General features: G+C 40.4%; 2 protein-coding genes and 1 long non-coding RNA gene across 6 annotated transcripts; 2 read left to right on the forward strand and 1 right to left on the reverse strand.

Annotated features, from left to right (window-relative positions):
* Positions 1 to 3,978: 3,978 nt before the first annotated feature.
* On the forward strand, positions 3,979 to 29,825 carry prr5l (proline rich 5 like). 4 transcript variants are annotated; one of them, XM_010898171.3, is made up of 10 exons: positions 3,979 to 4,080; positions 9,588 to 9,707; positions 10,714 to 10,854; positions 12,198 to 12,278; positions 17,132 to 17,180; positions 18,865 to 18,922; positions 22,915 to 23,006; positions 23,291 to 23,425; positions 26,788 to 26,908; positions 28,768 to 29,825. In XM_010898171.3, exons 3-10 carry the CDS (start codon positions 10,736 to 10,738, stop codon positions 29,136 to 29,138), a joined length of 1,026 nt encoding a protein of 341 aa, XP_010896473.1. In that variant the 5' UTR covers positions 3,979 to 4,080; positions 9,588 to 9,707; positions 10,714 to 10,735; the 3' UTR covers positions 29,139 to 29,825. The 4 variants fall into 4 exon arrangements, with proteins under 4 accessions (XP_010896473.1, XP_010896474.1, XP_028970778.1 ...); XM_010898172.3 differs by lacking the exon at positions 9,588 to 9,707; XM_029114945.2 differs by lacking the exon at positions 3,979 to 4,080 and having other exon boundaries at positions 9,422 to 9,707.
* Positions 29,826 to 31,861: 2,036 nt separating this feature from the next.
* Positions 31,862 to 50,178, reverse strand: th (tyrosine hydroxylase). Its single transcript, XM_010898173.3, has 13 exons — positions 49,861 to 50,178; positions 48,622 to 48,825; positions 42,577 to 42,751; positions 40,708 to 40,796; positions 40,388 to 40,455; positions 40,024 to 40,074; positions 38,474 to 38,619; positions 37,575 to 37,710; positions 34,371 to 34,440; positions 34,167 to 34,223; positions 33,978 to 34,073; positions 33,423 to 33,556; positions 31,862 to 32,540 (listed from the first exon to the last, which is right to left on the reverse strand). Exons 1-13 carry the CDS (start codon positions 49,942 to 49,944, stop codon positions 32,381 to 32,383), a joined length of 1,470 nt encoding a protein of 489 aa, XP_010896475.1. The 5' UTR covers positions 49,945 to 50,178; the 3' UTR covers positions 31,862 to 32,380.
* Positions 50,179 to 86,930: 36,752 nt separating this feature from the next.
* LOC109616952 lies at positions 86,931 to 89,180 on the forward strand. Its single transcript, XR_002198242.2, has 4 exons — positions 86,931 to 86,984; positions 88,111 to 88,205; positions 88,297 to 88,409; positions 88,696 to 89,180. It is a non-coding gene; the product is annotated as an uncharacterized LOC109616952 (long non-coding RNA).
* The last annotated feature ends 54,999 nt before the right edge of the window (positions 89,181 to 144,179 follow it).

A 144,179-nucleotide genomic window follows, 5' to 3' on the forward strand; every position in this document is an offset into this window, starting at 1 on the left:
TGGTGCTGGGCTGTGACCACAAGTCCCACTAGATGACTTAGGCCCTCATGCCACCCTCATGGAGTCTGTGTCTGACAGTTTAGTCAGAAACATACACACCAGTAGCCCGCTGTATCTCATTTTGTAGGGCTCTGGCAGTGCTCCTCTTGTTCCTCCTCACACAGCAGGTACTGATCCTGCTGCTGGGCTGATGTCCTTCTATGGCCCTGTCCAGCTCTCCTCGTGTAACAGCTCATCTCTTCAATGCTCTTGAGACTGTACTGGGAGACACAGCAAATCTTCTTGCGATGGCACGTATGGATATACCATCCTGGAGGAGCTGGACTGCCAGTGCAACCTGAATGGGCTGCAGGTACCGCCTCAGGCTACCAGTAGTGATAAGGACACTAGCACAACGCAAAACTAGAAAATAATCAGTCAAGAAGGATAAGGAGAGAGCAATTGTCTGTGGCCACCACCTGCAAAACCATTCAATTTTTGGGGGTTGTCTTGCTGTTGCCTCTCCAGGGCACCTGTCACTTTCATCTGCACCAAAACAGGTGACATTGATACACAATCACTTATGCTTCGTAACTGGACAGAAGTAAATGGACAGAAGTTCAACATGGCACCTCATTGCAAAGAACTCTCTGAGGATCTGAAAAAATGAATTGTTACTCTACATAAAGATGGCCTAGGCTATAAAAAGATTGCCAAGACCTTGAAACTGAGCAGCAGCACGGTGGCCAATACAATACAGCGGTTTAACAGGACAGGTTCCACTCAGAACAGATCTCGCCATGGTCGACCAAAGAAGTTGAGTGCATGTGATCAGCATCATATCCAGAGGTTGTCTTTGGGAAATAGACGTATGAGTACTGCCAGCATTGCTGAAGAGGTTGAAGGGGTGGGGTGTCAGCCTGTCAGTGCTCAGACCATATGCCGCACACTGCATCAAATTGGTCTGCATGGCTGTCGTCCCAGAAGGAAGCCTCTTCTAAAATGATGCACAAGAAAGCCTGAAAACAGTTTGCTGAAGAACCATGTCCTGTGGTCTGACACAGGGCAGTATTCCAACATGATAACGACCCCAAACACACCTCCAAGACCACCACTGCCTTGCTAAAGAAGCTGAGGGTAAAGGTGATGGACTGGCCAAGCATGTCTCCAGACTTAAACCCTGTTGAGCATCTGTGGGGTATCCTCAAACGGAAAGTGGAGGAGCGCAAGTTTTCTAACATCCACCAGCTCTGTGATGTTGTCATGGATGAGTGGAAGAAGACTCCAGTGGCAACCTATGAAGCTCTGGTGAACTCAATGCCTAAGAGGGTTAAGGCAGTGCTGGAAAATGATGGTGGCCACACAAAATATTGACACTTTGGGCCCAATTTGGACATTTTCACTTAGGAGTGTACTCACTTTTGTTGCCAGTGGTTTAGACATTAATGGCTGTGTGTTGTGTTATTTTGAGGGGACAGCAAATGTACATTGTTATACAAGCTGTACACTCAGTACTTTACATTGTAGCAAAGTGTCATTTCTTCATTGTTGTCACATGAACAGATATAATCAAATATTTACAAAAATGTGAGGGGTGTACTGTAAATGTGAGATATATATATATACACTCACCTTAAGGATTATTAAGAACACCATACTAATACTGTGTTTGACCACCTTTCGCCTTCAGAACTGCCTTAATTCTACGTGGCATTGATTCAACAAGGTGCTGAAAGCATTCTTTAGAAATGTTGGCCCATATTGATAGGATAGTATCTTGCAGTTGATGGAGATTTGTGGGATGCACATCCAGGGCACGAAGCTCCCGTTCCACCACATCCCAAAGATGCTCTATTGGGTTGAGATCTGGTGACTGTGGGGGCCATTTCAGTACACTGAACTCATTGTCATGTTCAAGAAACCAATTTGAAATGATTTGAGCTTTGTGACATGGTGCATTATCCTGCTGGAAGTAGCCATCAGAGGATGGGTACATGGTGGTCATAAAGGGATGGACATGGTCAGAAACAATGCTCATGTAGGCCGTGGCATTTAAACAATGCCCAATTGGCACTAAGGGGCCTAAAGTGTGCCAAGACAACATTCCCCACACCATTACACCACCAGCAGCAGCCTGCACAGTGGTAACAAGGCATGATGGATCCATGTTCTAATTCTGTTTACGCCAAATTCTGACTCTACCATCTGAATGTCTCAACAGAAATCGAGACTCATCAGACCAGGCAACATTCTTCCAGGCCTCAACTGTCCAATTTTGGTGAGCTCGTTCAAATTGTAGCCTCTTTTTCCTATTTGTATTGGAGATGAGTGGTACCCGGTGGGGTCTTCTGCTGTTGTAGCCCATCCGCCTCAAGGTCGTGCGTGTTTTAGCTTCACACATGCTTTGCACACAGTACACACAGTATCTCACAAAAGTATATACACTCACCTAAAGGATTATTAGGAACACCTGTTCAATTTCTCATTAATGCAATTATCTAATCAACCAATCACATGGTAGTTGCTTCAATGCATATAGGGGTGTGGTCCTGGTAAAGACAATCTCCTGAACTCCAAACTGAATGTCAGAATGGGAAAGAAAGGTGATTTAAGCAATTTTGAGCGTGGCATGGTTGTTGGTGCCAGACGGGCCGGTCTGAGTATTTCACAATCTGCTCAGTTACTGGGATTTTCACGCACAACCATTTCTAGGGTTTACAAAGAATGGTGTGAAAAGGGAAAAACATCCAGTATGCGGCAGTCCTGTGGGCGAAAATGCCTTGTTGATGCTAGAGGTCAGAGGAGAATGGGCCGACTGATTTAAGCTGATAGAAGAGCAACTTTGACTGAAATAACCACTCATTACAACCGAGGTATGCAGCAAAGCATTTGTGAAGCCACAACACGCACAACCTTGAAGCGGATGGGCTACAACAGCAGAAGACCCCACCGGGTACCACTCATCTCCACTACAAATAGGAAAAAGAGGCTACAATTTGCACGAGCTCACCAAAATTGGACAGTTGAAGACTGGAAGAATGTTGCCTGGTCTGATGAGTCTCGATTTCTTTTGAGACATTCAGATGGTAGAGTCATTTGGCGTAAACAGAATGAGAACATGGATCCATCATGCCTTGTTACCACTGTGCAGGCTGCGGGTGGTGGTGTAATGGTGTGGGGGATGTTTTCTTGGCACACTTTAGGCCCCTTAGTGCCAATTGGGCATTGTTTACATGCCACGGCCTACCTGAGCATTTGTTTCTGACCATGTCCATCCCTTTATGACCACCATGTACCCATCCTCTGAAGGCTACTTCCAGCAGGATAATGCACCATGTCACAAAGCTCGAATCATTTCAAATTGGTTTCTTGAACATGACAATGAGTTCAGTGTACTGAAATGGCCCCCACAGTCAACAGATCTCAACACAATAGAGCATCTTTGGGATGTGGTGGAACGTGAGCTTCGTGCCCTGAATGTGCATCTCACAAATCTCCATCAACTGCAAGATGCTATCCTATCTATATGGGCCAACATTTCTAAATAATGCTTTCAGCACCTTGTTGAATCAATGCCACGTGGAATTAAGACAGTTCTGAAGGCGAAAGGTGGTCAAACACAGTATTAGTATGGTGTTCCTAACAATCCTTTAGGTGAGTGTGTATATATATATATATATATATATATATATATATATATATATATATATATATATATATATATATATATATATATATATATATACATAAAACTTTTTGGGTATCAACTACAAGCACAGATAGAGCAAGAATAATGTCTTGTTTGGGGGAACTTAATTCCCCTTTATATCTTTAAATGAAAAGTAATGGTCAATTATGCAACACAATTCCCATAATAAACAGCTATGATGTTTTTTTCTAACATTGGTGGTGATTTATTCGTGAATATGTAAACAGTTAAATATCTCGGACCAATCACTGTCAAGGAGGAGGGGCAGGCATCGAGAGAATGAGCGAACACTACAGATACTGATCACACGGTAGAAATTGTCGCGGAGAGGACGCTTGTCCAACGTACACTAGACACATCATCTAAGATTAGTTCACGTGAGCTTGTAAAAGGTAAGATACAGTTTAAATGTTGACAAAAAGTGTGTTAAGGCAAATAACTCGAAATGTAATAAAATAAGTCCTACTTCTAAAGCAATATTATCTTTGACAGTCTCTCTTCTGTAAGAGTTGCGTTCTCTGCCTAAAAACTTCGAGATTCTGATTTGCCATCTGAAAGTTGTTTCCCATGTCAGCGCTTGTTTATGTTATCCACCTTATTGATGTTGGAAGATTCAAGCAAACCATTGAATGACATATTCCACCTGCGTTTTGTAGGGCTTAGTGCTGCTGTTACATTACAGTATGCACCTTTATGGAAAGTAGTCTTTAAAGGCGTTTTAGCCTATTTGTGTCCTATACTCGTCTCTGGGAAACACTTTTAGATCCAATATCCATTATATGCCCCAAAATGTTTAATATCAACTTTTTAATTTAACCTATTCAAATTTACCGGACTGAAGGTGAAGTCACTGTAAACATCACGTCTTGGTGTAGCCAATCCAATAGCATGCAGGTGCTCAGCCTATAAAATGAATTTATCGAAAAATAGAAACGCGGTATTGTGACTACAACAGTTAATCGAAAATAGTAACATAATCCAGTTTAACAACAGACAGCATCACGCTATGAGCCTAAACGTTTTATATTGCATTAACCTCACTGAGTAGTTTCCCATGACTGTAGCGGTTCCAGGATTATAGATGTGGTTTTTGCATTTACTGTAACATACAGTTCCTGCACACGGTACATTACTGCTCCACATTCAACGAGCCGCGGAGAAACCAACAGATGTTTCTCAGTCAATAACTATTTGGCTTTAGTCCAGACTGACTGAAGTTAAGCATTATTCTCTGTTTCAAATGTGGTGTGAGAGACGGATGCTTTAGCATTGGTTTTGTCTTTTTAACTTTTGTCTAAAATGTCAACCTGGTCTCAGGAACCTACATAGACTGTTTTACGTAAATCCCTGGCACCCGATTTCGTATGATATGTGACGTTACGTTAGGTGCGCCACCAAAACGTATGATACATTACGAAATTATTCAAACGTAACATATTCTTGGAATAAGAGTTATTATTCAGCTCGATATATTATTTTATTTAGTCTACTTTTGTTTTTGCTCTAATATTCTGTGCATGCAATGACAACAAGCTTGCATGTCTACACACTTGATAGTTACATTTACAGTTTTTCTTGTGGGAAGGGGCGGGGTTGGTTTATGATTTATTTTTATTTAATTATTTTAAATTGATTAGATAAGATGTTTCTGAAAATCATATTAATAGAGCAGGTAGCCTAGCGGTTAAGGCATCTGACCAGTTGCTATATCGAATCCCATGGGACTTATCCCTAATTGCTCACAGTTTTTCAATTAACACATTATTTGCCATTCAATTATTTACCATACTAATGGGCAAAACGACCCAAAGAATACTGGTAAGGCAACCAACGATTTTGTACAAGCATTGCATGCAAAGAATACAGGACTAAATGCTAGATTTCTGTCTACTTTAATGCCCTTTATTGGGCATATTTCATCTGGATGTTCAAATACTTTTTCCAGCAAATAAATGTAATGTTGGATCAGTTTGGTCAATAAAGAAAAAATAATTAGAACTGTTCTGGTGTTGTTTAATCCGGTTCACTTTTTTCTCAAGTATATGAAGACATGCAGAAAATTCTAAAGGCATTCACACATTTTCTTACATTGTACAAGTCCATGCTCTGATACACATTTTGTGTTGGGAGATGCACTGGATCTGTCACCCATGTCTTTCTCATCATTATTCACGTTGGACCTATGTCGGTGAAGGGTAGTGTTAGCTTGGTTGATAGATAAGACGACCATTGTGCGCTAAGATCAACTCATATTAAGCCAACTAATGATCTGTGTTATCCCACTAACGTATTGAGATATGCATTTTAGTGTAGCCCACTTGCACAGTCTGGATTAGGGCTTTCCAGGTGGCCAATGGGCCACACATCATGTTGCATAGTACCCCCGCAAAAGCTCCCTCTAATTTTCTTCTTGGATCATGACACATGGAAGCACCCGGGGTGAGTGCACACAAGCATGCTTTTGTTTATTTTCATCTGGCCTGCCAAAACCGAGGAACAGAGAGAAAGGAAGGCGATCACTAAATACTTATTTAGCGTTGCCAAGCTACCCTGAGTTGAAAGGACAAAGGGACAGCATTAAAGGGGACACAGAGAGCAAAGACAAGAGAAAGAAAATGGCAGAATAATTTTTATTTTCAGCTGTTCAATGTAGTTTTTGTTGTGGAACTTTTAAGTTTCCTCAGCAATTCACTTGAGGGCATGTACAAATCTACTCTCCATCTATTCATTCTTAAATCTTTGATAGTTTGGCAGTCATTTTATATTTTCATAGGACAGTGAGGAAATGTTGGAGGAGAGTGTGATCTACAATATGCAGGATTCAAATCCACGCTTGCGAGGCTGGCTGCTCTGAGAGCTGGACCACCTTTGGCACCAGAATGTTACTCACTCGCAGGCCCCTTTGAGCTGGTCATAACACAAGCATAAAATGTAGCGCCCTGCAGCGGTTTCCCTCATTATACAGAGTGGATCAGGTAAGGTATTCAGAGATGTTTTGTATTTCTGACAAAGTGAGAAAGGGTGATTGAGTCAGGTCTGGAGAGCACAGCATGCGTGCGCTACGCATGTGTGTAGTGTATAGTTTGCAAGCGTGCTCATTAGGTCTTGTAGACATGTTTGTATCAGGATTGTGTTTGTGCCAGTCTTTGGGTGACTCTTGGTGAACCAGGGTGTTTTTTTTTATCCATGCTTTTATTTTGTGCGTGGGTAGCATGTGGCGGAGTTCAACGTTTTCTGGCATTTACCAGCCTGCCTCCACTTCATCTGGGCTCACCGGTTTCTTCTCAGGCAGTGGGGAGACTTGAGTCGGAAAAGCTGCACCATGGCCCACCTGCTTTCATATTGACTGTGCTATGGCCCCCATGTATAATTAGTTCACAGCTCTCACAAGCGATCCATCCGACTGTTTGGAAAACTGAATCTCACCAAACAGTGTCTTCATGGTGTTTTTCACAGGCACTCATTACTAGCCTTGTGTTGCAGAGCATAGACGCCCTTCTACCAAACTAACCCAGGCTGTTTGTTGTTGGCCCTGTCATTGGAGCACTGTTTGTGCTGTAAACAGTTCTGAGGTTTCAGGTTAGTGTGGTAAGGCAGGAAGCTAACGGACGAGAGGAAGCTGACATGAATGCACAGCGGGGTTAACCACCTAGCTGCTTTCAGAATGATACATGCTTTCACATATTAAGACACAAGGTAGGCGTGCCTACCCACTGTGGGAGGGAGTGTCCCCATGGTTTTGCTTAGTCAATTTGAGAGCTTGCTGTCACTCTCACTGGAGCGGTGTACTGTAGGGCAATTCCCTGATAGCAGAATGTTGCTGAGATGCTGATGTGTATGTCGAACTATGTATTGTTCAGGAAAAGTTGTTGGAAATTGTTAAACGTGTTTGTGGTCAAAGTTGCTACTTCCATTACATATATTCTACCACAAATTTGATTCAAATCTGATATACACTGCTGTTCAACCACACTCTGCCCTCTGTCTGTTCACAGTTCTTCCTCTATCAACAAAACAGTAAATGCCTGAAAATACATAAAAGGTTGGGTAAATGTCACTCTTGTTTATATAGTTCTAAGCTGTTTTTAACTAGGCTACGTTTATTTTTGACTTGACATATATATATATAAGTGAAATATCTGTATCTCAGCATTCTACTGTAAGAGTGGAATTGCCTTTTATATACACCCACTAACACATTTTGTTTCTCAAAGTATTTCTGTTTCACTCTAGTGGTGGTTGATTCTGAAACTTTCACAAGTCACACCATGTCTGTCTTTCATCCATTTGGCCTAACAGTGGAGTAAAAACTTTAGAGCATCAGATGCAGAAATGCACTTCATACATTCCCTGGTACTGTATACATCTATGCAGTTTTTTTATTGAAAAATGTCCTAATTAATAAAACATCAGTGAGGATGTATTGATTGTGTAAGCATTCACACTAGAGTTAATGGTTGTCAGAAGACACTTTGCCAGGTCTTACATCTGTAAATCATTGGACATAGGTAAAATAATATTGGTTGCTCAGTTTTGGGGGGCATTTTTCCTTTCTGTCATGTGATCAATTCGATTCAGGTTGGGTGATTGACTTGGCCAGTCAAGAACATTCCACTTTTTGGCTCTGTAAGACTCCTGGATACTTTCATATTATTATGTGTTGGGTCGTGATTTGGGGCATTGCTGCAAGTAGATGTGGCTTCCAATGAGTTTGCATTTATTTGATCTGAGCACACAAGATGTATCAGTACACTTCAGAATTCAGCTTACTGCTGCCATCAGCAGTTGCAGTGAGCCAATTTCAGTGGCAGCCATACAAAACATAACACCCAACCGTATTTAACAGATAGGTTGGGGTGGCAGTTCCTTTTTTTTTCTCTTCACATTTCCTCTTGCCATCACTCTGTTACTGGTTTATATTTGTCTCATCTGTCCACAGTAACTTTTCCCAGAACTCTACAAGTTCTTTCTTTGTATTTTTTAGGCCATCCTGTTTTTTGCACCTGGCAGTACAGCCTCTGTAGTTTAGGAGGTTAAGTCTTCTGTGCATGTTAGGGTTGGCAGACCAATGCCTCCCTCCTGAAGACAGTTTCTGACCCGTCTGACAATTCTGTGTTGTTTTTTATAAAAAAAAAAATATTTTTAAGCATTCCCTTTAGTCATCCCCTTTAGAGGTCAAGCAGGTCAGTTGCCAGTACTTGATTTCTTCAACACATGATTTTGGTACGCCTAAGGTTTTGGCTGTTTCTGATCAATTTATTCTGATTCATTTGCATCACGATGGAAAACAGGACTCATCGGATCAGGTGTAATTCTTCCACTCTTCCAAGGTCCAGTTCTGATTCTCAAGTGTCAATTGTAGGCACTTTCGGCAGTGGACAGGGGTCATCATGGGCACTGACTGGTCTTTTGATGGTGGACAGCGGTCATCATAGGCACTGACTGACTGGCCTTTTGACGGTGGACAGGGGTCATCATGGGCACTGACTGACTGGTGTTTTGACGGTGGACAGGGGTCATCATGGCCACTGACTGGTCTTTTGACGGTGGACAGGGGTCATCATGGCCAATGACTGACTGGTCTTTTGACGGTGGACAGGGGTCATCATGGCCACTGACTGGTCTTTTGACGGTGGACAGGGGTCATCATGGCCACTGACTGACTGGTCTTTTGACGGTGGACAGGGGTCATCATGGCCACTGACTGACTGGTCTTTTGATGGTGGACAGGGGTCATCATGGCCACTGACTGGTCTTTTGATGGTGGACAGGGGTCATCATGGCCACTGACTGGTCTGTGGGTATGCGGTTCCATACGCACCAGGTTGCGATGCGCTGTTTTGGGACACATTCCTCCAATAACCCCCGTTATCATTTTCTGCGACTTGTGCCACAATAGACCTTCCCTTCGGGTTTGGACCAGACGGGACAGCCTTCGTTACCATCTCACATTAATGAGCCTTGGGCACCCAACATCCTGTTGCCGGATTGTGGTTTGTCCTTCCTCGGACCACTGTTGGTAGGTACTCAACATTGCTGACTGGGAGCACTACACATACCTGGCCATAACAATTTGGTCCTTGTCAAAGTCACTCAGGTCTTTTTTTCTGCATATTTCGCCTGCATCCAACAAGGTGCCTACGAGAACTGATTGTTTGATTTACCATCTAAGGAGATGACCGATATTATTCGCTTCACCTGTGAGTGGTCATAATGTTTTGACTCATCAGCATATACCACCGCTTTCAGCCAATTAGCTTTCAGGATTGAAACCACTCAGTTTATAAAACAAAACAATACAAATAACTTATTTTATTTAGATATGATAACTATTACTTTTTGAGATTTTGTGATACTGTATATTTGCATTCTGCATCCTTGCTACAAAGCAAGGAATCCTAACAAAACACCCATTTTCATATCCTGGCTATGCTACTAGCTGTCTCTGCACTGGGCTGGGGCCATAGTCAGGACCAGACAGAAGGTGGTGCCTCTAGGCACCTCTATCCATTTTGGTGTGTAGATCGTTGCCTCCAATTGGTGACCCTACTTAAGTTCAATGTTTGGCCACACCCGGTGCGGTTCATTATGGTTTTGGGCTTGCTGCCCAACGTCACTGGTTTCTTTTTATTAAAACATATGGATTACTGCGCCTATGTCCTACCTCCACATCCGTGACACTTATCAAGGATTTCTTAGGCCATTTATGTCAAACATGTTCTAATACTCACCAGACAAATGGAGTTCAACATAGTACCCCATAAGTAAATATAGAATCATAACGCATGAACAAAATCTATTTTGTGTCATCGTTTTTGAAAGGGTAGTGCAAAAATGCTCTTAAATAAAAAGCAATATATAAATGTAATATATAAAAATACCAAAAATTCTGGTAGGACTTTTTTTACTCAACTGACTTGTTGAAAATGTGTTAGATATAATTGTGCGTAGACTTTCACTAGTTTTCCCTGAGTTGCGTTAGATTTCTCCCTGCAATGGCATAACCTTCCAGTTGCCATGATTAGCTCCTAACAGGCCTGAGACACAATGGGTTCTTTTCGTCGGCCCCGCCCTCGCTTCATGAGTTCACCCGTTCTGACGGACCTCGCTCGCTTCCACGCCAGCACGCCCGGCCTGCAGCTATCCAACACCAGTGTGTGGAATAGGTAAGTGTGCCTCCTCAATCACCTGCAACGCTATCAATCACCTGCAACACTGCTTTAACATCTGTGTGAAATGCATTTCTCTTTTTAAACATCCTTGACAGCGCATCCATACTGTCCATTAGAAACTCTGGTTTGCGTTTCAAAAGGGCATCAGTTTGACCAAACCATTTAATCTGTTCTTCCCTCAATCAAAAAAGGGAATATAATTTTCCGGGTTTATATACTTTTATTTTGACATGAAAGATGTATGTGAGAGGTTTTTTGCTGAAGCACAATGGATTTGATTTGAACCTACGCTGCAGCTGTACATGCAATGGAGGCAGTGGCTAATACTGTAGGACCCTCGCAGTCCACGTAACAATGATAAATGTATTTATGTTGCTCTTGGTAAGAGCGTTAGCAAAAGCACTCAAATATTCATTTAGTTTTCCTATAATGTCCAAAGAGAACCTGATTTGAAATGAGAGGAGATATACAGTTGGAATCCCACTCGGAAGTGTGTAAAAAAAAAAAAGACTGTGGGGCTTGTCAGTAAGTATTCAGGGTTGGAGAGGAAAGATCTTTTGGGGCGGGGGTGCTCAGGAACAAAAGCCCTAGTCTGAATTTAATTGGCATGGATAATATAGTTGAGCTGGCTGTTTTAAACACTGTTCAATCCGGAAACGGGAGCTAGCTCTTCTATTTCCATATGGAAATGTGTCAGACGGCCCGTCACCTCTCTCAGGAAGTTAATAGAGCATTGGACAGGATGTTTTGCGCGAGGCGGATGGGGCAGATAGAATTGCCAATGCTAGTAGGGGCCACTTCCACTAAACCTCAGAGTAGCTGTTGGGGAGCTTGTCGTGCTCTTTGTCCATCAGTGCAGGGGGTCTAGGGTGTGGTGTTTGTGTCCTTGGTCCCCAGTCTCACTACCCCACGAATGGAAGAATACTCCACAGTAACGTAGCTTACTTGACATTTGATTGAATAGCCGATTGCCTTGCATTAGAAAAAAGGCCAATGTAAAATGTGACAAGCCCTGTTGTCCTAATTTCTTCAACTCTACACATTTGCCTGTTTAAGGTGTGTGTTTTGGACAGCTTTGCTGCACAATGAAACATGTGATGAAACCCCATAGGGTCTTGAATGTTTAGATGTGAGGAACATAAATTCTATATGGTAGTTATCAAGATGACTACATTTATATTTACTTAAGTGATCAATATCAATGCACATTATTGCCATCTTCAGAAATGTTGAAATACCCAACTGCTGATCTTGGCAAAAATGTAATTTACTAGGCAGTTGAATGTCCCTCACTTTTGAACTTTGAGCAGACTCTTGCCTGTGTTTTCATCCCTTAGTGTCCAGACAGCTGTGATAAAAGTGTTCCAGGGTGGAGGGCTGCAGTCCAATGAGCTTTACACCCTGAATGAGAGCATCAGGTAAGGCTGAATTTCCGGTTTCCGTTTATTAATTTTTTTCCACACTGAGGTTGAAATAATCCTGAAATTGTGAGAATTATAATAAATATTGAAATACAGGAATGATATTGTATTTAATTAAAATACAGGTATTTAGTAATTATAACATATTTAAATAAATGAATAAGTATCCCCTTAACATCAACAAAGTTATTGGGAATTTTAATTAATTTGACTTGCTATGAATTTGAATAAGAATATGAATTCTTAGTGATTCCACTTCAAGTTGATTTGGATACTGAATTAACACATTTTTGGGATAGATTGTCCAATAATCATGTTTCGGTGAAAGTCCCCTTACCCCGAGTTTGTCCTTCAGGCACATAGTCATTTTTTAAAACAATCCATTATTCGGCTCTGTCTCAGTCAGTAATTAGTGTTATAAGCATTGTACACATTCAAGAATGGAAACTGTACGTACCCCTATCGCAAAGCTGCATTGCAAATGGAAAACTATTCTAAAACACTCTGCACTAAAACAAGTAGTGTTGTTTACCTCAAAGAACATGATGATTTTGTGTTCCTCTAAATAATGTTTTATTTTTCATGATATAATTATTTTTAAATAAATGGCTACTTCCTTTTGTTCACAATTGTATCAATCAACGCTTTCGTTCTGGAAGAATAAGTGTATACACAGTAAACAAAAGTTAGTATTCACTAGCTAGAAAGCAAGTTAACTTTTTCATCTTTAATATTCAACTTGGTCAATCAACATATACACTCACCTAAAGGATTATTAGGAACACCTGTTCAATTTCTCATTAATGCAATTATCTAAGCAACCAATCACATGGCAGTTGCTTCAATGCATTTAGGGGTGTGGTCCTGGTCAAGACAATCTCCTGAACTCCAAACTGAATGTCAGAATGGGAAAGAAAGGTGATTTGAGCAATTTTGAGCGTGGCATGGTTGTTGGTGCCAGACGGGCCGATCTGAGTATTTCACAATCTGCTCAGTTACTGGGATTTTCATGCACAACCATTTCTAGGGTTTACAAAGAATGGTGTGAAAAGGGAAAAACATCCAGTATGCGGCAGTCCTGTGGGCAAGGTCAGAGGAGAATGGGCCGACTGATTCAAGCTGATAGAAGAGCAACTTTGACTGAAATAACCACTGGTTACAACCGAGGTATGCAGCAAAGCATTTGTGAAGCCACAACACGCACAACCTTGAGGCGGATGGGCTACAACAGCAGAAGACCCCACCGGGTACCACTCATCTCCACTACGAATAGGAAAAAGATTCTACAATTTTCACAAGCTCACCAAAATTGGACAGTTGAAGACTGAAAGAATGTTGCCTGGTCTGATGAGTCTCGATTTCTGTTGAGACATTCAGATGGTAGAGTCAGAATTTGGCGTAAACAGAATGAGAACATGGATCCATCATGCCTTGTTACCACTGTGCAGGCTGGTGGTGGTGGTGTAATGGTGTGGGGGATGTTTTCTTGGCACACTTTAGGCCCCTTAGTGCCAATTGGGCATTGTTTAAATGCCACGGCCTACCTGAGCATTGTTTCTGACCATGTCCATCCCTTTATGACCACCATGTACCCATCCTCTGATGGCTACTTCCAGCAGGATAATGCACCATGTCACAAAGCTTGAATCATTTCAAATTGGTTTCTTGAACATGACAATGAGTTCAGTGTACTGAAATGGCCCCCACAGTCACCAGATCTCAACCCAATAGAGCATCTTTGGGATGTGGTGAAACGGGAGCTTCGTGCCCTGGATGTGCATCCCACAAATCTCCATCAACTGCAAGATACTATCCTATCAATATGGGCCAACATTTCTAAAGAATGCTTTCAGCACCTTGTTGAATCAATGCCACGTAGAATTAAGGCAGTTCTGAAGGCGAAAGGTGGTCAAACACAGTATTAGTATGGTGTTCCTAATAATCCTTTAGGTGAGTGTATTTGCTTGAGAGAGTAAGGAAAATACATATATATTATGTCTGACTCTGAATACGAGGAAGAAAAATGGGATAGAGCCTTAAGTGTTCTAACTATAATACACAGGTGATGAATTGACTGAATAGAAGCCTGGAAAGCAGCTAAATGGGGGGTGATGGTGAACAGATTAATCCCCAACCCTTGCCCAGAATATCCGGAGGCAATGTGTCATTTGTGTGTTATAACATGGCAATCGGAAGTATTACTTACAATATGCCTTGTCTCCATGGTTTGAACTGGGTAACTTAATGGAATTGCATTCACCTTTAGTCCTATTCTAAGTGAATGTGGGTCACGATCCTCTGTATTGAAATGGTCCTCACAAAAATTGTCTCGTTGGCGAAGTTGCTCCATTGATTCGCCCACCATACAAATTTGGAGAGGCAGAGGTATTGTCCCAATTGCAGAGCGGGTAGAATTTAATTAACTCAAGATCCACGAGCAGGCAAACAAGCAGGCTGAAATCGACATCTAAATACAAACAAAGGAAATCCAGAAGTTCTAATTCCGCGAATAACAAATTGTCATCCTGCACAATGAAATTCTTGTGACATGGCATGTAGTAAGAATTAAGACATTTAAAAATATATAAAGCAAAACTGTAGCAAAACATAAATGTAAACTAGCAGCAATTTAAAAAAGCTAGGCAAAACAACCTATCTTCACATAGCTTGTTGAGGTTCAAGGAAATAGTTTGCTAGTGCCAGTTTGAATTCGGCCAAATCCACCGATCTGGAAAGCCTGCTGACACTGCCCCCCCACACCCCTCTCCAGATCATGTCAGATCATGTACAGTCAGATGTGTTATTGAAATAAGATGGTTTACAAAACATTTATTAAGGAATTTGTTGTCATCAGTCTTGATATAAATGTGCTTCTATTTTGTGGTATAGCCCATAATAATAATAATAATAATAATACTCTGCATGCTTCGCAGGTATTAATTTTTTACATTGAAAAGATAGTTCGTCCAAAATTCATATTTTTCTCAAAGTTCACTTACGAAGAGATATTCCAGAAGGCCCATATAATTTTTTTCAATTAATCCATTATTCAGCTCTGTCCCTGTCTGTAATTAGCATTACAAGTATGGTCCAAATTAATGAATGGAAATGGTTTGTATTGCTAAATATTTTTAGCAGTACGAACCATACTAAAAGTGTTTTGGAGTAGTTTTCCGCTTGCAATGCATTTCCATGAGGATCTTGCAAAACAAATCTTAAGTACATGCAAGCAGTTTAAATCATTTCACTGAAAAAAAATTAAAATCTTTAGACATTGCAGGCACGCAACTACTTGAAATTATCCAACCACATTACAGGTTAGCCACTGTTGCTTCAAGAATCAAAATGTAATACTACATGGCAAATGCATAACAAGTTGTCCCTATCTATCTTGATGGCTGAGGGAACATGCGTTTGATCATCAGCTGATCGTAGCCATACTGGGAATGTGCTAAACTGCAAATATGAACATCGCTCATGGAGATGTAGTTGGCTAGTTGGCAGTAATTAAGCTGGGTACCGTTTAAGCTGGGGACTGTTAAATTAATGCAGCAGTAGGCCGAAGACCTAAACATTCCTCTTTTGCTAGAAGCTAGAAGCAATGAATAGGCCAGATTCGCTATTCAAGGACAAATGTACACTAAGCGTGTAAAGAAAAGTTGCAAAGGAAGGGAAAATAATGTGCTTAATGACAATACACAAAAGTGTATCTCGTGACATTTCCAAGAAGCTCTCATACCCGAAAAGTGTTGGAGACCCCTGCGACTACAGTGCATGAAGATTCCAGGTCAGCTGTTTTGAGATGCTGGAACCACCATATCTGGCATCAGCAATCATACCACAGTAAATGTCATATAGATCAAGTGTGTTCCCCTAAAACAACCGCTTAAACTCTTGACTATGTCTATATGCTTTAAACATTTAATTTCATCCACATGATTAACTTTTTGCCCAAATGAGCATGTGTAAATGATGAAGTGGCTACTGATTAAATTGTTCACTCGGTTATAGTTATGCCACAGGCCAAACAAGCTATAGCAATAGGAATTCTGAACCAAAAGATTTTGCTAGCTGGTAATCTAGTTAGCTGCTAAGGCTCTTTAAAGTTGTAAATCTATTGTTTCTGCTATTACCCTTGTATGATAGATTTTTCAGCTTCATAAGGGCTACCTTTACTTTTATTGAGACTTCTTTGTTCCTCATTTTGATAGATGCCAATAGCAGATTCTAAAGACAAATACAAAGGCTTTCATCAAGACTACAGAGAGAGAGTTTTCTTATGTCTACATGATTTGTCACAGAACACATCTGACTAACCAGAAAAAAAGTTGTACTTGGTGCTTAAAATCGGATGATTGTTTAAAATGTATTTTTATTTCTAAATCACAAATAATCTGAATTGAAAGCAGATAATCTAATCTTTTGCCTCTTAATAAAAGTTAAAAAAATGTTATTAAAAAGACTTACAAAGGGTGCTGTATATGGTAAAGAGACAAAGAACACAAAAGAAAAAATGAGGAGTATACATAAGCACAAATATACTGTGACAATTTTAAAATACAGTTGAAAAGACAGCATTAGGGCTTTACATATGTTTTAGATTGCAAGCAAGTCAGCATTTTTTTGGTGCGAAATGAAACAAGGAAATGGCTGCCCTCATAGAGGGAGGTGCCTGTGATGCCTTGATAGATTAAAGAATTGGTGGATTCATAGCGAGAGAAAGGAGACATCAAGGATCAGCAAAATTCAGCTTTTCACACTTTCCTGTCAAGTACAGTGTAAAAATACCCCCCAAAAGATACTTTTTATGGGTATTGAAACAATTGATAGATTTTTCTATGTATTAACAGGTGGCTCCTCAAGACAGAGTTAGGTTCGTTCATCACAGAGTACTTCCAGGTATGTTTGTGGTTTCTCCTTTTCCATGTTCTGTACAGCACTCCAGTCATGGAAACATTTTTAAGGTAATAGTTTGCTAAATATAATGTTCAGTTCCAGACAAAAAGTGTCCCAACGTTTGACTGGAAGTTGCAAATCTAGTTTATATCTATGAAATTGGGCACTATTCATTTCAAATTATGTGTTTGCAGAGGTCAGCTGAATTGACAAGAGCCAATTTGACTAAAAATAAATGGGGACTGTTTTTGGTAAGCAACAAACAAAACAAACTCTTGTGACATAGAGTACAATGATGCAATGTCTTGTATTCAGGATCTTACGTCATTAGGCTCTCCCTCACTGAGTGTATTTATCAAACAGAAAACCCATGGCAGTAGGTGGAAGATCTGCCATGAGAGGTGACTATATAGTTTCCTTAAAAAGCCCTTTCAGTCAGACGTTGTTCTCTGTGAGAACCTCTCGTGTAAGGGGCACATCGCCTTTAGACACGTAAATGTACTCACCGTTCTTCCACAATTAACCTAAGGACTTGAAGAACGATCAGGTGTGTGAACACAAACCCTAGCGATTAGTCGTTTGTAAGCCACTTTCCATGTTATCTGTTTGTGTGTACACATTGGTGATTTTCTGTTTTTTTTCTATGTACAAGTATTTCATCATATGTTGCTGTGTATGCACCCATTGTTGGTCAGAGGAACAATTTTGATGTCTTTAATAACCTGCCTAGGAACTACTGTCACTTACTGAAGTTGTTGAAAAAAGGTGTTGACAACACTGACAAAATAAAAGTCATGAAGAAAGAAATGTGCATAGTTTTGTCAGTTACCCTTTAAACTTGTACCCGTATACATGTTGAAAGGCAGATTTGGACACTGGTAAGAGCCTAAATTGGATCGCAGGTCTGTACAGAAACATCCTAGACAGTCCATAATGTCAGAGTGGTGGCGGCAAGATCGCAGGGTGGTTAGAGCATCTGACCACTAACTGAAAGGTTGTTACACTGAATCCCTGAGCTGGCAAGCTGAAAAAAAATTATGTCGTTCTGTGCCCAAGCAAGGCATTTAACCTAAATTGCTTCCAGGTTGTTGTTATAAATCACAGTGTTCTCAGTTCAGCTTACCTGTTGAAATCACAAACACAGGAGATAATCAGAAGCATCCAAAAGGTTAACCAAGGTTTGGTGGTTAATTCTCACTTAAACCCTTTGCATTTTCTTTGCTTTATGTTGCACCAGGAATATGCTTACACACTACTGAAATTACCCACATCATTTTGAGATTTTTATCAAGAAAAACAGTGAAATTTACACTAAACATACTGTTTGGATTAAGTCTATTTTGTGACAGGAGAACTGTTGTTTACTCATCTGTTAGTCTGGGCATTTCCCCATAATCTCCCAACATTGCGGGTACAGGGCTAAAACCCTTCTCTACATGTTTTGTATAGGATGCAAATGAACTTCTCCGCGACCTTTTACCACCTGGCATGTGAGATGCATGTAATTTGCACACCAGATGTCCCTTGTATGAAAATGCACAGTGTGCCCTCAGTAATGAATGCGGATCGGAATTCATATTCCTCAGCAGTTTTGCCCTGGAATACAAGTTAAAACATATTGTTTCCTTGAATTTGAAATCAGATAAGTTTCTAACATTTCCTCTTTCTTGATTGTGACTTGTTCAAGAATCAACTGTTGACCAAAGGCCTTTCACACATTCTGGAAAAGATTCAACTTTATGAGGGTAAGTGTGTGGTTAGCTTAATCAGTCATTTAAAACAATGGGCTACTTTGTATTTATAGCTGGTACTTTCTTTGTACCAGCAAGTCAGGATATTTCTCCAAGGCCACAATTCAAAATAAGTATCATTTTACATGGCCAATCTTTATACATCTGAAAGAACTCTGTATAATATAATAACAGGGTTTTTTATTCCTACACAATTGACAGTTTATGGATGTTAATAACTGTTTGTTATTTAAAATCAAATGTGCTGGAGTATAGACCCAAAACAAAAAAGAAAATGTTGCATAACAGTTTTGGCTTTCTTATTCTCTTCTGTTATCCTTTTGCGAGAAATTGCCAAGAGAACTGCTGACTTTGTACAACACTTTGTAATAGTTCCAGTTTGCGCTGTTCTGTGCTCTAACCAGAATAGAAAGAGGAGTGGGACCCCCTGGTGTACAACTGAGCAGAAGGACAAATACATTATAGTGTGTAGTTTGAGAAACTGACACCTCACAGGTCTTCAGCTGGCAGATTCATTAAATACTACCTGCAAAACACCAGTCTCAACATCAACAGTGAAGAGGTGACTCTGTGATGCTGCAAAGAAAAATACATCTCAAACTGGCCAAAAGAATAGAAGATTGAAATGGGCAAAAGAATGCAGACACTTAACAGAGGAAGATTGGGAAAAAAGTGTTACGGACGATTCTAAGTTTGAGGTGTTTGGAACACAACAAACATTTGTGAGACGCAGACCAAATGAATATATGCTGGAGGAGTGCTTGCTGCCATCTGTCAAGCATCGTGGAGGTTATGGTCTAGTGCTTTGTTGGTGGTAATGTGGGAGACTTGTACACGGTAAAAGGAATCTTGAAGAAGGAAGGCTATCACTCATTTTTGCAAAACCATACCATACCTGGATAGTTCTTGATTAGAACCAATTTCCTCCTACAACAGGTCATCAGACTGGCAGCTGGAATCTTCAGGTATCGTCTTGACCTGCAGCACAGCCAGGAGGACTTTGGACAGTGGCAGCAACAAGTCTTTAGAGCCTGGTACTCGGGAGGTGTGGGCCAAGACCTCATGTCCTCCTAAGTTCGAACGGCGGCAGGAGACAAGAACATTTTGAGTGTGTATTCCTCAGGTTTACAAGGATTTACATTGGAGGAGAACTGACCCTACTCCCCCTAGCACATTAATATGGTAGCGTAAAATCTTGGGGCTGAGACAGGCGGGTCCAGTGACACTGTGGCCCTATCCAGGGGAGGCCCTAGACAGGGCCCAACAGGCAGGAAGTCAATCCACCCAAATTGCCAAGCACCAACCAAAGGGACACCAACCAACCACAACCAACCTGAAATGAGGGCCGAGTATTGCCAGCATTTGTTTCTTGGGTCCTAAAACGAGCATTTCTGTTTTTCTTGAGTTTAAAAGCAAGAAGTTCTCTGTCATCCATTTCTTATCTAAAACGCGTGCTTCTAAAGTAGCTAATTTTGGGGCTTCTCCATGTTTCGTCAAAATACACAACTGTGTTTCATTAACATAACAGTGAAAATTGACACTGTGATTCCGGTTGACATCACCCAGAAGCAGCATACAGTGAGGGAAAAAATGATTTGATTTTGTAAGTTTGCCCACTGAAAAAGAAATGATCAGTCTATAATCTTAATGGTAAGTTTATTTGAACAGTTAGAATCCAGAAAAACGCATGTCAAAAATGTTCTAAATTGATTTACATTTTAATGAGTAAAATAAGTATTTGATCCCCCACTCAATCAGAAAGATTTCTGTCTCCCAGCTGAGATTAGGAGCACACTCTTAGAGGGAGTGCTAATAATCTCAGCTTGTTACCTGTATAAAAGACATCTGTGCACAGGAACAATCAATCAATCAGATTCCAAACTCTCCACCATGGCCAAGATCAAAGAGCTGTCCAAGGATTTCAGGGACAAGATTGTAGACCTACACAAGGCTGGAATGGGCTACAAGACCATCGCCAAGCAGCTTGGTGAGAATGTGACAACAGTTTGTGCGATTATTCGCAAATGTAAGAAACTCAAAAGAACTGTCAATCTCCCTCTGTCTGGGGCTCCATGCAAGATCTCACCTTGTGGAGTTGCAATGATCATGAGAATGGTGAGGAATCAGCCCAGAACCTCACGGGAGGATCTTGTCAATGATCTCAAGGCAGCTGGGACCATAGTCACCAAGAAAACAATTGGTAACACACTACGCCGTGAAGGACTGAAATCCTGCAGCGCCCGCAAGGTCTCCCTGCTCAAGAAAGCACATGTACAGTTGCCAAATGTCAGCCTCGAAACCTTAAAGACTTTGAGAAGATCTGCCAAGAGGAGTGGGACAAAATCCCGTTTGAGATGAGTGCAAAACTGGTGGACAACTACAAGAAACATCTGACCTCTGTGATTGCCAACAAGGGTTTTGCCACCAAGTACTAAGTCATGTTTTGCAGAGGAATTGAATACTAATTTCACTTATTAAAATGCAAATAAATGTATAAAACTTTTGACATGTGTTTTTCTGGATTTTTTTGTTGTTATTCTGTCTCTCACTGTTCAAATAAACCTACCATTAAAATGATTGACTGATCATTTCTTTATCAGTGGGCAAACTTGCAAAATCAGCAGGAGGATCAATTCCCTCACTGTATATTGGTAGCTAGAATGCCAAAGGTTTGCAAGGCTGTAATACTGCAAATGGAGGATTCTTTGATGAAAGGACACAGTTATTATTTAAAAAGATTTATTTCTAACCTTGTCAATTACTCTTTCCTATTCATGTTGCTATATGTTCTATTCATACTCAAATATTCAATGAATTTCATGTATGTTTTCATGGAAAACAAGGAGATTCCTAAGTGACCTCAAACTTTTGAACAGTAGTGTAAATGGGGGCTTCCTGGGGTCTGTGCACCACCCAGATCTCCGTGGCTTGGAGTTCAGCCTTGGTGCACCGATCAACGGTATTAAGATCACTGCTTAAAACTGGCCTTTATTGGAGGTTGTCAAGAATGAAACTGTTACTCAAAAAATGCTAACAGCAAGATTTGCCCAGCTGTAATGTGGGAAAAGGTTTTGTGGTCAGTTGGAAGCCAAAGCTAAAGAGACAAGGTGAATGTCCAACAGTGATTCAGTCAAAGTTTGATCACGTTCAGAATCTTTGGCACTGTTTCAAATTGCAGTCCACAAGCATCATCCAAGAACCCTGTAAAACTGGGGTGAAATTTAACAAGAAAAAGGTACAAAAATTATCATTTCAAGATACACAGCACTATGTGAGCACATTAATCAACAGCCACACCCCCTTCTAGCTAGTCTACACTACCTGGATGATGCCTAAATTATTGTATGAATGCTATAGGAGATTATGTATTTTTCCTCATTTAAAATGCATTTATTGTATTTGGAGTGACTAAACAAGGAGCTTGTTTCACCGAGGCGGCACCCGCAACACCAACAAAGAATGATTTGGCCTCGGTCTGTCCCTTAGTGGAAATCATTTTGTATCTTTATATTTAGGCCTAAGGTAAGGTAGTATAGAGATTTTGTTTAAAGAGCAGTGGGTCGTATTCAGACCCCTGCTGCAGCTATATTTGTATCGGTCCAGACCACCAGACTACACTATAACACTGAACAGAATCTTATCTGACCCAAAAAGGCAGTGGATTGCACAAACAACACATATACAAATTTGCAATTGTGTTTTATTTTTCAGATATTAATAGCCAAGTGCCATATTGTTTCCTCCTGTTCATAGTTTCAGACTTTGGCTCTGTAAAAGTACTTTGATCCATTCCATTTGTCATAAATCAATCAATCAATTTATCAATCATATCAATCAATGTATTTATAAAGCCCTTTTTACAACAGCAGTTGTCATAAAGTGCTTTTACAGAAACACCCGGCCTTAAACCCCAAGGAGCAAACAACAGTAGTGTTGTCATAGTGTCATCTAATGACAACTAATTGGTCTCATCCCTTTCTCCTCAGTTGACAGTCAACTCCTGATCCTGTCTGAGATGTGGGGGAGATTCTTCACTGAGACCTTGCCAACACTTCAGGCTATATTCTATCCTGTACAGGTACTGTTAGCATACAGCCCGTTTTTTCACTAAGCCAATAAACCAACCACCAGGTCATCAGAGGTCGGCATAAATTCCGCGAGCCTTGGTTGATAATATCAAGTTATTAATCCTGGCTTGATTCCCAAACCGGCTGTTTATAATAATTGACGGGATGACTGTTGGTTATCTTTTATATATCCTTCCCTCTGTCAATCATAGTCTCTTGTCCTTCACCTTCGTAATTTTTTCATTTTTCTTTGCTGAAATTTGGTGGACTAATTTCAACATGTCTTTAATTGCAGGGTCAGGAGCTGACCGTTAGACAGATAGCTTTACTTGGCTTCAGGGATCTAGTCTTGCTGAAGCTCTCGCTAGAGGATATATTACCCATTGCTACAGTCCCCCCAGCCATCACACAAATGCTGCTGATCTTGCAGGCAAGTTGACTTCTTCTTCAATCATCATTATGTAGTCACTGTGTGAGATGTGTAACATAGTTGGGGGGGGGGGGGGGGGCTGGTCAAGGACCTTTTTCTCCTCTAATAACATCTTGTAATCAACAATATTTATGTGAAAAACATTAAAAGCTATAAATTGGTTGCCTAGGTTTGTGCACCCTTCAAGTAGTTCTTTGTGGAAGCCCATTTTGCTTTGATTGCAGCAGTATGTCTGTTTGGAATGCTCAAACCTAGCTCAGCTGTATTCTCTTTATTTTAACCCACTCTTCTTTGATAAAGTGTTGAAGCTAAGTCAAATTGTGATGCAATCTCCTATGCATAGCTCTCTGTAGATCAGTGCACAGATTTTGAATTGAGGTCCAGGCTCTGATTGGGCCATTGCAGGACATCGATCTTCCTTTTTGAAAAGCAATTCCTTTTGACTTTATACTTGGGAACATTTTCATGTTGAAAAGTGTAATTCATTTTACATTTCAGCTTACTGAGCACGGCAACTGGTTTTGTGCTAAGTAATCTTGATTTTTGGAGATGTACACTACCGGTCAAAGGTTTTTGAACACCCCCATTTTTCAATTCTTTATTGAAATGTAAGCAGTTCAAGTACAGTGAATAACCTGAAATGGTACCAAGCTAAGTGGTAAACCGCCACAGGTACCAAAACTGAAAAATAATGTACATTTCAGAGTTTTTGTATTCAGGGAGTAATGGCTTAACAGTTTTCAGCTCTTCTGCTGCAATAGAAGTAAATTAAGCCTTGAAAGTTGATGGTAACAATTCCTGTCTGTATAAACAATTCCTACAAAGCCTCTGTCTGTATAAAAGCTGTTTTGGAAAAGACTGCATAACTATACCCTCGTAAGCATTGTTTGGACAGTATTGTAGTGCAGGAAGCAGTACTGCTAATGGACTGCTGAAGAAGGTCCTATGGACAGAGCCATTACAGTCATTTTGCAGTGCCATGTAATACTCTCTGGTTTGGTCAGGGGTTCATCCAACAGCAGGATAATGACTTAAAACATACTTCCAGGCTACCTTAGAAGGTAAGAACAAGACAGTATATTTCAAATCATGGAATGGCCAGCACATTCTCCAGACTTAAACCCCATCGAGCTGGTTTGGGATGAACTGTGCAGAAGTGTGAAAGCAAAGCAAAGCAACTTTTCTAGTGCAACACTTGAATTCAAGACCAGTATTGGGAAAATAATGCCACAGAATTAGGCATAAATACTTAAGGGGACAGAAACACTGCTCGCTACATATCAGTAGTGGAATTGCAATTTACAGTAATACATGAACATGTGGCCCACGGCTCGAGGAATATTCTCATTTACAGTTTAGACCAAAAAGCTCTATTTTTGTCTCATCAGACCACATGACCTTCTTCCATTCCTCTTCTGGATCATCCAGATGGTCATTGGCAAACTTCAGACGGGTCTGGACATGCGCTGGCTTGAGCAGGGGGACCTTGCGTGTGCTGCAGGACTTTAATCCATGACGGCGTAGTGTGTTACTAATGGTTTTCTTTGAGACTGTGGTCCCAACTCTCTTCAGGTCATTGACCAGGTCCTGCCGTGTAATTCTGGCCTGATCCCTCACCTTCCTCATGATCATTGATGCCCCACGAGGTGAGATCTTGCATGGAGCCCCAGACCAAGGGAGATTGACCGTCATCTTGAACATCTTCCATTTTCTAATAATTGCACCAACAGTTGTTGCCTTCTCACCAAGCTGCTTGCCTATTGTCCTGTAGCCCATCCCAGCCTTGTGCAGGTCTACAATTTTATCCCTGATGTCCTTACACAGCTCTCTGGTCTTGGCCATTGTGGAGAGGTTGGAGTTTGTTTGATTGAGTGTGTGGACAGGTGTATTTTATACAGGTAACGAGGTCAAACAGGTGCAGTTAATACAGGTAATGAGTGGAGAACAGGAGGGCTTCTTAAATAAAAACTAACAGGTCTGTGAGAGCCGGAATTCTTACTGGTTGGCAGGTGATCACATACTTATGTCATGCAATAAAATGCAAATTAATTATTTAAAAATCATACCAAGTGATTTTCTGTATTAATGTTTTAGATTCTGTCTCTCACAGTAGAAGTGTACATATGATAAAAATGTCAGACCTCTACATGCTTTGTAAGTAGGAAAACCTGCAAAATCGGCATTGTATCAAATACATTATACTAGAGGTCTGACTGTATATTTAGGAATTTATGGCAAAAAGTAATTGACATTTTCCCACATGGCTTTGGGAGATGGATTTGTTTTTTGCACACATTTCTATATATTTTGAAAAAAAAATTTGTCAGAAATTCCCGCTCTTGATCTTTACCTTTAAAAAAAAAGATCCCATAGCTCTTTTGTTAGCTGCTTGTTGGATATGCTTGTAGATATTTCAGCAGAATGCAATCAAGAAATCTTCACGGAAACCCTATAGGTACAGATGGTTTTGTATAGGAACAATTTGAATCACTTAGATTATTTTCAGTTGACAGCAAATCACTTTGATTTGGAATGTAATTGTTTAAATATTTGAACAGATACATCCCCTTTTTTTATATTGTTGGTTAAAATATCTTACGATACAGAGAAATTTGGTCATGATTTGTACTGATTTCAGCCTTTACATCAACAAACACTGTATTTTCAATAAGGATTTTTAGACTTTTGATATCCACGTATGTAGTATCTAAACCTCTGTGCATCAATTGTATTGATATCTGTGCAATTTTCATTTCAGTAATTTAGCAGATATTCTTATGCAAAATGGCTTCCAGTATTTAGTGCATACATTTTTTATACATTTGTATACTGGCCCTGGATGTGAATTTAACCTACGCCCTCGCGCCATGCTTTAAACAAATTAGTTACAGGCACTTTGTCAGAGCCTAGATCTGTGGTGAATGAACATAACAATATCTTACAAAGTGAGGCCTCTGGGTTAGTTTTCTGTGTACAGCATCATCCCTTGCTTACTAAGTATGTCTGTTATAGGTGTATTCATTCCAACCAAAAAACTTTTAGTTGTGAAAACATTGAGCTAAACAGAATCAAACAGATTAAAACATTGAGGGATTTACTCTTTGAGGGTGACCTAGGTTAATCCAGCTGTCAAAGCCTCTTACTGGTGCAGCGTGGGTTTGAATCCAGCCAATGATCCTACTTATTTATTAATTTTTTCTGTATATATAAAAGCATATGTCTGAGGAAGTTAATGTAAAAAAAAAATCTGTTTGACAAAACATTTATTCTTATCTCCCTGTTTCATTATATTTTCTTATTTTTGCAAAATGTAGCATATAAATGAATACACACAATGTTTCTGTCATTGCATTGATCCACAGGGCATTCATGAACCCAACGGGCCTAGTCAAGAATACTATCAGTTGGAAGAGCTAGTGGAGATCATCATCTCGCCTTATCTTGGGAACGTCCTCCATGTTAGCAACAGCAACTGCTTCATAGGTGAGAGGCCTGATAGTCCAATATCACATACAACAAACCTTTAAATGGTATTTGTTTTCAAAACAATTGAGAATACACCTACACCTCAATTTCACCAGGTTTGTAATAAGAAGGAGAATGTGTGATCCACTTACTGTGGCTCACATACTCCTGGTTGTGTGGAGAGTAAACCTTGTAAGCGGTAATCAGGCTGTTTGGTTTAAGCTTTCTATGGAACAGCAAATCAACACCAACCTGAATCCTGCAAATCTTCTCTGTGATTGCCATTTTCAGTGACCATAACCTCTCATTTGTAAACAATAAACCAGGCAACCCTAGTTCAGCCGGCCTGCAATAGATAGTTTTGCCATCTCAAGATTCGATCCCGGGTCGCCCACATGAAAGGCTTTGTCGTTAACCTCAACAGCACGGAGCTGTACATTTGCTGGGTGTCAGTACAGCCTGTTGTCTCTCCTGAACAAATCCTCTTTTGCCACTGGCCATTTTAAGAGTTAATTGGCCATTCGTGAATGACATTGATACAGTTAAACTGACTAACATTTCATACTAAGTTTACCTCCACCACAAATAGCATCTATGTATTGCCTTTGCCACTGGCTGTTTTAACAGTGTATTAGCCAGTAATAAGCTTTACCAGTATCTACCTACTTACTGGAATAGTCATAAGAATTGAGCAATTGCTAGCAAGTCTTCCAAAGCTATTTCATTTCATGGCAAAACAAAATACTTTTCATTCGTGAATGACGTTTGTAATAACTATCAATAAAGGCGACGATAACTAACTTTTTCATTGAGTGAAAAGACAAGAGATTCAGGGAATCTACCAGAAATAATTAATAAATGTCGTTGCTCTCAATAGATTCAAACTCGGGTCTTCCACATGAGAGGCACTGTCTTTAACCACTACGCCACGGCATTACACATTTCAGCAGTCACTAGACTCCATTGAGCTGACTAACGTTTCTTATTAAGTTTACCTCCACCATAGCGTCTATGAACTCTATTGCTTTTGCCACTGGCTGTTTTAACAGCTTATTAGCCAGTAATAGGCTTACTAGTATCTACTAACTTCCTAGGAATATTCATAAGAATTGAGCAATTGCTAGCGAGACTGAAGATTTCCAGGCCAGAAACAGTCACAATATAACCATATACAGTTTCAGTTAAGGCTTACTGTAACGTAACTACTGTATGTTGTAGCCAGCAAATGTGTTTATCTATCCTGACCCAAAACGCATGCACGGATGCATACTTCGAAAATCCCCCAGAAACAGTCGCAATATAACCGTAAACTGTTTTATTTCAGGCTTACCATAATGTAGATACTAATGGGTTTAGCCGGCAAAGTTTTCGTCTATACAGAATAATTAATAATGCGTACTTTGCTTCGCCTGCGAGGAGATATGAAGTCGGGACCTATAGTTATACAGGTCCACTTCTCTAACAAGAAAAGTGGTTGAAAAGATGTTAAAAATACAATTAAAAGGCGTTTATCAAATGGTTGACAGGACTAAACAAGAGCATGCAGGTTATGTTTTTTTTTTATTAAGACTGTTGAAGAAAGCATTGTATTCATTAATTGCAAACTCCATACACAAGACTCAATTTAATTACCAATAATGTAATTCATTTGGTCACACAATAGGGAAAAAATTCAATTTAAGCCTCAAGAAGGCAGAGAATACAGGAATCAAAAGGATAATGTTTGACTGAAAGTAAAAAATAAAAGTTGGATTGAAGTAAGCATTTAGTCAATTCAAAATGTCTGTAGAATATTATGAGGAAAAAATTACTGTATTACTTTTAACCATAGTACAGAGAAATATATAGAACATGCGTTCTCTTTTTTTATACCCTAGAATGCCGTGCACCCCTTTCAAGATTAGGAGGACGGGCGCGACTTGAGATCAGTGTCACTCATCACCATGCCTCTGACTCCTCCTCCCTGGCACCCCTGGTGGAGCAGGATGGGGAGGCCTACCTGGAGAAGACTGGAGGAGTGCGACGCCACACAGTGGCCAACGCTCACTCTGACATACGGTTGCTCTCCGCTTCCGGCAGGATGCATCCCGGGATGGAGGAGGACAGCGGGGGCGGTGTCGTGAATGGGGTGTCACACGGGCCCCGGCCATTCTCCAGCCAGCCGGACATCGTGGAATCCCCGCTCGGGATGGTGGGGCAGTCTCGAAAGCAGAGTTTAGCTGACGTCGGCTGCCCTGCCCCTAGCTAACCACTTCAAGTGGCTGAAAGGGCCGTTGGTGTTACTGATAGCTGATGGCTCTGATGGGATGAAAATCATCCTGGAGTTGTAGGAGGATGAACAAGAAGAGGGGGGAGGGTAGGTTGGTGTATACATCGGAGGAGGAGACCCTTCCACCAAAAGGCTTTACCATATAGCGATGTCAGGATTTAGGGATTTTAACCACAAAATACTTTTCTGCTGATCTGAAGTGCAGTGGATAATGTGACTGAACACTTTAACCAGCAAGCTACTATTAACAAAAGTGGTACATGTAGTAATTTGGTGGCAATGTGTAACAAGTGGCTATTTTGGCCTGGCGTCAGGTAGAACTGGTATGCTCCAACTGTAATTCACTCAACTTGCTATACTGAATGCATGAGCAGCTTGCCAGTGTAGATCTGAGGGAAATGGTGCTTCCAGACTATTTTATATAAATCTGCGTGTCTTGCACCTATCGAAAACTTGCGCTACCTCTGTGTTACACCAATGGCGTAGCAGCTCCGGTACATATATTTTGGGATGAGAAGCCTGCAGTTCAACAGCTATGTAAGGCTATACTACCAACTTTGAGCATGTACAGGTTTTAAACTGGGATCTTATTGGTCCTACAATGTTTATTTCAGTTTGTTTTATGGAAAAATATTTTAACTAATAAAAGTCATACCTATGTCTGCACATGGTTCTGTTTTTTTAATATACATGTACATCACTCCCAAATTAATCAGATTTAAAATGTTATTGATCTTATCCCTGGTCATGGATAGACAAGCACTTAGAGCATCTAATCTGTAACCAAAGGTTTTTTCACTGTACCAGCAAGAAAAAAATACGCCATTTGGTTTTTATGCACAGCTAAACCCTTATTGTTCCCCAATGTGGCAGCTTCCAATTTGTATACAGTTTAGGGAAAAGTGGAAGTTATATCTCAGTCTTGTATGCTTTTGACAACTGAAATCTTGTAATCCCTTAATCCTTAATCACAGAAAGTCCACTTGGTTTCTTACTCCAGAAGAGCAAGCGAGCACGTGACAGACCTTGTGCATGGACTGCAACCAACCTCTGATCTATTCAGGGTTATGGAGTAGATAAGGAGCTTTGGCAGCCATAGTCTTGATGCCGATCCCCTCCTGGGATAGCCTGAAACCACTACAAGGAATGCCAGTCTTTTTGTAATAGGCTTTCAGGCACAGGCTGGTTAAGCCTCTCCCAGGTGAGTTTATTTGACCTATATAGCTGAAGGTAAATGAAAGTTGCAGTACCCTTGTAGTTATCGTAATGTTAACAGTGGTTGTTATGTAAATTGGGTTCTGTGGATTAATTTAAAAAAATAAACAGTGCAATTAATATTGACCACATGACCCTTTAAAGGGGTGTAATACAATTAACACCGATATGGGAATTGCCAGTACTCTAACAATTTAGGGCTGTCTAGTTTTCTTGCTCTCTAGCGACTTACTGTGGTAGGTCTGGAGTCTGCACTATGCAATCTTAATCGTGATAGTTTTTTAGAGAATCCGCTCTTGTCCGAGGATGTGTGTACCAATGACACCATGGCTGAATATTCAGTGTGCTAGAAAGAAGTATTGGTGAGATTTGATTTTTCAGTTCTACATTGTCTCCAACTTGTAATTGGTGTGATGAGGCATTGACATAATTTACATTATTACATTGGGGGTTAGAAAAATGTGCCTTTCAAACATAAAAACCCATGGACCTGTGTCAGCAAAATAGCACTATTATACCCTAGATCCACCAGCATATTTCCAGTAGGTATGAGGTAGTTATTTACACATGCTTCTGTTTTTGACCCCAAACAACACACTTACATACAGTACATGGCAAAATATTTTTCTGTCCACGTCCCCTGACCATCAATATTCAACATGTATTCAAACAAAATAGTTTTTTGAAATAGCCCCAAGGTCTTACGCTGCTTTATTATTTTGCTGGGGGAGTATGCTCAGTTCTCCTTCACTAAATCCTTGTAGATCTAAGGAATGCATTTTCTAAACGTTCCCTGTCTCCTGGCCCACACCTGCAGAGTACCAGGCTTGAAAGTACTGTTGCTGTCCCTGTACAAAGTCCTCCTGGTTGTGTTGCAGATCAAGACGATACCTGACGATTTCAGCTGCCACTGCTGACATTGCAAATGGTTATTTATGCTTGTATTTATGCTCGTAGCAAAATAAAAATCATATGATCAATACATATGGCCCCTTTCAGCTAAGAATCAAGAAACAAAAATAAATCCACTAAAACATTGTTGCATTTCTTGTGTTTTCTATCGTGAATGAATAGCCAAAAGAGCAGTGTAATTGCACTCTTGGGTCACATTGTGATGCTAAAGGGGACAGATCAGATTCTGGGTTAACATAATAGTTGTTACAACATAAGCTCTGTTCAATAACATTTGTTTTAACCCCAAAAAAAGTATTAGATGCAGTCATAAATGAGCTTCAACTCACAATGTGCTGGCTGCTCATCGATGAACTCTTGTAATATTCCATGAATTTAATTAAACAACAAATAACATTGTGCCTATCTTGGTCCTTTTTGCTGTATTTTTTGCTTTTTATTCATGGCCTGCATTTCTTTAATAATAAAACTTTTGCATAATAAAGAGATGATGAGATAGGAATAGTGAATGAAAATAGTCAAAACAGCAGTACATGCACTGGGTATGCAGAGGAATCAGGATAGACACCACCAGGTAATGCTAACATGATTTATTTTTGTGATATTGATACTTTTTTTCTTTACAGAGTGCAATGGTGTTACTTAATGTGCAAGCATAAATATGTGTGTGTGTGTATATATATAAACATCAGATACTGCTCTGTATTTTTATTCTGCTTTTACATCGCAAGAAGCACAATCCTTACACATCACTGGTAGGGGGACCAAAGTGCAACCAAATACTCGGTTCACAACTTATAATTCAATAATAATTCAAGAATTCACATAGGTAACTGACGAATGTAGCGTTTTATTAAAGCGCAGTCTAATTTAATCCTGGCCTTACTGAGCATGAGAACCAACCCAGATAATACCAAACCCATCTACACAACAGATCTTAGAGACATACACCAGATGAACCATAAAATCACATAGTCTCAAGGTCATCACTTAGCCAGCCACTTAAAGCGTACTTTTATGTGAGCATACGACAACAATGTCTCAAATCACATGTAGCAGAGTGGCACGGACAGCAGTAACAGTAATGTCAGTCATCAGGAGAGCACATTGAGCGCGTCTGTGAGCATCTTCAGCTCATCCTTGACAGATTCCAGGCCTCCTCGGATCTTCAAGGGATTGTCCAGGACCTCTATACTGTAGGTATAGGGGTCAAACCGCACAGAAAACGGCCGCTTGATCCCAGCCACGTATGATCTGTTAAAAAAGGCAGACAATTCTTAATTAATCCTAATCGCTCTGGATTACTCTGCAAGGAAAGGATCTGTTTAATTTATTCCTCAGTAGGCCAACTACATCAAACAGGAACATAATGGGCGCTAATTACAGAAAACAGAGGTGGTACATCTAATATGTTCAGCTAAGTGATTTCATTAGCATATATGACAAATATAAAGTTGTCAAGTTTTAGTTTCAATATAAAGTTGCAAAGTTTCAGTTACAATATAAATTCCTCCTACTCAGATAGATGCCATACCTCCATGAAGGCTAGATTACAAGGTTACATTTAGTACAAGTTTGTTATTTTGGATCTCTAGTTGTTTATTATCAACCTGTATTATCAACCTTTTACAATACTTTATTTAACTTTCTGTAATTAAGTCTCCAAAGCATAATATAATTGCCTAAAATATGTATAAAAGGACATCCTCATGAGAAATGTTCCTTGTGAGAGTTAAAGCTTGTCAGAAGCTAGTCTAACTTGTCTAACCCATTAAAAATTTTAAAAAATATTTTAAATATAACTCATTTGAATGTATTTGTCATTTCATACTTAATTGAATAGGTGAGTGTATGCATGAGGGTGCTGAAATAGAAGTAGGCCACAATTGAACCCATACTAGGGCTTTGACCACTTCCCCACCACCTACATTGCCATGAAGAAGGCATCTCAAAAGATCTTAAAAACACTGCAGATCCCATTCCATCACAAATTGCTGCTTTGGTAAAACTCAGTGATTTCACACGCATTCAGTGCAAAATGACTTGCAGGTACAATAAGAACAGAAACAAATGAAGTCTCTTAAAGGTGCATTTGACCCTGTGTGTGTGTTTATGTATGTGTGACTGGTGGGCTACCTGAGTTTCTCTTTGGCATCGCTGAAGCTCTCTGAGACAAAGTACACAGATTGGTAGTTCTGGTCTTGGTAGGGCTGAATGGCAGCAGCCTCAGGGTCAAACTCCCTTCTCTCTGGCTCATCCGACAGAGCATGCTGGGTAGGAGAGGGAAGAAATGGAGGTAGAGAGTGAGAGAATGTGACAGAGATGGATGGTTGATGTCGGGAAAAATTTCTGGATATTACTGTAATTGAACATTTAAATGGAAATTAGGTTAGGGGTGGGTTTTTCTGTTCCATTATCTAGTGGTTCATAGATTTGTGATGTAGCTTGGATTTCAGAACGATGTAAAAAAGAGAGAAGAGCGACAGAGCAATACAGAAGAGATTGACAGATGGAGGAAGAACAAAAGAGAGAAGAGGACAGAGAGATTAAGATAGCATGAGACAAGAGACTTGATGGAAGAGATAGAAGATAATTAGTGAAGAGGAGAGAGATCGACAGGAAAGAACAGAGAGAAATAATGATGAAAGAAAGAAGAGCAAGCTGTCCGTCTACTCTAAAGCATTTACTTACCACCAGTTCCCCGTATGAGGAGAGCAGTCCTGCCCCATAGGCTTTCACTGTGCCACCCTGTTTGCACAGGCCAAACTCCACTGTAAACCAGTAGAGCTGAAATCCACACACACAAAGAGACATATTTGCAATGTTAGTCACATAATCCAAGCTTCATAATCCAAGCCATTTTGCAGCAGCAAAACCTACCGTTGACAGTTTCTCAATATCCTCTTCTGAAGCCCCCAGTGAAGCAAGCCCAATGTTCTAAGACAAAGAGGTCTTGGTTAGCTCGACAGAATGGAGAGAAGGTGCAGTGCAAAATCTCAACTCAAACTTCAGAACTGCTTCTTTTATTGATTTCAATTATATTTTGTCCCTTCAATAAAGCCAATATTTTGCAGGACTAGTCACCTGAGAAAACTGGGCGAACGTCCGGTCAGCGAGAATAGGGACATGACCCAGAAGTTCGTGCACACAATCCCTAAGGCAACCCAAACAGAATGTGAGGATTAGTAAATGTTAGGTTTAATATCATTTAAAGATTCAGAGAATCCAGAGAAAAACAAATATTGGATGGCAGTGATTTTTGGGCCCTTGCTGCATTAAAAACATACAAGATTATGCAGTGGAATTCATTGCATGGGCACAAGAACATTTCCAAAAACCATTGTCTGTGAACACAGTATGCCACTGCATCCACAAATGCAAGTTAAAACTATGCCATGCAGAGAAGAAACCATACAGTTAGGTCTGGAAATAATTGGACAAACCTCAAGAATAGAAAGGGCAGATTAGACTGCCAAAAAACATTTAAAAGAGCCAGCCCATTTCTGGAACAGCATTCTCTGGACAGGTGATACTAAGATCAACCTGTATCAGAATGATGGGAAGAAAAAAGTGAGGAGAAGGCTTGGAATGGCTCATGATCCGAAGCATACCACATCATCTGTAAAACACGCTGGAGGCAGTGTGATGGCATGGGCATGCATGGCTTCCAATGGCACTGGGTCACTAGTGTTTATTGATGATGTGACAGAAGACAGAAGCAGCCGGATTAATTCTGAAGGGTATAGGGATATAGCAGACAGCTCAGATTCAGCCAAATTCAGTGAAGTTGATTGGACGGCGCTTCACTTTACAGATGGACAATGACACAAAACATACTGCGAAAGCAACCCAGGAGTTTTTAAGGCAAAGAAGTGGAATATTCTGCATTGGCTGAGTCAATCACCTGATCTCAACATGATCGACCATGCATTTCACTTGCTGAATTGAAAACTTAAGGCAGAAAGACCCATGAACAAACAAGAACAGAAGACAGCTGCAGTAATGGCCTGGCAAAACATCACAAAGGATGAAACCCAGCGTTTGGTGATGTCCATGCGTTCCATGCATTCAAGCAGTCATTGCCTACAAAGGATTCTGAAGAAAGTATTAAAAATGAAAATTGTACTTATGATTGTTAATTTTTCCAATTACATTTGAGCCCCTGAAACAAGGGGACTGTGAATTAAAATGGTTGCAATTCTGAAACGTTTCATACGATACTTTTGTTCTACCCCTTGCATTAAAGCTGAAAGTCTGCACTTCAATTGCATCTTTGTTGTTTCATTTAAAATTTCCTGTAAACAGATATAAACAAGATCCAGAACCACCACCACCACCACCTTCTCTGGAACCAATATCATGTAAGATGGACTGAGGCAAAGTGCAAAACAGACCTGTGGTCTGACAAATCAAAATGTGTAATTATTTTGGGGAATCATGGACTAAAGAGAAGACAGACCATCCGGCTTCTGATCAGCACACAGTTCAAAAGACAGCATCAGTGTATGGGGGTGCATTAGTGCACATGGCATGGGTGACTTGCACATCTGTGAAGGCATCATTAATGCCGGACAATATATAGAGGTTTTGGAGCAACATTTGCTGCCATCCAGACAGTGTCTTTTTCAGGGAAGGCCTTGCTTATTTCAGCAAGACAATGCAAACCACATTCTGCATGTATTACAAAAGCATGGCTCCGTAGTAAAAGAGTCAGAGTGGTAATCTGGCCTGCCTGCAGTCCAGACATGTCACCCATTGAAAACATTTGCCGCATTATAAAATGGAAATTTGTTGAAGTTTATGAATGTATGCTTGTTTATGTTTAGATAACAAAATAACATATGTTTATCTGTACTGATAGATATTGAGCATGAAAGTAATTGAATTAAGCTTGACACAATGTATGAGAGTACTAACTATCTCTGTATGAAGGACACTAGGTAGGAAATGTGATGCCCCATTTCTGATGGTTTCCACACATCCTGTCCATACCTCCTGATAGGAGTTTCCATCTGACTGTCATAGACTCTATGAATAGACACATGGACCGTAGGTTGGCACATACCATTGTGAGGAAACCTGTCTTTACATGATGATATGCATGTATTTTATTTCTATTCTCTTGTTAGAGGAGTGGTTTGTGATCTTGTGCTATATGAGGTACTGTATCGCAAGCAGTTGGGTATCTACTACTGAGGGGCCCCACACAACATGATAAGCTGTGGAGCCAAGAAACTTAAGAGGGGACACTATTAGGCCATGTAAGGTTAGATAACAGACAGATAATGGAGGGGATGTGCTGGGGCATAAATACTATGTTCACTTTGTAATCTTTGGAGAGAAAAATGAGAGAGAGATGGAAGGTTAACATCGTAGCCTCATGCTGAATAAAGATGTCTCTCCCCTGACTTCCGGTTGCATTTATTTTGTTCATGGATCAAACTTGGACAGAATCTAACAGTAGACAGAAAGTCACTTTCATTCAAAGCGCAAAAGTAAGTAGCCAATGGGCTTACAGTAATTCTGTCCTGTGACGTTATAAGTAGAGGACAACCGGAAGTCTCTTTGAGAGTGAGTGAGATGAGCTTGAGTATCAAGTCTGTAAATAGACTATAGACTAACAATAGACTATCAAATACTGCTATAAATACTTGAATTGCTCTCTCCCTTGATGATTGGGTTCATCGTCATTATTTCAACTATACGAAACTGCTGGCCTCAAATTTTAAATGGTCATGTCTTTTCCTAAAATCAATTTCTCAGTTTCAACATTTGATATGTTGTCTTTGTACTATTTTCATTTAAATACAGGGATAAATGATTTGAACATCTTGCATTCTGTTTTTATTAGCATTTTACTCAGTGTACATTTTGGTGAATTAGATACTTTACAGACAATCCATAACATTTTAGTTAACTACCTACTAACACTCACCCTAAACATAAATCTCATCCTAACGTAATCATTTCCCTAACCCTTACATTGATACTTCTAAGCCTTAAAACTCTAAACCTAACCTTAGCCAGCATTTACTTTATTATTAATGGTTTGTTGATAATATTGATATGTAAAATGGTCATTTCTGCTCTTCAAATAAAGTGTAACCCAAATGTTTTACACCTGTAGAGCAGGGGTGCATTCAGCTGGAGACACTAGTGTGGAACAAATAGAAATACAGCAATGAGCATAACTCTCTGATAATCAGTAATCAGATCCATTCATATCATGCCTGTCTACAATTTCTTGTTTGGTGACTATGGACACATTGAAACTGTAGTATCACTCACGGTTCAGGAGAGTGCATGGGCGAAGAGGCATGCCGAATGTACTGGGTACACTGGAAAACCCGGAAGGCCAGACTGGCTAAAAAGTCCCTAGCAGAGAGAAGGCCTGCCACCGGACGCAACTGGAACCCGGTGCGCTCTGTGTGTTTGGAAGAGCAATAGATAGGATAAGAAAAAGTAAGAAATGAGAATGATAGAGCAATAAAGAACCATTCAAATGTTACATTCAACAAACAATGTTTTAGAATTTGTTCCTGCATCTAAAAAATAAATATGCTCATATTTAGCTGGCATAAAATTATTGACTACAGTACCTAGTAAGAAAAGAGTGGAATGCACACTCACCATTAAAAACTGATATATTTCTTTTAGAAGTTCAAATATAACAAACACGTATGCCTACAATGAAGAATGATATAGAATAGTCCCATGAAGAAAATGTACAAAAATGTATAGATTATGGGACAAGCAAATTCTTTGAAAATAATGATCCGTTGGTGGATTTAATGAGAGGATGTGGCAGACTACATCAGGTTTGTACTTGTACTGTTACCTAGTTTGATATGGTAGCAAACCTAAATCAGTTGTCCACAAACCTAACCACAATTATCCCCATTACCAATTTTAACTCATATGCCAGTTGACTATCCACTCCCACTTGCAATAACAAGGGGGCTGTATTTTACCAAAAATATCTCAAGATATGGTGACAGACTCCAATGTCTGTAATCCAGGGGATTAACAATTTTTTTTCAAAAATGTTGAGTTAAATTTAAACATTTCTTCTTATGATTGCACATCTGGGTTACCGGGTTGGGGTTAGTACATTCTATAGGGAATATGTTATGAGCAGTACGTGTGAGTACCTCTGAGGATGCTATATAGGCAGTACGTTTGAGTACCTCTGAGGAACCGTGACACATCCTCCAGCTGAGGGATGTTGTCAGGGCTGTACCCACAATGTCTCTCCAGCAAGCGGAAGGCTTCCAGGTGCTCACTGCAGGCATGGGTGGTGTACAGTTCTCTCAGGGTGGAGTATACCTCTCTCCTGTCCAACACGCATGAGAACATACATGTGAAAACACAACATATACTCCAATCCACACTGGGTCCTCTCTAAACACCATCAACGGCATCTCAACCAGCTGTTATAATGGCTCCACATTCGACCGCAAGGCCCTACAGCGTTTAATTAAGACCTGTACTTCACCTATTCAGGACATATCAGAAGCGGTGTCTGCCAAAGATTCTCAGAATTATCATGGACACCCAAATGCTGTTCATCCGTGAGATCCCACACCAATACGTTTTTATTTCCCAACAGTACGACTACTAGTGTAACATCTAAACATCCCCACAGTATTATTAGTGTCCTTAAGGTGTCCTATTTTGTATTTATTTTACTTTATTTATGCTATTATTTCTATTGCTGTTGTACTGTGGTGAGGGAAAAGGCAAGTATGGATTTATTTCAATTGTCAATAATTTGTCTTCACATGTAAAACAGCACCTGAAACCTAAAAAACAAACATGCAAACATCATCTCGTTTCAGATTAAAATGTCAAAGGGCGTGAGGGCTAAGTGGTAAGTGGATTCATTTCTAGAAATTTTCAAGTGCGAAATAAATGTCATACAAGTTAAAATACTAGTATTTGTTGACCACAAAAAACAGACTTCTATAAACCATTTACAAAATGGTGAGCTGAGGGTAAATGAGTTATGGCAGCATGCTTTCCTCCAGATCTACTATAAATCTTTCCAAACCAAAAAACAGGTTGCACTCTGATAACTGGGTTATCCTGTTTGAGGTCCCAAATGGCCCCCTATTCCCTACATAGAGAACATCACTTTGACTGGGAGTAAGATAGATCTGATCAAATGTAATCCTGTATATAGGGAATAAGGGGCTATCCAGGACAGAGCTTGTACCAGATGGATGTGCTTGATGGTTTGGAAAGGTTTGTTCAAGGAACCAAAACATTTATTTTCCCCAAAACATGCAGTAATTAGTTATTGTATTGTTCTAACCCAATATTGCCAGTTGATGGAGTGAGTCAGAGTCATCTTATGTTTACACACTGAATTGACATTTTGGATAGACATGCTCTGGGCAATTTACTTTAATCTCTCTGCGACATTTGTACATAATCGATCAAAAGCTTTTACTCTAGATTGCTTTGTTTGCAACCTCCATCCATTGGGAATCATGGAAACTACCAATAAATAACTATAGCTGTGAATACCATGAAATAATGGACAAATGGTGACAATACAGAAATCAGGTATCACAAAACGTATACAATAAATTACCCTGGTCCAATATTAAAAGAGATACAAGGAGTCATGAAGAACCTAGAACTGATGCCCAGGTAATAGGTATTAGTTCAGTAGGCTAAAACGGTTTGGCTACCCTACCTAAAAGTGACCAGAGAATTTGCTAGTGCCACTCACCATGTGCCTATTTCCTCCTCTGTGTATTCGACTCTGGGGATGGGCTCTCCTCTGACAAAGAGAATAATTAAATTAATGGATACACCATCAGAGAGTCCACATTCTGGATTTTATAAATGGTTTATCAAATTATGTGTAAAGTAGTCAATCGTCTTCATCATGAAATGTTAACATTTCAGGATGTAGAACTAATTGACAAAAGCTGTTAATTTTGATTAGCAAGTGGCAGTTCATTTTTGACCCAAACTCCGGAAAGTTTCAGCATTTGGTAATACAGTATATGGCTGGGTAAGTAAATAGTTGTGTTAGGGCAAATGTTTAAAATGCTGGATGTTATAATAAGGAACAACTTTGCTGGGCTTACTGTTTATATCTGAAGGCAATGTCTCCAATCATTTTCCTTCTCAGCCTATACACTGGATCTGTGAAACCCTGTACAAAACCGACACACAAAACATGACTAGAGACCCAATATCAATAGTTTTAAATTAAATACAGTACAATTACATTGTCATTACAATGAGTGTTTAAGCAATGTAATGAGGTTATTCTTTGATGGCACAATATTGTAACACTATTGTATTTCACATGAATAACAGTAAAATAATAACTGTTCAATTGCACGGTAACATGGATATGTGTGTCTACAGTAGCTACGGTGACTGTTTCAATACATTCACTTACTGGGTGTTCTTGGTCTAAGTCTGGATCAAACTTTGTTATAAGGTGGTGACATCTGTCCAGCTCTGAGAGTTTCTTTGGGAACCAGTGAACTAAAGGCAACATTTTAAACATTAAAAAAATCACAAATATATACATTGTCTCATATTTATTCTTCATTAATGGCTATGAACAACTTAAAGGTAGCTTCAATAGGACTACATGATTGTTGTAAAGGTTGTAAAATAACTACAGAGGTGAACAGACAATCAAGTATTGGAATTTAACAGGCTCATTCAACTTGAATGTCTCTGAGATTTACAGAGTGTGAACATGATTCAGATAGGTTACATTTGAAGGGTTTTAAATGGGCTACACCATATTCAATAGTTACCTGCTGAAGTTTCACATCAAATTCCACATTATCACCTGCATTTAAGTTAGGGCTGTCACAGTATCAGATTTTCAGTACACGAATATCGTGGCCAAAATAATTCACGGTAACAATATTATCGCAGTATCTATAGAAAATTTGAAGTACAAAAATGCTATCAGGCAAATTCATCTTCAACTTTGTTTAAGGTATTTTTTTTCTCTTTTTTGGCAAACTCAAAATACGAGTGTATGGATTGGAGAGAGTCTGTAACCATAAGTCTCCAAATAAAAAAAGCATACAAAACAAGAACCCAGGCAAGCCTAGCTCAGCCGGACCGCAATAGAAAGTATTGCCCTCTTGAGATTTGAACCGGGTCCCCCATGTGACAGGATGTGTTGCTAACCACTACACAACAGAGCTCTACGTGCAAGGCGTGTCAGTATAGTCTCTTGTGTCTATGAACAAATCCACTTTTGACACTGGTCGTTTTAACAGCTAATTGCCCATTTGTGAATGATATTCATCCAGTTAACGTTTCTTAAGTTTACCTCAACCACAAATAGCGTCTTTGAACAGTGAGCTTTTGCCACTGGCCGTTTGAACAGCGTATTAGCCAGTAATAGGCTTTACTAGTATCTACTAACTTACTGGAATAGTCATAGGAATTGAGCAATTGCTAGCAAGTCTGCCAAAGCTATTTCATTTCATGGCATAAGAACTTACTTTTGTGAATGACACTGATACAATAACTATTCTATCAAGGATAAGGCAAGGATAACTAACTTTTTCATCAAGTGAAACGACGAGAGAATCGTGGAAATAAAATAAATAAATTGCTTTGTTCACAATAAATTCGAACTTGAGTCTTCCACGTGAGAGGCTCTGTCTTTAACCACAACGCCACGGCATTACGCATTTCACTAGTCGCTAAACACTATTGAGCATTGTGTTAAACTGATTAACGTTTCTTATTAAGTTTACCTCCACCACAAATAGCATCTATGAACTGTTAGCTTTTGCCACTGGCCGTATGAACAGCTTATTAACCAGTAATAGGCTTACTAGTATCTACTAACTTCCTAGGAATAATCATAAGAATTGAGCAATTATGCAGTCTGGCAAAAAACAATTACACTTGGATAAATAAAATATACACTTAAATGCTAAACAAAAGTGATCCTCCAAGAGTTTTTGGAAAAATACTAGTTAATAGGCTCAGAAAAGGCGTTAATTCAAATGCTAGTGTATAGGTCCAGACTTTACTGTATTACCAGAGTTTAAGCACATGCATCGTGTGTCCATGCATAAGCTGTGGATCAACCGAGGAGTTTTTGGAAAAATACAACTTTAGTTTTGCCAAGTGAATACGATATTATTTGTGTGTACTATTAAAATGATATCAATATTTCATTTTTTAAATATCACGGTTATCGTCAATACCGGTATATACCGACACCCCTAATTCAAGTACAGTTTAAGTTTAAAGTGTATTATGCAGAAATATTAAAGGTCCTTACATTTGACTTCTTTGGTTGTTTTGACATCCTCTGCGATCCTCCTGATGGAACTAATGAGTGTGTTGACATCAGATAGATGCACCTCACACCGGATAAAGTACTCCAGTCCTTCCAGGCTATCCCCATGCTTCCGGCATGGCCGTGTTTCCAGGTGGTGGATTTTAGCTTCAAAAGTCTGTCAGGCATAAGATTTATACATGTATATAGTATATTTGTGCATAAACATTTTCTAAATTTACATTTTAGTCATTTAGCTGACACTAATCCACATCAATAAGTACACAACACACAGTTTAGTAATAAGTGCATTCTAATTAATCAGTTAGTTAAAGGTCAGTGCTGGTAAGACAATGATTCAAATAATAAACATAAAACATATTGCGTTAATAAAAACAACATACAGAGGTGGTGGGTATGGAACTACTTTATGTACTCTATGAAAAGGTGAGTTTTCTGATGTTTATTGAAGATAGGCAGAAAGGTAGAAACTCTATCCTGTCATTTTAAAAGGCTAATTGATCATTACATTCCCCTTTTTTGATTTTTAGCCTCGCAAAAAATGTTGAGCAGATTGAAGTATCTTCAGCATCAGTGTTTGTGGCCAGAAACAAATAACTTTCTTCTGAAACTCATCAGTCTATTCTTGTTCTGAGAAATGAAGGCTATTCCATGCGAGAATCTGCCATGAAACTGAAGTTCTTGTAAAACGATCTGTACTACTCCCTTCACAGAACAGCGCAAACTGCTTCTAATGAAAATTGAAGTGAAGTGGGAGGCTCCGGTGCACAAATGAGCAAGATGACAAATACATTAGTGTCTAGTTTGAGAAACAGACGCCTCACATCTCCTCAACTGGCAGCTTCATTAAATAGTACACGCAAAAACACCAGTCTCAACGTCAACAGTGAAGAGGTGACTCCGGGATGATAGCCTTCAAGGTAGAGTTGTAAAGAAAAAGCCTTATCTCAGACTGGCCAATAAAAATATAAGTTTAAGATGGGCAAACAAACATACAGTGGATATAAAAGGTTGACACACCCCTGTTAAAATGCCAGGTTTTTGTGATGTAAAAGAATGAGAGAAAGATAAATCATGTCAGAACATTTTCCACTTTTAATGTGACCTATAATGTAAAGATTCTATTGAAAAACAAACTGTTTTTCCTTGTTGGAATAATAATCAACTCTCTCAGACTGGCCCAAAGATACAATAAAAAACAGGAGTTAGAAATAGAATAATATAGTAGAAATGGGCTAGCTACATTCCTGGTTGAAGCAAAACACTATTCAGTTCAAAGCAATTTCATAGCAATTTTCAATCATCAGAATAAGCAAATGTTTATCAGTCTCAGAAAGACTAGCACTCCTAATTTGTAACAATTACCTATAGAGACGAACCTGAAAAATTACTTGGGTAATTATTCTGTCATGTTTAGTGGTGATGTTGGCTAATTTGAACATGCCAATTGACTTGTGGAAGTGGTTCAGCTTGGTGAGATATGCATCAGGAGGAAGTGTGTCAAACTTAAAGTTTCCGGATCCTGCTGTTGTAACTAAGCAAAACCATACTCACAAATTTGACATGAAATTGATAGGGGAAGAAGAATTCTACTAAACAAAAACTCCAGAATAACTAGTGCTCATACTGCATTTTTATTATTACTGTAACATCTTGAATGGAGAGCAGAACAAATGTTTTTAATTTAAATACTTACTGGCATTTATAAGGAACTAAAGACATGACAAGGAACAATGACTTAGAAAGGAACAGGGAACTGGAGAAACTAAACAGGGAGGTGATAAGAAAACAAAGAAACACAGGTGACAAGACTAAAAACACAGGAAATATAAGAACCGAAACGCAAAAACAGAATAACTACAACTTAAACACAACTGACATAGAAATGTAACATCCGGCACAGCACTGGCTGTGACTGGCTGTTAAAAACATTGTTGTTGTTATTATAATTGTCATTAGTTCAATAATAAATTCAACACTACTGTTGTTTGCTCCTTGGGGTTTAAGGCCGGGTGTTTCTGTAAAAGCCCTTCGTGACAACTGCTGTTGTAAAAAGGGCTTTATAAATAAATTGGATTGATTGGTGTCGTCAATTTTTTTCACTTAAAAACGTTTGTTCAGATTTTTCTGTATTTTGTTTATTAATTTTATGACATTTAATTGTAATTTCATTCTGTGGTTAACATTTACTTTTTAGTAGACAATCTTATCCAGACAGATTTTCTTGAGCAATGACAAATAAAACGCCATGCATAAGGGCACAATGACATATTTTGTGTTTTTTGTATACTTGACTACTGCACAATCTGCCTTGTGTAAATCTATGAAAATGTTAAACTTGCACCATGTGGACTGAGCAGTACTGGGGTAATACAGAGCGACAGCCCTTTGACCTGATCTGATATTACTCTCTATTCCAATCAATTGGGCCCACACCACTCCTCGCTCCCGCTCAGCTCACATACTCTGGTCCGGTAAGGGAAGAAAAATAATGTTCACTATATAGCCTACCTACTTTGATATGCCTCATAACTTTAAATGGTAAATGAGGAATATTATGATACTTCATTGAGGGATATACAGTAATTCAAAAAGGTTTAGTAATTAGGTCCAGCAGTGTTAAGTAAAGTTAGAATAAAGATGTATGGATGTGAACTTAGAAGCATTCTCAGTCTGTCAGTCCTATACTGCATAAGCAATGTCCCCGAAACTCAACCTCAGATTGTAGCTAGAACTGTATTCTAATTGATCGATAGGATATATATGTAAGGGCCTATAGAAGCGTTTGACAATGGAGAATACTGAGGTTAACAGCAACCACAAGTGTAATTAAAGATGCAAGCACTGTTTCCAGGTTTCAGCAGCATAGCCAACCCACTGTGCCACTATCAAGGCAAATTACAAATGTCCCCATTATTAGCTCTTTCTCTAATTCATGCCCACTTTCCAAAACAGCACAAAAAAAAGAAAGATAATGTAATATGTTTAGAATGTATGTTTTTTATTTATTTTCATAGAATTTTTTTGTCCTAGACTATTCTTAATCTGTTTCCGTGAAACACGCTTTCACAAAGTTGTTTTTGCTACAACAGTGCCTAGGCCTAAGAAAACCACACTAGAGTTTAACTAGACTTACACACATGAGCTCAGTTTAGGATACGCAAAATATAGCCATTATACTGCCACTGTTTGGTCGATCTGAAAGTACTTTGCACAGATGGTGTCTTACTATTGTAGTGAACATTTTTGCACAGATTTACTAAAATATAGCATTGTTAGAGTCTCATGTATGGATGCTACATGCCAAGTTAAGTACAGATTGGTCATTCTGTCCCAGAAGACTATGGATTTTGTGTGGACAATTATGTGGATGCAGACATAAAGACAGGTGACACACTAGAAGAAAAATCTGAATAAATGAATAGAGCAACATAATGAAGGCAGATGCTTCCATACAGTTCTACTGCATTATATAATTAAGAAATGAACATCCAACATTTGGGTCAATATGGCAGGTCGATAGGATCTTAGTGACTTTGAAAGAGGGTTTATTGGGTCTTTTCCAGAATGACAAGACCCCCATCCACAGGGCATGAGGGGACACTGAATGGTTTGATGAATTATAAAATATTGTGGACTTCACAGTCACCAGATCTCAACCCAGCTGAACACCTATGGGAGATTTTGGACCAATGTTTTAGATAGTGCTCACCACGACCATCATTAAAACAATCATTGATAGAATATCTTTTGAAATAATGGTATTCATTCCACAGAAAATAAAACACTAGATAGGCTGATGTCATAGAGCCCCTGTACATCAGAATGGAGCATTTTGGCAGCCATCTTACCTGGAACCTGTTCTAAATCAGCTACAATAGAAAGGCATGGTAAAAATGACATATTTCCTTTATAATATATAATGCATAGCATAACCCATACAATGACTGTACTCTTCAGAATATAAACAAATACATCCATTTGAAATAGTTTTCAATAATGTATTAATTTAAGAGTACAAAATGGCTATGGTATAATGTGTGCAAATGTATATTTATTTCCTCTGATAATAATTTACTTATTAGATTTTACATTCTAATATATGTATATACAAAAATATTATAATTTAATTTAAATGTAGAAATTGGTATTTTAGTAACAATAAGCTAAATGGAGCTACCTAACTAATTGAATTTGGAGCAGCTAGGTTAGGCTACTTTGTTGTGGACAAAACCAACCCAAGATTGAGAGTGTTAATTTTAAAAACACTGATACTCTAAGGTTACGTAGCTAAACAGCTATGGTTAGATTTCTTATTCATTGAATAAAAACACGCTACAGAAAATGAAGTATGTTATCATACTTTTCTACACAATTAATAATGCATGGGGGGAAAAATCCACCTGTTTCCATATTATTTGTCCTTTTTGTGAAAAAAGTTGATGCGGCATTAAGTACCACCATGTGTTGTGCCACGATTTTTCCAAACTGGTCCCAGGCCTTACTAAGCAGCCTATTACCTAGCATGTAAGATGACGGAGCTGTTGGGATGTCAGATCCCAACCCATTTATGCTTTATGTCTATGGTTTCATCTCTAAAATGAAGTTCCAGAGTCTATAGAATCTATACTAAGGCACATTGAAGTTCTGGTGGCTCATAGTGGCCCAACACCTTACTGAGGAAATGTATTCAGTTTTTTTTCAATAATTTGTCACTGTCTGTATACCAAATGTTACAACTAGGGTGGCTTGGAGTTAAACGCCTCCCTGGGTTAAACATACCCTCAACCCTGTAATTCTCCACTAATCACCACATATTATTTACACACATTCCTTGGTTGCCACTATTCTTGTTCATCTAGAAAATGTTGTTGAATCATCTCAACTGAGAAAAGTAATTCTACAAAAATTATTTTGACATAAGTTGATCTTACTATTTGTCATTTAGAAAACATTGTGCAACGTGACCTCTAAACTGATTTTTGATATGTTAGTAGGAAGGTCTTAGGCTGTAATCCACTTGTTCAGAGAAATAAATTATAATACCTTTTATTAGCAATCCTGTTTTTTATGGTAATCGTGTTTGGGGCTAAATGCACCCTCTCCTACTGGGCAAAATGCCCCAGGGGGTATTTTACCCCTGAGAATATATTGGTAAATTATAACAAAACATTTGCTGAAATATAATAAAAGTTCAAGATATGGCCTAATATAAGTAGTTTTTAGTTTAATAGCTAGTTTACTAACGTCATTACATTAACATCTAATTTAATACCCCTATTAAGGGGGGCGTTTTCACCAAAGTTACCCTATGCCACACAGGTGAGGGACGTGAGCTTTAGACATTTCCCAGGATTAGCTTGTTGTAGTGCCACCGTGTGGCCATTTGTAGTGCCATTGGTATGGCATTTGATGGGAGTGTGTAGGCGAGTCCAGTGAATATTCTGCCAAGATTAGCCTTTCCACGCCTTACTATCTCATGGGATTTGCACTTTTATTTTCCACTCTGGAAACTGAAGATGAATATTCAAGGCTAACAAATCACCCGAATTTCAATGTCAAAAAATAAACTGCAAATTGCAATTTGTTTCTTTAAATTATATACAAATACCGTAAAAAAAATAAAAATAAAATAAAAAAGGGAGTCCGTGATTAGTGATTAATTCCTTTTTTTTCTATTATTTATGAATTAAATAACCAAATAGGAACTAGTTAACCATTTTCAGTCTTGAAAATGTATTTTTCCAATCACCCATAGTCATAATTAAACATTGACAAATTCTTCAAGATTTCAGCAACCAGTTTTTGTCAGATTAAGTATAGCCTACTGTTTCTTGTCACAGTTAGTCTTAATTACGGTTAATGCTTGAACGCCAAGCACAATCTTTAGGCAAGACAATTTTCTCGGAAATAGTATACTTATTTTACGTTTGTCTTTAAAACTACGTTAATATCTATAAATATCTATCTTAAATCCAATTCAACTTTTCGTTAGTACAGAAAAAGGCAAAGCTCATAACGACTTACCTCGAACACCTTGAGAGAGCGCGACAACGCTGGGGTCTTGGAACTCCTTAGGGTGAAGAAGAGATTGAGCAAAGCTTTTCCATCCTCTTCCTCAAACACGATCTGCTCACTCGCTTCAGCCGCTTCTGCAGCGGCCGCCGCTGCCTCGCGTTCTTTTCGCGCATCCTCGATCAAACTCTGTCGTCTCCCTATGAATCTGGGAGACTATGCCCAGAAGAGGCACATTAAATGGTAATGATGTTATGTTTGTATAGATATTTTTGTACTACTCTGACACTGCCTTGCAAAGTCTGATAATGGAAGTTTTCAGTTGTTACAGGTACGTCTCAAGCTCGGGAACCTCACTGCTGAAATCCCTGCATTTCACTTGCACATACACCTTGCACATTCAATTGGCCTCTTAGCTCATTTAGAATTGCCATCGGACTTGCATTTTTCAGTTGTTACACACGCATGTCTACCTCGGGGACCTTATTGCTGCTATCTCCGCATCCCGGTTGCACATGCTACCTTAATCCTTTAGTTTGCCTCGATTGCACGTCTGGAATGACATTTAGAATTGCCATTTGTACTCGAACAATTATTTATCCCCCTTGTAACATACACTATACTTAATACTTGTAAATGTTCTGCCCTCTACTATTTGCACTTCTGGTTAGATGCTAACTGCATTTCGTTGTACTGTACTTGTTCCATGACAGTTAAGTTGAATCTAATCTAGTATTTACACGATCCCTACCACCTTCAATACACTAGAGATGGTGGACCGCTAGCAGTTCAGGGATTGGGCTAGTGACTTCGCAGGTTCGAATCCAAAAGACCATAAGATGAAATGTATATCATTATGGTCTATAATCGTCTGCTGAATAACTTAAATAAGACACAGTTTATAGTATTGGACACAGAAGAGCTTTCGCACACTAAGTCTAAATAAATATTTATTTTAACCATTTGCATAGTTCATTCATAATGCTTAAGAAATGATAAAACACAATAAGTCATTTTAGTAATAAATGTGTAGTCTTTTTTTTATTGCACTTTCTATCTTTTATCACAATACTCGTGCGTAAAAGTGGCCCATGCCAATTATTCAGGCTCTGCGCCCATTAGCCAAACAACGTTATAAGTCTAAATAAATCAGCAAGAGGTAGTAATACCAAGAACGAAAAAATTCATATTTCCACCTAACAGTACAGCGTGACACGGCTTTATAATGGGAATAAAAACTTTACTCCTTACCGTAACAGAATCAGACCTCTCGAGCTCCGATGCTGCCCTGCGGATACTCTTCGTTGAAGACGAAGAGCTGCTTGAAATCGGCATCTTCAGAATATCGTTTTTGTAAAACAGAAACTTTATGCTCTTGTGCAATGTAAGGGTAATGAGGAAGTCTTTGTAACTTCATCAGATACGTCGACTTAGATGAGTGAGCACAGAGGTTTTTTTCTCTGTCACGGATGCACTACTCCCGGCCTTATTTATCGCGTGTGTTTTTTTTTGTTTTTTTGTGTGTGTAGGCTATGTGAGGAAGGGTGGCATTTGTTAGTCCTTCTGACGTCAAACAAACAGTTATCCTTATCAAACCACACAGCACCAGACTCACGCTCCCCAATTTGTCTTTTGTCTTTATAGTCTTTTTTGTATGTATGCGTTTTCCTAATGTGTGCCATATTGTCAAGTAAAAAGTATATAGATTTCCAATTGCCCATTAATGGGAAGGTGTCGGTTAGTCTCACTCACCAATCAGCGCAGCATGCTTCATTTTTCTTAAATGCATATTGCATGCTGAGTTCAATCATCAATAATAATTTTCCTATAAGGCTACAGAAGACGTAACATCGATTCTGACGAATTATCAGCAACTTAAAGGAAACTATAAGTAAACATACTATACAAAATTAAGATTAATAAATATGCAGAAATGGGCATGATGTTGGGAGCGGGGTGAAAAAATAATAGTTTTCTAGCCTAATGCTTTCCCATCCCGAGCTGTACATTACTGGACAGGGCCCGGTTTCCTGATTACGTACACTTAGGACGCTTTAATGATGCACGTAACCTTAAAATTGACTTTGTTACAACGGTTTTACGCGTGTTTCCCAAACCGTTACTTAGGTGGGTGTTTATGAAGTACCTCGTAACTGCTACTTTACGGCCGTTTGGAATGGAATTAGGCCATGTTTAGGGTTTGGAATTGAAATAGGGCTTTTTAATATAGCATATTGCATTTCGATATAGCTTGATTACTTCACAAGCATATAATATCGCTGCCGATGTATTCTACTAATACTTAGGCATCAACAGGAAAATGTAAAACTCGAAGTAGTCAAATTTATTGTGGACGAAACATTATATCCAACCAATGGTGTGGACTTCAGCCAATCAAAATCATATCGCCGGAAGTCGATCACACGACATCAAATAGCCTATCAGTTCCTCCCGTAGCTATATAGAATATATGTTACAGCAATCCACACGATTGGTTAGCTGGGAATATAAAGCATATTTGGAAAATCCAATCTAATTGTTTGAAATAAAAATGGAACGCAAGAGAAAAAAAATAATAGAGGGCTAATTAATCTTGACGAGGTAGGGGCACCACCTATCCATCAAAGACAGTAGCCTACCAGTATGCTACAATGCAGGGTTTCAGACTCGTGAACGTTAATTTCGAACACTTTCTTTATTATTTATTGTTTTACGTACGTTTTTCTTTATCATCAGTTGACAATTGAATTAAATTACATTCACATCCACTCACGCACTTAATAGAGGGTAAGATGGGATAAATCCCCCCATGTAATTCACAAAAATACCACAAGGTGTGTTCAAATGTTTTGCCCAACACTTGGCCGCCACTGATCTTGCTTAACAAAAATTTTTCTCTGTGTCATCACAACTTTTGGACATATTTCCACAAAACGATTCTGATGTAAGTTGATCTATTTTTTTTTTTAAATGTTTAAAGATTTCCAGATATGTTTCAATTAGGTTAGATCTATCCAATTTCTTTATGTACAAGTAGTGAAGCCTTCAGATAAATAATCCACTTGTTTAGAGAGAAAATGTTGAATACGTTTTAAATAAAGTAGTAATATGTTGGATGAGTGTGTTGGGGGCAACTTGCCCTCTTTTCCAATGGGTAACTGGCCCCCAGAGGCTTATTACCCCCTTTATGGTTATGCATGACATTTGTACAGTCGTAAACTCAGTTTACCTTTTCTCCCCCAACATAACATTTTTTCTGTCTTCAAGTAGGCAATGTTCTTGGCGGGGGTTGGGGGGGTTACCCCAACTTACCCCTATACTTTGTCTAAATTAATTGGTCCAAGTTAAAACTGTTTTGAACTGTTAATTGAAAAGGAAGAAAGGGGGGATTTTGTGAGTTTTCTGGTTAAAATAAAAGAGAACGCAAGAGAAAAAATAGAATAATCAGTGGGTATTAAATATGATGTTGTATAACAATCTTCAATTTAATAAGCTTTTCTACCCTCCTTTCTAAAAAAAGGGGGACATTTTTTATTTTATTAAGTTAATTGACACTCCAAGATCAGACAAGACATTGAAAAGTTTGAAAAGCCAATATATTTTTCAATATTCAGATTAATATTTTTCAATATTTTTCAGTTGTTTAAGCAAGCCTCCTAGGCATTGATCTGCACCAAGTCATTTTATTTTATTTTTCACAGTGTTTATCCCCCAACAACTTTTGTTTGTTATGCAAGTTCCTAGAAACTTGAGGAAGTTCCCAAAGTGTGATTTGACTATGATTTCTTGCTGACAATGCCTCACAATTTCCATCAACTATGCAGTAACTTTTTTCAGTTAGTTTACCCACTGCATTTGGTTCTGCCCAGTAAACCCCCAAGTTCCCCATGATGTTTATTTTTACAGTACACCGCTGAGATTCAAAATAGCTATGTCAAAAACACTTCCATGTTGACATATTCATTGCTTCACATGTCAACACAGATGGTGAACACATTGCAGGCCCAACTGAGGTGAGTAAACCATGTTTTAACCATGTTGTCTTAGACAACCCTTTCAAGCTTCAGTTGTGAAAACATCATTATATGGAGATACTGTACCATATGTCAGTGAAGTAGACTGAGGTTTTGGCTAAAGCACCGTCATGTGTAGTATTAATGTAGCCCAAGGGCCGGAGTTGGATGTAGGGCAAGGACTATCAGGGAGTAAATGTAATCATCAAGTTGGTGAGTGACAAGGCCCTGTGGCTGGAGGCAAAACTAACCACTACGTCAATATGCTGCTGCTTCTCTTACCTCAGCACCATGTAAATTGTTGTGCAATATAAAGTACTGAAGAACACATTTTCTCCATTCCAAAAGTGGAGAATCTAAGGTTTGCAATGAACAGAACCTGCGCCTCCAAGTCTCTAACACCATTTATCACAAACACTGCATGAGAAGCCAGCTCAAGACTGAGCTGTCAGGAACTAGGTTAGATGTTTGCCGTGATTGTTATCAGTAGTATCTATCTACGCCTTCTGTTTCCATCAAACCGGTTACAATGTCAGTGAAGTAGCTTTTGATACTTTCCCCACATAGGACCAAAACTAAATACAAGAAAAATATGACAATACAATTATGTTCAGTAGTTTTAACTTTAATTTGTTAGTTTGTTACTTTGAGTGAAACAGTATTTTTGGCCCAATTGTTAATATAATATGCATCATGTCTAGGTACATTTGCTGTGTGTGAGGCTATTATATATTATCTGTGGTACTCCTGCAACTTGGGAAAGCATGCTCTTTTTACTAGGCTGAAATTAAATAAAGTTAAATTAATCATATTATAACACCTGCAGACAATTTACAGAAGGTGGTCTCAGACATTGCCAAGGCAATTCATCATAAAAGATGGGTCTAAAAAACTGGAAATGGGCTACCTATTACAATGGTCAAATGGCACACGGTTTCAGAGCAATTGGGTTGGGATCAATTCATTGAGCAAATTTCAAATGCACTCACAACTCCATTCTACATGCACCAAAATAACTATATAAATATATTGTCTTGAGAAAGCCTTCATACAAGCATAAGATGATGAAAGGGCATTTCATATGTATTTTAGTTGAAAAGACATGGCAAATAAAATGTTCAACAGATTGCGAATAATGGTGGGTTTGTACTGGGTAATTGACAGTAATTGTGTGATGTTGGGTGTGCAAGGTTGTGTTCTCTTACTCAAACCCTTGTGTATATTGTATCAATGTCACATATTTCAAGAATATTGTTAATTATACAGAATGTATCCAGAGTATTTTCAGCTTCAAATCAACAAATGAAGCGGTAGGTATAGCTAATATAAAATACACAAAATATCAATGGTGTAATGTTTTGAATTCAGTCATGGGTCAGATAAACTGTTTGGTCCATACTTTTAGCCTTTCAATTCCATTATCTCCAACCTTTATTTTTTAATTGTTTTTGTGGTTATGGACAGTGCTTTTCAATTCTGTATTTGTTCTCTGAGAAACATTTTGTTTTCCCTCAAGAGTTAGTGGTTTTAAAATGTATTGCTTAAAACATCTGAATACAACACTATCGACCCTACCATGTAGAGCTGGTTATTGCAGTTAACACAGACGACTAAGCATTGCTTGCCTGCCCTCAACCAAAAACACTCTGCCATTCGGCTGTCAAATTGCCCTTGTGGAGACGAGAGAGGCGATGGAGTAGCACTCTCTGTGTGATTAGCCATTTCACTCTACAGCTGTATTTTGACACATTCAAAAGCAATCAAGTCAGTCTGTTGTTACAGCCCCTCTGCTAAAAAGTACACAATATAAAAAAAGAAAGAAAGAACATGATTGTTATTGTGGTCATTTGGTTAGAACAGTACCCAGTGAACACCAACTGATGCACGACATCCTTGGAAGCTGATTTTTGGTTAAAATGCAGGTTGGTCCACCCTTGCCTGCTTAATTTGAACATTCACTAATGTAGATTTTTGGGTTGGTCTCGGCAGATTAAATCTGGACTATTCAAAAACAACTTTTTGTAATCTAGTTCAGACAAGGCAGTATGTTAATATATGCCTTGATTTGTCCCAAAATAGGTGTAGTTGGTCAAGATCTGGTTTATTCAGACAAACCATATTTTGCCATTATCATTATTCAATAATGATCAATAATTAATCATTATTCTTTCAAGCCATTCTTTGGTTGATTTTGCTGTGAGCATCAGTTCATACATGTGTTGAAATGTTAAATGATTCAACTTCTTATTTTTTGTCAGAAAGCATCAGGGCTTGCCCCAAAATATCTTAAATATTTTATTAGACATTGTCGTCGAAATCCTGATAAGAGCTTCTGACCCAGTCAAGTCAAGCATCCCATAGCATGACGCTGCCACCACCATGGTTAACAATACACCGATCAGCCATAACATTATGATCACCTGAATAATATTGTGAAGGTCCCATTTTTGCCGCCAAAACAGTCCTGACCAGTCGAGGCATGGACTCCACTTGACCTCGAAAGGTGTGCTTTAGTATCTGGCACCAAGACATTAGCAGTAGATCCTTTAAATCCTGTAAATTGCAAGGTGGGGGCTCCATGGATTGGACTTGTTTGTCCAGCACATCCCACAGATGCTCGATTGGATTGAGATCTGGGGAATTTGGAGGCCAAGTCAACACCATGAACCTGTTCTTGTATTCCTCAAACCAGTCCTGAACCATTTTTGCTTTGTGGCAGGGCGAAGAGATGCTCTGACCCAGTCGTCTATCAATCACAATTTGGCCCTTGTCAAAGTTGCTCAGATTCTTCCTCTTAGCCATGCTTCTAACACATCAATTTTGAGAACATAATGTTCTCTTGCTGCCTAATATATCCCACCCACTGACTGGTGCCATGATGACGAGATTATTAGTGTAATTCACTTCACCTGTCAGTGGTCATAATGTTATGGCTGATCGGTGTAGGTACTGTGTACTTCAGGTGATGAACCGTGTTTTCTTCGCACCAATATACACTCACCAAAATGATTATTAGGAACACCATACTAATACTGTGTTTGACCCCCTTTCGCCTTCAGAACTGCCTTAATTCTACGTGGCGTTGATTCAACAAGGTGCTGAAAGCATTCTTTAGAAATGTTGGCCCATATTGATAGGATAGCATCTTGCAGTTGATGGAGATTTGTGGGATGTTCTACCACATCCCAAAGATGCTCTATTGGGTTGAGATCTGGTGACTGTGGGGGCCATTTCAGTACAGTGAACTCATTGTCATGTTCAAGAAAACAATTTGAAATAATTTGAGCTTTGTGACATGGTGCATTATCCTGCTGGAAGTAGCCATCAGAAGATGGGTACATGGTGGTCATAAAGGGATGGACATGGTCAGAAACAATGCTCAGGTAGGCCGTGGCATTTAAACGATGCCCAATTGGCACTAAGGGGCCTAAAGTGTGCCAAGAAAACATCCCCCACACCATTACACCACCACCACCAGCCTGCACAGTGGTAACAAGGCATGATGGATCCATGTTCTCATTCTGTTTACGCCAAATTCTGACTCATCTACCATCTGAATGCCTCAACAGAAATCGAGACTCATCAGACCAGGCAACATTCTTCCAGTCTTCAACTGTCCAATTTTGGTGAGCACGTGCAAATTGTAGCCTCTTTTTCCTATTTGTGGTGGAGATGAGTGGTACTTGGTGGGGTCTTCTGCTGTTGTAGCACATCCGCCTCAAGGTATGCTTTGCTGCATACCTCGGTTGTAACGAGTGGTTATTTCAGTCAAAGTTGCTCTTCTATCAGCTTGAATCAGTCGGCCCATTCTCCTCTGACCTCTAGCATCAACAAGGCATTTTCGCCCACAGGACTGCTGCATACTGGATGTTTTTCCCTTTTCACACCATTCTTTGTAAACCCTAGAAATGGTTGCGCATGAAAATCCCAGTAACTGAGCAGATTGTGAAATACTTAGACCGGCCCATCTGGCAACAACAACAATGCCATGCTCAAAATTGCTTAAATCACCTTTCTTTCCCATTCTGACATTCAGTTTGGAGTTCAGGAGATTGTCTTGACCAGGACCACACCCCTAAATGCATTGAAGCAACTGCCATGTGATTGGTTGATTAGATAATTGCATTAATGAGAAATTGAACAGGTGTTCCTAATAATCCTTTAGGTGAGTGTATCTTTTGTAATGAAAGCAAAAAGGTTTTACCTTATTCTCAGATCATAACACATTTTCCTACATGGTTTTAGGATATATTATGTGTCTTGGATGTTCTTTTTTGTGAGAATCTTACCTCCCTACCCAACAGCTTAGACTAATGATTGTAGAATTGTACTTTGCATGGAGCACCCAGTACTTCATAGAAATTCCTGCAGCTCCTTTAAGGTTGCCATTGACCTCTTGATAGCCTCGCTCATGTTCTTTCTCGTTGCCGTGTAATCAATTTTGGAGCAGTCCTGATCTTTGAAATAATTCTCGTAATTGTTTTGCGGTGGTCTTTACAGTTTTCCATTATACCTGTAATAACTTCTTTAGTAAGGCCAGACGCTTTAATCGTATCAGACTGAAACTTCACCAGTTGAAAGTATTAAGAAATACAACATACTTTTGCTGGATCAAGTAAGCAGAGCAGGCCAAGAAGAGCGAATGCCTCTTACTGAGTGAGTGAGTGACTGACTCACTGACCCTTGTTAAACAGCCTAGTGGTTAGAGTCGTGGACTTTCATGCAGGAGGCCATGCAGATTGAAATCAGCCAGGGACAACAACATTCATCCCTTCCAGTTGCGGGCAGGCTGTACTAGGCTTGCCTGGTTCCTTTTCTGGTTGTATTACTACATTTCATTATTAAGTTTCATTTATTTAAGTATTAAAATATACAAATGAGGCTAAATATCTTCAAATATCCGCTGTTTTGCATATTATGAGAATACGTTTTTCAACACATTACTTCAAGGCAGTATCTATTTCTATTGTGAAGAGACACACAGTGGTCAGACTTTTACAAAACAGTTCATCTAAATATTGTTATTTCACAAGATTATTTACAAAACAATATTCATATGTAGTTTACACCTGTGTCTCGTCAGCTCCGTCTATATTAGTTCAGTGTTTGCTTTTCCCCATTATTAGGTATTGTCATTTGATTTTCAACCCTATGAAGTCTGTGAATACTTTTGTTTAGCTTATCTGTGTTTAGACTTTTGCCTGCCTTGATGATTCTCTGCCTACATGCCTTTAATAATTCAATTTAATTAAATCAACTTGACCAGACATTTATAAGAGAAAGCAAAATGTTCACAAAATGGTCACTTTTTTCAGCAAATAGCTCATTTCCAATTCTTTATTTATTTGACCATTTGAAGAACACTTTTTTACTTCAACTTATATCACATTTTATAACCTATGCCCTCAAACAATTTCACTTGATTAAATGGAGGAATGTGTTGTCTTATTATAACTCATCAAAATGACAGTAGGCAACTTCAGAGCAGTAGTACATTTAATAATTCCTTGTAGTGCCATGATATTCCTATTACTATGCTTGTGCACCCTGCTTGGGATTAATAGAGTATTTATTTGTGTTTTCTTCCCTTCTTATTCAATGAACGTTTCTAATGAGCGCAACAAATAAGACTGGCAGTGATCTATAGCAAGGGAGAAAAAAAATGTGACGGAAGGATAAATAATCACCCAGCTGGGCACACTGCTGCAATTACCTTGTCTAAAGTCTAGCAATTACAATGACGCACACAATGCCATGCCACTACTGTCGAATCAATACATAATTGTCATAATTATCGTCGCTGTGTCGGTTGTGGACCGATCAGGGACCTCCATAAAAGGAGAGGGGTTTGAATGACAGGGTGAATGGGAAAGGGATATCACTTCGTCAGACAACGACATTTCAAACAAAAGCTGGGCTCAATACCTGGTGTGAAGCCATGGTGGCGATGAGTCAGAAGGCTCATAGGAGCTATTAGTGGAGGTCCCCTCTTCAACTCTAGACCATCAATGCAAAGCAAGGAAGCAATTTTAATTGGGAATGTTTGGTGGCAGTTTCTTAGTGTTTTCTTGGTGTAGGCCTAGATCAAGCACCTTCAATCAAATAATTGTTTTCATCCATACGTTAAATGTCTATCAGCTGGGGTTGTTGTAAAGAGAGAGGAGGTTGAAAAGATGATAAGAATTTTGTTTTTTGGTACAATAGCGTAAAAGATGTTTCGCCGCCAATACCTGCACTTTGGCTCTGTGACATGATTCAGACTTATGACACAAGCTTCAGATCCAGACAGGCACATTTTGACTTTGCAGGAGTTATAGTTGTTGGTATTTGTCCTGGTATGTTAAGCACACTAAAAGTGAATAGAACAAACTGCTAAAAAACCTCCCACTTGCCATTTAACAGATTTTCTTCAGGAGGAATTTCAGCCCTGTGTCCTGTGTTACAACAAAAACACACAAATTAACGAAAAGCAGTCACATTCAAGGATAAAAAGGTAACTTATCAAACATTTTAATTTCCTTGAAGACACCAAAACGTGGCTTGCATAATTTTATTTGTATGCTGAGAAGACAGACAAAAAACAATGTCAGCTTCTTAACCAACTCAGTAGTATGTTTTCTAAGAAGGATCTTCATCTAACCAAATGCCAGGGTATTTGTAGGTATTTGTAGGAGGGAACTGTCACATCCTGGCATGGCAGCCCAGTGAGATATAATGCCCTCGCTCCCTCATTTGGAGCACGGACACCTGTTTGTTAGTATCCCCTCACCTGTGTTCCTTATCACTGTTTGTATTTAAGTTGCTTCTTCCCTAGCGTATCTTGTCAGTCATTATTTGGATCCCGTTCCATTTGAATCATTGTTCTTTTCTTGTATTGTTTTAGTTTTGTTCTGTATTCTTTTTATTAAAAGTCCTCCCAACTCCCTATGTCTGTGTACTGCCTCCTTCAAGCAATGTTAACCTGTATGTTTCTGATATCGGGGCCGGCTGTTCAAGTTGCCTACTGAGACCTGAAGTGCTCCATGGGTTTCGCTGGAGTTTGGGATTGGCCCAAGAACGCTTTTCATGTTGGTCTTGTGACAGTCCAAAAATAGCTTCAAGCTATTTAGTAACTTGGACAAATGTTATTACCCTTGCCCAAAGCAGAATGTGTGAATTAAATGGAGCACACTGGGGACTCGTATTTCAGAATGGAAGACCGACATCCACCACAGGAAAAATAAGTTCAACATGTTAGAGAATGCATCTATACCACAACTGCCAGACGAATGGGGAACTGTGTGCTACAGTGACAGAAATGTTTGGACACAATTACACAATTACATTACACATGCAAAAAAAACAAACACAGATAAATTAAAGGGGATGATTCATGTTAGGTTAGAGCTAACATACAGTACCAACGCTGAAAACAATATTAGTTTTTATTACCATTGCAACATTGTCTTACATTATATAACCATATACAATTTCAGAGGCACTTTCATTTTTTGGAGTGATGGATTACGCCACAACTGTGTCCTCAGCAATGGACGGATGGAAATCATATTGGTGTCACATGGGCATGTAATTGCTTGGCAAAACATTTCTTAGTTGATCAAGAGCCAAACAAATGACTAGTCAACAGTCAGCAGTGCCAGTGAGATCCAAAACCCTATCTCCCTCATTTGAAATATGGACTCCTGTTTGCCCTTATATTTTTTATCATTGTCCCAATTTGTTCATTTCCTAGTGTATCTTGGTTCTACCTGCACCTGTGTCCTGCCTCCTGTAAGCAATGGTTCTTTTACATTATTTTATGATGGTTCTTTTACGTTCTGTAAAAGAACCATCCAGGGTAATAATGTTGAGATCATCCAAATGAAGAAAAAAAAGTACAAATATTTTGTGCCATTTACATTTTGCACCAACCTCAGGTCCATAAGGGAGTATTCAGACTGCAGCTATGCATATATGCTTTAGCAAGAGATATAGGCAGCAGCATAAAAACATTGTCATCAACCTAAAATATACATTATACATTATACAAGTTTCACCTTTTGAATGGAATTACTGAAATAAATCAACTTTTTGATGATATTCTAATTTTATGACCAGCACCTGTACACCTACAATGGTAATGTGACAATTGTTTCCTAAATTAATTTGATAACTATCAGATAGACAGCATAGACTATAAGTATCAGATAACTTTTAATTAACTTAAAATGTCCAACTTAATCTAGCGATAATAATCTCCACATATTTTAGTCCAAAAACCCAAGACCCTTACAATTCTTTTATAACAGGATTGTCAACGTATACATGATGGCCACAAATTACAATCTGTCATGAATTCAGCATCTTGAGCCTGTTTTGCCAGTGTTTTTTTTTGCTCTAGTCTGAAGTTCGTTTTTCCTGAACACATCCTGGCTGAGTCTCCAACCACTTACACAATTTCTTAAAATTGTCCAACTACGCTTTAGGGCAGATCTTGTGAAAAGCTGAGCACTTCTTAGTCATAGAATTAATATTAAATGTTGAACTCTGTAAGGTAATATTAAAATAATTGGGTTGAATGAGCAAGCCATGTGGTTATTAGTTACATGCACTGGAGTTTATACTATTTACACTAACTCGATGATCAGAAAGAGGCAAACAAATACCTCTTTAAAATTTGGGCAGTAATTACCTAACAGGACCTGACAGTTCCCCACATGCTGAATGACATAAAAATTGCAAGGTGAAATGGCTCTATACAGTCATTGAATGGGAGAGACCGAACTTCTGTTTTTTTTTTGTGAAGAAGCAACACAATACAATGGTTGAGAAAGTCAAAAGGCAGCTGCATGTGTACTCATCTCCATTATAGGAAAACATTCTTCTGCTTTCTCTGTATGTTCTCTGGAAAAAAAAACAATATAGAATCAGATTTAAAAATGCATTATTTGATTTTCATATATAGCTACAATTAAATGTGACCCCAACAATGGCTAAATAATTACACAATCTGATTATATGGTTTTTATTTTAAATCCTGAAAATCATTTTTTAATGTGTGCCCATCTCATCCGTTGTTTCACAAAGAGAAACATTTTCCTGGATTTAGTTTTTACTCACATACAGTGGAGAGAACAAGTATTTGATACACTGCCGATTTTGCAGGTTTTCCCACTTAAAAAGCATGTAGAATTTGGTACAGAAATCTTTGTTTGCTCTTACAGAGATCATAAGTTTCCTGTAGTTGTTGACCAGGTTTGCACACTGCAGCAGGGATTTTGGCCCAATCCTCCATACAGACCTTCTCCAGATCCTTCAGGTTTCGGGGCTGTCGCTGGGCAATACAGACTTTCAGCTCCCTCCAAAGATTTTCTATTGGGTTCAGGTCTGGAGACTGGCTAGGCCACTCCAGGAACTCGAGATGCTTCTTACAGAGCCACTCTTTAGTTGCCCTGGCTGTGTGTTTCAGGTCGTTGTCATGGAAGACCCAGCCACGACCCATCTTTAATGCTCTTACTGAGGGAAGGAGGTTGTTGGCCAAGATCTTGCGATATATGGCCCCATCCATCCTCCCCTCAATACGCTGCAGTCGTCCTGTCCCCTTTGCAAAAAAGCAGCCCCAAAGAATAATGTTTCCACCTCCATGCTTCAAGGTTGGGATGATGTTCTTGGGGTTGTACTCATCCTTCTTCCTCCAAACACGGCGAGTGGAGGTTAGACCAAAAAGCTACATTTTTGTCTCATCAGACCCCATGACCTTGTCCCATTCCTCCTCTGGATCATCCAGATGTTCATTGGCAAACTTCAGACAGGCCTGGACATGCGCTGGCTTGAGCAGGGGGACCTTGCGTGCGCTGCAGGATTTTAATCCATGACGGCGTAGTGTGTTACTAATGGTTTTCTTTGAGATTGTGGTCCCAGCTCTCTTCAGGTCATTGACCAGGTCCTGCCGTGTAGTTCTGGGCTGATCCCTCACCTTCCTCATGATCACTGATGCCCCACGAGGAAAGATCTTGCATGGAGCCCCAGACAGAAAGAGATTGATTGTCATCTTGAACTTCATCCATTTTCTAATAATTACACCAACAGTTGTTGCCTTCTCACCAAGCTGCTTGCCTATTGTCCTGTAGACCATCCCAGCCTTGTGCAGGTCTACAATTTTATCCCTGAAGTCCTTACACAGCTCTCTGGTACTTGGCCATTGTGGAGAGCTTGGAGTCTGTTTGATTGAATGTGATTTTCTGGATTTTTGTTTTTGACAGTTGAAGTGTACCTATGATAAAAATTACAGACCTCTACATGCTTTGTAAGTAGGACAACCTGCAAAATCGGCAGTGTACCAAATACTTGTCTCCCCACTGTAACCTAAAGCGAATTAGAGGCTGCTCTTTAAAAAGATGGTGTGATTGTTTCAAGGAGCACAATATGACAATACTTGAAAAAAAATTTGCTGCATGGTCAAGTTGCCAGAACGAAGCCTTTACTGCGTCGATGCCACAAAAAAGCTTGGTTACAATATGCTTGACAACACCTTGACACGCTTCATAGCTTCTGGCACACTCTAATTTGGAGTGAAGACACCAAAATAGAGCTTTATGATCACAACCATCAGATGCCCCATTTCAAGTGTCAACAGGAGCAAACTGCTTGGCATCAACAGATACTGATGGACCACTTTTCGTGTCCTGTAAGTACTGTATGTTTCTCAGCAGTGATATACAGTGGGGCAAAAAAGTATTTAGTCATTCATTAAAAATCCTACAATGTGATTTTCTGGAAAAATAATTCTCATTTTGTCTCTCATAGTTGAAGTGTACCTATGATGAAAATTATAGGCCTCTCTCATCTTTTTAAGTGGGAGAACTTGCAATTGGTGGCTGACTAAATACTTTTTTGCCCCACTGTATATGACAGTGTAGATGGTGGACTTCAATCTTTTAACAACTGTCCTCTTGACTCTTTTGGTCTTGAGCACCAGCAGATCCCTTTTATTGCCGGACTGCGTAAGCTGAGCCGGCCAAGAAGTGCGAATGTCTCTTACTGAGTGAGTGAGTGACTGATTACCCACAGGCAAAGCAAAGTACCCATTATTAATTATTCTGTTTGGCCGAAAACTTTGCTGGCTAAAATTACCAGTAACTACATTATAGTAAGCCTTAACTGAAACTGTATATGGTTATATTGCGACTGTTTCTGGCCTGGAAAAGTTCATCTTCAGTCTCGCTAGCAATTGCTCGATTCTTATGAATATTCCTAGGAAGTTAGTAGATACTAGTAAGCCTATTACTGGCTAATAAGCTATTAAAACGACCAGTGGCAAAAGCAATACAGTTCATAGACGCTATGGTGGAGGTAAACTTAATAAGAAATGTTAGTCAGTTTAACACAATCCTCAATGGAGTCTAGCAATTGCTGAAATGTGTAATGCCGTGGCGTAGTGGTTAAAGACAGTGCCACTCATGTGGAAGACCTAAGTTTAAATCTATTGAGAGCAATGACATTTATTAATTATTTCTGGTAGATATTTCACTTGATGAAAAAGTTAGTTATCGTCACCTTTATTGATAGTTATTGTATCAATCATTCACTTATGAAAGAAAAAAGTATGTTCTTTTGCAATGAAATGAAATAGCTTTGGCAGACTCGCTAGCAATTGCTCAATTCTTATGACTATTCTTATGACTATACCGGTAAAGCTTATTACTGGCTAACACGCTGTTAAAACGGCTAGTGGCATACGCCATACATAGATGCTATTTGTGGTGGAGGTAAACTTAGTAAGAGACGTTAGTCAGTTTAACTACATCAGTGTAATTCACAAATGGCCAATTAACTGTTAAAGCAGCCAGTGGCAAAAGAGGATTTGTTCAGGATAGACACAAGAGGCTATACTGACACCCAGAAAATGTACAGCTCTGTGATGAAATGGTTAAAGACACAGCCTTTCATGTGGTTGACCCAGGTTTGAATCTCGAAAGGGCAACGCTTTACTGCAGGCTGGCTAAACTAGGCTTGGCTGGTTTTTGTGGATCTGACTGTTCTGCTGCAGAAATCCCATGCTCCTAAACTAGAAACGTAGCACCACTTAGATCAAGCCGCATGCAGCCCTCTCCCCCTCTTTGTGTGGCCCCTCAGATGAATTTAGAAAACAGTAAAAGTATATATACAGTATCTCACAAAAGTGAGTACACCCCTCACAGTTTTGTTAATATTTGATTATATCTTTTCATGTGACAACACTGAAGAAATGACACTTTGCTACAATGTAAAGTAGTGAGTGTACAGCTTGTATAACAGTGTAAATTTGCTGTCCCCTCAAAATAACACAACACACAGCCATTAATGTCTTAACCGCTGGCAAACAAAAGTAAGTACACCCCTAAGTGAAAATGTCCAAATTGGGCCCACACACTGTCCAACATAACAACTATCATCACATTTTCACCTATTGTAAATTAAATCACAAGCGTTGTCTATTGGTGCAAATGTTTTATGTGCTTTGTTTCCTGTTTTGCCTATGGTATGGTTCTTTAGCACCTGGTTTATGAGGGAACACGGTTTGTTTGATTAATGATGTCTAAGTTCATTTGTTAATATTTCATGTTTTGTAAGTTGCTACTGCTAAACTCATGTCTTCGTTGTTAGCTACAATGTTAGGCTATAAAGGTACAAGATATACTAATGAATGTATTTGCATCCTTTGTAGCCCTTACAACACAAGGTGTCAAATAAAAAAGGCTGTGAACCATCAGTTTAAGAGACCATCTTTAACCGGGGATGCTACAGTAAGAACTTGACCTGATGCTTAGCTCAGAGCTTCACACACGGAGGTCCCAGTAAGAGCCACTCCAGCAAGGTCCCACATCCACAGCTCTAATCAAGGTCCACTGGGATTCGATAGTCTATGGAATCTCCTATCCTCAACATGGAAGCATTTAAAGAAGGCGGAAAAGGACACGGAAGCCTGCAGATGCAAACATATGCAAACGTATCTGGAGAAGGAAGCATAATGAATGGAAAAACGGCCATCACATCTGTATGATCAATGGAAAAACCAAGTATGTACAGCACGTCAGCAATTAAAGGAAGATGTATCAAACAGTCAAATCTCCTTACTTATGGACAATGTAGAGAAGGAAAGAGACAGTGTTATTAAGTGGTATACAGAAATCTAGTGACACAAGGAGACTGATAGATGCATGTGAGGCTGTCACAAAGGACATTATTAAAGTTGGGCACGAGAGACTCTCAAACATAGATGACTATGATAGTGTAAAGGTACATCTCCACGAGCTACGTGACACAGACTATGCTCAGTCCATATACAGTTCTTCAGTCACGCCTTCAGGTAGATACTCCACTTCTAGCAAATCACATTCAGCAAAATCAGTGGTAGCTGCAAAGAGAACGGAGGCTGCCACAGAGTTAGCACCTATAAGGAAGCAGAGTATGAGGCATTAAAAGAGGAGGAGAAACAAAGGGAAAGGATTCAACTTTTAGAGGAAATTTTTTGAATCTCAAAAACGTGAACTAGAAAGGATAAAGGCAGAAAGGGATGTTAAGGCTGCACGAGCCAGATTAATAACCTATGATCAAGAAATAAGGAGCGAGAACATTATTCACTCCATAGACATTAGTAGAGTGACTCAGCAGCCCCCTATAGTTTCAGCTCCTAGTCAAATGCACAACAGTGATATAATCTCTACTGCAGCACCAAAGGCAGATGTATCTCACCTAGCTCAAGCAGTACAAGAGAGCATTGCAATGAACAGACTGCCAATGCCAGAGCCCTCTTTGTTCACAGGTGACCGAATACAGTCCTTTGAGTGGAAAGCTTAATATAATGTGGTCATTGATAAAAAGAACATATCGTCTGCTGACAAACTGCACTACTTGAAGAAATATGTAGTAGGTCCAGCTCGTAAGACACTTGATGGCATATTTTACAGAAATGACAATGAAGCCTACAAGGATGCATGGGAATGTCTCAACCAAAGGTACAGAGTTTCATTTGTCATAGAGAAAGCGTTCAGAGAAAGGCTGATAAACTGGCCAAAGATACAGTCAAAGGATGCTCCAGGATTCAGAACATTTGCTGATTATATTCAAACATGTCAAGAGGCTATGCCACACATTAAAGGCTTAACCATTCTCAACAACTGAGGAGAACCAAAGATTAGTTCAAAAGCTGCCAGACTGGGCTGTAGCAAGGTGGAATTGTCAGGCTGCTCAGTCCATGAAGAAAAGTGGGGAATTCCCAAGTTTCAAGGACTTTTCTGAGTTCATGTCATCAGAAACAGAGATTCTGTGCAACCACTGTAAGTAACATGCTAGAGGCAGAGCTTGGATTGACACACGCGGATGAGTACTTCTGAATGGACTCTAAGGTAGTTTTAGGCTACATCAATAACGAAGCACATCATTTTCACACATTTGTTCCCATCAGTTCCCCTCAGCAGTGGAGATATGTCCCATCAGATCAAAACATCAGACTGGTTTAAAGGGCCACAGTTGCTCCGGAGCAAAGAAATACCTCCAGCTGCAGAAATCGTCACAGACATACTACTGGGAGATCCAGAGGTCAAAAAGGTGCATTCACTGAACACACTCAAAACGGAACACTCAAGTTTATCAGACAAGTCAAGTTTTCATAATGGTACAAGACCACTCAAGCTATAGCTCGTCTCATCCGTTGTGCAAATAAAGATAAAGCCACAGGCCACAGTACGGTACAAGAAAGACAAAATGCACAATGTGTTATACTAAAGGACTTACAAGCCTATGTCTATGCAGAAGAGATAAAGATGCTTAAAAAGGGAAAGTCACTTCCTCACCAAAACCAACTGTTTCAAATAGATGCTTTTCTTGATAACGATGGACTCCTTAAGGTAGGAGGAAGGCTGAAAAATGCATAATTCTCAACTACACTGAAACACTCAGTTATCATTTCAAAGAATCATCACGTCACCAAACTAATAATAGCCCATTTCCACAGTGATGTGCAACGTCAAGGCAAAGGACAGACTATTAATGAGATCAGGTCAAATGGTTTTGGATCCCAGTCTAAGTGACCCTAATAGCCCAGAGCCATTGACCCCCAATCACCTGCTTACAATGAAGTCTAAAGTATCACTGCCCCCTCCAGGTAAATTAATCAGAATAGACATGTATGCACTTAATAGGTGGCGGCAGGTGCAGTACTTATCACAACAGTTTTGGTCCCATTGGAAAGGAGAATAACTTTTCAATATTGCTACAAGACAAAAATGGCATACCCCAAAGAGAAACTTGAAAGTTGGAGATATTGTTATGGAGAAAGGTGGACGATTTACCTTGATTGGGAGGTAACACAAGGTGTCAAATAAAAAAGGCTGTGAACCATCAGTTTGAGAGACCATCTTTAACCGGGGATGCTACACCTATGATAACAGGTGTGTAGAATAGGATGTAACTCCTACCCACGAGTTCAACCATATATCACAGGGTTCATGCCACCATGAGGGCAACAGACAGGATGGAGTGGCAGAAAGCCTTTTCTGTCTGTAGAAGGGTTTATCAGACTGACAAGCCAACTGAAGGGACCGGGAACTACTCGATTATCTAAGGACACCCCAACGTAATTCCAGCCAATAGTAAGAAGCTGCTGTGGGCCAGTGTGGTTGGAGGGAGCTCTTCAGGAAATTGCTTCACACTGGTAGAGGACTATTTTGATGGTGCTAAATAACAGGTTACCTGTGCATTTTCTGACCCTTCAGTACCCCCAGGGCTGTGGGAACAGTGAAGACTTCAACCTGGGACTGGCTGAATAGATACATTGCCTAGCCCCCAGAGGGCCAGCTCTGCTATTTGTCATCCTTGGACAGCTGTGGCCTCTCCAGACCTGTCCAGACATCCGGCCAGAGTGGGACCAGTAAGGATTATTCATCTGAAGCATGTGAGGCCCTGGCCCGATCACATTGTCAGGCTTCCCAGAAAGGCAACCATTGAGGTTTCCAGTCTTCCAAATAGGGTTCAGCTAAATCTGAGCCAGATGGGCTATGTGAGCTGCCCATTTTATTTGAAGGTGCCCAAAAAGTATTCACCCCTCTTCAGGAGCCTGCTGCTGATACATGATCAGTTGTGGTTGGTTGTGGGAATGAGATGCAGTTGCAGTGAATTCCATAATTAGAGATGGTGGTTGGATGCAATAACATTTTCAATGTTAACATCTTTGCTGTCTCTCTATCGCCATACTCTCATCTAGTGTTGGAGCAGAGTTATCAGGGATGTCACCAGACAGAGTCCCCAGGTTGGGCTGTGTTCCAGGTTGGGAACTTTGCAGCTGTTGCAGCTGTATTGGCTGAGTTTATTTGGTGAGGATACTGTTCTCGTTGGGCCCTAGAGACAGAGAATTGCTCCCCACTTTATGTTGTCCTCAATGTCTTTGTTGGACCCTATCCACCAGCATGAAGAGATCCCTATAGGAGGGTGGGCAGGGTAGAGCTAAGTCAGAGGGGTGTTGAGCCTTTCTTGTTGGGGTAACAGAGTTAGAGTGCAATGCTTTTCTGTTTGTCATGGCTGGGACGTATGTGACCGGTCAATCAGGTGACTCAGGTCACTTTGCCTACAAGCAAAGCAAAGAAAACAAAATGTGTTGTTTAAGTAAAGGAAGCTGTCGCTGTATTCCAACAAAGAAAGGGCAGGCCACATTTCAGGGGATACCCACCAATGGTCAGCACAGGGGATTCTGGTCAGCACAAGGGATTCAGTGGTTGAAGACACTGTTGAAATTGCTGGATAAATCTGGCCCTCAGTTTTTGACATGAAACCCTGATGAAGAGAAATTTTTTGATAGGATAGAGAGATTTTTTGGTAGGAAGATTCTGTGATCCATTGATTAAACTGGACACTTTCAGCTGGGTGTCTTCAAACTAAATATGCAGGCTACCTATCTTTAAACAGTACATTGTCAATGCTAACCCCTTTCCTAGCGAGGGTGACATGTTGGATTCCAATATACTGAGGGACGAAATAGGATGGCTCATCATTGTTTTAGAACCTTCTAACCTGTAGATTCTTACTTTTAGTTAGTGTTTTATTTAGCCCTTTATTCCATAAGGATAGGTTAGAAGATACAGTAAATAACTGCATTAGTGGAACACATGACAACACCTTAGATTGGCATGCTACCTGTTTGGGGATGTTTAAAGAACGTGTATATTAAGTACCATACCATTGTGCTCAGCAAATATATTAGAAGTTTCCACAACGAAGAGGTACAAGGATTAGTTGGGAATATTTTTTTTGAGAACTTTTGGAGTCTCCGTCACTCAGCACTGGAGCACTGCAACAACTTCACCCCAAATTTCACTCCAGTAAAAATATCTAATTGAAGATATCATCCAGATGACACTAACACATACATCCTTCACAATACAGCTCTGGAAAAAATTAAGAGACAACTGCACCTTTTTCTTTCCTTTACAAAAACGTTGAAAAGGTTTTGAATGAGGAACAGAAGGGTTAAAATTAAGAGATCAATGCAAATTGAACTCCAAACTTTCCTTTAAAAAATTTTTGAAAAATTGTCACTCTTCCCTAATTCCATGTGACTTGGTAATTCACAAAACTATTATATAGTATTGCAAGTCAGAAAAAGAAATGTGTGTGAAAGTGGGACCTCCAAAACCAAGCTGACATAGACATAATACTAGTCATACTTCATTTCCTATCACATTTCTCTGTCTTGAGTATGAAGGCTGCTTGTTTCTGCTGCTCGTTTTGTTTCAATAAGAACAATCAAAAGTATTAGTATTGTAAACAAAATAACTAATATTGAAAGCAAAACATCAACTAAAAAGTATTGAGGTCAAAAATATATATATTGCAAATAGTCTTTTGAAATGCATGTTTGAGTGGACGCACGTGAAAGCGCAACACCATGTTGACTAAACAACCTAGCCCGGATATATTCGCCTAATAATTATTTATGTGAGCTTTTTTCATTTCGGATAAGAAAAGGTTCAATAGTTAATAGCTAGCCAACCAATCAAATGGCACTGGCTAGACGAGCTACCTTTACAACAAGGAAGACACCAGGAAAAGGCTACGGTAAAATGTTTTGTGCCTTGTAACAGTTAAATAACTAGCTATTTTGCGTTCTATTGTCTGTCTGCAGAGCTGCCAACTCTCACGCTTTCGCCGTGTGACACGTTTTTGCCTGTTTTCACACGCACTCTCGCCACACATCCAATTTCTCACGCAAATAAATCCGGCCGAGACTCGATTGTTCCTTTTTCAAACTCCCGACGGTAGATGGCGCTGATAAGCGCCACTGAACCCTATGCGTTGCACCCTGATGTTAGCTACAGGAGAAGAGATACAATTACCGCGAAAGACAACGGGAGAAGAAACGGTCACTACCTTGAGAAGTCTGACGAGCTGAGACTAGGTATGTAACCATGAAATGTCGTCCAATTGAGTACTCACCCTCTAAAACTTTAAATCTTGAAAGAAATTATTTGTTTTGACGGGGTTCAGTTTCTGCCGAACCTTAGATTTGTTCCCCCACGGAACCCTACTCGGCTGCTGCCCGTTAGATAACGTTAGCGTTATAATTTCACCCACCTAACATTCCTTCTGTAGTGGAATGGCTTCGAATGACGACCAAAAAAGCGTGTCTTTTACTGTGAACATTTACTGTTCAATATGTTAAATACTGTTAAACAAATAAGGTTGTGTACCTTTTCACATATCAGCCGCATTTCCTTTAGACTGTTTTAAACTAAACAACTTTAATTTCTTATTTAAGTGCTTTAAACAAACATTTCACAACACCTTCATCATACACTTGCTGCTGTCGCCAAGTTCGTCCTGGTGTTTCCCCATGCAAACGCAGACGCTGAGAGGGTGTTTTAAGTTGTGGGACTGAACAAAACCAAGAGAAGAAACAGCCTAGCATTGGATGGCACCCTGTCCTCAATAATGACCATAAAGATGGCCAATCTGGAGCCCTGCTTCAAATGGGAGCCCCCCTCCGAGATCATCAAGACCTCCAAGAAGGCCACAGGCCAGTATAACCATGCCCACAGATCATAGACCAGGACTTTAACCAGCTTCTGATTATTCCTCATTTTGTTGTTATTTTTGTAATGCATTCATCTGTTTTATGCTTGGAAAAAGTTGTACTGTTTAAGTACTTTAAGCACTTTGTTGCACTTTATTTGTTACTGATGGACCATTTGGTGGGCTTTGAATGAAGAATAATGTCCCTCCCTAACTAATCTTGAGTCGTTTTTCGCTGAGCATAAATCATTAAGTGCTCTTAAGAATACTGTTATTCACAACATGGGTTAGGTTTCAGTTAAGAATTAGTTTAATACCATTCTAATCAAAATATCAATCAACATACCTAGGTCAAATCTTAAACACTGGTTTATGAATAAGGCTTTATTGTGGTACATAGGCATTTAGACACAACAATAGTTTTCTGGTTGAATGTTAAGCTCAAGTCTAGAAGGCCCTACAAGTAATGATGCCGAACATGAATCAGAGTAAGTTCAGGTATTGCACATCTTTAGCAGACCACTAAAAAATCCACAAGAATGCAGGAAATCTCATCTACTTAAACCAAAATTTCCTGGGGATGGAACTTCAGCTATGTCTGCTTCACAGAATGTAACTAATATTGTCCATCTCCAATAGGCTGCCCCTATCAATGGCTTTGGGCCTCTCCACAATCCACCAGAATGCATTGTACAACATGGGTACAACATCAAATTCATTCAAATTCTCTGATATCTGAGCCAACAACTTGTGTGGCTGCGTACGAGGCATATTTTTGGTCAACAAGATCTCACTCCAAGGTTTGTTCAGGAAGTATGCCGTCTGTTCAGGAGGTCCAGATGACCTAAACAGGTGGCTGGAGTGGAGGAGAGTGGTGAAAGACAGCAGTGGAAGTCGTGTTCACATAACCACATGTATCTCATCCTCACTGAGTTTATCTATAACAGATGTTACAAATGGCCTAGATAGTCCCTTAGTTAAGCCTACAATTACTTGGATAGGTAGGAAGTGGAGGTGCCAGAATCATTGTGGATTGTGTTTAGTTTATCATAGGCAGCATAATATTAAGTAATATTAATGTGTTAGTTGTCCCAATTCTTCACCCTTTTTCCAAAACAAACTGCTCTTGTACACTTCCTTGCATTCATTTTCCAATATAATAGCAAGTCTTTCCTGTCACTGCTTAAACACATCTTTTTATACATTAGGAGGATGCAGGAACACACTTTGGAGAAGAAATGGCCAAATTTGATGTGTGCTCTCTCAACCACCTCTATGTCTAGCCCAGTAGTTAAAGTCAAAAGTGATATACAAGCAGCATGGTAGAGTTAACATCTATTACATCTATATTTATTCATATCCTTCCCAATGACACAAGTTTCTCTAAGGGGGTTGGTGATCTACAGTATGGTCTGGAATAACTGTAGTTATTTTGGGAGGGGAAAAACAGCACTTTATTTTATTATTTGCTCCATACCAGACATTGTGCATCTTTTTGGTATTCAAACTCAGAAAATGATCAGACCTGAGTGGGACAGCTAAATAAGCCCATTGCTATGTGCAGGCAACCCCAGCAAATTCTCCATCAGATACCTTCCTGTATTTGAGATGCTGCTGGACATGCTGCCCTCCATCAACCAGGTGAAGATGCTCTCGTATGTGAAAAAGCGAGAGCTAGATTTGCAACAAAATGGCAAAAACAAAAGTGTTGCCCTGAGCCCCCTTTTTCAAATTGTCAGTATGACTACCTTCAGAGAGGGATTGTATGAATGCATACTTTGGTTTAGGATTATGAGATGTTGTTTCCTGGTTCATCACCCTGTCAAAGTGTGGACTCGTTTTGATGGACAGGAAATTGACATATTTTCCTGTGTTATGACATGTCTAGTCAAAATGACTACAAATTGCGACATGCTGATCATGTTAACAGTAGACTGTTTTAGGTTTCCACTTCCATTGTACCATTTTACAATAATTTGTGTTCTTTGATCACATGTGGCTGTGGAAGAACTCATCAGCAGAAGGAACTTTGTTTCCATTATTATTATGGATGGTTTTTCTAACTGTATAGATGAGGTAGAATGCCAGAATGATCTATTATCACTGAACTGTGTCGAATGGACAGTCCCTTTTGTTACAATCCCCTAATAACAAGTTCAACAAGGTTTGCTGCAAATGTAATTACTATACAGATTTTTTTTGGTTCTTCCAATGTAATGTTTTTTTTAATGATATGACTGCTTATATCTGTTTTATGTTGTCTATTTGTTATTCTTAAATAACGCTTAAACTATCTGCGGCCTATCTTGGCAAGGATGCTCCTTAAAAACAGATTTTTAATCTCAACAAGCCTTTTCTGGTTAAATACGTAAGTGTTGGAATCTATTATTGAGGAAGCCGATTTGAACACTTCGTACTAGCCAGCTTAATCTTAGCCTTTTAGATATCTAACATAGGTGCACGAGATGATTGTTCAGTGAATACAGTCGACACTTTTAATATATGGAATTTGATTAAGCAACTTCATAGTATACATAGAGTATCAAATAAACGACTAGCAATTTGATCCAGAAAGCATGATTGGGTATATATTTTTTACTTGCAGAAACCCAAATTAAATTCCATACACGATAGCATATCTACTTATTCATGTAACAAGCCTACAGTGTAAACGATTTAAACAAACTGGAGCTGTTGATGTTGTCCAGTCTGGTTGGCCAATGGAGATGCATTTCCTCTCTTAAACCCACCCACCGTGAAATTTGTGTAAAAAACTTGAAACCGCAAAAAATTAAATCGAGAGCAAAATCCAGGGTAACCTAACCAAAGATAGAAAATTACTGCAGCCAAAGACAATTGTTTTAACGGAATCGCGATATAAAGAAAAAATATTTCCTCAAATAATTATTTGCATTAATTTTTTTATACATTTGTTATCGCATTTCAAAGGATTTTATTTGATATTTATGTTTGATCTCAATACTTTTTAGAACTCTGCTGGCAAAACTCTGCTCTCATTTCACGGTAGTTGTGGTTGGTTGACGTCCCTTTGGTTGATGCTTGGCAATGTGGATGGATTTATTTCCTGCCTGTTGGGCCCTGTCCAGGGCCTCCCCCAGATAAAGCCACAGTGTCACTGGACCCCCCTGTCTCAGCCCCAAGGTTTTACGCTGCAAATATTAATGTGCCGGAGGAGTAGGGTCAGTTCTCCTTCTCCACTGTAAGTCCTTGTAAACTTAAGGAATGTACTCTCTACATTTTCTTGTCTCCTGCTCCATTCAAACTTAAGAGGACATGAGATCTTGGCCCACACCTCCTGAGTAACAGGCTCTAAAGACTCGTTGCTGCCCCCCCCATTTCAGGCTGGGTGTTTTGTATTAGCATTTTGTGACAACTGCGGATGTAAAAAGGGCTTCAAAAGTTAATTTGATTGATAGTACTATTTTGCCATTGTTATTCACCCAATATTAACTGCAAAGTAAATGTATTGGTTTTCAATGTGATTTTTCTTCAGATGAATGAATAGTAAATAGTTGCAACAAAAGAGGAGATCAGGTCCTGGCTGGGGTGCCTCTTGGCACCTCTATGTGCACTGCTGTTTATTAATCTCCAATCAGAGGCAGCTGCTCCCTATTGCCTCTGATTGGGGATCCTATTTAAGTTGCCCTGTGTGTCCCTTAGTTATCTGTCATTGTTTGGAGTTAGCTGTCTGCTTTGTTTCTCTTCAGTTTGTGGTTGTATTCACCTTTAGTTTTTTTCAGTTAAGTGTGGGCTAAGAAAAATTAAAAGGATGTTCCCCAACTCTGTGCCACCTGTCCTGCCTCATCAGAGCCGTGACAGAGGAAGGGAGAGCAGGGACAAGAGTGTCAGACAACTTTAGTTTTCAAATTATGTATTTGAAATGTACTTGAAATTGATTACCCTTAGTAATTAGGTTAATAAAGGTTATGCGTTGTGTTTTTTATAAGAAGTGTATGCATTACTTTAGTAGGCAGTGACAAGACTGCCTACTAAGTGTCACAGAATGGTACAGAGAGTAGAGAGCCAGCAGGAGCCATAGAAGAGGTGTGAGTAGACCAGAGTGGAACAGAGGATAGGAGATGGCGGAGAGGAAAGAGGAAATGGAGATAATGGAAAAAATAAAAAGATTACTTTTATACAATGACGCAGTGATATTGTGGAATAAGTTTAAGATAACATGAATGCAGGCATATGGCTGTTAATTGTCATTAGTCATGTCCTGCAGGCCTATGTTATGCCCCCATCCCCCTTTCAGTTTGAGAAGCCCTGTTGAATAGTAAAATAATGTTGTCATTGCTGGTGGAGTACAGCAGCAGCTCATCAAGCCTACAGTCACTTGAAACTGACCTGGACTCAAATGCAACTTCACCAGCTGCATCAGTTGACCCCAAGGCTGAGCACAGACCATCATTAGAACATGCCACGGCTAAGTACCAAAGACCTGTCCACCAAAAACAACCTAGGAGTGTCTCTCCAGGTACATCCTTCCTCGACTCCTCTTCATCCTTCTCAATAGCACAAAAAGAAAATGAGGACGAACGATGACCTGACAGCTTGACATAACCTTCTAGAAAAGACGAGAGACATGCCATGCTCACTGCAGAGCTTGATGACGATATTGCAAGATTTTGTCACACCATAGGTGACCTGATACGCAAACTGCCACAACATAAAGAAGGTCTAGTCAAGTTCAAAATCCATCAGGATTATTTGAGATGGGGAAAGAAAGTGCTGGAGACACAGCCGATTGGCAAATAACCATTGTTTGTGATTTTAGTGAAAATAATTTGCATACTTAATGGATGTTGACCTTTTATGTTATTTGATTCAATATTGTTTCATTTTATTTATATTATTTTGTTTAAAATGCAGAGAAAGTGCATGTTTGAACAAAATACACAAGTTCACTTTCTCTGTATTTTAGATAAGTTCTAAGTAGTCTGCTCTTTTCATTGATTGCAATACTTTATTGTTACACTTGTACATACAAATTTGGCAAAATAAAAATAGGTTTTCTTTGAATGTGTATGTCAATAGTTTACTGAGAGTTCAGTAGGCTAGCCCTCCACACTGTATCCTGCCACGACATGTCCCTCCGGAGACATGAAAACCTCATCTGGTCATTGTGGATGTTTCCAACAATAGCCCAAGATGCTCTTGCCTGTGAGTCTCCCTCTGTGACCAGTCTTCTCCACTCCCCCGACTGTGACATTGTTCAAAACAGAGTCTGTGAAACTAGGTGGTATATACCTTGTTGCAGGTGTGTTGGCAGCATCTGTTGAGGCTAGATAGTTGTGCAATGCACACAGGTCTTCACAATATGTCTTTATTTGTCTGTTGGGAAGTCTAATGGTCTGCTTAGAATTCTCCACCTTGCAACCATCATCCCAAATTTCTTGACCACCTGCCTGGCCCGTGAATGTCGATAGTTCTAGATCCACTTGCTGTCCTCCAGAGCGTCATCAGATTTACATGCAATGGAAAGGCAGCATCTCCAACGATGACATGGGGGGTGGTGACTCCTGTCCCAGATAGGTTTATTGGTGGAGGGATAGCAATTGTCCACTGAAGCAGGTTTGCATGAAGTGGGTGGCTTTATGTGTAATAAAGGTTCCAAACGATGCAGAAGATTGTTGAAATTAATTTTACACATTCTCTCAATCTCGCCATTCCAGAGACAGATGTTGTTTGCGTCTCCCCAGATCTACCTAGATAGCTATTATATTGTTTACCAACTATACAGATACTTCTGTGAAGTTTTCCTGCTCTCCAAGCGAACAAACCAACATTTTGTGCGACAACGCTGCCTAGTGCAAATACATTTAATGGCTATCTACACCACAAGGCCGCACAACTAGAAATGCTGAGCACATCGCTGTATACCCACAAATGACATTGACAATGCAGACCCGCAGAAGCATAAACCAAGTTTCATCTCTTGCCTCCTAAACAGGAAGGCATCACACTCTCCTTTTGGTATAATGAAATTGTACTTATTTAAAATAAAACAAGCATGATAAACTGTGATGATATACTCTAAGTTTCTTCAGAAAGAAGAAAGTCTATGAGAGTGGTCTCAGAAACACCTTGACAGTCCCTTGCTTGACAACTTTTAGTTCTACTTTTCTGACCATTTTGTCAGTGCTGGGAAAGGTTTTGACCAACACTGGTCATTCATTTTTGTGTGCTTGCCTTTCTTTCAACAAGAAAACATCTCCCACTTTTATATTTGATTTTCCTGTTGTCCATTTTCTGTGTTTCCACCTTTTCCAAAAAGTGTCAACGAGACAATGGACTTGCTTCCAAAGTTTCCAGAAGGAGCTGAGGTATCACTGGTCTTTTGTGTCAGTAACATGGCGGGTGTAAGAATGGCAGGCATTTCAGGATCAGTTGACACTGGCACCCAAGGTCTCGTATTTATTATTACCATGACTTCATACATAAGAGTACTCAAAACCTCATGTGTGAGATGTGTGAAGCTTTCCTGAAGTAGCATAGCATCTAGGATACATCTTGCAACCCCAATGAGCCTCTCCGAAGATCTTTTGGTCACCTGACCTCCCTCTAAGTTTACGGCAAATTACGCACATGGATGGATGGATTGAGACCATCTTGAGACATGATGTCAGAAGACAGCCGACCTCCTACCCTCAGCAAACCATCCTCATCAATCACTGGATTCAGATTTTTTAGTTAATCACTTTTCCTTCCTCAATGCATTTTAACTCCACTTTGAAGGCTTCTTTTTGCACATAGTAAATAATTATTGTTTTGGCTTGTGATAATTCACTTATACTGCATGTTCTATGGCCGTGATGCCTGCCTCTGCAGCTGATGTCATTCGTGTGTTTTTGGCAAGATATGGCAACATGAATGAGTCGAGCAGTGGCTTCATTTAAAGCTTTCCAGCTTGAGAACCTTTCAAAATGGTGCAAGCAGAGTTGAGCTCCAGGAATCTTGGTAGCAAAGGCAGTGACTTCTTGTCGTATCTCTGCATCTATGTCAAGCTCTACAAGATTCATGTTTAATGTCTCAGGCTCCTTTGTGCTTGCTTGGGTCAGTAATGGTGGACCTGAGAACCAACAGGTATTGTTTAGGAGCACAGCTGGTATAGATCTGGTTGCATGGTCTGCTGGATTGACATCAGTGTTTACATAACCCCACTGGTCTGGATGAGTAGACTTCCTGATACGATTCACTCTGTTAGCGGCATACACATAAAATCTTTTTTTTTTTGGCAGTGTGAATGTAACCGAGCAGTATCTTACTGTCTCTATAGAACCTAATTGCATCTATATCAATGTCCAATTAGTTTCAGACTAGCTGTTGAGTCACACATCTCAACAGCTAGTACAGCTGCACACAGTTCTAGGTGTCAGATAGTATGGGCAGGTCAAGGGGATGATTTAGATTTCCCTATGAAAAATCCAACGTGGCACAGATCGTCAGTGTCAATAACTCTCAGGTAGGCTACTGCTTCTATGGCTACTGTAGAGGCATCTGAGAAGATGTAGAGCACTCATCTTTGAGTGGTGGACAAAGAAACTGGAACATAGGCCCTTTGAATACACGTGTTTCAATTTTTTCCAAGATTCTTTCCACATGTTCCATGTCACTTCCTTTTCTTCAGGAAGTGGGGCATCCCACTCATTTCGATCAGAAGACAGCTCTCTATTAGGCTTTACCTCGCATTGTATTTGGGGCCACAAACCTAAGGGGGTCATATAGGCTATTCACTGTGAACAGGACTCCTCTCTGTGTGAAAGGCTTCTTGGAGAGGATCCACTCTGAGATCCAGTTCTTCTAAGTCTTTAGCACAGTCCTCTATGGAGAAGGCTTCCATAACTGTTTTGTTAAGGCTTCCGTAACTGTTCTGTGTAGTTTCATGTTAGACTGAGCTAACATCTCTTGTGTTTTTCAGAAGGCTGGTGGATTCTCTTGGACTAGCTACTGAAGACAGCCCATCATCCACATAGAAATTCCTAACCACAAACTGTTTAGGTTCTGACCCGTGTTCCTTCTCACCCTGTAGCTCTGTCCGTCTCATGCAGTAGATGGCTACGACTGGTGAGGGGCTGTTCCCTAATACATGGACTTTCATCCTGTACTCAGTTATATTTTGGTCAAGGTTGTTGCCTTCATACCAGATTGACCGTAGGTAATCTCTTTGGTCCTCACATACAACAACACAGTAAAACATTTGTTGCACATCTGCCATTAGCGCAATGCAACCGTTGCGGAAATGCATTAGTACACCCACAAGTGTGTTATTTAAGTCGGGGACACCGTTCATTGACACACCTTGACAATCAGCACTGGAGTCACACCACTCATTTGTTCAGGCTTATGGGGATGGTAAAAACCAAATATTGACAGGTACCAGTGTTCTTTTTCTCCTTCCAGTGGTGGAGAAATTTCAGCATGGTCATTATCCAGCATCTTTTGCATAAAGTATGTAATTACGTTTCATGCCAGGCTTTTGTCTGAAGTTCTACAAAGAGTTGCAAGGTGTTTCATAGCCTGCTCCCTGTTTTAGGAAGGCAACGTCTTGTGAAGCAAAATGGTAGGGGAGCTACCCTGCGGTTTCCATTGTCTTAGAAAACCTCTTTGTCCATTATACCCTTTGTTATCTGTATTCAAAGTTGTGTTAGAATCCCCCAAGTGCACTGAAAGGAGAGAGATGTGCTGCTGATCTATGCCACCATAGTTCTTCTTTACTTGGATGATGTCTGGACAAGAATATGGGCGACCATTTTGAAGTATGTTTGTCTTGGAAATGTTGGGACTAACTGGTCTGTGAGTCGTTCCCAGGCAGACCTTGCCCACGATGACCCATCACCATCCAAGGACGAGTCACTCTGCAAAAGGAGCATTCTGAGGAGGGAATCCCCATTCTATCGTCGGGCATCATGTCATCATGTATGTGTCTATCTACAGACTCCACCATGAAGTTGTCTGCTCTCCTGCCTGCAGTCTCTACTAACAGGTCCATTGTACATGGAGTACAGTTGTTGATATAGAAAAGGTTGAAGAACTCTGAGAGATTTTTTACTCTGTTCATCAAGCACTGCATACATTTTGAAAGCTTTCTCTCTTTTCCCAGCTGGATAGGCATTTATGAGGTATATTTCTGAACAGGATCTAAGATGAGCTACATTACCACAGATCTCTGTAAACTTTGAAGTAATTGATGGATGGGCATCTTCACCTTGCTCCACACTATGCTTTTTTTCTTTAGTAGCATCTGTAGTTAAGGGTGCAGGACCTGGATGTAGGGCAGAAAGATGCCTGATCCTATCACACTCAAAACACTTGATTAAAACCTTATAGTCTTTGGCTCTATGCTGAGTTGACCCACAACATCTGAAACAAATGCCATTTTCTTTGAGGTATGACTGGGCCCCTGATACCTTTTAAGAGGATAGTATTTGTTATGTATTGAGCAGTAACTGTCAGGGGTTTCAATGTTTCCTTTGCCAAGTTCCTTTTGATTGTCTGAATGGTCAGATGACACTTCTGTTTTGTGTACAGTCACCGGTATCTTGCCACTGTACTTGACAGGTTTCTCAGTTTTCATAGTTACTTGGGTAGTTGAGGTGTAGAGAGTGAAACTGGGGTTGTTTCTACATTTTGACTGCTTCCTGATGCATCTTGAGAAAACCGAGAATGGTGGAAATGCTACCTAATAGTCCTGCTTGTATATTGAACCATGTGCTATCCATTTATCTTGTAGACTGAATGGAAGTTTCTCCACTATAGGGTTTACCCCTCGAGGTGTGTCCAGGTAAGATAGGCCTGTAAGGTACCCATCTGGTTTAGCACCCTCCAGTTCAAGAAGAAAGTCACCCAATTCTTGTAGCTTGTGATTGTCTTTGGTAGACAGTTTTGGGAAATCATACATTTTCTTCAACAGTGCATTCTTGATCACTTCGGGTGATGAAAGTATATTGATATAGATCTCTGTATGTTCTCCAAAAAGAAATTGTGTCAAAACAAGCATAGAATCAATGGTTATCGCTGTTTATTCTTTCTGTTTGTGAGTAGGCTGTATCCGTTACCAGCTATGTTTACAGAACTGTAGCTCATGGTAGGTAGTATAGGCTACAAGCTCAAAGACAAATGCCAGCAAGTTCTATTAGCTGCAAGGAGGATTTATCAAGCAACCACCTTTGTTTACTAAACTGTAGCTCATGTTAGGAGTGGGATTTATTGCTACCTAATGCCATTGAGAACCTTGATGTGTCTGTCCGTGGATGAAGCTGAATCGGCTCCAGCGTGTGCGACAGATGGCATTGACTTTCAAGTGCTTATCAACCGGGCAGTTTTGGAAACCTTCCACGTCCCCAAAGAAACTGGAAGAGGCAGAGGCTGGAGGGACCAAACAGACAACTCTCAATTCTGTACTCTAAGTAAGCATGTAATAGCTATTTGGAGCCCCATTCTGCAAGAATAGTAAGGGGAGGTACTGAAATTATTACTACTACAAAGCACTGGCACGATTTTGATACTGTTGGGAAGGGCCATGTCAGTTAATGATAACATTCCGGAATTACTGCCTGTCTTTTAGACAATTAGCTAGATTTAATTTTATTAACACAATAAGGGATTGCACGTTCTCTAAACATTTTGATAAATGTCCATAAATTGTGCTTGTTGCCAGCTAGTAAACTCCTATGAGGTCAGCACCGTAGTTCAGCTGTTTTGAAACAGCACTGCGTTGTTAGCTCAAGTGCAGAGGTTTACAGATGTTATTAGGTAGTTCATTGTTTATAAAAAAAATAAAATAATGGTTTCACATAGTACATAACCATTGATACAATGCTTGTTTTAGCACAATTTCTAAAGGAGAACATATGGATACTTATATCAATACACGTGACCTTCCCATTTTGAAAAACTAAATGTATCATATATTTTTGGATGCTACATTGGCTCACCCTGTTCAGTTCTATTTTAGCCTAGAGAGAGACTGAAGGAAAAATCGTAAACTCTCAAATCTGTATTAATTCCCAAAAAATTCTCCACAGTCCAGGATTAGGCTAGATAATCCGGGAAAAGGCCCCAGGATAAAAAATTGTGAACATTTCCTTTAACTTTATTCATTTAGGGAACAGGACGCTAGTTGCAGAGTTAAAGGACAGCAAAAAGGGTTTAATAATGAAACTGAGGCTGGTAAAAAACTAGAAAACGTCAGGAACAAGGCAGGCAGGCAGAAACAGAATGATGGCAGGCAAGGCACACAATATAATTCAACCGGGGCTTAACAAAACTGGGCTGACTAAATAGGGAGCTAACAAGAAACATGCTACATTCAAGAACAAAGGCAAAAACCAAACAGAACAAAAACAGAACCTAACACCAATGTTTTTCAAAGGCTTAAGTGAAATAAGACACAGAAGCACTGAAAAGTTGAATTTTACATTTTGTATCTGCTAGCAAGAGTAAATTTGTGACTCAGAGTTTTGAACTAATAAACTGATCATCTCCAAATAAACTAATCAATTCATTCATCCTCTGGGGCTACAGTACAAATAGATAACAAAGAGTTTATTGCGGATCCTTTTATGCCGGTTTAGAAAGAACAAAAGACAAGATATCACTCTAAAGATACCCACACAACCCGATTTCATGCAGAAAATTTGTCTAAAAAGGGTGGAAAATCTCTGTGGTTTATGTCTTAATGTCAGCGTGTTTTATCTTTTTCCTTCCGTTCATCTGTCCTACCCAATAAAGGAAAGGCTTTTTTTTGCCTCCGCCTGTGGCTATACAGTATTGCCCTTTAACATTTCCATTCTGTGTGTTCAGGGGGGGATGGACTTAACCCCTTTGCCCCACACCGCACTGGGATTCTGGCTGTGGTAGGCAACGTCACAGAGAAGCAACATGGATAATCCTTTTACTCCCTTCAGTTCCTCTAGGCAGTATACATCACATCCTAATCACGTTAGCCATCAAACAGTTAGCTACCAGGGGTACAAAAACCACTTGATGTTTCTAGGTTGGGGGACAGAACAGAAATCAACCTGTAGGGTTGTTGCTGGGTGTGTGTTTTTTCCAACCACAATCTAATTTGCAAAAGGCTGCAAGGGCAGATTGGATTGGAGCTGATAAAGTGACTCAATTTTCCCCAGCTGACTTTTGGCAATTTAACCTTTTGTTTTTAACTCAGCAGGTGGATTGGCGCTTTGTTTTATCATAGAACTTATGTGCTATCGGAATTATTGCTTAGTGATGTTGCATGGACAGCAGAACTCTTCCAGAAACTTCCTTAAGGACAACTACAGCAATTTAAATTCACTAATTTGTCAGATGTTAATATCTCCAACTATGTTGTGGTCCACCAGTGACTTTGGTATCATTAAAACATTTTGTGGTGACCTGTGGTCCAGTGGAAACACTCCTGGCTCCATGCACATATATAGCTTCTTGCCAGAGACTGGGTTTCAGTACCTGTCTTCACCCTAAACAACTGTCTCTTCACTTCATGTGTCTATGTCTGATTCCCACTGTCAATAAAAGCCTAGAAAAAAACTAATAGTAACTGAGGGGAGTTAATGTCCACTCTCATTCAAAAAAGAACATTTCAAAATGCACATTTGTCAAAGCAATTGCTTGTCAAATGACAGACATAATACTTGAATATCGGACAAAACAATCATTATCCTTGTTAGACTTAAATCTTTTCACATTGCATCTTCTGGCCTCACTCTGATCTTTTAACCTACAACCACATATCACAGCATGAAATGGGGATGAGCAAAAGACAATGTGCAATACATAAGAGCCTTAAGGAGCAATCTGCATTTCAAACAATTGCAAAGTTCTTTCCCTGCTGCTGTTTTAGTAATAAACATCTTATGGATATGTAAGAATTTAACCATTCTCAAATTCAAAGACCTGGTTATGAATAAAATGAAAAGTTTTAACCATGTTTTTGAATACAGTGTTTTTGACAATTAAAATGTCCACTGACAATTGAGCAAAACTATTAGGTTTTCTGAAGGGGTTAGACAGTTGGTACAAGCTCACAAAAAAATGTATAAATAATGTTCAGCAAACTCTATAGCTGTATAGCATTACATTCCCCTCCACAAACATCAAAAAGTATATGTAAAAATTGCAGATGGTACCTTAAGGTGGTGCCAGGGATATGGTCCACCATCATTCACAGGGACAAACCAATTTAAAGTCATTTCTCTCCGCCCAAAGCAGAGCAAGATGGATTTCACTTCTCTATTCACAAAATGCTGTGTGCCAGCATCAGGGGGGCAGGTAGTCTGACTGTTCGATGTCTGTGTGCACTTGTGCGTGCATATATTCACGTTTTTGAAGAGACAGTAATGGGAGAGTTGGACACTAAAATGTTTGGTTGTCACTGTAGAGGCACATGATAGAATGCACAGAGGGCAACAAACAAAGTCAAACAAAATGCTTTCAAACGACCAGATATCAGGGACACCTTTGCACCGCTTCTGCATTTGTTATGTATGCACCACATGTAAAACAGCTAGACTATGACAGGAGGTATAGTTCTGGTGGTCATTTACCCACTCCAGGTGCACCCTGCCCTGAATGTGGTCATTGGCCGTTCGTCCAGAACAAGTTTGCGCATGAGCAAACGTCTGATGGCCTTAGTGAGAGTATGAGTTCATCTCATACAGGTCAGGGGTTAATTCCATTTCCTTGTCAGCCAATTCAGGAAGGGCACACCTACACTTATCAATTTGGACATTTGGAAAATGTGGAATTGGACTTTGACTTACTTTCTGAATTTATTGGAATTGACTTCAACCATGATCTGATGCCCTTTCCACGTAGGTGTATGTGTTATGATGGGATTTCAGTGTGTGCATTCTCTGTATCGGATGACTGCGTGGAGTGTGTGTCTCTGGTTAAAGTGCACAGATAGACCATTATCAGTGCATTAGGAAGAGAGCCGCCTAATGCAAGAGGGGGGATGCACAGGCAGGCTGCCCAATGAACACAGCAGCCCGTCCTCCTGGTCATATCAATACTCCCATCTGGGAGCATGCCCACTTCATTTACAAAACCAATACCTCGGTGAGTTGAGGTGTCTGAGGGAAGAAGGGAGCTGAGGGGCTGGATCCGTGTTAACCATTTCCAATGGGGAATTTGTTTCTTAGGAGTGGCGTGTGTGTGTGTGTTTGAGGGAAAGAGGTAACAAGAAGCTGTGTGAGAACATGCATACCTGTTTGTGTTGTTTGTTTAATAAACAGAGACAGACAGGGGGAGTTAATGTCTCTCTTTGACCTTTGTAGGTTAAGATCAAACAGGAAATGTAGCTGCCTGCAGGGTATGGGACCTGGATTGTATCAGCAAGCAGAAGACCCATGCTTGCCATGGGTTATGATCCTAGGGACGATCCCTCACCTTTAACTCTCATTTCCTCGGTTTAGGAAAATCAAACTTGAGTCATAACTCTGAACGTGTGCAAGTCTTCATCACTCTGAGGCAAATAGAGCAAGTTTGTTTTGGGTTATGATAAGTCTTTACAGTGTTTGCTACATGTTTACAATATGTTAATACTCATTAAACTCAGTCTACTGGGATGTAGCATGCCAAATGTATAAATGACCCAGACGTTACTTATAATCCGCACCCGGGGTGGGCTGATTAACTGACATTGACTAGGAGATTACATTAGCTAGCAGTATGTTAGCCAGCGGTAGCGAGTTTTCTTGTGTTACAGCTAACTAGCTAGCTGCGTACAGTAGTTAAATACAGTATGCAATATTATGTGCGTTGTAGCTAGATAACTAACCCTAGTAAAACATTATATATTGTACATACCTAGTAAATTAACAAGAATATTGACTGTATTTTCTATTATATTTCTTTCAGTTAGGTCATGGGAATCGCTTGCCTGCCAGGAGTCTCTGTCTGAGGAACGGAAACAAGCATTTCCGGAGGGCATGAATGATCAACAATTCATGTCCAGCATGAATACCAGATTTGATCAGATACCTGATTACAACATGGTAGCGGATTTTTTATGAAAAGATGGCACATATGGTCCAACTAACAGGAACAACAACAACCTCAGCAGCTGCATCAGCAGAGCGCCATCATTCTAGCTTGCTTGCAAAGCAGGGGACCTGTTCTTTGTCAAGCGAGATTAAATATATTATCTGTAAGTTGAACATGTCACTACAGTACCTATGTTAGATTTGTGTGGCTTGTAATATTATTTTAATTTTTATAATTTGCTAATTGCCAAGATTTACCCCATTTTCATAGCGTGCGGTCAGTGACCTACACTACTGGTGGTGAGGATGAACAGTATAGGTTGCATGAAAGGTGTGTGTGAATTTAAATTACTTTAAATAAAATAAATGTTAAAATTGTCAAAACAAGTAAGTAAGTTTTTGGTGGCTGCATGAAATAGAACATTTATCATGCAAATGTATTAAACAAGATTAGGGTTGGGTTGTCTGGATTGTGAGCATTGGGGGAGGAATAATCTGGTGGGAATACCACTATACAATAAACTATACAATGTACCTAGTTATATAGTCAAAGTCACAGACTTTTATTTTTCAAATGCACAGAATAACACAGCATCATTCTGAACAATGAAATTATTGTGACATGGCATACAGCTTCTACGCAGTAGGAATTAAGAATTATATAAAGCACAAATATAGCAAAAATATAAAGAACAATGTAAACTAGCAGCATTTTAAAGAGTGTAGAATGGGGAATATGAACAATATGGGTGGAAGTATTGAATATTATAAATAATTCATTAGTTTAATATGCATATGAATGGTACATTAAAATATTTGAATGTACATAGAAAGACAATGGAGCATTTGGAATGTTCATGTGATCAAAGTTATCCTAGATCAGTGGTGCTGGTTAAGAACCCTTATGGCCTGCGGAAAAAACTGTTGTGAGTCTGGAAGTGCGTGTATTGATGCTCCGGTAGCGTCTACCAGATGGCAGCAATGTGAACAGACCATAGCCTGGGTGGCTGTAGTTTATGATGATGTTCCGTGCTTTGCTAAGGCATTGTGTGTGGTAGATGCCTTGCTGGGAGGGAAGATGGCAGCCAATTACTTTTTAACTTGGTTAATAACTTGTTATTCACACATTCATTTGTTTAGTATAGAAGGGGCATGGCAAAAAAATATTTTCACATTTATTGCTACACTGATTGAATATGTACATCATCTTTTCTAAGTTCAAAAGGTTTATTTGTCATTTGCAATAACAAGTTATGGCAATGAAATGCTTGTTTTTCCTACTCCCGACAGTGCAGTTAAAAGTAAAAAAGTAACAGTAATTATAATTTAAAAAAAAAAGATAACACAATCAATCAGTAATAACACTATACAAAAACACACATCAATAATAATAACCATCTGGGATAGACGGCTCTGCTACTGTACTTAAAATCTAATATTTGTCTTTCATATCTAAGGAACAGTCCACACAACACTAGTGTGCTGGGATTACTGGTAAATCAGATGAGTAAAAAATTTACTGTTGAAGAATGGAGCAGGACTGACTAAGAAGGTAAGAAAGAGACTGACTACAAACTCCAACACTGAATGTAAGGATTATAAAGCATATTATAATTGCTAGAACACCACACATGACTTCTCAGATGCAGGTGCAAGCCCATACTGGACACAAAGGGAGAAAAAAGGTTAACTGGACAACCTGGACAGAACAGCAAAGAGGGACATCAAAAAGCGGAGACGGCACCACCAGAGACAGGTTTGTTTATAAATGTGTAGAAAGGTTCTCAAAACATGTTATTTTCTTTGTTTAATATTAGATTGGAAGCGATGACTCAGTTTTCTTACAAAATAAATAAAATAAAGCCACATGTAAACATTTATGTATATCCCTTTTAATATGTATTTGAATTCATCCTAACACCTTTAGCTTCCTTAAATGTGAAGAGTATGACCTGCTATAATGTTTGGACCGCTCTAGATTTTTACAGTTTACATTGTACCGCTAAGACATATATAATTTATTGTCTACTGTACTTTCACAGGCTTTGGCTACTCGGCTGAAAGAACTCTCGGCCAAAGAGAAGCTGCTGGTTGTCGGGGCAACTGAGGACATGATGTCTGATATGGAGACTGACCCTGGTGGATTTTTGGGAGCCAAACACTCTTATGTGGAGAAGAGGCCTCGCCAAAATGAAATCCGTTCCACTCATTCACGACCACCACAGCCCTACCCTGGACACCTGATTGCTCAGAACATTAAAGAGAAGAGAAGTTGTGATTTACTGGGGCAACTGAGGACATGATGTATTATGGATTATGTATGGGGTGGATACTGATGCAGTGGACCCCGGTGGATTTTGGTTTGCTGATCAAATTAGCTGACCAGTGAAGGACACTTGAACTGGACTGACTTCACACACACACACACAGACACAAATTCAAGTCTCAAATGTTGCTACCAGACTCTCCACTTTGTATCGTTTTCAATTTGTAATACGACTGTTTATAGCCTCAGTTACAGGCGTTCTCAACACATGCTGGGTTGGTCATTACAGGTGTTCTGAATGCGTGTTCGATTGGTCATTACAGGTGCTCTGGACGCACATTTGGTTGGTCATTACAGGAGCGAGTTGTACATTAATCCACCATTCACAATAACTTGCTGCCTTATTATCGATACACATTCCTGATTATAGTATCTACATGAATCTCATGCTTGTTGGGCTTAATTCAAAATTCAATTTTTCTGTTCTTACAACAATGGTTGTTTACAACAAGCATCTCTGTCCAGACTCATCCCTTCTGTTAAGCATTCTTCCAAAGTGTTTCAGAGTTTTCAAAGAATGCCTTAAGTAACAGCTCCTGTTTTCAGTATCTCGTGAACAAGTCTGGAAAGCAACTATTCTTTGTCAAAAGAAGAAAGAGTGATATAATCTACACTGGGTGCACAATTATTAGGCAAGTGAGTATTCTGATCTTATTATTATTTCTATGCACATTTTCCAACTCCAAACCATATAAACATGAATGCTCATTGGATTGAATCATTTTCAGGTGATATGTATTTGTGTAATGAGAGAGTGTGTGACAACAATGAATAACATCTTGAGGGGCAACATAATTATTAGGCAGTTTCATGACATTAGGTAAAAAAGAGATTTAACTGACTGTGAAAAGTCATAAATTATAAAATGCCTTTCAGATGGATGCAACACTCTTGAAATAGCTAAACTATTGAGGTGTGACCACCGGACACTCAAATATTTTGTTGCAAATAGTGAACTGGGGTGCAAAAAAATTATGGAGAAGAAAAGACACAAATTAACTGCAAAAGACTTGAGAAGAATTAAACAGGAAGCTACCAGGAACACATTATCCTCCAGTGCCACCATATTCCAGAACTGCAACCTACCTGGTGTGTCCAGCAGTACAACGTGTCAAACGCTCAGAGACATGGCCAAAGTCAAGAAAGAAGACCACAGCCGAATATGATTCACACGTTGAAGCGTATAGATTGGGCAAAGAAATACCTGAAGACAGATTTTTCGAAGGTTTTATGGACAGATGATGATGGACCAGATGGATGGGTCTGTGGCCATCACTAATGGACACAGGGCATCACTTCAAGTCAGGCGCCAGCAAGGTGGAGGAGGGGTAATGGTATGGGCTGCTTTCGGGTTGAAAAGGTTAAAAAAAAGGTCCAACTCAACTCCCAAACCTACTGCCAGTTTCTGGAAGATATTTTCTTCAAGCAGTGGCACAGGAAGAAGTCCTCAGCATTCAAGAAGGCCATGTTCTTTATGCAGGGCATTGCGCCATTACATGCATCCAAGCAAGCAAGGGCCTCAAAGTTGCCTGAACAATGACCTGGCCTCTTTCCTTACCTGAACTTGTGGACCCTTCTCAAACGTGAGATTTACAGTCAGGGAAGACAATACACCCCTTTAAACAGCATTTGGCTGTGGCTGCTGCTTCAACGAAAGTTGATCGCGAACAGATCAAGAAACTGACAGACTGCATGGATGGAAGGCTCATGGCAGTTATTGAAAAGAAGGGTGGCTATATCGGTCACTGAATATTTTTGAAAGGCCAGAAATGTTATTTAATTTTCATTTTGTGTTACTTATTTGTTGCACTTACTCTAAAAATGTAGAATAAATAAGTGAGTTGGAGATGTTATTTTTGTCATTTAGCCTAATAATTCTGCACACTAAGTGTTGCCTAATAATTGCCCACACTTATGTATTTCCCTGAGAAAGAAATGTTTTCTAATTTTTCCTTTGTTAAACATTCAGGTTTGAAGTTCAATGACTGAGAGCATTGTGTTTGTTCAACAATAAAATAAATCTGGAGGAATACGATTTGCCTAATAATTGTGCACACAGTGTAAGGACATTTTCCAGTAATTTTTAAGATGTGAATTATTACACAAAGGTGAGACTTGTAATATAGCATATGACTGCTTTCCAATTCATTTTGGTATATCCCTTGTGCAGGCACACGACCACACATTGAAAACCTTCGGTCTACAGCATTAAAACAAATTACTAAGATAATTCCCATTTTCCTTTTAACCAAAAGGGCAAAGAACTGGAGAAATACTAAGATAAAATACATGGAGGTAATTCACCCATAGGCCTACAGTATGCAGTGGTAGTAGCCTAGGTGTAGTAGTACTGATTGAGGGAGAAACGTTTGGACATGGCTGAATACAGTTTTAATAGGTATGCAACTCTGACTTTTAATGTGAATAAAGTTACAGAGATGTGTTATCAAAAACAGCTAACAATATTCAAAGGCAACATAACTGGAATAGCTACTGGGATAAGCAAATACCTAACATTCCATAGAATATAAGGTATGTATGAATAACATTCCAGCAACATCTATTAATGCATTGCATGGGCTGGTCTAACCAATAGAAATTAATGTAAAGCTAGCTCCACATTATGCAATGTACACTCACCTAAAGGATTATTAGGAACACCTGTTCAATTTCTCATTAATGCAATTATCTAATCAACCAATCACATGGCAGTTGCTTCAATGCATTTAGGGGTGTGTCCTGGTCAAGACAATCTCCTGAACTCCAAACTGAATGTCAGAATGGGAAAGAAAGGTGATTTAAGCAATTTTGAGCGTGGCATGGTTGTTGGTGCCAGACGGGCTGGTCTGAGTATTTCACAATCTGCTCAGTTACTGGGATTTTCATGCACAACCATTTCTAGGGTTTACAAAGAATGGTGTGAAAAGGGAAAAACATCCAGTATGCGGCAGTCCTGTGGGCGAAAATGCCTTGTTGATGCTAGAGGTCAGAGGAGAATGGGCCGACTGATTCAAGCTGATAGAAGAGCAACTTTGACTGAAATAACCACTTGTTACAACCGAGGTATGCAGCAAAGCATTTGTGAAGCCACAACACGCACAAACTTGAGGCGGATGGGCTACAACAGCAGAAGACCCCACCGGGTACCACTCATCTCCACTACAAATGGGAAAAAGAGGCTACAATTTGCACGAGCTCACCAAAATTGGACAGTTGAAGACTGGAAGAATGTTGCCTGGTCTGTTGAGTCTCGATTTCTGTTAAGACATTCAGATGGTAGAGTCAGAATTTGGCGTAAACAGAATGAGAACATGGATCCATCATGCCTTGTTACCACTGTGCAGGCTGCTGGTGGTGTAATGGTGTGGGGGATGTTTTCTTGGCACACTTTAGGCCCCTTAGTGCCAATTGGGCATTGTTTAAATGCCACGGCCTACCTGAGCATTGTTTCTGACCATGTCCATCCCTTTATGACCACCATGTGCCCATCCTCTGATGGCTACTTCCAGAGGATAATGCACCATGTCACAAAGCTTGAATCATTTCAAATTGGTTTCTTGAACATGACAATGAGTTCACTGTACTGAAATGGCCCCCACAGTCACCAGATCTCAACCCAATAGAGCATCTTTGGGATGTGGTGGAACGGGAGCTTCGTGCCCTGGATGTGCATCCCACAAATCTCCATCAACTGCAAGATGCTATCCTATCAATATGGACCAACATTTCTAAAGAATGCTTTCAGCACCTTGTTGAATCAATGCCACGTAGAATTAAGGCAGTTCTGAAGGCGAAAGGGGGTCAAACAGTATTAGTATGGTGTTCCTAATAATCCTTTAGGGGAGTGTATATTGTTGTGTGAAAGCTGAAAAGTACCGTGTAGATATACCTTTCTTAAATACAAAATTTGGAACTTCTCAGAGGGGAATCAAACCAGGGTCAGAATATTGAAGAACAGGGATGTCCCCACTACACCACAGGGGCTGCTGGTTGTCCCAACAGCTCTCTATCCTCTCCAAATGTAAATTTTACCCCAGCCATTACAATTTTGCTGAGATAAAGTGGGCAACAAAACGTTTGTTAACGGAACTACAGTGTACTGTTGTGCAAAGATTACTATAGATGGACAAATCTATCCCGGGCCTCCCCCAGGTAGGGCCACAGTGTCGCCGGACCCCGCTGTCTCAGTTCCTAGGTCTTACGCTGCTATACTGTTGTGCTGGGGGATTGGGTCAGTTCTCCTTCCCCACAAAGTTCTCCTTCTCCACTAGAAATCGTTGTTGTTATGATTAATGCATTTTCTGAATTTTTTTCCCTTTAGGAGGACATGAGGTCCTGGTCCACACCTGCGGAGTTCCTGGTTTGGGGGGCCCGTTGCTGTCCCTGTCCTTGTCCATCTGGTCATACTTCTGACCTAGTCTAATTTTAAATAGACTCTGGATTTAGCCCAGATAAATGTATTAATTATTCCAATTGGAATATTAATATCTCACCCGGCACAGCCAGAAGAGGACTGGCCACCCCTCTGAGCCTGGGTCCTCTCTAGGTTTCTGCCACCCTTAAGAGGAGGGGACTACATGAACAGAAAGTGCTTCTACTCCGTCCTCCTTCAAGGGATTGTAGACAAGAGAGGGCGATTCATTGACATTTTTGCTGGACCAGCGGACAGAGTTCATGATGCCAGGATGTTGATGGCCTCCAACTTCCTCACAACATGGCAGGAGAAGATGGGCAAGTACAGATTCCTGGGAGACAGTGCCTACATTGGACAGGCCTTCCCATTTGTCATAACTCCTAAATGTGACAAGGGTGTTCTTACTGAAGTAGACCTGCTGCAGAACTCCAAGATCAGACAAGGGAGGGTGGTTGTTGAACAAGCCTTCGGAAGGATGAAGTGCAAGTGAAGGCGACTTTGCGATCTGCAGAACACGAGGATTGATGCTGTGGTGATGATCGTGATGGCAGCCTGTTTTCTACACAACAAGTGCATTGGTGCTTCAGAGATAGGTCAGGAACACCCACAAAAAAAAAAAAACAGAGTCAGGAATATAAAAATGAGTAGACTATAACTTGTCTTTCAACTAATGGATCAGCTGAATTTGATCAATGAATTGATTGCTACCATTGTTTGTACATTCTGTCTGTACCAGTGAAGTATTTTCCTCAGTTAACTGTCTCACCTTTTTCTCATTGTCCACAATGAAGTGTATGTGACATTTCGGCAGGTACCTGGTTTACTCTTTTATTAGGGTCCCTAAATGTGAAAGGGAGCCTGAATGGAATTACGTATGTGAATGTCTGTTGAATCTCGAAAATAAAACTGATTGTGACCAGTATTCCTGTCTTAGTTGATCAAATATACCGTTAACTCCACAAAGATCAGCAGAGACTAAAAATACGTTTCACTGGGTAGCAGCAGGGAAAGTGTCTGATTGTATTTTAACTGCATAATCAATAATAGGAGAAAGTGGTGTCATCAGAGCATTGTACCAATATTTTAAATGTCATATTGAAACTCTAATCAAAAAAATGGCTCTCAATTAAAAAGTGATATAATGTCTGTACTCAAATGTTTGAGGAATGCCCTGTTCCTCCCCCAGTTGGCACCAGAGCTGTGAAATGGTGTCAGAAAAGCCAACAAAAGTCTGCAAGTGGATAAAATGCATTACTCAATTAGGTACCCTGTCTATTATAGTGTTATAATAGGAAGATTTTCTATACATATAACTAAATGCAGACAAAGTGTTGATAGTTTTTGGATTTTAAATGTTTCTGCTTAACCACTTTCTCTTGCCATTACTGTGACACTGTTAATCAGTGTCATTTAACAGCACAAAATAAAGGTATATGATTCTTGTCTTAGTGTTAAGAACCGCTCCCTCTTCTGTTTTTGGTTGCATTATTATGTTATCGGTAGTCTGAATTCATTGGCGTGCTCATACTTAATTTGTGTTGCCACATGGTGTAATCGTTTCAACCCTATACAACAAGTGATAATGGAGAAAAAACAAAGGGATACCGGATCATACAATAACAATATGTGATGTACGATCAGTCAGTACCTCAAAAATGTATTCACTGTAGTCTGTGATTCAGATGAGCACGCTAATTTGTGGGGAAAATATAAATTAAAATTAGTTATTCATGCTTGTGCGCTTCAATAACGCCACCTGTGCTGATGATTGTGACCCTTTTGGTGTTCCATAACTGAGTCACGTTATGAGTTGTCATGATGAAATTCACAAGTTGGAACAGCCTGTGATTTCAGTTGTTTACTTAGATTTTCAGTGTGAGTTTAAATCCAGCCATCATTTTGATTCCCACTGACCGTTGTGTAATTTATTTTTCAACGAATAACACAATGTACAGTAAAGATTTTGTGTGGTATATGGCAAAAATTCCACTACTAAGGGCTGTTCTTAAGCATGACGCATAACATAGTGCCTGGATACAGCACTTAGCCGTGGTTTATTGGCAATACAGCACAAACACCCGAGATTTGATAAACCAGTTACCAAGCAATTAGAACAGTGAAAATATATTTGATATCATACTCTTGATATAAGGTCTCATATACTACAGCTTTTAGCCATCAACTTATCAGCCTTCAAGACTCAAATAACCCAGTTTCTAACCACAGTTGATATGACTTACGTTTATTTTTTGAAAAAGAGTCACTATGTGTACAGGAAGAAGTCATGACGGTTCAAAGAGGGGCTAAATGTCACTCACATACACAGAATGGCTTCCCTCTGCTTTCTTGCACTGGCAGGGTACTCTGTCAGAACATGAAGTGACAGGAACAGTTTCCCTCAGGGAATGATTGTAGTCCAGGCTTGTGCAAGTCATGGACATGACATTTACCAGTAGGGTCTGTACACAGTGGGAATCAAATATGGTTTGTTTAGTGTTTGGGAATAGTTGTGGGCATTGATGTCTGCTTTTGGAACTAACGGGTTGTGGCTTTGTGTTACATGGACGGTTTGTTAACGCCTGAAGACGAGGATCTTGATTTACTGTAGGAAGACAGAGGATGTGTGAGTATTTGTGAAAATGCATGTTAGTATCTACTGGGTGGCCAACTAGTGTTAAACGAATAAAGTTGCTAAATCGAATACCCGTGGTAGCAATTTTATTTTGTCCCTGACCATAACAGGTAATGCTATTGTAAGTCGCTCTATAAGTTGATCAGTAAAATGTAAATATTGATCATGTTCTTCCCTTTTAACGCATTTTATATCAATCAGTTCATTACATGGGATCCATGTATAAATAATTCATATTCCAATTCAAATAACATATGCAGTATACATTTTTTCATCAGTAGGTAGAGTATTGTGGTTCTCTAGCTCAATAGGTAGAGCCCCGTCCGGATAGTGAATTAAATTCCCAGAAACACTTGCACATAAAATCGATGCACAAATGACTGAAAGTTAGTTGCTAAATAATAAGTATTATATCATACAAAATCATGGACTTCTAAGGGAACACAGGTAAACACACAATCTATACGTCAATCTTTGTTGGTAAAATCATTAATCTATACTATCAAGCTGATTTGCAACCCACACAATGAGCGTTTTCAGAGAGACAATGGGAAACACCTGCAAGGCACAAAAAAGCACTTTACTGCTCCAGCCATTTAAGCTCCACAGCCCACGGCTGCAAGCCGGCTCTCTGCCCTGACGTCCACTCCACCCTCCCTGGGCAGATTGAGCTTGGCAGCTGGCTGTACAAATATTAGCTAGAGTGCATCACCAAGGGTCCAGTGAAAGAACAACAGGGAGCTGTGTTCTCTTAATAGGGTCCATCTGTATCTGGCATATGTGTGTGTTTGCTTCTCACAGGTGGCGATTGGAGATAAATGACTGACCCTGGCATGCTGACTCCACAGCATGAATACAGATATGTATCTGTACTTATCGTAGTTAAGGTATATAATAAATGCTATTGTTTATGCTATAGCCAAAATGTAGGTAATGTTCATTTAATACAATTATTTTGAAGCAAACGTGAGACACTGGGCTTTTGGTAGTTGTAGTTTCTGTATCATTCCCATTTTCTTTTCTTTTTAACATTTATACTCTGTTTTTATTCAGTTTTGTGATATATCCAACCCTCAAAGGTCTTCTAACTCACCACAAGGAGTCACTAAAATGTGGCAGCCATATTCAATTATTAACTCCCCCAAACTACAGCGTTTAATCTGCTGTGTCTGGAAAAAAGTCTGGCTAGGGTCAAACTACTTATGATGAACTACAGTTAATGATGAATTAATTCTAGGTGATTTTTTAAGACATTCTCACTTTCTAGTAACATTATTCAGTTTTCAGTATTAGGGAGAACGTGGTTCAGCATTAGGTGGTAACTCTAGTTTCAGCTGATGGACAGTCTCAATAATGGCAGAGAACAGGGATGCTTTCCAATGAGAATAACCATAAACAGATGCAGGCACCATCAGTCCAGCAAAAGAAAACAGAATTTTATGTTAGTACTTGATCACACAAATGTGACTCACCACTCGAAATAGTAAATGAGGAGTACAGTGATAAACAATGGAGGATATGTGATCCAATTACAAAGCTTTAGTTATTTCACTCATGATGTCAAGTAAAAAAGAAAATGATCTTAGAAGCCTTCTTAGTCTTTCTCATACTGTATGAGCAGGATCACCCATGTTGCTAGACATTTTATTATAAAGGCACAATGACAAAAATCGAAACATTTACGAACATTTACTAAATTACAATCAACTGAAATACATTCATTGGACCCTAATGAATGGATTTTAAATGAGCATTTGCCTACTGAAGTAGAGAAAAAAAATGTATGTGACAAAACTATATTTTAAAATGGCTTTTATTGTACCTTTGCAATGACTATGCAAAGGTACAATATCAGTTCCTTGATATGCCACACCTGTCAGGAGTGCAAATGCTCACTTACTGGGATGTAAACAAAATTGTGCACAATATTTAAGAGAAATATAATTTTGTGCATATGGAACATTTCCCTGATCCATTTCAGCTCAAAGGACAGGTGCTACCTGGGACAGACACAACTTTTGCCATTATATTTTTCCTCAGCAAAATTATCATAAACAAGTTACATTTAACCTGGCATTTGAAAATTGTGCTGCACTCTGTCCCTAAACATGGCTGACATGAGGATAACTTTTAAAAGAGTGAACCCTAGGATGCCAGATGACCCTGCCCTGACCCTGAGCATTGGAGCCCCCAAGGGCTGCATACTAAGTCCCTTCCTCTGCTCCCTGTTCACGCATGACTGCGTGGCCAAACAACTCCAATACCATCCTTAAATTTGCGGACAACAACCATCCTGGGTCTCATCTCCAACAATGATGAGACTGCTTACAGAGAGGAGGTAAATAAACTGGATACATGGTGCTAGGACAACAAACTCTTTCAAAGTCTGCAAGACTAATGAGATGATCATGGACTTCAGGAAGTGGCGGGGGGGGGGGGGGTCATGCCCCCATACACATCGATGGAGCTGAAGTGGAGAGTTTCTGACTTCTTGGTGTGTTCATTTAAGATGATTTCACTTGGTCCAGGCAAGCGAACTCGGCATGTTTGGCATGTTTGAAAAAAACTCAAACCAACTTCTACAGGTGGATCACTGAGAGCATCCTCTCAGGCTGCATTACTGCCTGGTATGGCAGCTGCTCTGCTGCGGATCGTAAATCCCTCCAGAGGGTGGTGAAGGGAGCGGAACACGTCACCGGCTTCCATCTCCCCTCCATACAAGGCATCTACCATACCCGATGCCTGAGGAAAACACGGAACATCATCGAAGACTACAGCCACCCAGGCTGTAGGCTATGTTCTGTTCATACTGCTGCTAAACACTGGTCTTTTACCCTAAAGTCCCAATTTTTTTCTGATTCCACTAACACGGCCCAGGGCCAGTTTGCAGATTGATGTGTTACGTGGTGTGAAAACGCAGCATGTTGTTCTATTCGAATGGTAATGTGTATCGTTTGCTTTAGGCTTCTTGTAATGGTTTTCATCTGATCTAACAAACAGATCCCTTATAAAATTAAGAAAATGAAGCAACAGTACAGGGAAGCGAAGACTCAGAATGGAAAGAGTTGGAACGACCTAATGTGATAGGATGCCATTGACTCAATAGAAAAACGGAGCACTGAGACGTTGCCTGCAGAACCCATAACAACACAAAATTACCTCTGAATGTGTTTTATTATTTAAGTTCAAATCACGCTGATCATTTACTCCTCCCTCCCCACGTGAGCCCCTCCATAAGTCCTTGGTACCAAATGTATAGTGGAAACAGAAAAGTCTGGAGCAACATTAACATAAATCACTGGTGTAGCCAGAGGTGTAGTGGAGCGTATACGCACTTTTTTGACAGCTGCCTTGGTGTACATTCACTTCTTACCAGTGGTTTGTTAGAGGATATAAACAGCTATACGCTTTCTACCCAAATTTTTCAGCAGGCATAGTGTATACTGACTTAATCATATTTACATGCAATGGAAAAGCAGCATCTCCGACGCAGGTGGAGGGTTAGCAACTGTCCCCTGAAGCAGGATTGCATGAAGCGGGTGGCTTGATGTGTATTAAAGGCTTTGAAGCGATGCATGAAATTGTTGAAATGATTAGCCGACATGCTAAAATATTTTAAACACGCTCTTCATCCATATTACGCATCTGCTGAACAAGCACACTGTATTCTAGCTAGATAGCTATTACATTGTTTACCAACTATTCAGATACTCCCTATGAAGTTTTCCTGCTCTACAAGCGAACAAATCAGGTGCCAATCGTCTTCTCTCTTTCCTTATTCATTTAATTTTACTAGTTCTCTCGAACGCGCCATTACAGAAACCGTCTTCCCCAATCTAGCTAGTTAGCTACCTATTATATTGTTTACCAACTATACAGTTACTACTTCTGTGAAGCTTTCCTGATCTACAAGCGAACAAACCAACGTTTTGCGCAACATCGCCGCCTGGTGCTAAGATGTGTAATGGCCATCTACACAACAAGGCCGCACAACTATAAATGCTGAGCACGTCTGCGTACAGACGCACATGACATTTAAGCCTGATTTATGCTTCTGCGGGTCTGCGTTGTTAATGTCATGTGCGTCTGTACGCAGACCCGCAGAAGCATAAATCAGGCTTTACTGATGCTTAAGAGTGTAGTACAGTGAACGTACACTCACCTAAAGGATTATTAGGAACACCATACTAATACTGTGTTTGACCCCCTTTCGCCTTCAGAACTACCTTAATTCTATGTGGCACTGATTCAACAAGGTGCTGAAAGCATTCTTTAGAAATGTTGGCCCATATTGATAGGATAGCATCTTGCAGTTTATGGAGATTTTTGGGATGCACATCCAGGTCACGAAGCTCCCGTTCCACCACATCCCAAAGATGCTCTATTGGGTTGAGATCTGGTGACTGTGGGGGCCATTTCAGTACAGTGAACTCATTGTCATGTTCAAGAAACCAATTTGAAAATATTTCAAGCTTTGTGACATGGTGCATTATCCTGCTGGAAGTAGCCATCAGAGGATAGGTACATGGTGGTCATAAAGGGATGGACATGGTCAGAAACAATGCTCAGGTAGGCCGTGGCATTTAAGGGGCCTAAAGTGTGCCAAGAAAACATCCCCCACACCATTACACCACCACCAGCAGCCTGCACAGTGGTAACAAGGCATGATGGATCCATGTTCTCATTCTGTTTACGCCAAATTCTGACTCTACCATCTGAATGTCTCAACAGAAATCGAGACTCATCAGACCAGGCAACATTCTTCCAGTCTTCAACTGTCCAATTAAACTTGTGCAAATTGTAGCCTCTTTTTCCTATTTGTAGTGGAGCTGAGTGGTACCCGGTGGGGTCTTCTGCTGTTGTAGCCCATTCGCCTCAAGGTTGTGCGTGTTGTGGCTTCACAAAAGCTTTGCTGCATACCTCTGTTGTAACGAGTGGTTATTTCGGTCAAAGTTGCTCTTCTATCAGCTTGAATCAGTCGGCCCATTCTCCTCAACATGGCATTTTCGCCCACATGACTGCCGCATACTGGATGTTTTTCCCTTTTCACAGCATTCTTTGTAAACCCTAGAAATGGTTGTGCGTGAAAATCCCAGTAACTGAGCAGACTCTGAAATACTCAGACCGGCCCGTCTGGCACCAACAACCATGCCACGCTCAAAATTGCTTAAATCACATTTCTTTCCCATTCTGACATTCAGTTTGGAGTTCAGGAGATTGTCTTGACCAGGAACACACCCCTAAATGCATTGAAGCATTTACTACTAACTTTTCTCCGTTTCCTCCAGTTTTACATTTTAGAAGGAGATGAGGTCCTGGTCCACACCTGCGGATTACCTGGTTTGGGGGGCCCGTTGCTGTCCCTGTCCTTGTCCACCTGGTCATACTTCTGACCTAGTCTAAAATCAAATAGACTCTGGATTTAGCCCAGAGAAATGTATTTATTATTCCAATTGGACTCTTAATATCTCACCCGGCACAGCCAGAAGAGGACTGGTCACCTCTCTGAGCCTGGGTCTTCTCTAGGTTTCTTCCTAAAATTCGACCTTCTTAGGGAGTTTTTCCTAGCCACTGAAATTCAACACTATTTTTGTTTGCTCCTTGGGGTTTAAGGCCGGGTGTCTCTGTAAAGCACTTTGTGACAACTGCTGTTGTAAAAAGGGCTTTATAAATAAATTTGATTGATTGATTGATTGAAGCAACTGCCATTTGATTGGTTGATTAGATAATTGCATTAATGAGAAATTGAACAGGTGTTCCTAATAATCCTTTAGGTGAGTGTATATGCAATATACATTATTTTGTAGTAGATAAAGCATTCAAAAAGTAGCATACAAAAGCCAGTTGCATAATTATTACAAACATTTTAAAAAACGGCCAATAAATAATGTGCCCAAGACCTACGTATGAAATAGCTCTGATTAGCTGGTTATTTAGTAGAACCATGTTTCTTCTCTTCAGGTAAATATTTTTGCCTGCCAGAATATTGAGTCTTTTTCCGTGAGGCAGAATTATATTTCCATAGGCTAAACGTTACTTCCGAAGTACATTATGAAGCGAACTAATCAAACAACTTTGTAATTTGTCCAATCAAATAAACGTAGTCGAGAAGTAGAAAAAACTGCCAGCTCTGCTGGTGCACTTCCCTCAACCGATGAATATAAAGATTTTGAAAGCAACCAGATCCTCCATGTTAAGGACGTGGTAAATTACATATTTTTGCCTTAAACCAATTTGTCAATGTTGCGGTTGGGCAGTACTCCCTCGTAAACTGCCGTAGCTAGCTAACGTTTTCTAGCTACGGTTTACAATTTTTGCGTCAAACCTCTGGTTAGGATGCAAGAAACTGGGTAGGTTAGGGTAGTTCTAAGACTTGGTTTCCAATGTGTCTACATGGTGTTAGACATGGATGGGTAGTATTTATGATACATGTATTTCAAATACAAAATAGGCTTTTATTGTTTGTATTAGATGAATGGCTTCATATTTTATCACACTTAAGTGTTTTGTATTTTGTAGCTTATAAATACTGTGAAATAGTTTGTGAAAAGTCTACATGATGACATCATAAAAATGTTGCCTCTGATTGGTGCCTACTCAGTAATTTATCCAGACTTGTTGAGATCAGAACAGAAAAGGTGTCCATACCTGAAGAAGGTCAAGGTGAGAAACGTGTACTTAGCGTCTTTGCAGCAGTATCCCCTAATCAAGCACCTTTTTAACCGTTTAACACAATCATCCCATCCTCAACTCCAGTAGATTGTTTATTTTCCTTTGCTGGACTGATCAACCGGTCCCATCAACAACATCTAAATGACACACCTTTTAAAAAGTTAGTTGTGCTTAAAGGCATCTGTAACTAAAGAGACCTCTGCAGGGTAGACCACAGGGCACACACTCATTCAGTACACTCCCTCTCTCACACACACTCAATCACCTGCTCACTTTCTCACCCACGCATAAGTTTGCATAAGTTTGAATGTTTTTGGTAGAACCTTTGAACTGTTTTGGAATACCTGGTCTGAAGTATTCTCTATTGTAGTATTCTCTTTTGGAGTCTAAGTAAATGTTCTTACTACACTATTAATGTGTATGTGTCCTCTATACCTATATTCTGAGGCTCTCAATAGATTCAGTGGTTGGAGTTGGGTTAATACCCCTTGACAAGTTCTGTTGCTACTTTCTGATACGTATATGACTACATTTAAAATCAAAACATTGATCATTTAATAATTGTTGACAAAGTGCTCAAATGTTTGTTTTCAATTTCCAAATAGGTGTCCCATGATTGATAAATAAATAATTGATTGCTAAATGATTGTACCCTAATTGAAGTAGCTGTTTAATAGAATCATAATTTTGCATACCATTGCATGAATGACTGCCTGACATAATTTGTTATATTTATGATTAACAATCAAATGATTAATTACTTGCTAAGTTGATACAATTCTTAACTAGTTGCTATGAATAAAGGTGCCTCCAGTTGTATTCTTATGAATGACTTGTTTGTCATTGAGTCAGTGTTGCTGAAGCAAAGTAGGCCCTTCATTACCAAACACCAAGTAACTAAATTAGGATACAATTATGAATCATTAGCAAAATCCCAGGATTTTCTCTCTTTTCCAGGAGGGTCACATTGACCGGTCTGTAATATTTGGGGGGTCATGACCCCCCCTAATTCTACGCCCCTGATTACAATATACACACTTCCCCCGGGCACCACTACACCACTGGGTGTGGCCCTGGTACCGGAGTAAAGCACCATTGAAAACGCGGCATAAAGGGCTTAGCATGACCCATTTTTATGAGTTTCTTTGGTCACATCCATTGTATTCAAATTCAGTTGGGGGGGATTTTGGTACAAAATCCAGGAACTCTGAATTTCAGAAAAATCTGTTGATTATCTGAAAAGTATGGATTGACTTTGAGTTTAGCAAGATGGCAAACTTTAAGAACTCTGAATTCAAGAAAAACATGCGATAACTTGTACATTGATCTAAAAGAGGTTCACCAGGTTTTTAGCTACTTTTAAAGTTATTATCAAAGGTGGAGAGTGCCTGCCTCAAGTGGAGGAGTTTAAGTATCTAGGGGTCTTGTTCACGAGTGAGGGAAGGATGGAACGGGAGATTGACAGACGGATCGGTGCAGCTTCTGCAGTAATGCAGTCGATGTATCGGTCTGTCGTGGTGAAGAAAGAGCTGAGCCGCAAGGCGAAGCTCTCGATTTACCAGTCAATCTACGTTCCTACTCTCACCTATGGTCATGAGCTTTGGGTCATGACCGAAAGGACAAGATCCCGGATACAGGCGGCCGAAATGAGCTTTCTCCGCAGGGTGGCCGGGCGATCCCTTAGAGATAGGGTGAGAAGCTCGGTCACCCGGGAGGAGCTCAGAGTAGAGCCGCTGCTCCTCCACATCGAGAGGGGTCAGCTGAGGTGGCTTGGGCATCTTTTTCGGATGCCTCCGGAACGCCTTCCTGGGAAGGTGTTCCGGTCCCGTCCCACCGGGAAGAGACCCCGGGGAAGACCTAGGACACGCTGGAGGGACTATGTCTCCCGGCTGGCCTGGGAACGCCTCGGTGTCCCCCCGGAAGAGCTAGAGGAAGTGTCTGGGGAGAGGGAAGTCTGGGCATCCCTGCTTAGACTGCTGCCCCCGCGACCCGGCCCCGGATAAAGCGGGAGAAGATGGATGGATGGATGGATCAAAGTTACTGTCTAAATGTATGAACGTAAATACACTTAGTTCGCATTAGACAAAAATAATTATAATCTTAAATAAATACTGTGACATTAAACAAAAGGTTGTCCATTTAAAAAGGCCAGTGCTTTTTAAATGGACAACCTTTTGTTTAATGTCACACCATTTACTTAAGATTAAAATTATTTTTGTCTAATGCAAACTAAGTGTATTTACTTTCATAAATTTAGACAGTGACATATTTTCAATCAATGTTCCATGACTGTTGATAAGCTTCAGTTCACAGGGCCACCTGTTCTTTTTCTGGTATTTTCTAACTGACAAACCTAATTCCAAAGGATGCTGGGTAATCAGTGGAAACCATGAGACTAGTAGTCATGTCCAAAGCTATGTTAAATCCTGTATCTGTGTTTTGGAGCACTTTTTTTTTAATCTCTGACTTTATTGTCATATAATTTGGGGCTTGGCTGGCCCCTTACTGGTGAAACCTGATGTCTGCTTTATCTATTTCCAACAATTGTAATGGTTTTTGTTGAATGAAAAACTTAACAAGTTTTTACACTCAATCAAGCTGTAACTTTGTACAAATGAAAGTTGTCATACATGCTTAATAGACAACCATTATGTAAAATGATATCTGTAATCCCTTAGAGATAGGGTGAGAAGCTCGGTCACCCGGGAGGAGCTCAGAGTAGAGCCGCTGCTCCTCCACATCGAGAGGGGTCAGCTGAGGTGGCTTGGGCATCTTTTTCGGATGCCTCCGGAACGCCATCCTGGGAAGGTGTTCCGGTCCCGTCCCACTGGGAGGAGACCCCGGGGAAGACCTAGGACACGCTGGAGGGACTATGTCTCCCGGCTGGCCTGGGAACGCCTCGGTGTCCCCCCGGAAGAGCTAGAGGAAGTGTCTGGGGAGCGGGAAGTCTGGGCATCCCTGCTTAGACTGCTGCCCCCGCGACCCGGCCCCGTATAAGCGGAAGAAGATGGATGGATGGATGGATGGATGGATATCTGTAATCTTTCTAAAGTGGGGGTTGATACCTAATAGATAACAAAATGACACCTCTAATTGTTTGAGTGAGGGATGTTTATTTTATTTTTTATAACTAATGCTTAACATTCTACATCTATAGGCCCAAATCCTGCCTCCATGAAAGGTCAAAGCAATAAATCAGAATCTCGCCTTCTGCAATACTCTTCAAATACAATAATAATGACTGGGTCAAAGAGAAGACTTAACTTGTCAAAAGCTGGAAAAAAAACTTGGAAGAAAAAATTTAAAGGCAGGTGATGTTAACTATTGATAGGTGTGGTGGGTTCAATGCTGGGTTTGGCGGTTATACTAAAACCAAATGGTGGCTGAGGATGAGGAAAGGCTACCAAGGAAACTAGAGAAGTTAGAAGAAAGTGTTCTGACAACATCTTATGGGAAAGACACAAAAGGAAACTACAATTTATAGGGTGTACTTCTGAAAATCTAATGAATAAATGTCATTATTGTCCCCCATAATCAATTAAGAGATGTGAGTTTGAATCGGTCTCTGTTCATGAGTGCGTGTCTATACATTTTATGAATGTACTGGTCATTGTTTTCCCCCACCCGCAACTGATAAGTATGTGGTAATGTTTCACTCTTCATGCAAAAACAACAGATCTTCAAAAATCTTTTTTTGCCATTAAGTTCAGCACACTGGGATAATTGTAGTCAATCAGGCTAGTATGAGGGGGCTTTTAGTTCTACATTCTTTTTTTTTTTTCAGAAATAACATTAAATCAAACAAATGAGTATAATTGGCCTTTAACTGTTTAAACAGTATTTAAGGTAATGTTTATTATATGTTATTGCTCACATTTATGTATTAATCAAAATAACGTTTATTTGGTGGCCTACTCTTTTAGGTTATGCTGTTATCTGGTTAATAGACTAGCTACTGTAACCGAGTTGAATTGTCTTGTTTTTTTCTCAGAAGACTAGCAAACTAGCTAGCTTTCTTCAGTGTCATGAATAGTAAAGAGTGAGTACTATTTATATTAATAAAAGGTGGAGCATGCTACGGTGGTAAACTTTGCATATTAAATCAGACAAACTTATCTAGCACCTGTAAGCGTTCATCTAGCAGGCGTTGTTAACAGGTGTAGGAGTTAATCTTATATGTGCCATTCAATGACTTCAAACGCTAGACTAGAAATAGTAAGAAAAGGAGATTTTTTTTATATACTTCCACGTAATGCAGGTTTTTTAAGCGCAATTAATACCATATAGGACCAGATGTTTACTTCCTATGCCAGTTTTTATTTTTCAGTTTCGTTGTGAAATGAGGTTACAGTAGTAAAATAAAAGAGGAGACCTGTTTTGGTGCTTTTTTGAGGCTATGGAATTTTAAGCTTCATTCAGGTTGAAGAGGCCGAACGAAGGTTTGTTTCAATTCACTTGCTATGACGCGCTAGCGTTCCAGCTCAGCCAGCGTTCTTTTGCTGTTTTTGAGGCTAGGGTGAATTTTTATGCGTTCTTTTGTCCTGCCTAATACTACACTAGCCGATTGCAGGCCGGCAGACCACAAATTAGCTAGATTGTCTAGTTTGCTCTTACTTGTATGCCAACAGGCTGTGTCCAAATGCATACATTGGTTTTAGGTGTTGTGCAGAACGTTATGTGTTACATTTAGTGTCTGTTTAGTGTCTTCGTGAACTGGGGAAAGCTGGCTTTAGCTAGCTAGATAAATAGTGCCTTTAGTTGTGACTGTTTGTTTTTGCCAATGGCTTTTCTGTCTTGGTTGCAATACTATCCATGTTAAACAGCTTTAGGGAACATGGTTGTGTATGGACTGGTAACAGCAAAAATCACTGTTTTAGAATTCAGTGATACAAACAAGGTTTTTCCTGACATTTATGTAACATCTCCTCCCTACTGTTGGTTTTAGGTGTTGTGCAGAACGTTCTGTGTTATCATTAATGTCTTACATTCATGAACTAGGTAAAGCTGGCTTTAGCTAGCTAGATAACGGTTATGCATTTGGACACAGCCTGTTAGCATACAAGTAAGAGCAAACTAGACAATCCAGCTACTTTATTATAAAACAATTAAAGCCACTTGCAGTAACCATCAAGCTAGCTAGCTAACCAGCTGTAGTAAGATGAAAGTTACTGCCATTCAATGTACAGGTGCTGGTCATAAAATTTGAATATCATCAAAAAGTTGATTTATTTCAGTGATTCCATTCAAAAAGTGAAACTTATATTATATAACGTATATTATATTCATTCATTACACAAAGACTGATATATTTCAGATGTTTATTTATTTTAATTGTGATGATTATAACTGACAACTAATGAAAATCCCAAATTCAGTATCTCAGAAAATTTGAATATTACTTAGGACCAATACAAAAAAAAGATTTTTAGAAATGTTGGCCAACTGAAAAGTATGAACATGAAAAGTATGAGCATGTATAGCACTCAATACTTAGTTGGGGCTCCTTTTCCCTGAATTACTGCAACAATGCGGCGTGGCATGGAGTCGATCAGTCTGTGGCACTGCTCAGGTGTTATGAGAGACCAGGTTGCTCTGATAGTGGCCTTCAGCCCTTCTGCATTGTTGGGTCTGGCGTATCGCATCTTCCTCTTCACAAGACCCAATAGATTTTCTATAGGCCAATTAAGAACAGGGATACCATGGTCCTTAAACCAGGCACTGGTAGCTTTGGAGCTGTGTGCAGGTGCCAAGTCCTGTTGGAAAATGAAATCTGCATCTCCATGAAGTTGGTCAGCAGCAGGAAGCGCTCTAAAATGTCCTGGTAGATGGCTGTGTTGACCTTGGACCTCAGAAAACACAGTGGACCAACACCAGCAGATGATATGGCACCCCAAACCATCACTGACTGTGGAAACTTTACACTGGACTTCAAGCAACGTGGATTCTGTGTCTCTCCTCTCTTTCTCCAGACTCTGGGACCTTGATTTCCAAAGTAAATGCAAAATTTACTTTAATCTGAGAACATAACTCAGCAGCAGTCCAGTCCTTTTTGTCTTTAGCCCAGGCGAGACGTTTCTGACGCTGTGTCTTGTTCAAGAGTGGCTTGACACAAGGAATGCAATGAACCCATGTCTTGCATACGTCTGTGCGTGTTGGTTCTTGAAGCACTGACTCCAGCTGCAGTCCGCTCTTTGTGAATCTCCCCCACATTTTTTAATGGGTTTTGTTTCATAATCCTCTCCAGGGTACGGTTATCCCTTGTACACTTTTTCGAACACATCTTTTCCTTCCCTTCACCTCTCTATTAATGTGTTTGGACACAGCTCTGTGAACAGCCAGCCTCTTTAACAAATTACCTTTTGTGTCTTGCCCTCCTTGTGCAAGGTGTCAATGGTCGTCTTTTGGACAGCTGTCAAGTCAGCAGTCTTCCCCATGATTGTGTTGCCTACAGAACTAGACTGAGAGACCATTTAAAGGCCTTTGCAGGTGTTTTGAGTTGATTAGCTGATTAGAGTGTGGCACCAGGTGTCTTCAATATTGAACCTGTTCACAATATTAAAATGTTCTGAGATACTGAATTTGGGGTTTTCATTAGTTGTCAGTTATAATCATCAAAATTAAAAGAAATAAACACTTGAAATATATCAGTCTGTGTGGAATGAATGTATGCATTATACAAGTTTCACTTTTTGAATGGAATTACTGAAATAAATCAACTTTTTGATGATATTCTAATTTTATAACCAGCACCTGTAGAGCTTCATGGAGAACATTTCATTTTAGCTTCATTACTAACACAACTAGCTAGTAATACACATCACTAAAACAATCTTATTACATGTTGTAAGCCAAAGTCATAAGAAAATGTCCAACAGTTAACATACTTATAGTGCAGTTTTACTTGCTGCTGTTCTTGTTATTTTCCATGTTTCAAAGTTTTTCTCCTCAGCGATTGGTTGAAATCTAGCCATGTGATTAATGCAAAATCGAAAAAAAGGACTCTTCTTCTGTGGGGTATAACGGCGGTTGGCATCCAACGTTATTGGTGCATTATAGCCACCTACTGTAAAGGAGTGTGGGCCAGCTTCAGGGAGGACCTAAATTCTCCCAGCCAACCCAGTTTCTCTAAGGAACACAAACATACACCTAACCACAGCACCCGAACACCCCCTCCCCAAAATAGATTCTAGACTCAACACGTGCACCCCCTCTGCCCTCAGACCCTGTCGCAACCTCTCTCTCTAACTTGCATAACACCTGCACTGCCTCAGGACGTGATCCACTGTCTCCACTTCCCCACAGTAGTCACACAACCCAGTCAGATGCTTCCCTATCATGTGTAGCGTGCCGTGCAATCCACAGTGCCCCACCCTCAATCTAGTCAAAATCCTTTCCTCCTTCCTACTCCTAACTGCCCTCCTTCCATCCCCAATCTCACCCTGTAGAGGAACAAGTGCCTTCCTTTGGTGTCTGCATTCCACTGGTCCTGCCACACCTTCCACCTACCTCATTCCACACAACCACCTTAGCCTCTGCCCTGCTCAAGGACACCACCATGTCCACCATCCCCCTCTCCAGGGCCTGTTTCGTCGACTCTTCCACAATGCCCCATCATCAGCATACAGCAACTGAACCCGACAGTACACATCCAACCCCCATGATTCCGAGCTTAATCAGCAGCCCTTCCTTCCACAACGTCATATGTTTTCTCCACGTCAAAAAAGACAGCCACCACTGCCTCCCCATTCACCTGTGCCTTCCTGACCTCCGCCTCTAAACACAGAACAGGGTCCATAGTACCCCTTCCCTTCCTAAATCCACTCCGATACGGAGCCACCAACCTCCTGGTCTCCATGAAAAACACCAATCTCCCCACAATCATCCATTCCATTACTTTACAGAGATGTGATATCAGTGCTATCGGCCTACATTTAGATGGTCTTGTTGGATTCTTTCCAGGCTTCCTAATAGGCACCACCACAACTCCTTCCATGCCACCAGTAGCTTCCCCTCTACCCACACTCTGTTAAACAGGCCCAAAACCTTTCCCAACACCCCATCACTGAGATGGACCAAAATTACATAACACCCCTGATCCTTCCCAGGTGACGTATTCCCCACCTTATATAAAGCCCTCCTCACCTCAGCCACATTGAACAGCGCATTCACATCCCCCTCTACGTCCACCCTCCTGTCCAGTGCCCCAGGATACTCCCTCATCGTTCCTCCCAGAGCTCTTAGGTGTAGCCCCCATTACCACCCTAACTATTGCTGTCCTCACCCACTCCTCCACCCTATCCACCTCCCTGCCCCCGTCTCCAGCTCCACACCCATACCTACCTCCCTAAACGGTATTCCCTCTCTGACAAATGTGGCACAAACCCCCCACCCCACCTCCCCCCACTGCCCTGTCTCTCCGGATCCCCACATATCCCTGTATGACGAATGGATCCCCACAGATCCCTGTATGACGAATGGATCCCCACATATCCCTGTATGACAAACGGATCCCCACATATCCCTGTATGACAAACGGATCCCCACATATCCCTGTATGACAAACGGATCCCCACAGATCCCTGTATGACGAATGGATCCCCACATATCCCTGTATGACAAACGGATCCCCACATATCCCTGTATGACAAACGGATCCCCACATATCCCTGTATGACAAACGGATCCCCACATATCCCTGTATGACAAACGGATCCCCACATATCCCTGTATGACAAACGGATCCCCACATATCCCTGTATGACAAACGGATCCCCACATATCCCTGTATGACAAACGGATCCCCACATATCCCTGTATGACAAACGGATCCCCACATATCCCTGTATGACAAACGGATCCCCACATATCCCTGTATGACAAATGGATCCCCACATATCCCTGTATGACAAACGGATCCCCACATATCCCTGTATGACAAACGGATCCCCACATATCCCTGTATGACAAACGGATCCCCACATATCCCTGTATGACAAACTCCACCCTTGGCCTGAGCCAGGTTTCCACACATCACATCAGGAGACACTGGACCATCCATTAGAAATGTCTTGACCTCTTGTCCATTAGCCAACAAGCTTGCAGCATTCCACTGCAGGATGACCACCCTAACTATGTACCACTGATACATGGCTCCTGCCTTGGCTGATTGAGGTCCTCCTGTACCTGTTCCCATGTCAGCCCATCATATCAAGGTGCCTCTCTGCCGCTGTAACTACAAGCCTAATCCTCTCAGTCTTAGAATCAACTTCCCCCTGCTCCCTCAGACTCTCTTCATTCCTAACCTTTCTGGGCCTCTCAACCCTTTGCCCCTGAACCCGCCTCAAAGCCTCCGCATAGGACACTCTACACTCTTCCCTCACTGGTTTTACCTTTTACATTTTTTTATTTAAAAGGGACAATGCACATTAATTTAAAAAAAATGTTTACACTCAAAATGTAAATGTGCCAGAGTTAGCTAAAAAGCTATTTTTCATCTGTAGTCCCACTGGTTGTACCTGGTTGTTTCATTACCACACACCCACCATACGCTACACTATGAGCACCCCCACAGTTACAGCAGGTTGGCTGGACACATTCCCCACATTTCCATAATCATGCTCTCCCCCACACCTGGCGCACCTCTTCCCTTCCCTACAACCAGCAGTCACATGCCCAAATCTCTGGCAGTTATAACACCTTAAAGGCTTGGACACATATGGCCTCACAAAATAACTCATATACCCAATGGTAACCTTACTAGGCAGAACACTGTCCTCAAGACACAACAAAACAGACTGACTGTCCACCCTAACACCCCAGTTATAACACCTTTGACCCATTGCTTATCGATCTGAGTCTCCACCCGGCTCAACCCTACCTTACGACCTCCTACCTGCTTCACCCCCAAGGCCCCATTTCTCTGTTCCTTATCCCTACACATTAGGACCAAATCCCCACCCTTCAACACTTTAGCCCCCATCACTTCCCCCACCTCCTTGTGGATTGCAGTCGTCAGTTTCATTGGACTTATCCCCCCAACACCCCCACCCTCCACAAACGTCAGCACTACCTTATTCCCCATATCTGTCTCATCTACTCCCGGCCCTTCCTCCCCACTACTCTCTCCTGCCCTGTCGCCATTACTTTTACTCATACTGTCAACTTTACATCTCTTGTTCACCTCTTCCTCCATTGGCCTGTCCAACCTTTTCCCACCCCCTTTCGTACCTCCCTTATCTCGCTCCTTATGCTTACCTGCCTTGCCCTTACCTGTACCGCTATGCTCCATAGCAGCTCCACCCTCCCCTTCACTATCGCCCATCACTGACCCAGTCACAACAAAGCCGTGCCGAACCGTCGTCACCCTTGAGCACTTTTAGCGTCGGATCCTTTTAGCACTCTCTCTTGAAAAGTCACTCGCAGTCTTTCTCTCCGATATTCTAAAGCGTCTATTGGTTCTCTAATGGTGTACACACTTCGTCTGAAACCTCTGTGTTGTCACTATCGACATGTTTACTTCAGTTCCCCTCACCTAGCTCCCCAGACAGTCCCAAATAAGGAATTGAAACCAAACAGACCTTAATAATGGCATTAAGTGATACTGAGCGCCGTAAGTTACGGCACTTATTGACATCAACAACGTCGTCACAAACACGGTGTAGAACAGGGGAAACAACGTTTTGGATGGCGACTTGAGTGATTGAAGGCGCCGTAAAATGATGGCACTTATTGCAGCACTTGGACAGCGTCATAAACGCCCTTTTACAACAGCGAAAATACCGTTTTGTACGGCGGTTTACTGGGGTTACAGTGTTTTGGACAGTGGTTTACTGGGGAACAAAGTATTTAGCGTGTCATTGGACGACGTGGAACACTGTAATGTGTCATGTTTTTGACTCACTTGGCCTTCCATATATTAAAGTTGCTTTTCACCTGCCATAATGTGTGTGCAAACACGCACTCACAAACATATGTACACACACACACACATACAGACACGCATACCCACGTGAATACATATGTATATTTATACCCACACATCACCCCCAGGGTACACCAACAATCATACGCACAAACAGACTGAAACGGTCCATATGAAAAAAGAATGATAGGGACTTTCTCTGTACTTTTGCAGTTTACAGTGTTACTAGAACAACCAGTAAACTAGCTAGCAAACTAGCCAAGTGTGGCAGTTACAATGGGGCAACAGAAATAAAAGGAAGTCCGTGGGCAAACACCAGCAAGGTGAACCAAAATGATGGAGAAAAAAGTCTTAACGTTGCATCCTGCTCGTTATCTGAAGAAAACCAATGACGTCAGAAATAGTTGGAATATAACCATAAACAATTTTATTTTTGGCTTACTATAATGTAGGTTGTGGACAGTTTTAGTCTATCCTGAACCAATCCTAATGCATAATTTGCCTTGTCTGTGGAGAGGCTCGAACACTGGTCCCCAGCATAAGAGCATGCATCTCTAACCACTTAGCTATTTAACAAGAGTCACTCACTCTTCTTGGCCAGCTCCACTTGTGCGGTCTGGCAAAAAAGAGTTATAAATATCAAGAAAATAAATATCAAGAAAAATATAATCAAAATTATATAATAGGATGTCTTAAGGATTCTATAAAAAAAAATTAAATCAGCTACACTAGGAATACAATGTTTGGGAATTTTCTTTTGGAATTTTTGGTTGTGGATAAAACATTTGGCACCAAGAAAAGAGTCAAGAGTACTGTAAAATACTTTGTGAGAATTTTCAGGGAAGTATATATGGATATAATAATCAAAACCAAATAGATGACTGGCTTGATAGATCTCCCTCAAAATATACAAGACATCATTACAATCCCGTGTTGCTTAACTTTTGTAGTGTGTTTAATTTGATAGATGTATGGCGGACTAAAAACCCTTGTATCCAAGTCTTCACTTGGTTTAAACCTGATGGTTCAGTGAAGTCTAGATTAGATTTCTGGCTGGTCTCTGGTTTTAGATCTGATCTGGAGTCAAGCTCTACAGTTTCTGCTGCCCCTTTAACTGACCACTGTATGGTTAAACATATTATTAAACCTGCTAACTTATATCAAAGGCCAAAAGGGTACTGGAAATTAAATTCAAGTCTTCTAAACAGTGAAATATTTTGTCGAAAAATTATAACTACAATTAATAATGTTACTGGAGATTCAAATTTTATGACGTATAGGGAAAAATGGGAATATTTAAAATATAAGGTGTGTCAAATCTCTATATCTTCGGATAAATTATTAAGCAGGAATAGCAGAAAAAAACAATTTGAAATTATTAAAGAAATAAACAGTATTTGTACTAGATCTTCTTTAAATTAAATTAACAAACAAAAACATATTATTTTACAATCTTCACAAGTCAAAATGTATGTTGATAAAGCCAAAGGAGCTTATATAAGATTGAGGGCAATGTGGATAGAGGAGGGTGAAAGGAGCTCTGCATATTTAGGTAGGTTAGAGAAAAAGAGACAAGAGCGTCATGGTATTAAGTCTTTGCTAATTAATAACCAAGAATGCACAGATCCTGATAAGATTTCTAAGGAAAGTACAGTAAACTGTACTCCTCCTCTTATTCACACTCAGATGCTGATGCATTCTTTGATCTTATTAAATATTGGATCCCCAAAGTAGATGACAGTTTTAAAATTATTTTAAGTCCTTGTTTTTCGTATGTTAAAAGAAATATCTGAATCCCACATTCTTCCAACCACTATGAAACAAGGGATTATTACTCTCATAACCAAACCTGGCGAAAATTCTAAATTAATAGACAACCTAAGGCCTATAACCCTGCTTAATAATGACTATAAAATTTTTACTCATATTAATGCAAACAGGTTAAAAACTGGAATTTCACAGATTATTTCAGAGACACAGTCAGGTTTTTTAAAAGGACGCTCAATTCACAATAATATAAGACTTGTGCTCGATTTACTGGATTATAACTATTTAATTGAAGATGACGGTTTTATTTTTAGATTTTTTTAAAGCTTTTGACGCAGTTGAGCACAATTTTATGTTTCGCACTTTATAATTATTTGGATTGGGAGAATTTTAAAAAAATTTATAAGGACACTAATAGCTCAGTTATATTACCTCAGGGTACATCTTCAAGATTTTCAATTGATAGGGGAATCAAACAAGGTTGTCCCATCTCACCTTTACTCTTTATTGCTGCAGTGGAAATGCTTTCCATTCTAATAAAACTGATTTTGATTTTGAAAAAATTGGCAAACAGTTAGTCATTAGCCAATTGGCTGATGACACGACCATATTCATGAAAAACATTAACCAAGTTCCAAAAATTCTCCAAATTGTAGAGCTCTTCTCTATGGCATCTGGTTTAAAGTTAAATCTGAAAAAATGACTCTACTCCGTCAACCTTTTATAATATTCATGTTAAAGATACCGTTAAATACCTAGGTATGCACATTACAAAGGACATTTGTAATAATATTGAGAAGTGTAAAACGTATCTGAATTTGTGGTCTCAAAGAGACATTTCTATTATTGGCCGTATTTTTCTTATAAAAATGGAATGCATTTCTAGACTCATTTACCCTACTTACTCAATCTCGTTTCCTAAGAATGCAATAAAAGCTATAAATCAAGCCTATTTCAATTTTATTTGGAAAAGAAAAACACTACGTTAGAAAAGGAATATTGGTTAAAGAGTATGATGAAGGAGGGCTAAAAGCAATTGATATTGAATGTATTAATGGTACTATTAAAATTAATTGGCTAGGTGTAACCTTTGTGTTTTCTGTTTGTCCTTGTCTTGTCCTTGTATGGTCTTTCCTGTTCTTGTTTCAGTTGATCGGTATATTCATTTCACCTGTGTTTAGCCTCCATCTGTTTCTGTTCTCCTCGTTTGTCTATGTATTTAGTTCAGCCATTTTCTCCCGGTCACTGTTGGTCATTGTGCTTGTTTGCCTGTTATGTTTGTGTGCGCCTGTGCTCCTGTGCACCTGAACCATTGAACCCCTGAACTCTTGAGTATTTTTGTAGTGCCCGGCACTCTGTTTGGTTTTCTTTGTTTTTGTTCAATAAAAAGGGGAAACACCTCAACCTTCTGCGCCTGCCTCCGTCTCCTACTATACAACATGACACTAGGATACTTTTTGAAAATGTTTACAAAATTAGGCAGCATCAATCTCCTCCTTAGATGTGATTATGACCTCAAAAAACTCTGCGTTAAGTTATCAGCGTTTCATCAACAGGTTTTACTTTACTGGAAAATACTTTACTGGAAAACATAATTTCAGTCTTCATAACATTCCTTTGTGGAACTGTAGGTATGTGATATTTAGGAATAAGTCTTTATTTTACAATAATTGGTGGGAGAAAGGTATATGGTCTGTAATGCATATTTTAGACGATACCGGAGTCATTATGTCTTTTGAGACTTTCTGTTCCAAATTTGATTTATTTGACAGAAAACAGTACAATAACATTGTCAAAGCAATACCACAATCTATAATCCGGATGTCTTTCAACGTTTCTCAAAGTAATGTTACCCCATGTCTTCCTATGCTATTGGTGAATGGAGTTTCTCTCACTCACATAAATGTACACAATGTTACAATTCGGAAAAGCCTTTGTGAAAGACTTATATCCTTATTTTTCAATGTTTTTCCAGTACTGAAGTTAAAATGTTAAGAACAAAATTTCTTACATTTCCAGTTGCACCTAAAATTCTTAATGGAGTGTACCCATCTAGAGAAGTTTTGAGATGTCGATTCGGTTTTGATGTTAACTGTTGCTCGTTTTTTGTTGATCAGATTGAAACAACAGAAAATCTGTTTTATGAATGTAAATTTGCTTATACCTTTTGGGAGGATTTGCATTACTGGCTATTTCCTAAGTTTGAAGACTTGCCTGTATTTACAAAGGAAAATATAATTTTTGGTATGTTTATGAAAGATGAAACACATGACTTGGCAGTTAACACATTCGTTATTCTTGGGAAATTCTTTTTACACAAAAATAGATTTCTGAAAACACTTCCAAACTTTAATGTTTTTCATAAAGAACTGTGTCATTACTTTTTATCTCTGAAGTTAACCAAACATAGTCGACATACGCGGATCCGCGGACAGTGCTCATTTGTATAAATATTTATAAAAATAGAATCGCCATAATCGTCCGATTTCAATGGTGTATTATTTGTAGCCACTTTCGTGAAGCGTTCCGTGTATAATTTGGGTTGTCTGTGTATAATTTGGGTTGTCTGTGTATTGTTTGGGTTGCTATGGGAACTTTTCACCAGGCAACGACATTGACCATGCATCTTAGAAAGGCTAATGTGTAGACAAGAATAGGGATTACAAGGGTGTACATCACTATATATGATGTTTTGAACCATAATACATCATTTGTATAAACATTTATATGATATACAAATAAATATTTAGTCAACATAGTAAGGGTGTTCTTGAGTTTTTGGGAAGAAGTTGGTACTTTTTCTGAGTTTATAAATTATATAATTCCAAACGTAACTAGTGCTCTAGTGTTCTGCGTCATTACATGCAAAAAGAAGTGATATAAGATAATTATCTTTCATTTTATTGTGTTTTATTTCTAGGTAGAAGAAACACATTTTTTGGGGGTGCCTATATTTTTTACCTTCTATTATTTCATTATTTTCAACCCAACACAGTGTAATTTGATAGTAAAGGCATGAAAGTATGAGGAAATACCATTGACACAATTCTTTATAATGCTTTCAAAAAAAATCTGCTGAATGGCAGAAATGTTTTCCAAAAAATATTCTTTTTGCCTTTCCAATAGATGAGTTTTTAAAATGGTGACCCAAAAGTCTGTTTTTATGTGTTTTTATTGAAGCCAAGGGGGTTGTGATTACCAGGATACATCATAATAGGTTGTATCTGTTACAGAAATGAATCTAGGACCCAAAATGTCCAAGTAGTGAAATCCGGCCAAAATCCCCACCGACTACTTCCACATGTATTAATGAATTCAGGTGTACGGTAAATATAAAATCCGATATTTAGATTGGAAACATGATTTTGAAATCAAAACATTGTGCAAAAAAATCCTTGTCTATAAAAATAATTGCGATGTGGCTCAAATTATTGCGATCAGGCAATGTAATAATTGCGACAGTCAGAGAGTAATTTGCCAGAGAGTACCCAGGCAGAGGCAAATCACTCTTGGGCGATACCCCTAGATAAAGGATGACGCTACCTGTGCATTAACTTAACAATGAGAATGAAGTGTAATGTTGATGACATAGTTGATCACATGCAGCGCGAAAAAAATCTGTTTTACCTTTAAAGTATTGCAATCTTATCCATGAAATTTATTTTGTTAGGAAATAAAGAAAATATGAAAGATATAATCTGTCTGAATAAATTTCTCTAATTATTTTATAGAACCATGAAGATGATCCAGCTTCCTATGTAATTCATTAAAGGTATCACAGTAATTTTCTGGGGGTGCCTATATTTTTTACCTTCTATTATTTCATTATTTTCAACCCAACACAGTGTAATTTGATAGTAAAGGCATGAAAGTATGAGGAAATACCATTGACACAATTCTTTATAATGCTTTCAAAAAAAATCTGCTGAATGGCAGAAATGTTTTCCAAAAAATATTCTTTTTGCCTTTCCAATAGATGAGTTTTTAAAATGGTGACCCAAAAGTCTGTTTTTATGTGTTTTTATTGAAGCCAAGGGGGTTGTGATTACCAGGATACATCATAATAGGTTGTATCTGTTACAGAAATGAATCTAGGACCCAAAATGTCCAAGTAGTGAAATCCGGCCAAAATCCCCACCGACTACTTCCACATGTATTAATGAATTCAGGTGTACGGTAAATATAAAATCCGATATTTAGATTGGAAACATGATTTTGAAATCAAAACATTGTGCAAAAAAATCCTTGTCTATAAAAATAATTGCGATGTGGCTCAAATTATTGCGATCAGGCAATGTAATAATTGCGACAGTCAGAGAGTAATTTGCCAGAGAGTACCCAGGCAGAGGCAAATCACTCTTGGGCGATACCCCCAGATAAAGGATGACGCTACCTGTGCATTAACTTAACAATGAGAATGAAGTGTAATGTTGATGACATAGTTGATCACATGCAGCGCGAAAAAAATCTGTTTTACCTTTAAAGTATTGCAATCTTATCCATGAAATTTATTTTGTTAGGAAATAAAGAAAATATGAAAGATATAATCTGTCTGAATAAATTTCTCTAATTATTTTATAGAACCATGAAGATGATCCAGCTTCCTATGTAATTCATTAAAGGTATCACAGTAATTCATTATTAGTGATATAAAATGAAAAAGATATCCTAGACCAGAAGCAATGCAAGGATCACAAAACATTCAGGGATTAGCACCCACCCAACCCCCAGGGGAGATGTCTTTGCCACACTTTTCAGGGATTTGTTGTTATGTGTTGTTCTAACCACCGTCTTACTGGTTTTTAATATATATTAGGCCTACATTAGTTGTGACATCTCTCTGGAACCTGAAATAGTCACAAACAACAGAAGAGGATACATTTTCATCCCTAGTCTCTATCTCATTGTCCTCTGGGTTCATTTTCTTTATCGATTTCTTCCACTCCTTAACAGCAAGCCTTACTCCGCACTAGGGTCGTCTCTAGGTTTCTTCTTAAATTTCAGACTCCTTAGGGAGTTTTTCCTAGCCACTTAATTTCAACACTACTGTTGTTTGCTCCTTGGGGTTTAAGGCCGGGTGTTTTTGTAAAAGCACTTTGTGACAACTGCTGTTGTAAAAAGGGCTTTATAAATACATTTGATTAATTGATTGATTGACAATTCTTTCGTGGTGGGCTTTAAGCCGCATCTTCATGTTTCTGATTGATTAATTTGAGGTTCAGAGTACCAGCACCGCTAGTATCTTTCCCCGACCCGCGCATGTTGTAACTGTATTGGGTTGTGGATATTTCATTAGTTATAGAGCCATCACGTAATTGGGATGTTTTAAGAAAACTCACTTTAACTCACTTTTAATAAATTGGGACAGTGAGAGGCATGAACAGAACAATGTGTTGTATAGTTTGATTGACTAATTTGAGACATACAGCTAGACATTTGAATTGTAAATCTTTATTGTCTTAAAATAGCAAACGGTAGGGGAAGATGTGTTGTAAGAGCACTTGAAGATATTGTTTACTGTAGACTGACACGATCGTGTTGTTCGCTTGCCAGACTCCAACATTCATACTAATAATCTGGAATCGCAATTTAAACATAACTTTTTATTTTTATGCTCAATCAAAATTAACTTTTTTACTGGAGCAATATCATATTCGTATTTGTAAACTATTTATTAAGAATGGATTTTAGAATCAGTTTGCCTACTTAAAATAATAATTCACATTATTTATATAAAGGTTGGAGTCTGGCAAGCGAACCGCAGAATTCGCTTGCCATGATTAGGGCTTGAAAGATAGCATATTCAGCGTTCTAGCTCCCCCATGTGTTTGGAATAGTGCAATCACAGTTTGACACAATCTACCGTGTGCCTTCGATTTCTGCCTTGCCAGTAAGTAATTATCTAAAATGACAGTTGTATTCTGTTAAATGCATACTAACAGGACACTTGAAAAAATATTAATCACTGCATTTGCCCAAAGATACCTAGAATTAGTACAAGAAAACATATTGAATGTTCCTGGACTATAAACAATTACATGATCAAACAGTCAAGTGAAATCATTAACTAAAGTGAAGAAGCACTTTTAAAACTGATGTTCAAAACAATAGAGGACTCAACTCAAATGTCAACATACCAGCTTTGGCATAGACTCTGACATCAAATTTCTTCCAGTCTCCTCCAGGGCTCTCTCGGTTCCTTATTGTAGTATTTACACGTTCATCTTTTGTATAACTTGGCCAAAAAGTCACACCATCTGAATACCACTTCCCTGGCACAATATTGCTCTCAATAAATTCTATTAACAAATACATCTGAAAAGAAAGGACAGAAAGTCTATTTAGTGGAAAGCATTTAATAAGTTATGTGATGAAAATTGTAATGTCACGGTTAGGTGAGCAGCAGCGCCACCGTTCCGTGCACCTTCAGTTCCCATATCACACAAACACATCCCGGACTGTCACATGTTTCCAATCTTCCACACCAGGTCCCAATTGAGCTAATTTGTATGTGTTTAAATGTTTCCCCTCTGCTCCCCACATTGTGGATCATTGGTGCTGTTCGTTTATCGGTGATACTGTTGAAGTTTGTTAGTTAAGACACGTTGTCGCGCACCTTTCTTTTCATCACTATATTAGTTATCGTTGTCTGTTCGTGTTCGGTTTTGTTTGTTTTTGATTAAACTCCACGAATGAGAGAAATGCCTGCTCCTGGTTCCTTAACCAACACTACACCACAATTAAAACATTACATGTAACTTCCTTGCACAGTTCACATTGTTGAATAGAGGGTCAACGGTGCACCAATTGTTCTCAGGTATTTTTTTGTACATCCTAGAATTTAGTATACTAGTGTTCCTGTCAACTAATATGTCAAAGTGTACTTACTGTCTAGTTCTGTCAAGTAGCAGAAACAATTGTTGAATGTTGTGATTTCTTTTTAACCATACTTAAAACAATACTTAAGGGGTATTAATTACAATATTATACGTAATAAAATATACCATAAATGTATAAAATGATTAAAGTAATAACCTCTTGACAATCTTTGGTTTTGATTATGCAATAAAGGCATAGCCATAAATCAATTTATATGGGGCAAAACCATACATTTCTTTAAGATGTTGGATATTTTGGCATATGAGTGTTTCTGATGTTCTGGAATTTCTGAATATATTTAGGAAGGATGAGCTGAATGGGTAACTGAAGAATTCTTTATTTTCTGAAAAAAATGTATACACAACATACACTCCATCACTACATTCAACAATGTTGTGTAAGACAGAAACATTGTTTCCAATAATGAAGGCATTATCCCCTATTGATACTTTAATTGCCCATTGCTCACTGTACATTTCCTGATATTGTGCTTTGACTGAGAGACCGCTAGAAATAGGACCAACAAAGGGATGCTTTTTCAAGGGACAGACCAAACCAGTGTTCTTCACAATAGATTTTAACTTCAGACAGTCTCCTAATGACCTGGGCAAGGGGATATTCTGGATTCCTCACACTTCTTGAATTTGTGAAGGAAATTTTTAAATGGAAATGCAGAAATTTAGTCAAGGCATCAATGCCTTTGTACATCATGTGACAGGTGAACTAACCCATGCACGTTATAAACAAGTTGGTCTTTGCCATATACAGTGGGGAAAACAAGTATTTGATACACTGCCGATTTTGCAGGTTTAACAAATTACAAAGCATGTAGAAGTCTGTCATTTTTATCATAGGTACTCTTCAACTGTGAGTGACGGAATCTAAAACAAAAATCCAGAAGACCACTCCAGGACCTTGAGATGCTTCTTACGGAGCCACTCCTTAGTTGCCCTGGCTGTGTGTTTTGGGTCATTGTCATGCTGGAAGACTCAGCCACGACCATTCTTCAATGCTCTTACTGAGGGAAGGAGGTTGTTGGCCAAGATCTCGCGATACATGGCCCCATCCATCCTCCCCTCAATACGGTGCAGTCGTCCTGTCCCCTTTGCAGAAAAGCATCCCCAAAGAATGATGTTTCTACCTCCATGATTCACGGTTGGGATGGTGTTCTTGGTTGTATTCATCCTTCTTTCTCCAAACACGAGTTTAGAACAAAAAGCTATATTTTTGTCTCATCAGAACACATGACCTTCTCCCATTCCTCCTCTGGATCATCCAGATGGTCATTGGCAAACTTGGACATGTGTTGGCTTGGGCTTGGGCAATGTCTATGACCTCATACCCACTGTATGAGGTCATAGACATTGTCTGAAACTGAACTATCATATCCAGCTAGGCCCATTGTTGTTACACCCATTGTATAGTCATCCTTTATGTGTCCAAATTTTCAATCTGTCTAAACCTGCCCTCATTCTTTGAGTTGAATTGGACACCAGTGCTGTCTCTTAGTGCCGTCTTCCTATTAATAAAATAAATAAAAAACTAACCCTTTCGAAAAAAGGTCTCTTAATTCTTTCCAGAGCTGTATATTTAAGCAATGTGGTGAAAAAGTTAAACTCACCTCAAACAATTAGATTTGGAGAAAAATGTTGGTGTTCACTCTGAGACACTGAAGACTATGAGAGAAGGATAAAATATAATGAAATTTGACCTAGGCACAAGACTCGTTAAGTAATTCCAAGTAATTTGCAGCTGTAACTTTAGATACCAATCATAATGGCTTGGGTATGCTACTGTATGGCGTGTTCACATTGCACCATAGCCAAGGGCTAAGAATAAAATCATATTTATTGTCCAATCACAGAAGCTGCACTATCAATACATTTTTAACTGTAATCCATTATGTCACCAACCAAAATATTGTAATCAGATTACAGATACTTTAGGAAAAAAATTATGATTTGTATTACTTCAATTTAAAAAGAATAGGTGCGCGAAATAATTAAGAATGAGTTGCATGTCTGAGTTAATTATTTCATGTTTTTAAAACATCATTATTTGAACCAAAATAAGAATTGCGCAGCTCATTTGTGTGTGATCATCACACCCACAAAGGTGGTTCGCTCACATAACCAGATTAGTGATGGATATGAAGCTTGTTTAATGTGAAGCTTGTTTAATTTTCTCCGGCTTTGGTAGGATGGCTGGTAATAAACAGAGTATATCTACGATAATATTAGCGGAGCCATATAACATTTTATTTAGTTATCTACTCGACGCATCTTTCTCAGAACAATGATAGGCGATAGGCCTACCTGGTATTATATATTTTCAAGTTTCAGGGTTTATTTGTCAAATGCACCGAACAACACAGCCAGGACTAGTTGCACCGAATAACTTGTTTAATAGACAGGAATTGTTTAATAGATTAGGCAACTATTTGTTAGATAGCTGTAACATGCCACTGCCTTAAGATAAAACATTATATTGAATTTACCACGACATGAGGAGAAAAGGTGTGTTGGGCAACACTCAGGCAGAGGATGATTATTTGCATTTGACTCCGCCACATCAAGTCCATCCATACAAGTAGGCCATGTGATTCTGCTTGCTTTGCAACTCTGAAAATGTTAATCACTGGTTATCATTGGCTGCTGACGTCATTTACTTTAAACTACGACTGCAGGTTTATAATCACAGTTTATTTATTTGCGTTTTGAAAACCCATCACTGGTGGCCCTAATAATCGCAGGGTACGTTCGCGCGGGTAAATCTTATTTCTCTGCGGGTGTTCATGATTGCAAACGTGCATTGGCATGCCAGGGGTTTCTGCAACACTTTGACAATGTTGTTGTTTGTGGAGCAAAACATCAGACTACTGCAGATGTAGTTTATGCACGAAAAGCTATGGATATATACAACAATGTCATTACCCCTTTCAGGTACTTGCCATTTATTTTTTAAGCAATTAAAAACACAAATACAACACAAATAACAGAATAGGCTTATGCATCATTAGATCGAGAGTTATTGGATTAATTGGAATGACTGAATATCTGACAGACCTTTAGCATGTAATGTAGAGATGTAGTCCAATCATACTGAAGTAGAAGCAATGGTACTCAACACAAGGCAAATTCTGTTTTTGGCCAGCTATGTAAACTATAACATTGATTGATCCCACAAAAGGTGTTCAATTGGTTATAGACTATTCCAATTTTTTTCCCCAATGGCTCTTAATATGAAAGTAATCTAAAAGTATTTCAAAGTAATCAGATTACGTTACTGAGTTTGATGCGGACAGGTAACTTGTAACTGTAACGGATTACATTTACAAAGTAAGCAACCCAACTCTGCACTTAATTTACATAAACACTTGTTGAGCAGGTACCAACAGCTACACTGTATTTGTGTTACGATCCTTTCACACAAACATTTGTCGTTTCAGTATTCCCGCTTTATCTTAGCAAAGTAGTTACTTCTGCTTGCTTTTGACGGAAACCTAGCCTATATGAATAAAGGTTGACTAGTTACATTCTCTGCCTTATATTCATATTTTCACGAGTCCGTTTTTCTCTTTTGTTGCATGGTTTTAACAAAGTTGTCAAACAAATGACGACAGGGTGTGCATCTTGATCAACCAATGTCAAAAAGTAATGAATTGAATCTTGGTAGAGTAACATAGATCTATGTTATGATTCTAAAGAATGAAATATTATCTCTGTTTTATTCTATTTGATCAAACGTTTCGCAAATATTTTCACTGTTAATTTAAGCAGTTTCATATCAAATAAACAAGCCAACCAAAATATCTGTCAATTTAATCAATTGTGTTTCAGTACCACTGATAGGATACTGTTTCAGTACCACTCAGCGCAGGTGCGCATACATGTAGTCCAGCAAACATAACATTTCAGTAATGAAATGTTTCCTCAAAAAATAAAACAGGTCTGAAGTCTGAATTTGTAGGCCAACTATTTAACGAAACATTTTGCTACAAATAAGTTGTGTGGCCGAATGAAAATTCCCCTGAGAAATGTGCGGGGCAGCTGCATTGGAAATCATCCCACAAAGTACATAAAAAGTCAAAAATATAAAAACGTGTTAATCTCTAATATAATGCAATTAAAAAATATGTATAATCTCGATTAATTGACAATATTTCACATCAAAATAAGGCATAAACAAAGAGCATTACATTTTTTCCACATTTTCACAAATTGCAAGTCCATAAGATAGAGACAAATGCATAACATCGGGCAATTCTGTACATTTTATAACCTAAATGAAGGGCAATACATTGGCCTATTAAAGTTTGAGTTGGCTTGAGTTTCGACCAAAAGTGGCAGGCCATCCTTTCATTACCAATTTTGTGGAACATCTCAAACTTAAACAGAAAGACACAGACATTCGATACACTGTAAACCCAGAATTCATATCTAATCAAACATTTAAAGTATAATGTACGTACATGATTCAAATCGATTAAGTTTTGATTGCATTACTACCAAATGAAAGTAAGTAATACTAATTTGTAGACCTAGTTGAGTCTGTGAATAACTGGCTTAACAATCACAAGTTTTAGTCATGACCATCTCTCCAGGCTATATAAAGTTGCAAGCAGTTGATGGACATTAACATTGCCACTCGTTAACTAACTTAGCTACTTAGCTAGCTAGCTACTTTTCTCACTGGAGGGGCTTTTTTGTGAGTAACATTAGTGAAAAACGTTGTTTTAATAAATTCAACGGAAATCACCTGTAGCCACCGGTTTGCTGGCTTAGCTAGCTAAATCGCCTTTCTCGCTTGACGCGCTGTTTGTGAACTTCAAAAACTGTAGTTTTAACCAGTTCAATGGGACATTTTTCACTTGTAGCGTCTTGGTGACACTGCCCGATTTGAATCACCATGCTGAACGAGGGAGACGCACTCGGTGGGAAGAGGAGTGTGAGCGACCACACATAGTTTTTTCCTAGTATTAAATGTGAATGACAACTTTGACAATTCCTTTTATTTGTATTGTCTTATGCATGACATAGGCTCCGCTTTAGTGATTATTGTACCTTCAAGCACTTAAAAGAAAGTGAATTACAGCCGGATTATGCAAACTGAGTATATTAGCAACACACCCCTAATAATGACATTATGGCTTTAATGTTAGCTCATTTGAAAATACAGGTATATTGTTGCAATAGACTACTGTACCTTATATACATTCCCTTGTCTCTTATTTTCTTTGTTTGATTGTGTTGCAGGTCATGGGAAGAGATCCTTTTGAAACCAAGATCCTGAAATTAGCAACAAACTGAATACCAATCTCTGAAATATATGTTTGGAAGTGTAAGTATTGCCCTTTTAACTGTGAAAAGCAGCCAGGCAGACACCGAGATCCTGTCAAGCTCCTCTCTGGATAGAAGTTTTCAATGGCCAGAGGTATTTGACATTCCTAAATTTTCGGTTGATGTTTTTTGTACAGACTACGTCAAGGTAACCTGTTGTATCTCAGGGATGGAACCTTAAGGTGACGATAGAGTTGAAACATGATATCCTTGAGAAACTGGCTGAGACCATGTATGCATTTAAAGCATACCCAGCAAAGGAAGATTTTGAAGCCGTTGCAAAAGCCTTAGTACAAACCCACCTGTGTCTCAAAGAATCAGGGTCATCCTCCGGCTGGAATGGATGGAAGAACAGTCTGAAGTTCAAGATGGGTAATTATAGAACCAAAATGTGCCAGCTTGGACGAGTTGATGTCACTGTCAATGGTAGTAAATGTGGAAGACACACTGCAAATGGAGACCCTCCTCACAAAGGCATAAAGAAGCCAAGGAAAGGGGAAATACATTTCCTACCTGAATATCCAGAGGGGGGGGGGGGTGACCACAACCTGGAAGAAGCTTGCCAAGCTTTGGTCAATGAAATGATGAAGACAAAGCCAAATTGGTCCCTTGTTAAGAAAGAGATGGACCTGACGTTTGCTCTTCTGAGAAAAGAAGTTGTCAAAAACAAGCCTGCCATCAGCCAGATGTTACATCGATGCCCAGCTCTTTTCACAGAAAGCCAGGTATGTATTACTGTTGAGTGTTTAAAAAAGACGCATGTGTCACTGTAATGTTAAATAACATTTTCCATAGATTCTTGTTTTTAGCTTCTTATGCAATACATGTTTTGTTTCAGGTTTTTTACGAGTTCACCAGAGTGGTGGGGAAAAGTCTGCAAGAGAATTTCTTTGATGAACTTGACCGTTTCTCTCCAAGCCTGATGGACCTCTTTAGGAAGAAGAAAGACCTGACTGGCCGGCTTTTGGCTGAGCTTTTACGTCAGACAAAGGTGGGTTTGACTACATTAGTCTACTACCTCTTTCCTTTCTGTGTTCATCTCTTGTCTTTTCTTTCTTTCCATTTCATTTCCCTTCCTTAATCGTCTCCTTTCCTCTCTTCATTACCTAATTTTATTTTCTGTCCTCTCCTTTTGTCTTCTTGTACATACATTTTGTGGGGAATTTCTGGAATTGATTTGATAAATACATGTGAGTATCCTTAACAAGATATGTTTTAACTCTTGTGTCCACTATCTTGCAGACCACTGAGCCAACAGACATCAGGTGCCTATGTCTTTGGGGACTGCCTGTCATCTTGGCAGATGATTCTTCTGCCTTCTTCAAGACATGCTCTGTTAGTAAAAATGTTTTCTAAATGTTGCAGGTGCATGCTCCTTTGTCTCATTTTTAGCTGTTAATGAACACTGCCATTCATTTTCAGAATTATTTGATCAGCATCAGTGTCTCCATTAAGTCTCTATTTTATGGCCAAACAAAGATAGCTTACGCACTTTCAGTCCCAGTCCTATTGAAAATAAGTTTAAAAAAAAATATATATATATATATATATAATAAAAATAACAATTAAGGTGAAAGGTAATGAGAGTCATAAAAAAAGTGGGTAAACTCCTTTCAGAGTGGTTTATATTGTACAATGCTTTTCATTATAAACAGTCACAAGTTATTTTTGGTGGACAAAACAACTTTGTCTAACTGGCATGTTTATGTCCTCTCCTTGTCAAAAAGTTTCTGTTAGGATGTAACTGACAAGGACTCGTACAGTGAAACTCCAGTAGGAATTCTCTGCCTTGGTCAAGAAAATACCTAGCTCAACCCATCCAGAGTAGGGATCATCTTGGAAGGGTCTGTGGTAATGGATGAACTGGCCAACCTACCTCAGGCCTTCTGTCCCCTTTTCAGACTGATCTATGCCCTGCATCTGGACTAACCCAAGTGCATGAAAACACTTTCAACTTTATTCAGCAAGTAATGCTCAAACTGGGTAGAAGTGAGCTGGTACCCAAAATTCTAACTTTAGCTGGAGTTTGCAAAAATCAGCTGGAAGCATAAAACCTGGGTTCGAAATGGCTCTACTACTGTTCCAGATTTGTTTGCCCCAGTTTGTAACGTTGGACTTTTTTTTTTCAAGATATATAGAGTAGATCTTTTAGTCATGTTTAGTCATATAAATGGGAATGTTCAACTATATAAACATTTTCCCTAACAGGAATGTAAGCTATAATACAGTTTTAATGTGATTTGTTGTGATAATGATGTACACATGCTTGAGCACAATAAGTGTTTTTGTTAGAATAGAGGCATGATGGTGCTAGACTTGATGTTTTATGCAATGTTCAGGGCATGAATGACACACATTTTGCCAAAGTTGCAGGCTTATGATTCAAAGTTGTTAAAGCAGGGGGCAACAACCTGTAACGTAATGCTGTTTTCAAATAAAACAGTAAAAAAAGGACTGTTGTTGTATTGCGTATTTGTCTTCATTTAAATGTTCTAGTTTAGCACATTGAATGAATAGAAAGGTTTAGTCACTAACTTAAAATAGTTAGTGGAGTTCATGTGACAAGACAATTAATATTACAAGAGATTGTAAGTGAAATCAACTTGGCATTAAGTGTTTTGAACTTAAAATAATAATTCCACCCTTTCAAGTATTTAAGTTAAATGCACTTAATTTTTCATAACCCATTACTTAACGTTTTTAAGGCAACCGGTTTCCTCAAATTTTCCTCAAAGTGAATTCAACTTATCCCGGCTTACAGTGCAAGAGTCAGATCTGCTTTGTCAGAAATCACAAAATAATATATATATAAAGCAGCAAAGCACACCAAACAGAATCTTCATTGCTATGGTTGCACAAAAACAACCATACATAAAGCATAAACAACCATAAACCAAAAACATTTGAAAGGATAACACTGTACATAAATTAGAAGATGGCACAAAAACATTAACATTAACAGACAGAACAGCCACAAACATGCTAGGATATCGATAATAAGAAATACTCGTTATTTATACAGTTTATTTTTGTAAACAGCTAATCAAAGTCTGTGGAAAAACAGATAATTCTTGTGTTTCAAGATAACAGAAATTGACTGCATTCTGAAATACAGACAATTACAGGTAAAAATCTCTTAAGACCCTAAGGGAGACATGTGACACCAGAGATGGGCAAAGATACATCAAAAAGTATTTTAAAATAAGATACCAAATACCTTAATTCTAAGTGTATCAAAACAAACTACTTTAAAAAACAAAAAATTATTTTACAAGGGAGCACGAAATCCCTTTGCAAACCTTCCATCTATCGGCCTATTTGATCTATCCCTTCACCAGTACACTAACTCAGTTGAATAAGTAGACAATGTTTGATAGTAACAGATTTTCTCTGCCAAACGACTCATGCGATAAATCAGACATATGCAACTAGTTAACAGATCAAATATTCACATATTCCTGTGATCCCCCAGATGAAGGTTAGTTTTAAAATAACCAACAATTTAATGTTTATCTAACAGTTTGCTAATGACTCATAATTGTATCCTAATTTAGTTACTTGGTGTTTGGTAATGAAGGGCCTACTTTGCATCAACAACACTGACTCAATGACAAACAAGTAATTCATGAGAAGACAACTGATGGCACCTTTATTCATAGCAACTCGTTTCTAAGTTATTAATCATTTGATTGTTAATCATAAATATAATAATAAATTATGTGCCAGACAGTCATTCATGCAATGGTATGCAAAATCATGATCCTACTAAACAGCTACTTCAATTGGGGTACAACCATTTAGCAATCAATTATTTATTTATCAACCATTGGACTCCTGTTTGGAAGTTGAAAACATTTGAGCACTTTGTCAACAATTATTAAATTATCAATATGTTTCACTATTTTAAATGTAGCTAGAAACATAATCAGAAAATAACAACAGAACTTGTCAATGAGTATTTACCCAACCACTGAATCTATTGAGAGCCTCAGAATATAGACCTGCTTTTCCACCCAAAAAGTACCAGGAACTTTGAGTCCCAGGAATTGCTATTCATGGAACTAAAGGGTTCCCCCAGCCCATTGTTGTGTGTTTCCACTGCGGTCTAAAGACCCACGAAGATTAGGCTAATTAGTCCGCTGACGTATGCACCATGCGCTATACAACGCGACAGACAGGCATCTTTATTATTTATGTGACACTGTAACACCACAGCAACCAGGGAGATTCAAGTTGTGTTGATCATGATTTATTGGTTTGCAAATGTGGTCATTGAGTCAACGGTGGAAGAGACGAACAGTAGTAGCAAAGCGGATTCAAAATCCCCAAAATGCTAGTGGAATACAAATAAAGTGAACAGATTTTACGAGTTATCGTGGAGATTGACCGTGAGATGACTGATGAGACGGATTCGCATCATCACGCACAGAAAAGGAGAATGGTAAGATTTTTTTAGTAGGCCTATATACGTTTAGGTAAATCACAATTGGGAATATTAATGACACCTTTTTGTGTGTGTTTCAGATATGCGAGTACTACAGAATGCGTTGTATTTCTACATCCGTTTGGGTACACCAATGGTGTTAAAACCATGGGTTCAACTTTCACCGAGGCCTAGTGGATAAAGAATTTAAGGACACGTTTCTGTACCTCTCTGACAGGAGACTCGGCCAGACGTTCCCAGCAGACCCTTACAGTACGCTTGGGCCTGCCGAGTCTGTCCAGCTTCCTCCCCCGCCATCGGATCCAACTCATCACCAGGTGGTGATCAGTTGACAGCTCCGCCCCTCTCTTCACCCGAGTGTCCAAGACATACGGCCGCAGGTCAGATGAGACGACAACAAAGTCGATCATCGACCTGCGGCCTAGGGTGTCCTGGTGCCACGTGCACTGATGGACACCCTTATGCTTGAACATGGTGTTCGTTATGGACAAACTGTGACTAGCACAGAAGTCCAATAATTGAACACCACTCGGGTTCAGATCCGGGGGGCCGTTCCTCCCAATCACGCCCCTCCAGGTGTCACTGTCGTTGCCCACGTGGGCGTTGAAGTCCCCCAGTAGAACAATAGAGTCCCCAGTCGGAGCACTTTCCAGCACCCCTCCCAGAGACTCCAAGAAGGTCGGGTACTCTGCACTGCCGTTCGGCCCGTAGGCACAAACAACAGTGAGAGACCTATCCCCGACCCGTAGGCGCAGGGAAACGACCCTCTCGTTCACCGGGGTAAACTCCAACACATGGCGGCAGAGCTGGGGAGCTATGAGCAAACCCACACCAGCCCGCCGCCTCTCACCATGGGCAACTCCAGAGTGGTGAAGAGTCCATCCTCTCTCAAGGAGTGTGGTTCCAGAGCCCAAGCCGTGTGTAGAGGTGATCCCGGTTACCTCTAATCGGAACCTCTCAACCTCACGCACCAACTCAGGCTCCTTCCCCGCCAGCGAGGTGACATTCCACGTCCCTAGAGCCAGTTTCCGTGTCCAGAGATCGGGTTGTCTAGGCCCCTGCCTTCGACTGCCGCCCGATCCTCTTCGCACCGGCCCCTTATGGTCCCTCCTGTGGGTGGTGAGCCCACGGGAGGGCGGCCCCACGTCGCCCGTTCGGGCTGAGCCCGGCCGGGCCCCATGGGGGAAGGCCCGGCCACCAGGCGCTCGCATACGAGCCCCAACCCCGGGCCTGGCTCCAGGGTGGGGCCCCGGCTGCGCCATACCGGGCGACGTCACGGTACTCAAAATGTTTTTCTTCATTTAGGGGGTTTTGAACCGCTCTTAGTCTGACCCGTCGCCTAAGACCTGTTTGCCTTGGGAGACCCTACCAGGGGCATATAGCCCCAGACAACATAGCTCCTAGGGTCACTCGGGTACTCAAACCCCTCCACCACGTTAAGGTGGCAGTTCTTGGAGGGGAGATCTTTAACTCCCACCTCCGGCAGAGTTTCGACTGGATCCCGAGGGAGGTTGGAGATATTGAGTCCGAGTGGACCATGTTCTCCACCGCCATTGTCGAAGCGGCCGCTCGGAGCTGTGGCCGTAAGGTCTCCGGTGCCTGTCGAGGCGGCAATCCCCGAACCCGGTGGTGGACACCGGAAGTAAGGGATGCCGTCAAGCTGAAGAAGGAGTCCTATCAGGCCTGGTTGGCTTGTGGGACTCCTGAGGCAGCTGACGGGTACCGACAGGCCAAGCGGGCTGCAGCCCGGGTGGTTGTGGAGGCAAAAACTCGGGCCTGGGAGGAGTTCGGTGAGGCCATGGAGAAGGACTATCGGCTGGCCTCGAAGAGATTCTGGCAAACCATCCGGCGCCTCAGGAGAGGGAAACAGTGCCCTACCAACGCTGTTTACAGTAGAGGTGGACAGCTGTTGACCTCAACTGAGGATGTCGTCGGGTGGTGGAAGGAGTACTTCGAGGATCTCCTCAATCCCGCTGACACGTCTTCCATTGAGGAAGCAGAGGATGAGGGCTCAGAGGTGGACTCGTCCATCACCCGGGCTGAAGTCACTGAGGTGGTCAAGAAACTCCTCGGTGGCAAGGCACCGGGGGTGGATGAGATCCGCCCTGAGTACCTCAAGTCTCTGGATGTTGTGGGGCTGTCTTGGTTGACACGCCTGTGCAACATCGCGTGGCGGTCGGGGACAGTGCCTCTGGGATGGCAGACCGGGGTGGTGGTCCCTCTTTTTAAGAAGGGGGACCGGAGGGTGTGTTCCAACTATAGGGGGATCACACTTCTCAGCCTCCCCGGGAAAGTCTATGCCAGGGTTCTGGAGAGGAGAATACGGCCGATAGTAGAACCTCGGATTCAGGAGGAACAGTGTGGTTTTCGTCCGGGCCGTGGAACACTGGACCAGCTCTATACCCTCTACGGGGTGTTGGAGGGTTCATGGGAGTTTGCCCAACCAATCCACATGTGTTTTGTGGATTTGGAGAAAGCATTCGACTGTGTCCCTCGCGGCATCTTGTGGAGGGTGCTTGGGGAATATGGGGTCCTGGGTCCTTTGCTAAGGGCTGTCAGGTCCCTGTACAACCGAAGCAGGAGCTTGGTCCGCATTGCCGGCAGTAAGTCAGACTTGTTCCCAGTGCATGTTGGACTCCGGCAGGGCTGCCCTTTGTCACCGGTTCTGTTCGTAATTTTTATGGACAGAATTTCTAGGCGCAGCCAGGGGCCGGAGGGTGTCAGGTTTGGGGACCACACAATTTCGTCTCTGCTCTTTGCAGATGATGTTGTCGTGTTGGCCCCTTCTAACCAGGACCTTCAGCATGCACTGGGACGGTTTGCAGCCGAGTGTGAAGCGGTGGGGATGAAAATCAGTACCTCCAAATCTGAGGCCATGGTCCTCAGTCGGAAAAGGGTGGCTTGCCCACTTCAGGTTGGTGGAGAGTGCCTGCCTCAAGTGGAGGAGTTTAAGTATCTAGGGGTCTTGTTCACGAGTGAGGGAAGGATGGAACGGGAGATTGACAGACGGATCGGTGCAGCTTCTGCAGTAATGCAGTCGATGTATCGGTCTGTCGTGGTGAAGAAAGAGCTGAGCCGCAAGGCGAAGCTCTCGATTTACCAGTCAATCTACGTTCCTACTCTCACCTATGGTCATGAGCTTTGGGTCATGACCGAAAGGACAAGATCCCGGATACAGGCGGCCGAAATGAGCTTTCTCCGCAGGGTGGCCGGGCGATCCCTTAGAGATAGGGTGAGAAGCTCGGTCACCCGGGAGGAGCTCAGAGTAGAGCCGCTGCTCCTCCACATCGAGAGGGGTCAGCTGAGGTGGCTTGGGCATCTTTTTCGGATGCCTCCGGAACGCCTTCCTGGGAAGGTGTTCCGGTCCCGTCCCACCGGGAAGAGACCCCGGGGAAGACCTAGGACACGCTGGAGGGACTATGTCTCCCGGCTGGCCTGGGAACGCCTCGGTGTCCCCCCGGAAGAGCTAGAGGAAGTGTCTGGGGAGAGGGAAGTCTGGGCATCCCTGCTTAGACTGCTGCCCCCGCGACCCGGCCCCGGATAAGCGGGAGAAGATGGATGGATGGATGGATGGTTTCTGTACCTGTACCGTCGATTGCAACCATAACTGGGGTGACATGACATCGCCGTCGTGTACCTATTCAAAAAAAGGATTGTCATTGCACTGTGGAAACCTGCCACCAACTCAGTACAGGAGCATTTCTCATTTGGAGTCGCTGTCACTGTACACAATTTCTGCAAACATTGAGATTTAATAAATATTTCAGCAGTGAGCAAGACAGTGTGTGGAACTTCCTCTGTTTTCAGATTTACACAAACAGCCACTATACACACGTATTTGGTTCAACAACTATTTAATCTGCAAAAATGTAGGTGCAAAATACAAAGTACTGTAAACCAGTAGCAATTGGTAGTATTATTGAATATTAGAGATACATGAGTATAATATGCTTATGAATGGTGGCATAGCACTTCAACTACATAGTGAGAATCATAAAAATATAGCAAGAAGATAAAGCAATAATATACATACATAACACAATTCTCGAGGAATGCCAATTCTCGCCTCCTTCCCAGATAGCAATGAGTCGGTGAACCGTAGGCGGTACTCCAGAGACAGTAGAAGCGTCAGAATGTCTTAATCGCAAACACGTTTGCCGGCTCACCGCCAGCCGCAGCCGCTTTTTAAAAGCAGCAGCCGCCTTCCTACCGCCTGTGTTCTGTGGCCAGCCTGTGGGCCAACCGCCGTTATACAGAAGGCGGACCTTCTGCGGCAAACGCTATTTTCAAGCAATCTGCCGCTTTTATATATATATATATATATATATATATATATATATATATATATATATATATATATATATATATATATATATATATATATATATATATATATATATATACACATATACATTTAATATTTATAGCATGCAGTTTATCGAGAATAATGATTGATCAAACCAGACAAATTTCCATTTGGTGTTTTAATTGCACATTTCAAAGTACAGTAACTGTCATTCAAACAAGATGTGTCAGATCACTGAAATAAATAACAGGCAGAAAAAAATATACATATAAATACACAGTACAGAACATGCAGTTTTCCAATAAAATTTTGGTTAAAAAACAGCCATACAAGCAAATTATAACACAAACACAATAATTGTTAATAATATGAAGAGGTCAGCTCTGGGATGAAAATAATTACCAGTAAACATAAAAAGTAATGAAGATATAAGGTACCAAAGAATGTGCTGGATACCAAATAAATCGAGGTATAACATCACATTTTCAAGCCATTTCTAACAATAGGAAAAATTGTAATAATTTAGAGTAAAGCTCTATTTAGAGTAGAATAGACCATTATAATGGCATTGCTGACCTGGAGCACAAGATTTACACCGTGCTGCAATAAGATCTGTGTCTCTTGTATCTGTGATAAGCAAAACTTGACATATATATTTATATAAAAATACGGAGGTAAAAACAGTAGTAGAACAGACCATTATAACTGCAATGCTGACCTGTGGCACAAGGATTTACAAGCTATATTTAACAATAGAATAACAGTTACGCACTGTGATGGAATGAAAAATGCTGATGTTAAAAACAGAGTAAGTAGAATATTTGGTACCAGGTAATGTGCAATATCAAGTATCAGAGGTATGAAATAGTATTTCCAAGCTATTATTAATAGAATAACAGTTAAGCACACTGATGAAATGAAAGTAGAATTTTGGTACTAGTTAATGTGCAATATCAAGCAACAGGTATGAAATAGGATTTACTATAATAGAATCATTAAGACTAAATAAGCCAATACTAAAGTTAAAATACAAAAAAAACAGGGTGGATTTGGTGAGTGTAGTCTGGCACTTCTGGCTTCTTGATGTTACTGACTGCAGGATAAAGAAAGTGTTCCAGTTCAGTGATGCTGGGGTGTCAGTAGTCAGCCTAGGTTTAAGGGGTCGGCTGTGGGTCCTTCTCAGCTGTGCGGCTTTTTCTGCCTTCACGGTCAGATGCTCCTTTCAGGTAACGCACCTACAGGGGTTCCCAGAATAAAAGAATAAAGTAGTCAGCCCTGGTCCCTCAAATACTAAACTACGACATTTATATCTAGGTCTACTACATGTACAGGTATTAAACTAACAACCACAGGTGTTGTTTGCAAGTTGTACCTGATTGGCCAGTGAGAGCAAACGTCTTCAACATTGTCCCTACTTGCTTCACCTGCTCTTGAAGTGAGCCGCTGTCATCCGAAGCTACAAAATCAAAGGCATATGGTAATTCTGAACCTACATTACACACAAAAAAGTAAAATTTAAGAAAGCGTGCACGTTCTCACCTGCTTGTGCATTGCATTCCCTCAGGGCTTGGTTCTCCTCCCTCAGTGTATACTTAAGGTCGGGCGGCGGCACATGCCACACAGTCCCCTAAATCTTGTTCTTTGGCATTTTGCAACATCCAATCAAGCGAGATATTACTCTCGTGATACCCCGTGGCTTTCTCGATCACCTCTAACGGTTTCAATTTGGTATAGTCAACCCCTACCACTTCCCCAGGTTGCACCTTACTGCTGAGGTGTCCACAGTCCCTGTGACTGCCACAACTGGAGAGCTAGTGGTTGGCACCTTAATGTTAATCTTAATAAACGCTTTGGTGTCAGTTCCTGCATGCTCCACTCCGAGAACCAAATATGTTTTGTCCGGGCCTCTGTATGGAGAGGTGTCCCAACCTCCAACAGACAAGGTAAGTGGATTCTGGGAGGAGCTGAAATCTCGTTGGAACTTAAACGAGCTCCACATAGTGGCATTCGGTCCCCACGGGAGTCCGGGCTGCCACTGTCCCGTATACGGTCCCGTATTTCATTCTACTATCATCTCCCCAGACCTTTCTCTATAACCCTGTCATCTTGGTACGAGTGGTAGCCACTCTGTGTCCTATACCCCCTTTTTGTTACAGTATTCTTCAGTTCTTTCCCCTAAGAGACTATTCCCCTGGCGCCGTCCTTTGTCTCGTTCACTCGCTCGTAGTCCCGCCGCGTCCTGGGGTCCGCTCCTGGCACCGGTCCGGCTGGTGCTGGTCCTCCTTCCGTCCACACTGGGGAAAGCTCCTCCTTCCCGGTTTGGATGAGGTCCGTTAGCGACCTCCCTGGCTCCTGCGCTGGTGTACACTGGCTCCAATGGTACCAGGTCTCTCCTTTGTCCCTCAGGCGGACCACATGACTCGTTCTCTCCACCACCTGATGAGGACCCGTCCACCTTGGCTCCGACCACTTTCGCTTGATGACCTTCAGCAACACCCACTCCGCCTGAGGCAGGTTCTGGTCCAGCAGGTGCAGGTCCCTCTGTTCTCCGACTCTATTGGTGAATTCTGAAACGAGAGCTCGCAATTCATCAAAATACAATCTGTGATCTTTAGGCCACTTTTCCCCTTCCAGGACCGCAGGCCCCGCGGCTGGTCCTGGAAACTGTCTCCCCGTCAGCAGCTCGTATGGGGTGAACCCAGTGGTCTGATTTAACGAGCATCGAATAGTCCCCATGAGTGCCAGTGGCAGTGCATCTACCCAGTTCAATTTAGTCTGTGCGCACATCTTAGCCAACTTGTTTTTTAAGTTTTAGTTCATCCTTTCTACCTTTCCCTGGGACTGTGCATGGTATACAGTGCCAAAAGCATGTTTTAGGCCCAATAAGCGCTCTACCTTCTGTAAATCACTGTTCTTAAAGTGAGTCCCATTGTCTGACCTTATTTTCTCTGGGAAGCCATGTCTGGGAATGTACTGGTTCACTAAACACTTGATCACTGTCTGTTACGCACGCCTCCCGGAGGAGAGAGCGCAACACCCCGCTACACGTAAAGCACCCTAGGACTTGACAGAATGGATATGGGGTCGTGGGTGCGAGTATGGATGACAGAGACAGGACTACCGTTCACAGGACTATTTATTTAACATAACGGTAATTCAGGGAAAAGGGGCTGGACGGAACCAAAGCAAAGAACATAAAAGTAAACCCAAACCCCCTAAACCTGCCTTACCTGTCAAACCGAGATCTTACCTGACTAGCACCTCTTGCACCGATGCTCTAACCAAACTACAGGGGGTGGTCCGCCCAGGTCTGACCTAGTGGTTTTAGACAGAGTAAAGCTACGGGAGGTGTATGCCCCAGGGCCTCTTGCCTAAAGCACAATGGCTTTCCCCTTTCCCCTGGAAACAAATGAAAAAGGTTTAAACACAAACAAATGCCACAACACACAATGCACATAAGGTTTGAACACAGACACTTGCCACAACACTTAATCACAAACGTTCTTTCTACCTTACAGATAGCAACACAGAACAAAAGCAACAGCATGTGTGACTCTCTTGTGAGACACTAGAACTGTGGCTTATATGCAGGCAAAACCAGCTGCAACCACTGACGAGCGGGCGTAGGGGCTCTCCAATCAGCCCAAAACCGACCAATCAGCTGCAACCGGCAATCAGGAAGCCAATTAGCCTGCAAGCACCACATAGAACACCAAGGGACAAAAACACATACGAACACAGAGCAAAAGAAAGCACTGGGGACGTAACACTGTCTGACTGTCCTCCCTTCTAGCTGGCCTTCTGGCCACCCTGTGAACATGTCCACACACACTAACATGTAGCGGCACCCCCGTACAGTTTCCCCCATGTCCGTGTAGTCTATCACTATCTCTTGTCCAGGTCTCGTCGTCATGGGGAACGCCCCCATCTCAGGTTTGATCATTGGTTTTGGGTTGTGGTGTGTGCAGATGGTGCATGTCCTAGTGTAGTTACGTACCATGTCTACCATAAACAGGTGCCACCAATGGCACAAGTTCCTCAACATCTGTGCTGGTCCTACATGGCCCAACCAGTGGGCTTCTGCAAATTTATCTCCCCGCATGGCCGGTGGAAGTATTACTCTACCGTCTGGCCCTCTCCAGAGCCCACTCGTCTCTGTTGCCAAATTGTTTTCTCTTGTGGGGAAGCCCCCTTTTGATGTCTCACTACCTCATCTCTCTCAGAACCTTCTCCCCCTTTTTTCTGAAACAGGACCCCGTTCATGACGTTTCAGCAAAATGAAGGCATGGTCGGCCGGGCAAGTCCAATTGAGAGTGGCTTTAAGTTTACGCATTCCCTGCTCTTTAACTAGCGCTCTAAGTGGTTCTGTGAGCCCTGAATAGTTTGGGATGTAATTACGGCTGTACCCCGTGAGCCCCAGGAATGATAGCATTTCCTGAACAGTAGTGGGTTTGGGATGGTGAAGGATGGTTGTGCTGTGAGCTGGGGAAAGCCCCGCTCCTTTCTGCGATATTACTCTGCCCAGAAAGGAGACCTGCGTCCTTACCAGCTGTAGCTTTTCTTTTGACACCTTGAACCCTTTCTCAGCCAGTCTGGTGAGGACCGTCATAGTAGCTTGGATGCAGGCGGCCACCATCGGGGCCGCCAGCAGCAGGTCGTCTACGTACTGGACCAAAGTTACCCCTGTCGGCAGGCAGCATCCCTGCAGCGCTTCTCTCAGTACCTGGTTGAATATACCAGGGGAAAGCGCGAACCCCTGTGGTAGTCTTGTGTATCGCCATTGTTGACCCTTATGTGTGAAAGAAAAAATATCACAAAGTTCCTCTGTGGGAGACAGAAAAAAGCGTTAGCCAGGTCAATGCAGGTGAACCATTTTTGATCAGGGGTCAAATTAGTGAGTGCTACATACGGGTTAGCTACCGGTATAGTGGGTGTGAGTAAAATGTTGTTAATAGCTCTGAGATCATGGGCTGTACGGTATTTACCTGTCCCTTTCTTTTCTACCGGGAGGATAGGCGTGTTCCACGCGGAACCTGACTCCTCCAACACCCCTGTGGGCCACAAACCATTCAACCCTTCCTCTGCCTCTGGTTTGTGTGGGTATTGGGGCAGCCATATGGGCTCTCCCGGACCGATTTTAAAGGTGACTGGTGGGCAATCGGTGAGTCCCACGTCCGTGGGGCCCTTGGACCACAGTGAGTCCGGTAACTCATTAAGTCTGGCCGTGGCTACAGGGTGATCCATCTTTGCCCTCCCATGATCCTGAGTTATCTCCCTTCGCTCTAAATATACCCAATCCGTCCCTGATGCCTCTAACCGATACGTCTTACAGCTGGGTGAGTACCATACGTTCGGCGCCTGAGTGAGTGTCCAATCAGTGCATTCGACCGCCCTTTTAACCATGGGCCCCAGGTCTTTTGCTTGGTGTTTAGGATGCAGGGCCAGTGACACATGAGGGACGGACTCCTCCGCCATCATGTACCACTGATCCTGCTCCTCTGTCAACTGTACATCTGCCACTACCCCTTCAGGGCCTACATATATGAATTTAGACCCGACCTGCCACGTGTCCCCAAACACTACATCCCCAAACCCCTCTCTATACACCTCATCGCCCTGCCGATCATAAAATAGGGTTACATGTGGGGGGTCTGGCGGAGGAAAGTACGGCTCGAGGAGGGAGATCCACGGCCTCCACTTGAAGTACTGGGACAAAATACCCTGTTTGTCCGGCTTTTCCGGTATCAATAGTCCCCAGTATATCTCTGCTATTTCACCCTTCACCGGTTGTACCAGGTACTGCCCTTTGCGTGTGGTTTCAGGTCCGCACAACGCCGATGTCCCGTCGGTAACGTGACAGTTAGTCCATCTGGAGAACATAAGATATTAGCCCCCAGTTTTATCAACAAGTCTCTCCCCAATAAGTTCACTGGTGTGTTTGCCGACACCACATACGGATGGCTGAGGGCCTGTTTACCCAGTATCGTTTTGAGAGGAAATGTCACTGGCAAAGTCTGTCCCACTCCTTCAAACCCCACAACTTCCACTGTCTTGGAGGATAGTAGTCCTGTGACGGGAGGGGCGGTGATGGTGGAAAAAGTGGCACCTGTGTCAACCAGAAAGGGGAAGTCATTCCCGTCGACATTCAGGGACAGCATAGGGTCTGCCCTTCCCCCGCTGTCCCCTACCCTCCCTGTAGACCGTCATTCCTGGTCCCACCCTCCCTCATAAGAGAGTGGGTATTGTCCAGGTGCGCTAAGTGGTGGGACGGTGTGTGGGTTGGGAACTGGAGCTGCCCCTTGGTTTGGGTATCCTCTGCCCCTTGCAGTGTTCTGTGGGCACTCTCTGGACCAGTGGTTCGGGTCACCACACGTAAAGCAGGCTCCGTATGGGACTTGGGCTCCTGGAGCCCCTCTGCCTCTACCCCGCCCCCTCCCCCTACCATAACCTCCCCTCGGAGTCCCTGGTCGATAGGGCGCGGTGAATGCCCCCCGGCCACTGTGAGGTTGGGGTGCCCATGTGGGAACAGGGTATACATCGGGTGTGTCAGGTTCTCCTGAGCCTAGGGCTGCCATCTGTCTGTGTTTCTTTTTCCCTTCATTGAACCTCCCTTTCTCTGTTTGTCTTTCTCTGTCTCCTCGTCTTTAGCCCTCTGTAAATGATGCACTACATGTCTTTCCCATACGTATGATTCACTACCCGGCAAGTCAGGATTTGCCATCATTACCTCTTTTATTTTCTCTGGAAGTCCCTCTAAGACCGCCCTTCTAAACCACTCCTGCTGCAGACCTCCCTTCCCCGGGTGGTGCCCTGTGTGTTTGGCCCATGTTTCTTTACATACTTCTAGATACTGTCTAGGGTGTTGCTCTTTTTCCCAAGGTAACTTGGGCATCGGGGCCCCATCGGGCAAGGGAAATCGTTCCCTCAGGGCCGTGGCTATGCGCCTGACCACCTGACTGAAAGGGGTGTTGTCAGGGCTCCGCCGAGTGGCGGCCCCTTTTTCTATCTCAGTCATAGCCTGGGCGGACACGGCTCGGGCGGCTACTGCCCTCCAGTCCCCCAGTGCCAACATTTGACCAGCTGTGAGTTTATCAAATTGTGACATCCATAGTCCACCTCCCTCTCCCATCGGGGGTAATTTATCTACCAGTGCCTGTACGTCTCCCAGCCCCAATGGTTTATATCGCAGTTCGCCGCCTCCCACTCTAAAGAGAGGCAGCTGAAACCCAGCACAACTAGCTTCCCGTGCTTGTGACCGCATATACATTTTATTTTGAGTCTTTTGAATTGATTCTACTGCGTCATGGTGTAGTTTATGTTCTGGTGGGGGCGTACGCGGCAGAGAGTATACGTCTGCGTCTCCCTTACTCCCATCTCCACTAATGTCTGCGTCAGGGTCTTCGTCTGAGTCAGTCCATCTCCCTACTGCTTTCTCCGTGAGTACCACCCGTCCTCTATATGAATTTCCTTTTTTCTGCCTAGTTTTTGTCCTTCTCAATGTGTCACTATCGTCCGACCCCGACTTTGAGTCCTCACCTATCCTGCCTTTAGTACGGCCTGACCTTTTCTTTATGGCCCCTGTAATCTCATCCTGTTTATTCTCTCCTAGTTGTCTCCCCTTCTCGCTCCTCTCCTCGTACATCCCGTACTCTCTCTCTGCCCTTGCCTTGACCAGTTTCACCTCCCCCTCAGTGTCTGTCTCGCTCTCTGACTCCGCCTTCCTACTCAACTTTCTCTTATCTTGCTTTCCTGTGAATTGAGTTATGGGCTTGCTGTTCTGTGTGTCTAAAGACAATATCCCACTCTCCAAACGTAACACTGGATAT

The sequence above is a fragment of the Esox lucius genome, chromosome 19 (assembly GCF_011004845.1).
Source record: "Esox lucius isolate fEsoLuc1 chromosome 19, fEsoLuc1.pri, whole genome shotgun sequence".
NCBI classification, from domain to species: domain Eukaryota; kingdom Metazoa; phylum Chordata; class Actinopteri; order Esociformes; family Esocidae; genus Esox; species Esox lucius.

Coding starts and splice junctions, on each gene's coding strand:
- th (XM_010898173.3), bottom strand. CDS start 49,944: ATGCCGATTTCAAGCAGCTCTTCGTCTTCAACGAAGAGTATCCGCAGG. Junction 38,620..40,023: donor GAGGAGGAAATAGGCACATG/GTGAGTGGCACT, acceptor CGTGTTGGACAG/GAGAGAGGTATACTCCACCC. Junction 37,711..38,473: donor TGTGTCACGGTTCCTCAGAG/GTACTCAAACGT, acceptor CCAAACACACAG/AGCGCACCGGGTTCCAGTTG.
- prr5l (XM_010898171.3), top strand. CDS start 10,736: ATGGGTTCTTTTCGTCGGCCCCGCCCTCGCTTCATGAGTTCACCCGTT. Junction 23,007..23,290: donor CTATATTCTATCCTGTACAG/GTACTGTTAGCA, acceptor CTTTAATTGCAG/GGTCAGGAGCTGACCGTTAG. Junction 26,909..28,767: donor CAACAGCAACTGCTTCATAG/GTGAGAGGCCTG, acceptor TTTATACCCTAG/AATGCCGTGCACCCCTTTCA.